This window comes from Platalea leucorodia (assembly GCF_965183815.1).
Source record: "Platalea leucorodia genome assembly, chromosome: 3".
Classification (NCBI taxonomy): domain Eukaryota; kingdom Metazoa; phylum Chordata; class Aves; order Pelecaniformes; family Threskiornithidae; genus Platalea; species Platalea leucorodia.
The window spans coordinates 78,636,321-78,780,499 of record NC_138825.1 but is presented as its reverse complement, the minus strand read 5'-3'; the positions used below and the strand labels follow the sequence as shown (position 1 = coordinate 78,780,499).

Sequence of the window (144,179 nt, the reverse complement as noted above, 5' to 3'; positions counted from 1 at the left end):
ATATTGCGACTTCTGTCTACACATGGAAATTAGCAGGAGGGGAGGCTTTACCGGGAACTTTGAAGGGAAGGAAAGAACAATTATCTTTAGTCTGTCAAGTGGGGACATGGGCCTGTTGCACAAAGAAAGTTACGTTCTCGGCGTGAGCTTCCTTTCTGTCACTCGCGAGCTTGCTCCGGCGCCTGAGGCACGTACGTCCCGACCCCGATGTTTAACCTTGTGACAGTAGGAGCCGTTCCTCCAGCTGAAGTGGCCCCGGTTTCTCTATTACTTTTCCAGCAGCTCCAGCACTTCTCCTTCCTCTTTTCCTCCCCCCACCTCCCGGATTTTTTTTCTTTAAGAGAGAAAAGTGTCAATTTGAACTTCCTGCTCGACAGACCCCACTGAGAAACTGATATGGGCCTGATAAGGTGCTATTTATTTATTTTTTCTGCTGTGAGGCTTCACAAGTCCAGCTTCCCCACCTCCCTTGCCCAGCTTTCAATACTTCCCCGTCTCGATAGTTCCCGATGCTGATAGCGTCACCGGGAATGTTTGCTCTGAGGCGCTGGCGTGGCGACAGGCAGCTGATAAGAGGATGTAGATAATATTATCCACGGTGCCATTGTGGAGCTTCTTGAACCCAGTAGGTCGTCTATGTTATACCCAAAAAGCTGGGTGGACGTTTAGAAAGTGAGTTACCCGTCCATGAGTACAGACAAATGACAAAAGGAAGTAGATGGTTTTTTAATGCCAGACAACGCAATGCACTATTAATTTATTTTTGAAACAGCTCTGCATTAAACTTTAACATCGAGAGAAGTAATTGGGAAGCTGCCTGCTGTACAACACGCCCTGTGTCATATCATAAATATTTTAATTGAACATAACTGTGTTCAATTGCATTTCATTGCAACTTGAAAATACACAGACTGCCCACATATCCCAAACTAAATTTGCTTGCTACTAATCTAATGCCATGTGAAAAAGGATGCTACTGTAAAAGTGGGTTGCTGTGAGTAGGGGCATGCTTTGAAAACAGCTGTTTTCTTGGATACATTTAATAAATGGCTGTTTCATTGCCTTATAGGGTAATGTTGCCAAATGGTAGATTCCATCAGAGTAGTGAACAGTGAAGCAAAGAATCCACGTTGAGAGTGGCGTGGTCATTGCCCGTTCCAGTCTTCCTCACTGGGTTCGGCTGGTCCTCCAAAAATCAGAAATAACTGTTTCTCACCCCAGTTAGCGAAGTAAGAACACTCAGTCACAAAAGCAGAAATTTTGCTAAAGGGCTGTGATACTTTTGAGTCACGTACCTATCGGCGTTGACTGGTACCTTCTGATGGAAAACCTTGCGCATAAGTAACCACGAATATGAAACCTTCTTGAAGGTTTTCCCCTATAAGAAAATATCTTAAAAGTCATCATTTCAAGATTATATAACTATTAACTTTGGGAGATTACATAAAAGCAGACTCCTTTTTCTACTGAAGACCTCTTTCAGTGTACCGTTTATATTCTATTACGTCCAGATAACAAGGTAGAGTCTTTGAATAAACAGTGTATGCGCTGAACTGAGCCGAATGGATGCTAGCTTCTGTTTCCTTCTAACTGTATATTTCTTTTGCCCCCCCCCGCTTTTTTTAAAGTACATTTCAACTTAAGCTGGAGCCAACCAGTCTTGCTTTCTTTTGCTTTGCTTCAGCATTTTTTTTATAAAGTACAGCTGGAAGCAGAGGAGTTTTGCATAGACTGAATGCCACAGAAATCTGCAGTAAATAGTCTGCTTTGTTGTAGATGTTCCTAAGCAGTATATTTAATGAGTAATGATCTGTTTACTGATGGAGAATACCTTCTCTTTGAAGAAGGCTTTCATCCTAGCCAGCCATGGGTTTTTTGGTACTGTAAGTAATTGAACTGACTGGTGAAGTGACTGCTGCGGTTTGGCAAAAGCCGATTTGTCATGCCTTGTTATTTTACTGAGGAACATTTCTGGGAGCTTGCGTTCTGCAAAGTCCTTCTGTTAAACCTGTATTGTGAACAAATGCTTATTACTGCATTTATTAGAAACACTGCTTAAATAGACATTCAGTAGCGAAGCTAGTCAAATTTAAGGGGAAAGAAAGGTGAAATCAGTTTGCGAAGTGGAGACGAGCACTCTGCAAATGAATCATCATCCAGATCTGTATGTACTGGCTGGTTTCCCTTAAATTAACAATGCTTTTTATTAACACTTAATACCAGCAGGCATTTCTTCACACAGAAATTATTTTTTTGGCGAGTTAAATGATTGCTTATCTCCGAGAATGGCCCTTCCTTCCCACTAAACTTGTAGGAATTAGATGGTGTTTTGAAAAGAGATAATGACGGTGGCATATCTAAATAATCATTACCTTGTCTTTGTGTTTCAGCACAAACCCACGTTAATCCAAAGCAGCACAGTGCTGATAAAGATGAGCTCTATCAGAAAAGCATCCCAAAGAAGGAGCACAGTGTGAAAGAAATCCTGAAAATGGAATCCAGTCCTCCAAAAGGAAAAGACTTGTTCCAGACCAACATTTCACCAGTTACTCCAGAAAAAGACTTGGATGATTTGCGCAAGAACTATAGCCCGGAGAGGTGTTTCTTCCCTCGAGTTGTCTACCCGATCCGACCTCACATTCCAGAAGACTATCTGAAAGCTTCCTTAGCGTACGGGATGGACAGACCCAGCTACATTACTCACTCGCCTATCCAGACGTCCACTACGCCGAGTCCTTCCGGGAGGAGCAGCCCAGACCAAAGTTTAAAAAGTTCAAGCCCTCACAGCAGTCCAGGGGTCACGGTTTCGCCTCTGGCACCTACTTCCCAAGAGCACAGAGAGCCGTACTCTTACTTGAACGGATCGTATGGCTCAGAAGGATTGGGGTCTTATCCTGGATACGCACCCCCTGGCCACCTCCCACCTGCCTTCCTACCGTCCTATAACCCCCACTACCCCAAATTCCTGTTACCTCCATTCAATATGAGCTGTAATAACCTGAGCGCTTTGAACAATATCAATGGCATCAACAATTTCAATCTCTTCCCGAGGATGTATCCTCTTTATGGCAACCTGCTCAGCGGAGGTGGCCTTTCCCACCACATGTTGAACCCCACCACGCTCCCCAGTTCATTGCCCAGCGAAGGAGGCCGCCGATTGCTGCAGCCCGATCATCCGAGAGACTTCCTCATACCAGCACCTAACAGTGCCTTCTCTATCACGGGCGCTGCTGCCAGCATGAAGGACAAGCCGTGCAGCCCCACCAGCGGGTCACCCACAGCTGGTACAGCAGCCAGTTCAGAACACATAATGCAACCTAAACCTACCTCAGTGGTGTTGGCTGCCACCGGCGGCGAAGAAGCCATGAATCTCATTAAAAGTAAGAGGAATGTGACCGGTTACAAAACCCTCCCGTACCCACTGAAGAAGCAGAATGGGAAGATCAAGTACGAATGCAACGTTTGCTCCAAGACCTTTGGCCAGCTCTCCAATCTGAAGGTAGGCAGTGGAGAATAAGACAGGAGCCTTCTTGGAAGGCTCTGGTTTCTCCCTATAGGTTATCTAGGAAAAGCAGGGACAGGCCTCCCTTGCTTGTTAGGCTGTTCATCAGTCTGGGCTTAATATGGCACCCCCCAGCAAGAAAGCATGGTTGTGAAGAGAGTGTTTTAATACTGACACCACCTAATTAACTAGATAACATTGTATTTTGGCAAGGGGAGTCTTCCGCTAACTTTAGGAAACATCTGAAAGTACTTTTGTTACAGTACTGGAAACTGCAAATTGTTAATTGCTTTGTTTCTCCCTAGGTGCACCTCCGAGTACACAGCGGAGAGAGACCATTTAAATGCCAGACTTGCAATAAAGGCTTCACGCAGCTGGCTCACCTCCAGAAGCACTATCTGGTACACACGGGAGAGAAACCCCACGAGTGTCAGGTATGTAATACGCCACAGTCTTCCCGTGGAGGCCGAAGGGGACGGCAGGGCCCCTGCACGCCCCGTCCGGTGCGCGGGGAGGGCTGTGCGACAGACCCGTGGCTGCTCAGGGCTGGAGTCCGTACCACAGCTGTGTCCAGCCCTGGTGCAGCAGCGTCTGTGAGACAGCAGGGTTGCCTTTAGTCTGCTAGAGCAACATCTGTCCGCTACAGTTTTGCCATCGGCCATACTCAAAATGCTCTTCAGCAATATTTAAATCAAAAAGGTGGGGATTTTTTTCCCCTCGTGAGAAAGTGTGAAGATGTAAAAAGCTGCTGCTTCACCCTGCCGTCTCCTCCTGGGTGTCTGTGATTTAGACCATAAAATCCCCTCCCACTCATTCACTGTCTCTCTGCCACCCCCCACATTAGGTTTGTCACAAGCGGTTCAGCAGCACCAGCAATCTCAAAACCCACCTGCGACTCCACTCTGGAGAGAAGCCTTACCAGTGCAAGCTCTGCCCGGCCAAATTCACCCAGTTTGTGCACCTGAAGCTGCACAAGCGTCTCCACACCCGGGAACGTCCCCATAAATGCATCCACTGCCACAAGAGCTACATTCACCTCTGCAGCCTCCAGGTCCACCTGAAGGGCAACTGCCCCGTCGCCCCTGCCTCCGGCCTCTCCGTGGAGGACCTGAACCGAATCAACGAGGAGATCGAGAAGTTCGACATCAGTGACAATGCCGACAAGTTGGAAGAAGTGGAGGACAATATCGACTTAACATCGATCGTGGAGAAGGATATACTGACCATGCTCAGGAGGGAAATGGAAGGAGCTAACCTGAAAGTATCTCTACAGAGGAACCTGGGAAACGGACTTATCTCCTCAGGATGCAACCTTTACGAGTCGTCAGATATGTCAATTATGAAGTTGCCTCACGGTCACCCACTACCTCTGTTACCTGTAAAGGTCAAGCAAGAAACAGTTGAACCAATGGACCCTTAAGACTTTTTGGCAAAGTGATTTTTTTTTTTATTTATGACTTGGCAAGTCAGGGTGCCTGTAGCAGTTGCTTGTACATAGTTTCAATGCTGCAAAGCAATCTTGGCTTACAGTAGTTTCCCTACGCTCTCCAGCTGAAAGAAGGAACTCCAAAGTTACTGTTTTCTCAGGGCATAAAAAGAGGCAAAGGACTGTGCGTTGCCTCGCCAGTTACTAAAAGACAATCATCTATCCATAATTATTTTTTCAATGATAGTACTTCATAATTTATTATGCAATTAATCATTCTAAAAGCAATAATTAGGAAAATGTTTACAATGACTGGAAAATTCATTGTAATTTTTACTTTAAATGTTTTTATTTTTTGTTTTATTCTTTGTAGATATTTTTTTTTCTGCACATCTGTTTTAAGAACCTAAGATTGGGGTTTCAGTAAATGTGTTCTATGTACCGATGTCTTTCAAACAAATGTGGTTTTTCATATTGCCAGAGCTGGACATTTGACATCCACAACCTTAGATCCGTTGGTTTGAAAAAAAATGCTGTGTTCTTTTATGTGCAAATTACCCCACTGGGAATTGAAAAGGAAAAAAAAAAAAAAAAACAAACCAACCCAGAGTAGCAGCAAGCAGGGAAGAAACCGCTACCCCTGCCTCTCTGAGGGCAGGGGAGAGATTCTTCTACCTGCCGCTCTGCCGGGAACAGATGCCACGGACATTACCGCAGGTTTTTAGAAAACAGCTGTAGCCCCACACACTGTCATGTAACTTTACAGCCAAAGGAATGCATCAGCTTAAAGTGGCTCTTCCAACATAAAACCTCGCTTACATTCTTTGGTTTCCGAAAGCAGTTTAAAAGCAAACACACAAATATTCTTAATATTCTGCCTAAAAGGAGGTTTGGGGCAGACTTCTTTCTTCTCCTTTTTTTTTTTTTTTTTTTTTTGGCCAGAGCCTTCCAGGGATAAAAAAAAAAAAAGATGGTCAGATTCCCTGAGAAAGAAGGGGTTCGGTTCTACTTGTATTTTCCTCTCCCACTTTGCCTGGGTAGAAGTGGGGAACAAAGTCCTTTCCTGGCACATACATTTTTTTCCCTCCTTCCTGTACGACTCAGATTTTTCTCAGTATTTGTGTTTGTACATTTTGTGGTTAATTTAATTAAAGAAGAAAAGGGCATTGCAAAGTTGTTGAACAACAATTACCTCAGTGCTTGTGTCCAGTGGTGCAGACAATGCTGTTTTATCTAAATGCTTTGCTACTTTAGAGAAGAAACCAAAATGTGCACAGGGAAAGATAGAATGCACGTCCTTTTATCTTTTTGTTTTGCTAAGCCCAAAGATGATACGGTGATGTTTGAGGTGTAGCAAAGAATACATGTATATTTATAGATATATTTATACCACTATACTATATATGTATATGTATATATATTTATACCACTTAAGTTGTGAGCCAAACCATGTAATAAAACCTATTTTTCATCTAAGTGTGAAAATCAAATGTTATCCAGTTTTGCATACTACCAGTGACCTCAAAACCAGAAGGGTTGTGCTAAGGCATTTATGGCTTGCAAGTACGCCTGCACAGCTGGCCGGGGGACGCCCGACCTTGCCAACGCCTCGCGTGAAGAACGTCACCCGCACGCGGCGTCTCGGCGAAGTCGGTGGGAACGACCCTGTCTGCAGGACGGGGGTCCCCGGTCCCCGGCTCTCCTGGCAGCGCGTACTGGGGGGAAGGAGGCGGGCGGTCAGCGAACGAGCGGCCAGGAAAATGTAACTGAAAGAACTTGAAAAGAAGCCGGACGCGGCCCGTGCGCGGGGTGCGCACAGAACGCGGCGAAGGGCAGGATGGAGGTTAGGTGGGACGAGCCCCTCGTCTCGTTGTACCCGGCCGTTAACGAGTTGCACGGTCAACTCGCAGAAATCGAAGTAGCGTTATTACACACCTCCCCTCCACGTTCATCTTTCTGTCTGGTTAGTTTCTTACAAATTTGAAAACGGCCCACTTCAGCAATCCAGGATTCGGTGAGCTTTTTTACAGCGAACTTCATTTTAATGCCTTCTGTTAAAAAACAAACCCTCCGGAAACACAAGTCTCTCCACACAGCTTTTGAAGGACTACAGTTCATTACATTTCCACTCCTGCAAATTGTGAGGCTGACATCTTTTAAATGTAGCAGTAGTTCATAAATATAGTACGTACTTGTAGGATAAACCAAAGTATCACTACTCTGTCACTGGACACACACTTTTCCTATTACTCGCCTGTAGTGCTTTCTTGTATTTGATACAAATTTTATGAGAATTTATATGCATCAGCTTTAAGAATTGTTACTTCTCTTTACTGTTTCTCCCTTCCCTTAGAAGTTTTACATGTGAATGTAGCAACAATCAATCAACAGTGTTTTGGGATTTTTTTTTTTTTTTTGTCTCTTTTAAGAAAGACTCTGACCAAAGTTAACAGGCTTTTTACTTTGCTAGAACAACAAACTATCATATGTTTACGTATTGGTTTACATCATTATTTATGTGCAAATTGTCAAATGTAAATTAAATATAAGTGTTCATTGCTTTACCGATGCTTCCCTTGTCTTCAATCTCTGCGCTGCCTGCTGCCCAGCCGCGTCGCGGGGCGCCTTCCCTCCCGCCCGCAAACGGGCGCTGCGCCCAGGGCGATGATGGCTCCGACGAGGCCGCCTTCTGCCTTCGCGGGCTCTCGTTTTTCCGTGATTGAACGTTGCAAACAGCAATGCCAGAGCCGGATCCCCTGGTTTTGTTAATTTTCCGCTCTCTTCAGTTTTAGCCAATACCTTTAAAAAAAAAAAAAAAAAAGAAAAAGGGTATTTTTTTTTTAAAAAAACCAACACTTTTCAGTGTTTCACTGGAAATACTTGAATGCTATCTGCCTCGCAGATATGTGACCAGGGTTCTCATTTACATTTTTCCAAATGATTGTCATTTCTGGCCTGAAACCCTAACCACTGGGACCACAATGACACACTCAAAATGTCAGCGTGAGACCACTTAGTCCTGTATCAGCGTGGTGGGAACTGCATTCAAAACAAATGTGGATCTGTTTTCACTGCTCGCAAACGAGAGGCGAATGCGAACTAAATCCAGGAGAAGGTCAAGTGTCCGGTCCCCCCCCACCGCCCCAGCCGAAAAGTAACAGCAGGCCAGGATGCCCCAGAAAAGCTAATTCAACATTTGCTACTTCCATCATTGACCGTGAGATCTAAACCAGAAAGGCCATGTGCTGCCCTGCCCTACCTGAACGTTAAGGAAATAATGTTCCTGCTCATATTGAGACACTCAGCGCCGTATGATGTTTTAAAAGTATTTCACTGTCCTCTTAAAAAATTCATTTAAACATCTGTCTCAAGAATTTGAAATACTGCCAACACCGAACTGTGGAGTTAAGAAAACCAGAGCACTGTTGTCATAAACGTGCCAAATGCAGCATGTTATATTCCTATATTCAACAGAGCTATTGCTGTAATAATTTAAAAAAAAAAAAAAGTAGGATAACCGTTACCGCCATAAATCATACTTCATTACTTGGCAAAGCATTACATTGCGCTGGAGAGTTATGTCCTGGGGACACTTGTAAGCTTTAGAAGATGTTTAATAAAACACATTACATAAAAAGACAATGCACGTTATAGATCACAGCCTCGCGAGGCCGAGCCCGGCAGCTGCTGCGTTGGTTTCTGGCAGCCCCCAAAGCCGGCTGGAAGCCGCCGAAGGCGCGTCTTGCAACCAGAAATACAGCGGGCTTCAGCCATGGCAACACCACCACCAGCAGGCCGGCTAACCGCACCAGCCTTGGCGAGCGGCGGGGGGAAAGCCCGTCCTCTTGGGTGCTGCTGGAAGGCTGCGAGCCCGCGCGTCCCCAGCGAAGAGCCATGGGTGGGCTGGATGCCCGCCTCGCCGCCATCGGCACGAAAATTTTGGGGGGAACGGACCGTGACGTGGCCAGGAAGGTGATCTGCGCTCTCCTCCCACGACTTTGCCAGCTGAGCCGCTCTGCCACGGGACGGGGCAAATTACAGCTGAGAGGGACTCAAACACGGCTTTAAGGAGGATCCTGCCCTTCTGGCTGGTTTCTAACGCCCCGTGTCTCAGCTGGGTGCGGGGGAGACACCGCTAATTCCCAGCGCAGGCAATTATGACCTTGAGGTCAAAAACGAAAAAACTGACTCACCGAGGGGGTATGAGCCCTTCGGGTTCAAATCAGCAGCTGCCGGTGCATGGCGGTGTCCCAACACGTGCCGGGAGTGCGCTCCATGCGGGACGGGGCCCAAAAACTTCGCTGTCATTCAGAGGCATTACGTTAGCGCCAGGGAAATAGTTGTGGCTGTAATTAAAGGCAGCCAGGAAACACTTGGCTAATTACTGCGTGAGCCGGGGCTGAGTGGATGCGGTGCGGCTGAGGAATGTGCTCGTCACGGGGCAGGTATCTGAAAAACACAAGCTGTCATGGTGGCCTAAGAAAAACTCACCGACGGCATCAAGGCAGCCGCCCTGGCACCGAGATGGCGGTCTCCCTCCTCAGCGCGGGGTCGGGGTAGGCTGGCAGGGAAAAGGCAGCTGCCTGGGCTGGGATGTGATGTGGGGAGCACAGATGGAAATTTTGGTGACTTCAGCACGAACCAGTCCTGCCTGAACAGCGGGAAAACATGACTCTTTGTCAAAGACACGACACTTCCCAAAAACGCAGTTTAATTTTTCATCAGGTGCTGAAAAAGGGCCATCCCGCAACCAGCAGCACCTGGAAGGGCTGGCAAATAGCGCATTTGCACACCCATCGAGGCCACACTTGCACCAACTGCAGGCAATGGCTGAAGGCTCAAGAGCGTCCAACACGCTGCAGGACTCCGCTTTCCCTCATTTTTTGAGAGGCTCGGGACAACGATGGAAGGGGAAGGGGAGGGGAACTGCTAATTCTCACCGAGCCCCTGCTCCTTTGGTGCCTACTTTGGATGCGAAGTTCTATTCTTGAACCGTAGTAGAGGGATCAGAGGTCGATTGCTTAGAGCTGCGTGCAAGCAGACATCGCCTCTGCTCATCTTCTGCTTCAAAGCCGAGCGTCCTTACCTCCGCCATGGCAGCTTGCAGCTTGGCACAAGTCCAGCACAGGGAAAACAAGGTGATGCTTTCTACCTCCAGGCAGCACGGGCTCAGCTGGCTTGGGCCGTTCAGCTCTGCAAACTTCAGCTTGCACAAGCTCACCCAGCAAAGTCACCTGAAACATAGCCAGGGCTCTTGAAGCGTTGTCTCTCATCCCGTGCCGATGTTGCCCTGCCACTCGCTATGAAATTCTCCCCGGCACCCTCTCCTAGGGCAGGGCGACACAGCCCCGCGCGCCAGCCACAGCCCAGCGCCCGAACGCCTGTCTCCTGGCACTTCAGAGGCACCCGCCAGCCATCCCATCTGGCCACAAACTGCTTTCTGGAGCTGGGGCTTAAACAGACTGGCTGCCACGGGAGGGAAACCAGGGCCCCGAGCAGAAGCCCAGCAGCGGGGCGAGGAGCTGCGGTCACTGGGTGGGTGGCACGCACCCCGGGGAGGAGACCCTCCCCGGCAGGGACCCCCGCAGCTGGCAGGGAGGAAACGCCAGCACAGGGCACGCGGGAACGTCTGCTCCTTTTTGATGCCAGGGCTTGGGGCAGAAACCTGTGCCCAGAGCATGGGGATGGGTGGCACAGAGCTCTCCCTGCCCCGCGAGCTGGTGGCCAGGCACTTTGGTGGCACACAGGCGCAGTGGCCCTTCCCTCCTCCTCCTCCTCCGCGGCTGCGTGCAGGGAGATGGTTGGGATGCCAGACCACTTAGGTAGGTGTGACCAAATAGCCCTATTGAAGGGAGCCAAACCAGTATGACTTCCTTATTGTGCAATGATTAATAAAGGCCTTCAGCTCTTTTTTTCCATTAATTGTGAATAGGCAAGACCTTGATCATTTCCTTATCCAAGGACCAAGTGAGATTCCTTACAGCATTCCTGCCCCAAAGTGGCTGCACTGCACTGGCAAGAGCAGCGATTCCTGCGCTATTGAAACCACGCGCAGCAAAATCAAAGGCTGAAGACCTCTTTCCCGCTTCGCCCGTGCTGAGGACTCAGCCGTCACAACGTGATACCAGGCTTAAGGTTAAGGACACCCCAACATTCCTGCCCTTATCAGGATTTACACGGTAAATCCTAACTTAAATGAGCAAAGCAGGGAGTAGCTTTTGGGCAGGAAGAGGAGTGTGGCAGGCAGCAGTCTGTACGGGATTTCTTGGATATATTTATATATTTATTTATATATACTTCTTGTCTTGGTTCCCAGCTTCCCTACAGCTTTCCTATGGCAAAACTTTATGCATGAGGACTGACCCTCTGCAAACTGCAGGCAACTTTTGCTTTCCCCCGCCCTTAGTCTACCTTGTGTATTCATATGGCCGCCTTTTTTTTTTTCAAGATGGGTCCCGTGCATCTTTACAGACAAGATCTGCTCTTCTTGTCAGCCTCAAAGCCCTGTGCAGAAATTCTTTAGTAAGCAAGCGGGAAAGGTTTGGTTTCTTCTGGCCGCGCTGGGGCCGTGTCCCCAGGCGGGGACCCAGTTAACCAGGCTGGGTGGCGTCCCCGAGAGGTCTCACTTTACTCGCAACTAATCATGAAAAAAACAAAAGTTAAAAATGTTGTAGAAACTGCAACCAGGTGCGAAAGGGAGCAAGGATACATGAAAAGTGAAAATTTGCCTTTTTAATAAGCCGTTACAAGTTAGTTGGGTGTTTAGGAGGGAACACGCGCTGGTGCTTGTAGTCATTCAGAGAAGATTTTGTGTGTGTGTGTTTTTAATGAGACCAGAGGGTGCAGAACGGGGCTCCGTTCCTAACCTATATTGCAGCAATTTGTGCATGTCTGTAGCTGTGGGTGTTATGTGCTTTCTACTCTGAGTGGTAAGTTTCAGTTTGATTCTGCTCTCGAGAGCTGTGGGGACAGTTTGCACTCGCCTTATCAACGCAGAATCCAAATAGCTTCATGGTGCGCCCGGCCCCCTGACACTGCAAACTGAGAAAATAAACTTTAAGCACAGAAAAGCAAGCGAGGCGAAGATCAGAGGGCTTTTTCTCACCAGAGCATCCCAATCTGCCAAAACCCTCACGCCCCAATCAGCGGGGCAATAAGCCGCCTCGAGAGCCGCAGCCTCGGCACCGCCCTGACAGGCCCTGGCCGGGACCCCGGGGAGCAGAGCTGGGACCCCAGGGTTGGGGCTCTTTTCCTACATCCCCACTGCCCTAAAACACTGTACCACCTCCTCCGGCCCCTTGCACCGATGCCCCAGTACTGGGGGCCCGGCCTGGCCGCTGCAAACTGGGCAGCTGCAGGAGGCGCTTGCCCGTCCCCATTCCTCCCTGGGCTGGCCCTGAGCAAGCCCGGCTTCGAGCCACCAACCAAAATTGTGCCCATGATTAGAGACAGCAGCAAGTGAAGGGAAGGGCAAGGCAGGTACTTCCATGGCCCTTGGGAAGCTGCTCTAGTTTGGCTCCAAGGATTTGTGGTCTCAACAGTAATCCCTGTGCTCAGCCATGCAGCTGATTTCCAAATGAGCAATGCTATCTTTATATTTGTTTGCTAAAAATGCCCGTCTTTTAGACTACACGCCAATGTCCATGCTGCCCATCCCACTGTCCCCAGATGGGCTGTGATGAGCGGTCCCCCACATCCTCCATCCCTGCATCTCTTGCCTGGGGGTCCTGTGTGGCCACCATGGCAGCAGCCCCAGTGGTCCATGGCCCTCGAGAAAAGCCTGTTCCCTGCAGAGAGGGACCCCACTGCAGCCTCAGCAGTTGCTGGCAAAATCTGCAGAAAGTTGTCCCCCTGAATCTGGAGCTATTCGGGAGGAGTTCAGCGCGGTTCCCCTGGGACGCCCGGGTTCCTCTTGCCCTCCTTGGGTGCCACGCACTGCAATGCACTGGGAGCCTTGTTCGTAAAATACCTGAGTATGTCCCAAATGAAGTTATATGACCTACATAGCAGCTAAGAGTGGTGCGCAAATTTCCTCCCTCCCTCGGATCCGCTTGAGGTTTTTAATCATCACCCCCCCAGATACAACATTCAGGAATGACAGTGGCGTTTGCTGCACAGTCACTTGTCTCGCTTGAGCTCAAAAAGGAGCCCAGGAGACGAGGTGGAGCAGTGGCTGCGGGTACAGCTCCCTCTGCCCTGCCACCCACGAGCAGCCCAGGCTCCTCCAGGGCAGGGGCAATGTGGCACAGGCCCTTCTATTGTCTAGGGGGGGATTATCATTCTTATTCTGCTAGCGAGCACCTGACAGAGAGGCAGGCCGAAGAGCTGAAGGTACAGACCATACTGAAGGCACCGCACTCTCTGGTTTCCTTCAAAATCTCAGCTATGCGTCCAAATTAAGGAGGCCAGAAAACAGGGGTCCTCCCTGACATTCTCCTGAAGCAGCACACACCCCTGCAAATCACTCTAAGAGCCTTGTTGGACATGAACATCCTAAATCTCCATCCTTTGCCGCTGGCCTCCTGCCCACTGACTCCCTGTGCGCCCACGAGCTGCAAGGGAACACCTTGTGAGTCTGACTCCAAACATACATTCAGGGATGGACCCAGCCACAGAGTTCAGCTACAGGTTCTCCCTTCCCCCAGATTTGGGGTATTTAAGCCCAGGAATGCCTGTTGATGCCATTCCTAATGCATTTCTTTTTTTTTTAATTAATTCTCAATGCAATTGTTTAGAAATCTAAACACCGAGGCAGTGATGTGCATCTACGCAGGGGAATGTATCCAAGTTTAAGCTTATCTTAACAATGAAGATTTAAAGGGACTTGTTTTTTATCTAGAAATTTCAGTATTTCAAGGCCAGAGCTAAGTTTTGCAGCAAGGACAGGGACCCAGGAGCCAAGATTGCTGGGTTCTGGTTTTGGTACCTTCGCTAACTGGTAGCGAGGTCTGGAACAAGTCAGTTGACCTTCCCATGCAACGCCCGACTCATTTGTAGAATAGGTACAAGACTTGTGCAAGTTGTGGTGTAAAAGACTAATATTTGTACCTTGTTTTGAGATCCTCCGATATGTAAGAGCATGCATTTTTGTTGTTTGTAGAGAGAACAGGTTGCTTACAGTACTATCTGCAATATCGTAATATTTAGAAGTCCTCACTTACAGGCTATGGTTACCCTGAACACAACAAAAACTCTCTCTGCCCCAAGGAGCTTACAAACGAAGCACTATTAAAAACCCAAAAAACCACAGTGGCTAGGCGCAGAGCTTAAATTTCCATTTTCTCTCAGCATTTTCCCACGAGGGGATTGCATGTGAGAGCACACAACAGAGAGTCAGATCACGCCCGGTTCGGTTGCGCTGGCATGCCATTTGGCAATACAAGAATGACATAAATTAAAGTGAAACCTCTTCACCTCACCCTAAGTGAAAATGTGAAGAGCGAGGGGGGAGAGGAGGAAGGGGGGATATTGATCCGTATCTACTCAACAGTCAGACCAGTGGTGTGACGGCAATAAAAGACATGCCTTTGCTTTTTCAGTAACTAATAATCTATAGAGAACCATTTCCTCTTCTGCTGTTAAGATAACACATTCGCCACCTCAGCTGCATGCAAATAATTCGTGCCTCTGCTTAACTAATTTACCTCTCCGGTGCAGACAGAAGGGCAGAAACCTCCCACCACCGTCGACCAACATGCAACCCTGAAAAAGGAGCCAGCTCACCCAGAACTTTCTGAAATGTTTAAATTGTTAGAGGACGACTGCGGGAGAGAGAGATGGCTTCGTGAGATTAAATGGGTTATTTTTGCCAGTCTTCGGCCCTGCCTCTGACCCACATGTGGGTTGCAGGCTGGAACTGACATTATCCAAAGAAAAACATTTGATATCTCTGCACATAGACCACAGCTGGTCAACAACTCATCCCAGATTTAAACACAATATATTATCTCTCATCTGTTGCCAGAAATATTACACGCTATTAAAAGCCCGGGCCCCCAGAGGTGTGCTGAAACCAAGTGGGCCTTCACTTCACATCGCTTGGAAACAAACGGGTATTGGGTCGGACACGTGTCCGTATCTGATGGAAACCTCGTTCTAATCAAAGCGCTGATGCTACTTTCACTCGCTTGCATACGCACACCTCTCTCCCTGCATTAATGCTACATAAGCAAGGTTGCAATTTCAAGCACCAAAAAGTTCTGAAATGCCAGAATTAATTAAGCTTGTCCACGCATAAGCTTTGGGAACAGCCTCCGCTGCTGGTTTTGGATGATGCGCTGGTTTTCCCACAGGATTTCTACCTCACTCAGTGTATAAGATGCTTGTCCTGCATGGGATGGGGCAGGTTGCTCCCCATCTCCTCCCATCTCCATCGCTAGCCATGTGGCTCTGGTCCTTATGCTCCCACCCCACTCTCCAGCCGGGACCAGTTGCTCCTTGGTGCTTTCGGTGGGCCCATCGGGAAGTCAGCTGAAGGCTTCACCTGTGTCCCTCAACATCCACGTGGGAGAGGAAGGTGATATCCCTATGCACGATAGAAAAAGAAACAAAATACAGGAGCTGCAAGTCAAATATTCTCTTCGGGTGCCCAGACTTTCCAGGGCAGTTTATCCCAACCAAAGTGTTATTTGACTGTAGCGTAGCTGATCCTAACTTCAGGAGTCACTGGGAATCCTCAACGCCTTCAAACTGAGCACCTAAAACCAGAGAGTACTATACTTCACAGCCTGTGAAAATTCAGGTTAAGTGACTTGCTCTGTGCTACGCACGGCTCCTCAGGTAACGGCCAGCGAAGAACGCGTTTCTCTCGGGCAGCACCCAGCTCCCTGGCAGAGACGGCCCCTCCATCTACCCCACCCCTTTCAACAGAGACCACCACCAAGGTGCGGGGTTTACAGATCAGGGCCTCCTTTCGTTCCCAATGCCAAAGGCTGTGGGGAAAGGTAACAGTAAGTTAAAAGTATCCTGTAAAGACCACATCGTTACGCACATCCATAGGGGCCTGACTCAGCCTTAATTCTGGCTTTTCTCAACCTTCGAGTGCCCGAGCTCGCCGCCTCAGTGCTGTTCTCACAGGCTGCCTGGGCAAGCTCCCGGGTTTCGGAAAGCACAAGCACTGGAGAGATTTGTCCCACTCCGTGGCTGGCCTGGGGTACGTCAGTACAACGCAGCAGGGTTGGCGTTTTCCATGAATCAAGCCACCAGCTCTGCTGGCCGTGGCACTGCTGCCAGGAGCAGCCTGCCACCCGTTACGTAGAGTAGCACGGGCGGGTGGTGAGCGCCCACGCTCTTTCTTTCCGTCCCTGTTACCTTTCTCATCCTCCCCTTCCCTGCAACCAGCCCCGTCCTCTTGCCTTCTCGGTGAGCGTCCCTGGGGCTCCTGGCTCCCTGCTGGTGCTGCCAGCCCTGCCAGCATGCCAGCCATGGAGGAAGGTGGCCACCGGCTTCTTCAGTCTCCCCAGAGGGAGACTTCTGGTGAAGGGAAGCAGTGAAACGCAGCCTTTTCTTTGGAAAACCCAGTGCCTCCTAAGCAAGGGGACCCATGCCACTAAGGGCAAAGGTGAGATGAAACACTAAGAGAAGAAAAAAAAAAAGGAAGAACATCTTTTCACAGTCAGTAGATGCAAAGTGAAACTATTTTGATAGATTCAGCTCTCCCACGTTGAAAGGCCCAGGGTTTCTCATCTCTGACTTTACTCTGAGGCATGAAATTTCACCGATGACTTGACAAACTATAACATCCACAATGCTTTGTGGTCCTCAGAAGCCTGCTGCCACCCTGCCAAAGCTCACCTTCAGCGTTTTGCTGGGTTTACCCAGCAAATTACTCCCTTTTTTAGGATTTTCCTTATTTTGATGCATTGTACTTTGCTAATACTTCTCCCTGGAGCTGAAAACCCAGGAGTGTGGAGCTGGTGCTCTTGTTAGCACACTGACATCTCCATGGCTGGATACAGGCTGCCAGGAAAGAAAATAACAGGGCCCACACTAGCAAAGTATCCCCTTTACTGGCAAGCGATAACCACCAGCTTTCCCATGGATGCTGAGAAAATTGCTAAGCTGCTAATGTAAGCAAGAGCCATTTGCCTTCAGCCTCCTCACAGGGACTCACGTAGCTCAGCAGAGGGCAGATCCAGCTTGGCAGCCTGATTTTGGCCAGTCTTCATCTACAACTCACGTAGTGGACATTTAAATTAAGATTGTTTTATGCAGAAGCATTTTAAATGCAGAGAACTCTGTTTAAGCCTGAGCTTATGAACACTCAGCCATGTGCTTGGCTTACCAAAGTTAGCTCAAAGGGATAATAATTCTGTATACTGCCTTTGAAAAGATGCAGTGGTTTTCCTCTCTTCTGTTTTAGTAAAAGAATGATCTAGCCACAGAGATGAAGAAAATGGTATATGTTTCAGCCTGGACCGAGCATCTTTCAAGAGCAAATGGTCCATCTCAACGAAGCTGCAGAGGGGTTCAAAGGAGTGGATGACACTCAGTAGCTTGTATCATACAAGGAAACAACCAAGGATTAAAAATCTATTATTTTGGGATTACTGTATGAATTTTCCTCCCAGCATTATGAAAGGTTGCTGTTTCCTTGTCAACAGATCATCTTCTACAATGTTGTCTAAATACGAGGTACCTCATCTACTCACTGTCACCATTGTCGCACCCTCTGAATCAGGGATGATAAGAAGATAGGTCAAAAAAAGAGGTAGCAGGTGATTGTACCACCTGTGAAATACTGTACGCCTAATATATTGTTTGCTAGAGTCGATGCTCAGGTACTTAAGGTATGTTTCCTGCTTACTTCTCATCCTCCCTCAAGACAATTTCTTCTTTATCGTTTCTATATCATCTTGGTCAGTTTTGGCATTGACATGTAGGAGCACGTATACGCTCTGCCCTGCTTCAGGGATAACTAACATACCTCTCTAGACTGATTTTAAAAAGCCTTTTTTTTTTTTTCCTTGTTTGGGGAAGAACAAAACCAAAAGACAAGTTCAATGCTTTGGAGACCTTTTGTCCTGGTACACACAGGAATTAAATTGTGTTAGTCTCCTCCCCCTGCTCTAAAGACAGATGTGGCATTAATAATGCAGAGCACATCTCTCTTCAAGCTCTCTTGCAGCTTTTAAAACATAGAGAGCAAATAGCAAACTTACCTTTCATCTCCTTTTGAAACTTAAGTTAGGCCTTATTGGTAACAAGTGAAATTAAACTGGTTGTTGCTGTTTAACTTCTCTGTGCTATTTCCTCACATGAATTAGTCATGATCAACTCTACTTGGCAGTTGTCCTTACAAAAAACAGAACAGAGAGAAGGGTTAAGCACTCCCATACAGCTTACCCAATAAATTTGTCATACCCCTTATATAGAGTTGTCCCTCCAGTTCTGCCTGTTCCCTAACATATCTGGCAGTTTGAACAATGTTGGCAATATTTGAGCAATTAGGCATTCCAAGTGGAAAGGTTAATATACCTTACCCTCAAACGCAGGGTGTGTTTTGTCTTGTGCCTTCAACCATCCTTGATGAGCATTGATTGCACAACAACCGCAAAGGAGGAAGGTCTTCTTTCAATTTCAGTATGGCCTAGATTGTTTTGGTTTAGCAGAAGGGCAGTAGCCCAATGGCGAGGATGGGACAAATGCACCTTGACTTGAGTGCTCTTCAGGCAGATCACTAAGAAGGAACTTCATTGCTGTTACCACTTTTGATTGTCAAAGCCTGTGGTCATGCTGGCACTGGTGCAAAACCAGGCAAAAGATAACCCATAAAAGAAACCCCTCCGATGGATCTTGGAGTAGGACTGGTCAAGGAGATGTGAGATTTGTGGTTTATTTCCCCCTCTTTTGGTTGAGCAGCACTGGGATCTCATCTTCTTTTTTGGCCAGTTCTCGGAGGCATCGCTTTGTTTGTGGTCCAAGTCCGTTGGGAAGCTCTTGGTAGGAGCAGGCAGGGCTGGAGAAGTCCCTCAGCCACATGCTAGGTGGGACCTGTAAGACCGCAGTCCACCAGGACAGGGATAAAACCACCTCCCAGGTCAACCAGCCCAGGAGATGACATCCTCAGCCCAAACAATCGCTGAGGTTGGAGAGCAGGCACGCGTTGAAACTACAGCCCCGCAGAGGAGCGCCCCAGGTTGCCAGGAGGCCACCAGCTGCCAGACCGGCTGCCGCAGCCCTCCTCCGCCAGCAGCGGGGCACACCCAGCGGCAGCCTGCCCACCCTGCCCGGCAGGGATGCTTGGCTGCATAGTCAGGACCTGGCTTAAGCCAGAAAAAAACAAATCTAAGCAGTAGAGAAAGAAGTTTTGCAGGTCACAGCCACCACTGGTGCTGCCCATCCACCCTGAGCCTTCACGGGAGGTCCAGAGTACTGGTGGACAAAGGAGGTCAGGTCCGAGATGCCCGGCTGCCCCCTCCCGTGAGACCTGAATGGGTCTGAACAACCCAACCTGTGCTTGGGTGCTCCTGCAAGGCCCCACACACCTCACCAGGGTCTCTCATGCGGCAGCCCCGTACTGGTAAAAACTGCTGAGAACTGGGCGCTCGGCCTCTCCACTTGTGGCTGGTGGTATTTTCCTGGCTGGGGTGATGTTGATGTTTGTAATGAAGCTTTGGCAGAGACAGAGAGACATGTTGTAACCATTAGCAGACTTCGCATTTAGAATTTATCTCAGAAAAGGACAAAGGATAAACTCAGCTCGATGGGGTTTTTGTGCAAGTTCAGGTCTACACTTTCCATTATAATACCAGTCCTGGTCTTCACCATTGTCTTCCTCTGACCCAGAAAAACTTGATCGTGAAAATAATGTTAGTTAGAAAATAATGGAACTGATAAGTCATTGCAGGCACATGTGTGTCTCATTATACATCAGTTCGGTTTCACTATATATTTTACACTATGTAACATAAATTTCACTATGCGCCACAAGTATTTCAATATGTGATAGTCAGAAAGTGGCAGTTTACACTAAAAGTTTCAGTATGTGGTAGGATATTTCAAATACTATAAATTCTCCTTTTAAATGAAATGCATTGTGTAGATTAGTAAGAAATCCAGTTCTTTTAGTTTACCCTATGTGGTTTTCTTTCAGAACAGTATTTAGTACTGTGCCGTTCAATTGCCATGTTTATTTTTATCATACGTATTAATGGATGATTAAGTGAAAATTCATTAAACATACACCACACAGGACTCAGGCAACCCAAGTTCCATTTCTTAGACCTTTTCTCTCAACTCGACTTACACCATATTAACAAGCACACTATATTTACGAAGACTATATTAATGAACAAAATAAGCTTCCTGTGTGGGGCTTGTTATCGGCCTGTTTTTTTTTTTAAATGAATTCTCTTTGAGCAAGTAAAATTTGAGGGACCTGAAATCCCCTGTAAGGGTGAATTGTTAAAGCAACGAGCAGGTATATCAAGGGTCTGCACTGAATTGCCATTTATTGCAGATGATCGCTCTTTCAGTCGCAACCAGCAGCAGCGGAATCTGCACTGCCAGCACTGTGCTGCTCATCATGGCTTTGAATCTGTTGATCAGTTCACCATACGACTATCGTGTTAATCAGGCCTTTTGCTAGCAAACCCCGTCCCAGTTGCTGAAAAGGGGTATTCACCATGATACCACTACACCAAAAAGCTCTGACATATATTAGAGTTACCAGGTCATCATATTTTCCACACATGACGTCCTTCAGTGCCAGAGGGTACAGATTACCTTTGAAAGATACTTGCCATGAACCAAGAGCAGATCAAAAACAATCACGTGGCTTAATAAAGCCAAGGCACATCTGCAGCAAGGACCATCTCCTGCAACCTCGGTCAAAGCTATACTAATGCTTCCAGAGTGATGTAGCAAAGCAATTTCCCCACATCCAGTACTTACCATCAGAAATGCAGAAAGAAGAAAAAACATTAGGCTAAATTTTGGTTATGAGGTCTCCCTCATTCTTGTCTCCTCTAAACCCAAGCTACAGCAAGAAGAGCTCCATGCAAAGTTCTATTTATTTTATTCAAAAAACAGCCTCAGCAGAGAGCACGGGGCAATGCTGAACTCCAGCCCAAGAGAGAAACATCAGCCAGTTACTTCTGCTCTGGCTCCTGCCCCTCAAGATATAATCACACAGATAATTTTCTATGGATAATTTCAAAATGCCAATGATCTGTACTGAAGTTCAGTGTTTAGAAGAACTGGAGGCTTCATCTACCCCGTCTCACACTAGGAAGACAACGGTGACCCTGCACTGGCATGACTCTGGGCAAGCCACTTACAGAGTTACAAAGGCCCTGGATTAATTAGAAACTGGGTCTTTTAACGTAACTCCTTGCCCCATCGCCGGCCTAGCAGACCTCATTGGCTCCCTGCCAAATAGTTCAAGCACCTATTAACCAAGGAAAAGGTAAAGAGCTTGGGTTGTAACGTGCTGGATTTCAGCCCAGTGGTTTCAAATCTCCTAACCCACAAGAGCAGCTTATCTCTGTTTGGAGGTCAAAGACCTCAGCAAAGCCCTGTTAACAGGTGCACGCTGGCACAACCTCAAAGGTTTGGCTCTTCAGATTACAGTGATTCCTTGGTTCCTTACAAGTGGGGCAAAAAGGGCCACCGAAGCGGCCAGTGACACACTCGGGGCTGGCCTGAGTCTGCTTATGATAATTTATTTGGCAAAACGTGTCATCATGAGTGCTTCCTTAGCTCACAGGAGCCAGAACCGAATGCAAGTATACAGCTTGGCTACCCTACTCTTCCAAAACTTAAAACCAAGACCCACAGTACTCAGTGTCTGTAGTCTCTACCTACCATAAGAAACAAATTCTGCCCCAGACACACCACAGAGCAAAGCTCATCAGCTGCGTCAGATGTTTCCCAGTGACTGGGCTGAAGGAAACGGGAATGTTTGTCTCAGACATGAGGCATGGGGACAGTCCAGAGAGCGGCGATGACTGCTTTCGTCCCAGATGGGGGCTGGGTGCAATGGGAGCTGCCTTCCCATGCCCAGCCTGAAACCTTGAACCGTGAGTCTCCCCACGTGCCTCCTCCAAGGCAGCTTGAGAGCAGCCCTGCTCTCTGCCAGAGTGTTCCTGCATTAGACCAGACAAAACATGGGCTCATCTCTCCTTTCAATAGGATATTCGGGATGAAATAAAGGTAATGTTTTTAAACACAAGTCTGCTTTCCAGCATGACCAAGCCTGAGCTGTTCCTGTTCCTGTTTAAGAATAGAAGAGACAACAGTGCAAACTTTCCCATATTCACTTACTCCCATGTTAGATCTGGGCTGAGATATGTACAAAGCAATGTATTTATGCCCTAGATTCCACTGCTGATACTGCCAACAAAAGCTAAATTACAATGATTTTCCTGTAGTCAGGTTGCTAGTCCAACAAGTTTTGGAAGGAGGGAAATATATTACACACATCCTCCAAGTCCCCTCCTAAGCACTGTCAGGCTATAATTTTAGCTTACTCTTATTACTGATCATGTATAATTGATGTTGAGCCATCCTTTAGCCATCATGAAAGTTACATTATCTAAGTTGTTGCATCACTTTCACTAACTCATCTTGTCCAAAGTTTTTAGTATTTCTTGACTGAAAAGGCAGAACAGCAACAAAAGTTCATAAAATATATACCAACTCATTTATCAAATCCAAACCTTTTCATTTGACCCAATTAAGTTTCACTTGTAGGCTAAACCACATGATTTCAGGAAAAGAAATTGCAGCGTAGCTTGCAGTGTTTGCTGTTGTGATTTCAGAAGCAGTTGGCATCAGCTTGAAGAGTGCAGTTTCGTGTGTACTAATAACATTTAACAAAGGACTTTTCCATCTTTGCTGACTGAAGAAGTAGGACCATTCGTAGTGTATAATTAAGCTGTTGAGTTTCCGTTGTTTTGAATGTGACCTACCTTTTTTCCTCTTTACTCAGCTATGGCTGAAGCTAATATCTGTTCATCAAAATCCTTCTGTTTTGAATCAACGTGTCTCCATCTATGCAAATCTGAGAGGGGAAATGTTCACAACGCAGTTCATATTCCTGATAGCTGAAACATTCCCGTGGAACATCTCTGCCACATTCACGTTTTACGGCCATTTCTCTGAAGTCAACTTCTACAAGTTTTCACACAGAAAATTCTCATCAGCCTCATTTCCTCCAGCTTTAGCAGCAAAACATTATCATCAGCTCGCAATAGGCAAGAACCTTGCAAAGTGGCACCTTAAAGAAAAAAACTTGATAAAAAGGCTGTCTTGGCACGGCGTGAAGATTTTCCACATCAGCAGCTTCCTGCATTCTTTTCCGTTGATTTCCTTCAAATCAGCCTTTCTTTCTTTTTAAAAAAAGAACAAGCGTTGGTGCTTCTTTTAGCTCTGATACATAACAACTGAAGATTTCAACAAAACGTTGCGGCAAATAGTATTCTGCTGATCTTACGGAAGGAAAAAGACCAGTTAGACCCAACTTTCTCATTCATTCATTGCTGCAAGTCCCTGCGTCTAATGGATGTTCTCTTCAGGGCAGGGGGAGCAGTTTTGCTTCGCTGGTAAGATTGCTTGAGAGTTTTGATGGGAAAAAGGCCTTTTCTTGATGTTCGTACTGTGGCTTTTATGCTGCGAGACATAAAACGACTGTGAAATTCAGCATTTGTTGAACTCTGCCTGTGTGGACAGGGAGGCATTTCCCTGTTCTGGAACTGGAGTTTGCAATATTGTTTACAAGGACAGCAAAACCCCCAGTTTTCATTTACAAAATGCTCCGCAAATACAGATGAAAGCCACAAAGGAGACTCAGCGGTCACTTTTGTATCTTAAGCAAGATGGCCAAATGAAAATAAACAGCTTGTTGATTTAAAGGAGTGCTGTGAGAACTCCTGCACAACACATTTTACCTTCTGGATAACTGCAGAAAATGAACAAATTGCTTGTTTAATGCTGGATTTCTATACCTAGATATCTGCTGGTTCCCATTTCCCGTAAGCACAGGATAATACTGAGGATAACATAAATTTCACACTACCATAATAACAGAAAACAGCAGTCAAAAAGAGGGCAGCACAGAAAGGTGTACTGTAATCAGCAGCTGTCTTCTGAGGTTGGCATATCTAGCCATTTCCTCATGTTTTATTTCTTAATTTTTAAATTTTAACATCCCATTATTTTCACAGAGCTGGCAGATCCAAAGATTCGGAGAAGAACAGACCAAATCCAAATAACTTCTTACACGCAGAAGCATCAGAGAATGCTGCAATCCCAGAACGTGTTTAGGAAACTCAACAGCTGGGGAAAGTTTCTGCTATGTGGGGGTTGTGCCTGGGATTAGGCACTGAGGCACAGCCTTTGGAAAGGACATTGCTCAACAGGTACAAACCAACGCTGGCGTAAAGGAACCTCGCTGGTCTGGACAAACCCTGAATCATCACAGCTCATGCAAAAACCAAGCATTAAAAGTAAGAGCACTCTGAATTAATTCTCAACAAGTGCCATCACAGATCAGATTCACACCTTCCCTGGAAGCTGACATTTGGAATTTACATTTATCCCTCCACTGATTCTGTGGAAATAATGAAAAACACCAAAATGAAACTCAGGAATCAACCCAGGTCCTCTTTGCACGCCAACGAGGCATATCCTAAACCCTGGGTGGTGGGAGAGGGAAGCAGTGCTGTCTTTTCCTTGTTCAGATAGCAATACCCCAAAGCATACTGAAAGCAATTATTTCCATCTGCCACACACAACCGAGAAACCTGAAAATTGTTCTGCTAGTAGAAATCTAATACACCCGTGAGTAACCAGAAGCAAGCTACTGCTTTCTTTTGTGAGTGGTCACAATGTTCTGGAGGTGCCGCAAGTGCAGTTCACTGTTCTGCTAGGCCTGGTAGGGTGGATGTTTAGTACTGGTCTCCAGACTGAGTAGTGTATCAAGCAGCAGGTGGAAGAGAACAGAACATCATAAAACGCTGACCCACTGCAGAAATTACTCTTTCCTTTCGGTCTGCATTGAAAAGACTAGTCAATTTTTCCCCTTCTTTTGAGGAAAAGCTGGTAATGACCCTATTAACTACTTGCAGAAAGACAACTGCTTTGAGATTATCAAGTTCTTTGTGCAAACAGCCACCGTTTCTAATGAAAAGTAATTTCAGGATAAATGTGTCGGACTTCAGCAGGTACAAACACCAATTTAAGTAGTGCAGTTGCCATAGTTCAGCCCATAGAATGCCCAGATATTTAGCTGGTCACTGATATTGAGATTATTGACCACTATCAATGAGAGCGGAGATGTCACTCCATCAATGCACCAGCACCGCCCCTCATTCCTATACATCTGACTTTTAAGCTGCTGCATCCACACGTCTGCACCATTCACCCCACTTTCCAACAGGAGCACAGCGCTGGGTGGGGAGGAGAAGGGAAAGGCAAACTAGCTGTCAGCATCATTTCTGTAGCCATTTAAGCCCTGCCTATTTGTTAAAACAAGGACCAGTCCATTCTCTTCACGCAAAACGCTCCAGGAAAAGCAAAGCATTATTGTCTGAAGGCACAACTTAACCTTTGAACAGCCTGCCAGTTTTCTTCTTAACCATGAATATAGGACTATATAGACCCATCTCTGTCTTCCATAGCTTGGTGAATAGCTATGAATGTTGTATCTTGATCAAAAGGACAAGGACAGCTAAGCAGATTCCCAATCATTATAAACTATTGAGAAGTAAGCACGCTAAAAAGGGAAAGAGACGACCTTTCTTCAAATGACATGGATGAAGTCTGGTACCTGGCTCTCTATGCCCAGGCATAGACTCTGGACGCACCCAAATTGTCAGTCACCCAAGCTGCACGGTGTGACCAGCCAGTCCTCGGCAGTTAAGACTCAGTCCCACGTACAGAAGACGAGCTCAGATTGAGGTACCTGGCAAAGAGGGAGTTGCTGGTTTAGCAGGACTAGGAAAATTTAACTAAAAGATGAGATCACACGCTTTCTTTTTAAGAGAAGAGTCTCAGTAGCAAATGCATAAAGCAAAGCTCTCATGTTTGCTAGAAAAGAGATTTTAACTGATGAAAAAAATCTGCAGTTACTAAACTTGTCACAGTATTCCCCATGAATTTCTCAATAACTGAGAAGTGGACTGGTTAGAAGCAGACAGGCTAGGCAGCCACTCTCCCATTGTTACAATAATTGGGATGTCTCAAGATTCTCAATTAAGATAACAAACTAACTCTTGTGGTCTGATCTTGTTGAAATATTTTGGATATTCTCTGTGTCTGACAGTCCAAGGAATTCTATTATTTTGTTTGACAAAAGAGGCAAAACCAGTAGATCTGCATGATGAATCCCCACATAATGATCCTCTGAGTCAGGTCAAAGAGAAGCTCTGTCTCAGACTGCAGTATTCATCCCCCCCTTCTTATTTATTGGGAGCTGCATTTGCCAGACACAATATTTTCCAGCAGGGAAAGTAAGATCCAGAATCTAAAATACTAGGAATGCTGCCTCCCCCTAACCATACGTACTAACCTCAGCCTTATCAAAGCAGTCAAGAAAATCTGAGGGTGCTGCATTGCATTGGTTCAAATTAAACAAGCCAAGCAAAAGATTTTTAAAATTTTATTTATGAGATGTGAAAAAGTTGCCTTCTACTCTCCAAACCATAGTGCTAAATACCAAAGACACTGTGAAAGGGGCGCCTCTATTATTCAAGAAATATTTGTGTGCTTTTGGTAGATTAATTGCATTTAACATTTTGGTTAAACACACAAACAAGCACAGCTTTTTGTTGTTGCTTCAAATGAAGCCAGAAAGAGAACAAAAGGCATTCAACTGAACCAATTTAGGTTTATAAACATATTAATTTTAAGAGCGCTATGAGTACACTTAAAATGAATTTAAAGCAGTCAACCTTTGCAGTACGATGCCCAGTTTTACTGTATCCAAATAATCCATAAATCCAGATGCAAGTTGTCACAGACACGTCTTTGGAGAGCTTGCGAAGTTAAAAGTCAATGTTTCCTATTAATTAATAATTGTTTTCAGCTGTTTTGGCAAGTGATTAAAACAAAGTGTCTGCCTTTAATGTTACAATATAAAAGTTTTTCTTCTTTAGAGGCCTAAGCGCCAAGCGGGAATTACCTCATTTGCAGGAAGGTGTCATATGTGATTGCCTGGAACATGTGTAAGCAAATAAGATGAACAGATATTTTACCTGCCGGTGCAATGATTTCCATACTGCGTCCATTAAAATCACCCACCGAGCAGTTTCAGAGGAACAGCAGCTGAGATAGATAATTAAAACAATACTTCTCATGTTAATGGAGTACCAGGCTATGAAAGAGTCATCCCATAAAGAAACCGTACGGGCTGTGCATCATTTACCAAACTGTGCCATCTTGTGAATTCAGTAACACACGCCCTTCAAACTTTGCACTGCAAAGCATGATAGCACCTGTCCCTTCTGAGCTCCAAACCATCACCAAGATATTACTGACAGGCTCGCTCGACATATCAGCGGATGGTTCAACGCAACCACAGTTCTGACCAGCACCTGCTCCACAGCAGGATTAAACCTGGCTTTGAGAAGGACCTTCTGCCATAAGTAGCCTTCTAAACATCGTCCTTTATTTCCAAACTTCTACCAATTCATTCCCCCAGTAAAACTGAAATAACAGTTCTCCTGGCAGCCAAATTTCCACATCCCTGCAGAGGAAGGGCAGCAGATTTCACAGCACAAGCTGAGAAACTCTGCTTGCAAAGTGGAAGGTACTAACATTAACATAAGCAGCAGTAAGATCCCTCGTTATCTTCCCTGTCTGAACACCAGACAACTCACTGAGAAACCTTGCTCTTCTGCTGCATCGAGAAGCTTGTGAAGTGATAAAAAGTGCAGGATTTGAGCTCCTCTCTTTCTAGTACATCATGGGACTTGCTGCTAGCTCCTCCGAGCTCTTGGCTTCTGCCTCTAGTTTTAAAAACTTTTAAGATGTTCTTCATTTGTTGAGGTAGGATTTTTTTTTTAGACTAAACAGCACGCTTTATCTCTGCAAGGCAATGAATCCAGGTAAAGCTGCAGACTGTGCTGAGCAAGGAACAACACGGCTCTGCTCGGGGAGTGTATTAGTGACAGAGTTCAGAAAAAACAGGCTCAGGTTTAGGTCAGCCCTCATTATGGGGAAGGGGATTTTTCCACCGGTACAACACCCTTACAACACGATCCGAATGGCAGAGGGGTACTTCAGCGCTTGAGGCAAACAGTGACCCACCAAAACATTCAGCAGAAAGACAGGACAAACAGGAGGATTCTCCTGTTCCTGTGATCCTATTTGCCATTGCAAAATAAACTCAAATAATTCTCAAGAAATTTCCAGCCACACCATTCCCATTTAATCGCGTCTCATTGCACAGTGAAATTAAATAAAAATCCCGGCCACTGATTTGCTTCAAATAATTAGCACCAATGCTAGTCAACGAAATGATCCCTGTCCTAAGGTTACTTCAAATCCCTGAAAACTCTGTTTGATATAAATAACAACATCACTCGGAACAAATCCTGCAGGTAAAGATCAACACTCAGATTCATTACTATTGGGTCAAGATGCATGTGCAGTTACAGCGCATCTGGCAAATCTACAGTAATTATTCATCCTCACCTTCTCCCTCCCCAGCCAATGCCAGCGAAAGCACCCTGCTGCTCTCAGAGACACAAGCAACCTGTTTACCCCGGGACAACAGGAGGTAAAAGTTCCCTATCTCGAGGCAGCTCTGAAAAGCTCACGCCCTTGTTTATTATGTGGCAACGGCGGCAGATGCCCATAGGTTAAGATGTTAAGGATCTTCTCCTTTACTGATGGTATCCGCATCCATTTCAGCGTAGCGCCTCACAACCCATTAGGATCAAAGCAGAACACCTAAATATGTTACAGTTCATTTCAAGCATATATTATATTCAAGATGAAGAATGCGGTTTTATCCCATCCAGACAATACCTTGCAGCAAAGATCTGCTTGCTGATCCTGCACATTCGATGCCTTTGATTATTTCAGCATCTTCTAATGATGAAGAATAAACTGCCTTTAAAAAATAAACACTTTTTTTCTTGAACTCTCAAGCCTCCTGATACCATCAAATGGTGTTTCGGAATATGAGCCGCATGTGGTTTTGAAGCACTGTTAATTGCCTGCAGTGACACAAGCAAGAATTGACTTGGGTGGGGGCAGGGGGAGGGGAGTTGTGCAACAGGCCTCTTCCATACGCCATCACACGAGCTCGATTAGGTTTGCTTTTTGAAAGTATTCAGAAAGCTGATTACACAGAGACAGCAAAATGAGCGCGAATGAAAGTAGGCATCAGCCTTTGTTCAAAGCATGCAACAAAACCAGGAAGGGCTGCCTTATGGAAAATTGTGGCATCAGGTTTGGGGAAGGAGGGAGGGAAGAGTGCAAGCAGGTAGGCTTCAGAGAACTGAAATATTTTTCCCTGTGCCGCCAAAAGACACTGAGGCCAACATGACTTACAGAGGCCAGAGAGGATACAACTCCTGCTGCACCTCTCCGAGGAAGCCAATTGCACCAGAACCCTTGAATGCATTCAAGTTTCAGTAAGAGAGAAAATAAAGACCAAATAGTTGCTCTTATTGGCATATTAATTAAAACCACACAATATATTTCAAGGAAATTGTAAGCTGACCCTTCAGGATTGTGCCCTCTTACCATTGAAATAATTGCATGCACAACCAGAAGTAGGACATCACTAATTTCACTAAAAACTGACATTGTGATTTCTTAGTGAAGGACATTCGAGCAATAAATTAAGCTGATTTTTTTTTATTGCCATTACGGCTATTGTTCCAGTGATTTCCTCAACAGCTGTCAAGTATAAATTTATATACAATAAAACAAAACTGGACGGTTTCCGTAAGGGAGCAGATCCCCCAAACTGGCAGAGAAACTGCCTGGGTGATTCAGCAAAAACAGGCCTCAGCAGAAAGGTGGAAGTCCTTGTGTGTCTTCCCATCGAAGGTGTCAAGATGTAAAGGGCAGAAACGCTAATGACTAAAACCGACGTGTCCTCTTTCTACTGTCTATACAGCCTGTTTATGAATATTGACATATTTTTCTACAACTAAGCCCAATATAATGGAATCTTATTCTGACTGGAAAATGAAACAGAAAAGGCTTGCAACCAAAACTGGGTTTGGTATTTATTACGCATGTTGAAAATGTATTCTGCTGTTCTGTATGAAACATTCATAACAGTATAAAGCAAAACTTCCCTGAAACAGTAATTTTCATGACACAAAGGTCCTCCAGAGACTCCACCATCCATTCCCTGAATAAAAAAGAAATGCCGATGATTCGGTTTTCCACAACACAACGTATTAAAACAGTAACAAGAAGTGCCTGTGCAAACCGCGTCTCCATTTTATGCAGGACCTCCCCATTCCTCGCAGCTGGACGAGGCCCAGGTCTAGGATCTGCTGCAGAGGAAGCAGCTCTGAAAGAATTTTGGTAAATAAAGGCCTTCTTAAGCAATGTGCTGAAACGACAAAGTGAAATACACCCTCTCACGCGTACCGCTCGCTCTGAGAAGGCGGCTATGGCAGACGGTGACACCAGAGGTGCCAGACATTTCGCTTGACAGGTGAAAGCCGGCGCACCACCGTGTTTGTGGAAGGGATGGAAAGGAAAGCGCGCAGTGGGAGCTGTAAATGATGAGTGAACGAGAAACCCGGGTGAGGTCAAGAATCCAGCTCTGTCATTTCACTCCCCACGAAGTATTTTTCTCTCGAGCCCCACCTTCACTGTTTTTAAATTCTTCTCGTTTCCCTCTCCCCTCCTCCGCACACCTTTCTCTCACTGTTTTCCTACAGGGCTACCCAGTTTGTGGTAACAGCCGGCACGAACGAACTCACGCCTCAGATGTGGAAGGAGAAGCTGCGCGAGAAGGGTCACGGAGTGCTCCAGAGATCGGGGTTTTAGTCACGCTCGCTGCACAGCTGCTGATAGCAAGCCTGCAAGGGAGAGACGGGCGCTTGAGAGCGAGGGGCAGGTTCAACCTGGTCCCTAGTCGGCTGCTGAGCTAAGTCAAGGATTAGCTTAAAAAAAGAGAAGCTGCAAATGAGAGTTTGCGAGTGAGGGACAGAACTTGTCTGATAAAGTCGTCGCAGTGGAAAGGGTGAACAAGCCGCACGACTTCCTGGGCCATGCCGGCACTTCAGAGCGCGAGGGCCACTCCCACGGCCTGGTCTCTCTGCCTCCCACCTGCCTGGTGCAGACTTGGATAAACGTTAAAATGAAGGAACACCAGCTTATTTCACTAATGTTGAACTGTGGGGAGAAAAAAAAAAAAAAATCCAGTGAGGGCATGTGTACATATGACTGATGGAAATCAAACCTCTGAAGTGCAGATTATTTTAATTATAGCTTAGAAGAGCGCGTAAGGTGCAAGTTTCAGCCAGAGAGCTTCCATTCTGATCTTTAGTTCTGGAGCAAGGAAAATGCTTGTGAGTGCCTCTGCCTAGCTGAAAGAACTACAACTCGCCTCTTTTATGGCAGCTGGGACACTACTAACCCTAAGCAACAAAATCTCAATATACACAAGGAAAAATTATATACCTGTCTGTATGAAGTAGGACATCATCAGCTTTCACGTGCGCACCCTTTCTGCATGCCTTTCAACGAAAACAGGTGAAGCTTTTGCCAGTGTTTACATAATTAATTACAAAGCGAACAAAAATGCACTGTTTCTCTCCTAGAATTACCTCCTGTATATGATTAAGGACAACTAAAAGGGGCAGACGGGGTGGAGGGAGAGGTTTAGTGAACAACGCTATTGATCCCCACCCACCACCCCCCGCCTGGTTTTCTTTGAAGGAGGACCTAACTTCTAGTAGCTTTTAAGACGTGCATGCAAACTTGCAAAACGCATTTGACAAAGTCGAGCAAGCGATCCTCCAAATTCTGGCAGATGCAAACTATTATCACGTAACAGCTTTACCCTTTCCGCGGTACAGTACTCCCGATTACCATGAACGCTAAGATGAAAATATAATGCGTATTAGTAACTAGATCACACATTTGTTCCCACAACATATTCATTTTATTGTATCTGTTGACCTATATTGGTGAAATGATGCAAGGATTAAGGCTTTAAACATTTTCAGTGGAAAGTGTTATTTTAACATCTGACGCATTTTGGCAGTTTCAAGTGCAGTAAAGTCAAGCTCCTCCAACCCTAACGTGGAGTTTGACTGCCTCTATTTCTAGCCTGGGTGGTTTTAATCTATGTAAATACTATTAAAACCATGTGGAAAACCATACCTTTAAACTTCATATAATTGCTAGTTATTTCATACATATAAAAACCTGAACTACACAAAACTCCTCTTCATGTACCTGTTTGCATAGCTGTATTTGAAAGAAGTTTTGTATTCTTTTGTGTTCTTTAATCTATTGTTTAGAGAAACTGGTGTTTCATTTCACAGATAAAAGAACTTAATTACTTGAATCGTGGAGACATGAAAGGCAAGGGAAGGAAAGAAAACATCTCTCTCATTTTAAACTGTTCTTCCACAAGCTAATTTGATAGCATAACTTGAAAGTACAGCAATCTGAAATCTACTTCTGAGCATTTGAAACTTCACATCTTTTTACCTCTCTCTCAAGAGATATTACTCAGGTTTAGTGTGACATTTTGAAATGTCACCATCCCTGTCTCAAAACCAGAGGTTTTAACACAGAATAGACACCTACCCGCTTTAATTCAGAAATCCATTCTATATGTGATGTGATATTCTAAGAACCTCTGTGCACATCCTTTCTCATCTTAAGGAAAGAAAAGAAAAAAATCACTTCAGGAATCTCTTTCCTGTCTAAATAAACCGGGACTGCTGAAATCAATGGCTAAAGTCACTTTCCAGAAGCCTTATTCTGATACAGCCACAACTTTCGAATAAAAAATATTTTGGGGGGGAATATTTTCCCCTGAAATACACTTTTGCCATGTCAAGAAAATAACATTATTTTTTTAGTAAAGACAGAGTAATTTTGTTTTTGCTGGAAGGCTGAAGTCGGAAAAAGTGGTAGTACTTGCCAGAGATCCACGCAAACTTCACATTTCATCCATTTGCAGCACCAGGACAACGGCACTCACAGGAGACCTCACGATCCCTAATGCTGTTCTCTTTCTGGCATAAACTGATAATAATCAATATTAATACTAGACATAGAAGTATGTAATCAGTTTTAACACTTACATATGGTAGCATATGAATAAATACATTCTGTAAGCTACTGCTAAATTTGCAAGCAAACGAACATCTAGGTTCTTTGGCGAGTTTAAGATCATTACATGTAAAAATATTCAATTTGGAAAGTACCTACGAAAGGGATTAATCTATTCTTTTCTTGTCCAGCCCCTCGATTCGGTAAATTATCACTGGCAAGCTGTGACGTTTGCTTAAAACATTCTCTAAAGTGAAGACTCATGTTTTAGCCCTAGAAGTCTTCTAAGAGTGTGCCAATACACTTGTACAGCCAGATGCAGATTTTCCCAAATATTGAAACTGAAAATAACACCAGCTATCCTCAGTGCCATAAACATGGGAGTTGTCACTCAGACATCATTCACCATATAAGGAAATTAAAAAAAAAGGGCATAATTATTATGCAGGATATAAATAATACTGGAAGTGATGATCAAGAGCCTTCATCAGCTCACCGGTATCTGGCTGTCAGAGCAAAACACACAGGAACACAGAAGTGAAAGGACTTTCCCAGTCACTGAGTCCAATGACTGCTATCACAGGCAACCAGCTCCCATCTTTTCAGAACTTAACCTTCACATGGGCTTGCTCCACAGATCCCAAAACTCTTAGTGAAAAAATAACTCGGTTTGAAGTAGCGCCTTTCCATACATTTATTAATGGCTAATTCATACTGCGTGTTCCTGTGCCTGATCTGTCCATAAGATTTAACATTTCTTCACATTCCTGCAAGATCTCCCAATCACACCGGTACATATTCCCCGCAGTACTTACATTTCTGCCACTAAGGCAGCACAGTCCCTATACCAGCCCAAATCTCTCCTTTCCGCACAGGGGTAGTCAGAACCCGCCCCGCAATATTCCATGGGAGAACCACTGCCCCTGCAGGCAAACAATTCCCACCTCTTTTCTGAATTTTCTGTACCTAATGGGAACTGAGGATTACAGGTGCTTTAGCAGCGTAACACATCATTGTATGAGCTCTACTCATTTCCCAGCAGAAATCCTTCTCCTTAGTCTCTACGCCTACTTTGCATATTCAGTACAACATCTTTTCCCATTCTCCATTTTTCAGGGTTACGAGGCCTTCAGATGTCACATTCACATTCTTCCCAGTAGTGGCAATATCATCTGGCTTTTTACAAGTACAAATTTATTTTCTTTAGTGTGCTCCTTTTTTTTTTCCCCCCAAAGAATCAATGGAAATTAATTTAAAGCTAAAATAACCAATGTCTAGCTCTTAATGAAAAGGCATCGCCTTGTGTGCTGACTGACAGTAGGCTGAGTGACAGCCAGTGGTATCAAAAAAATAATTGGAAAATTCACTCTTTGTTCACTGAACACTCAAAAATGGAGGCAGCCATTGCCAAACAACATGAAATACAGCAAAGACAGCAACAAGCTCTGTGTTTTGCTCTTTTTTAAACTATAAACTTAAACTTAACTTGCTCTCCAGATACACTTAAATTCTAAATGCAGAGGAGTGTGTGTGCATCTATTTGGCACTTTTCCTTAGCACTGAAATTAACTTAGTGAGCACTATGTTAGATTCTGACCAATTTAGACCAAATCTGGTTTTTCCAGAAGTTACAGCATTTCAAAGTGAAGAAAGGTATTTAATTAAGCCACAATGCACCTTCTGTTGCTATTGTTATTCACACACTAAGTAAAAGAAACTACAAAAATGTGATTTAAATCAGGTAAAGCAAAGACGCCACTTCATTTTTGTGATGATGTGCTTTTGTTTAGATACATCACCCAAACAGCTCTTTAAGAAGCTCCTACTTATTAAGTATTAATTAAATGTTTTTGTCACTCCATGACAAAGATCCTTATTTAGCTGGAAATAAAGACAGACTCAAACTTTGTTTTATTTTTTAATAAAGTTTAAATAGTCAAAATAAGAGGAAAGAGTATGTTTTAAAGCCAAGCTATTTCTTTGTTCCTGCTAGGCCTTAAAAGTTGGATTTACCAGCAAATACGTGGCATGAGAAGAGAGCTGTATACTTAAAATGCTGGTGTAGAATATATTAAAATAGCCAGTGACTTACTCCAGCCTACCTTAAAACAAAGGAAACACAATCTTTACAGTTCTTTAAATGTACTGCTTCTTATCCTGATTAATGGAAAAATTATCCCTACAAAAGACTTATTTTGTAGAGTCTTCATATTTAAAAAAAAAAAAAAAAACTTTGCTTTATCCATTGGCAAGACTTTGAAATTCTCCAGAATATTTAGATGTGTCTGCCTAAGAAAGTTTATAAATGCCAATCCAACACTGTAACAAAAATTCCAAATGGCACTAGAAATCAGAATAACTCAACCAAATCATCCCTCTATAAGAATATTACATTTCCATTCTGCATAAACACAGATCAGCATGGTTTGTTTTGTTTTAAGAATTCTTCATGACCCACAGAATACAGCATAGGTTTATTTCACTATTACCTTTTTCCTTCCATTTCCTTAATGCTATTTCCTCATTTACATTTAAAACACCACCTAATTTGTCTACTGCCTTTTTTCTGCCCTTAGGGCTTTTTTTAGCCTCAATTCTATCCTCACCCAAAGAGATCCTTCCCCTCTTACTTCTTAAAGAGGTTTTTGTTTGTTTGATTGATTTTCATCTTCTTCTTTCTCAGATACAGGTAAGTATCCTACCATAAAGGGAGCAGGGAAACAAAGCAGAATGGGAACAGCACTGGGAGTTACCAGGAGATTTGCAAGCCAAGACTTTGAGTAGGAACTTCAACAGCTACTATTTTTAGAAGAAGAATGTCATGCTTTCTTTATATTTGATAATATTTGACATATTTGATAATATGTCTACTATAAACATAGTCTTGTGCCACAAACAGCCACAAACTCCAGACAAAACGATATAGCACACAGTTCGATGAATTCAGCGTAACACAAAAAAATGGTAGAGTCCTAGTAGCAGCCGCAATGGTAACAAACATTTAGAAGCCAAAGCAATCCAATAACCTACAAATACATCTGCTAAACTAAGGAAAAATCTGTGCAATGAGATTAGAAGCTTCCAAATTTCATACTGATTGCTCAGGGACAACAGTAGAAAACTAAACTCAGATGTAAGGAAGTATTAGCTTGGAAAAGTCTCAGCTGTCCAAAATTCAAAATTGTTAAAAAGCAATACATCTGTTCATCATTCTACGATTTAACTGTTTTCTAGTCTATGGGAATAAACAGCAGGATACAATCGTTTGCAACATCCGTTTACTTTTTTTTTTTAAAACTTTTTAAACTAAATTAAGAAAATATTCTTACAGAAAAAAAAATTAGATGAGCACAAAGAAATGCCATGACAAATCCTGAGACAAATTATCCTACATCATTGCTAGTCTATGAAAACTGGTTTGAATAATAAACATACTGGAGTATTCAGTGACAGCATACAAATCAAAAATATTTGTAAATTATTAAGTTGTGCATGTTTTCAAATGACAAAACATGCTCACGGGTTTACTTTAAAATCTCTCACTGCTTGTTATCAAAGTTAAAAGATCATTTGCATACCAATACACATACTGTAAACATGAACTTCTCATTAAGGAAAGATGGGTTTACAGTAATTTGATCTTTTACAAAAAGCTATTGGTAACTGAATCTCTCAGTGTCTAACTTTCTAGAAAATTAAACCAATGTTTCCACTCTCAAAGTTGAAACACTACCGCTTTAGGAAACAGCCCTGTTTATTTGTTAATCAGAAATACAATCAAGTGGCATATTTCCATTTGCTCTTTGGCTGACAGTTTCAGCTTCATTATATTTTACAAGAAAACAGCAGACTTGCAGAGGTCCTGTAAATTCTTTCATATCGCAACTGATTTAATTACAGCAGTGAAGAAAAGCAGCGGTGATGCAAAATAAGATCAGCCCAATTGCCCTTATCTGATGATAGGATCTCTCTTCCTGTTTGGCTTGCAGCAGTGAGGACTTCTTGTTTTGTTTCGGGTTTTTTTTTTTTGTTTTTGTTTTTTTTTTTTTTTTTTTCCTCCTGGTCAGGCTGCCTCTGTCAAGATTGACAGAAGCAAGAAGTTGACATGCCCTTATAATTCCAGCTTGAGAATGATCCTCATACCAATATAGCTGAGTTTCAATCAGTAGGTCGGGGAATGATACTAATGTGGAGAAAATTATCTGGATAGCTCATATGTTCGCTTAGCCACTGTATGGGTGTTTCCAGCATTGGCTCAATTCCATGAATCATCACTTGAGTCTTCTGCTCTCCATCTAATTCAAAGAAAAAGAGAAACCACTAGTATACCATTCAAAGTTCACAGAAAGATTAAACATTTACTTATACTTAATTTACGGTAGATTTAATTGGTGTTACAGAGTTTAACATTTAACAGAACGAAAAGCAGGAAATATTGGTATGGAGAAAGCTGAGATTTCTATCATCTAAAACAGAAACTTTGAGTTAAAATTAATTCCAAGAAAAAACTGGGTTAAAATGAAACTTAATGAAAGTGTCACTCTTCTTTATTAGTTGCAAGGTTTTTTTTCCTACAGCGATCACAGCTTGGTGTCAACACAGTTAAGGCATATCCATCTTGCCCAGCTATAAGCCATACGAATTTTACACAGATCATGCTTAAGAGGTTGAGCTTCCTAAAACATACTCATAAAGTTGTGTTCTTCATACTGTGATTTCCTGAAAGAGCTGGACTACATATAATATGTCACACATATAATACATGTAATATTCCTGAAGTAATTTTGTTTTGCTAAGAATAATTTACTTAAGTCTCTAACAATATTTCCGAGTTCCTCAGAAGGCTGAGTTGGCACCAGCTTTTTCTCACTCAGATTCATCTCTTGGAAAAGCAAAGTTAGCAAATCATTCCCAGTATGACAAGAGTATTTTCTAAGAATATTTCAATTCTTTTTATTTATACTTGTCCCGGAGGATGCAAGTACTTTGATCCTTTGATTCAAATGATGGGAACCAGCTAAAGCAACTGACATAACTGTCATGAAATGAACTAAAAAAAACCCAAAAAATGAAAATTTATTTCAGAGCCTTGAGATGAGAAGAGCATCTGAAATATGCTCCAAATAATGGTTAGGAGGAAAAAAAAAGTAGGCAGTGACCTTATACTGTTTTTATACCATACTCTGGCATTCTCACACGGACCTACCACAGTGAAATCCACATTCAGTGCTCAAAAATATCACTGCCTTCTCTAATTGGCATTTTATCCCCCCCCTCAACTGTCTATATTACAGAACAAACCACTGTGCTGCCCAAGAGCTGCATGGAAGAGAGCAGAATCTAGAAGTGAAGGTACCATTACTGGCTCTTTCATTCAGCTGCCCCAGTTGTAGTGTAATTTCTATTTATAACATAGATAAAATCTTATTTGTTTGATAACCAAAATGATTTGACAGATGCCTGAAGACATTTGTATTATAACCAGGTATCTATGCCAGCATAGGCTAAATTAGACTAGGAAGAATCATCCTTGAATATGCTGTTGACGTTATGCGAGTAATAATTCTTCCTGCAGAGCAGACAATTACGTTTGCCTAAAATAAAGCGTTATACATTAGTTACATGTTACCTACATATGGTATCATATTCTGTACAAATTCTTGATTAAATATGTAAAGCTTGGTTCTCTAAATGGCATAGTATATACATTATCACACTAAAGCATAAACAATTGCTGGTTTCTGGTTTTATTGCAGACAGTTCAGAAGAATTCAGCATGTCATTTAAAAATAAACTTCTGGTATTTCCAACCAAAGCAGGTATTTATTGGGCTGAAACGTTACCAGTCAGATTGTCAAGACTATAAACTCCAAAAGAAAAGATCTCAGAAACCAAGTTTTTACTCTGAGAAATTTGGGAACATCTAAATATTTTTAATATTAATAACTCCCAATTATATGTATTTAACAGTTTCAAATTAAAATCTATCTACTGTATTCCATAAATTGGCCACAAAGTTGGTGACATCTATTTATATTTCATAATTTAATTTTCAGAAACAACTGATATGCACACACAGACAGATGGCAGAATGCTGTCTCGGCATTAGTACTGTGCTAGCCACCTATACACAGCTGACTCTTCTTAGCAAAAACTTGCACAAAAATAGATTAAAAGCTTTAGAACCTCAGTATCATTTCTTGTCATTGGAGGAAAGGCTTATAAATGATAAACACTTTCTTTGGCTCTTCTTTTACTGTGTGACAGAACATTTTTGGATGTGTGTGCATGTGCGTACTGACTTGATGCCTCTTGCTTAAAAATGAAATGCAGTTAATCTGGGCGTCCCCATTCCCTGCTCCCAACCCAACTTTGTGCCTTTCTCACACAAATCTTTTATTCTGCTCCTCAGGAAACTGAGAAAGTCTCAGAGGTCAATGAAGAATTTACAGTTTAATTAAAGTCTAAATCTCTGCATTAGCATTGTTTGTGCATTAGTATTATCTCTGACAAAGCATCACTTCTCTTTAATTCCTTTTCCCCTTGAGGCTTGACTAAAGAGATCTTATCTACCAATTCTGTATTTACTGTAGCCTTCTTTCACAAAATCCATTGTTTTTACTGTAGCATTCTTCCCTCCTTTTGTTACTAGGGACCATGAACTCTCACTTAAGTCCCATTTACCCAAACTTTCCTCAACTTTCATGTTTTCAATAACTTCCCCATTTTGAATCACATACAGAGTCTCTCTCCTATAAATGGCTCCTCCTCTTTATGTAGCAAAAAGTTGTCAACAGCAAATACGCTAAAAAAATTATTGGAAAATATTCTTGTTTTCTCAACAGCTGTCTAATTCATATTGACCATTACCACTGTGATCTGGGTTCTGGATGATTTGCTAGCTATCATGAAAGCTTCATCCACCTGGTTTATAATAGATTTATATAATATAATATGTAAGATTTAATATATTTAACATATAATATATCTATATATATTTACAATATAAGATTAATATAATATAATATAATATTTTTCCTTCTATTACTGTTCATATGTTAGGAGTTGTAGCTTATTTTGTATGCGTCTTGACACACCAAGTGCTGGCCTCTTCTTCCCCACCCCATATTCTATGAAAACAAAAAGTCTTTTTAGACTGATGAAAAGCCTCTATAAAAGCGTACAAGTTACTAAACACAACATATATTTAAATGAGTGGTGTAAGATTTAAATGACTTAATTACAAAGATTAATGTCATTCTATGTCATTGGACCAGGCCTATAAAAATTAGGGCAAATAACTCTGTTCATCTGTACTGCACGGGGTCCAGGCCTGATAATATCATTACTCTCAATACCCATTTTACAATATTCAGTAACATAGTAAAAAAACCCCAGGATTTCCACAAACCCAAGAAGTTCAAATTTTCCAGTCACCTCGCCGACTTTTTTTTTTTTCCTTTTATAATCATGATAGAACTGAGTTACATGTTAGCTATCATATAACCTAAAGATGGTTTCTTTTACTTTGTTGCAAATTAATCTCAGGAAGAAGATGAAGTAGAAATACCAGAAAAAGAAAAGCATAGCAATACATGTTTTGTAGGAAGTTTTTATAATGTGTGTACATAGTAACTACTTAAAATCAGAGTATTTCTATATTACTGAAGTGATGCACATGTAAGAAATACTGTTTTGGCATTTACAAAAAAAAGCCTCAAAACCAATTAAGTCATGTACTGTCAGAGTGGTTGTCCCAGGATTAAATGATTTTTCTTTGCTTTCCTTGTGGAAATCCACGAATACAGAAGGCACTATAGCCCCTGAAAGTCACTAGTGGCAAGTGATAAGCACAGATTATAAAGCTTTTTGGTAAAACTTAAAAATATTCCATCTCCAGAAGGCAGATAACAATGCATACATGTTGTGTACTAAGACATTTTTGAGACATTTCAGATCACTTAATTTAGACAATAACTAAAAGGCTGCAACACTGAAAGTAGGTACCTGACCCAGGCTAATAAATCATACCGTGTACAGTCAGAGGAGTTTTCCAACTCTGTACAGAAAATGGAGAGAAACAGGCAGCTCTGAAGTGAAGGGTTTAAGAAGAGGTCTGCTTCTCTATCATCTACAAGGTGCCTCAGTGTTCCTGATCAGGAAACCACTGTGATCCAGCCAAAGAAAGTCTTGGCAAAGGACTCTTTTGCAGATAGGCATCTGCTGGAAGGAAGCAAGAGAGAGTGTGGCTTTTGCATCTCAACAGAGTCCTTGAAGCAGTGGCTCGAAGCCCTCCTCAACCTGAGGCAGCTTGAGTCCACTCTCCCTTCTTTAAGGAGAATGCCCGAACTACTACAATATTTGCTGTTGCTAATCCCAAGCTTCCCCTAAAAACCCTCAATGTTCAAGAATCAGTGAGATACAGAGAAAGAAAGAAGAAGAGAAAATCTGTAGTCTTCACAGAAGGTAGGAAGATGTGCAATGTCATGGTACCACATGGTAAGTTCTTCTGTTTCCTTTAGCTATCTAAGTTATTGCCTGCAAAGTAAACCACTCAATATTAGGAAACAAAATAATTTAATTAGCTTATTCAGCATCAATTCAGATTGTTACACATACCCCTGATGCAACCTAAATACATTTTCCTACTGAATTACCTTTTTATTTAGAAAGGAAGAACTGAAGATGGAGGGAAAAGATTTTTTTTTTTTTTTTGAGATAGATTCAAGTGCCTAAGAGCAGAATAGTGCAAAGGGCACTACTTCTGGCAAAGGTACATATTTCAGCCACTTTCCACTCAGATTAGCAGCACAATGCTCACCAATGTTGCAGCTACATACTCCCTTTCACCTACACAAGATCAGCTTCTCTAGCCAGGCTGCATCTGTGATGCACCACTTAAAATTCTTTAGTGGGATGAAATACCTCCCTTCTGATTCGTGGCCTCTAGCAATCACTTGTCAGGGCAATTTAGCTGTCTTAAATTCTTTCACTGATAGACAATACAAGATATTCAGGATTTTGGAAAAACGTCCCTGGAGTACTTAAATTAGAATCCTCCCTATGCAAGTCCTCTGCATAGCAAGTCCCAGAACCTGCCTGTAGTCATCAAAATGGACAACTCAGAAACCACGGTTTCTTACTCGGAGCAGCACCACTTACAAAATTGGCTTTAAAACCCTAAAAAGAGAAACAGAACCCAGTCCCCCAAACTAGGAGCAAACAATGCACTTCTTCCACGATACAAGGCCACAGGACTATATTGGACAAGGATACAAAAAAGTGTAAGGAGTAAATATAACCAAGGAAGGTGTAATGCAGTAGCAGCATTAAGAATAATGTAACAGAATTAGTTTCCCGCTTTTTCAGCTGTGCAGTGGGCCATAAAGATTTGCTTGCTTATCTTAAGAATACATCATATGTTCTGGATACTAAAGGTAGTCCTGACAATAGGTTATACCACACTGTAGGAAAACTCATCTTGGGTCAGCATTACAAGCAGCAGAGTTCTCCTTTTGTGGCTGTGGTGCAGCTGCTCCGTTCCACATCTGCTGCTCCTCAGATTACCAGGCAGAACAGGCCTTTAGGTGCACGTACCCTGAAGCAGCCAGAGCACTCCTTGACAGCGTGCGCTCAGCAGCTGGTGCCTCAGACATCTCTGAATCTGACGACACACACCAACAACCTCACCAGGAAGATTTTAATCTACCTCTTTAGGATCTCTAGGAAATTACTGAAAGCTGTGTATCTGTAAGCAATGTGCTTCACGTGTAGATGCAACCACCGAGTTCGTTACTGACAGATATTGCTGACTCAATTTTTAAAGCCCAAAGCCAAAGCTGGGTGGGGTTAAGTCCCTGGCAAGCAAAGGAGAAAATTTCCTTTTTGAAAGCTAGACTTCTGGTCTAGCACAGAGGATCGCATATGAAACTAAGCGCAATTATTTACAAAAGACTATGCTATATTAGCAAGCAAATTCAAAGACTGTGTTCTAACCTGTAACCACAGGTGGTAAGAAAGAACTAGACAGTGGTTGAAATTATCCTTCCCCTCTCTAGGCACCTCAGGTTACATATTCTAGGACATACAGAGAAGAGAGAGCCCCAGACTAGCCTCATAGTCTAACGAAGAAGTACTCCAGTGACTTCTGCACCAGTTTTAGAATATAAATAAACAAGCACTTGATGAACATACTTCCCTTTTTGCACTTTTAAGTAGGTAACATCTCTAAAAACCCCAAACCTCAATATTGTGAGTAATGGTTCAATTTGATATAGGGATCTTTCAACTGCTAGCGCTGAAACGGATGAATAGCATCTAGCTCTTCAACAGCAACCTGTCCAAAACTGAAAACAGCTCCAATATCTGATATTAAAATTGACAATGACTGGATACCTTTTACAACAAAACAAGCTTCACAAGTATTTTCATTGTGTGTGCTACAAAAATCACGTGTGCTCATAAAACGTCCATAAACTTCAAAAAAAATTAAGCTAAGGGGTATTTATGATCATTTTCACATCACTTTTGTAATACTTAGTTTAGCCAGATACCATATCTTTTTAAATTCATGGCAAAATATTTCTTTCCTAAGTGAGCAAGCTTAGCTACAGAATGAATTCAACCCATCTATAAATCAAATATTCACGCTTTACTTTTCTTAAATACCTTCTTTAAAAGAAAAACATTAGAAGTTAAAATATATTATTTCAGGCTTTTCCATTCATAAACTCAAATCTAACTGGAGCATTTCTGCGATCAGTTTCTGGCATGTGTATGTGTAATAGTGACCAAAGTACAGAAATATGGAGAGATGTTCAGATTCCACAGTAATGATGACCTCAATATAAAGGTCTCAAATAGAAAAATAAACTTGTATTTTAAATAAATCTTACCTACTCAGCTGAGTACTAACAGGTGCTCAATACCTACACAATTTTATGGGAAGTGCATACAAAAAAAGTTGAGCTTGGTCAAATCTCTTGGCCAAATGATCATTTGCTCTTTGAATGAACTCAGCACAAGTACTTCAGACAGTGAACACAAGTTCGCTTTACTGATGCAAAATATTTTATAATTAAGAAATGATAGCTTCAAGGGCTAAGATTAATAACATTCCATTGAGCAGGGTTTTTTTTTTTTAGTTAAATTTTTTTAAATAGGAATAAAATCTTAGTATGATTTTTCAGAAGCTTCACACTAGCCTGTTTCAGCCATCATATCCAAGGCTTTCCTTACTTTTCTGTGAATTCCACCCTCTTGCAAAAAGGACCTTGCTCATCACAACAGTAGGCTCCACTGGTAGAAGTGACTCATTTTCCATAGCAATCTTAACATACTTTTTGCCTCACTTTAATTGCATATAAACTACCAAAATCCTTATTCCCTTCCTCTCCCCTAATTTGGAACAATTATCAGTTTAAACAGAAACACAGATGATATATTGGATCACAGTCTGTAAGATAGGCTGTTCAGTATCCTCTGACCAAGAGCAAGAACACACAAAAAAGCCTGCAAAGCTGACTCTAAAATAGCCTAGCCACAACAAAAGGTTCCTCTGACCTCAAAAATTTAGAGGCTGATGTACGATACAAACGCACAGGACTGACTTTTCCTTCCTGCCTACATATCCCGCCAGCCCTGGGGAAAGCCACTGATGCTGATTTCAGGTGAAGAACTCGCACACAGAAATACATAGTCAATGCATCATTCAGAACAACTCTTTTTCCTCAAAATGATTCTGTATCTGGAATAAACATTGTTCCAAACACAAGATGAGGTTTGGAGAAAAAGAACTTCAGCTCCTGGATATAATCCAACTGCCCGATATGAATATAAGCAAACAGTCAGGTAGATCTGGTTAACTAGCAGCAACAAGAGAATATCTCTCATTTTAACCACTGGTAGTAACATGAGTTCAATTGCTCAAAGTGAAAGTCACAGTTTTCCTAAGTATATGTTCTCAGCTCTGGATATTCTTGATAGCTACACAGATATCCCCCAGATATAACTTTTAACTATGTCAAGTTCCTGGCCTCAAAGACAACTAATGGTAAATAAAATCCACAACTTCGTATTTTGTTTAAAAATCTCTTTTAAAAGGAATGTTCATTTTTAATATGTTCACTGAACAACTCCTTACAGATAACAGAACAAGAGTGCTCAACCTATCTTTTCTAACTCATTATTTTGATTTTTTAAATTCTTCTCCAAAATAAACAGTTCAAAACATCAGTCTCTCTCCATCCTGGAGTGTTTTGTCATTCATATTAAGTGTCTCAATTTCATCCTGATAGCACCTTGATGTCATCTTACCAGAGCCCCTCAAAAGAACTACTGCTTCTTAGTCCAAAATGCTATGATAGAACTAGACCTATATCAACCTCAGTGAACTCTGTTCTTGCAGAGTACTCGACTACAAAAGCCTAACTCCAGGCAAGATATCTCAAGTATTCCTCCATTGCAACACTGTCATGAAGTCCATATTCACTGATTTAGCTTTAATTACGGCTGTATTTCTCTACATGGTTTTGACACAGGCCAGTTGGCTGATCTCTACGTGATCTTCTCATGGCATAAACATCTCCTACTTGAGTTTAGACATTTGTGACTTAAAGGAGAGGAAAAAAGTTTCTTTGTCACAGTTCTTAGCATGATTAGATTCCCTGGATTATATTCCAGCACAATCCTAGTTTTCTCTACCCCCAAAATTAAAGTAGATGAATATGCAACATTATAATCTACATTAAGTATTATTAAATACTGAGATCAAATCAAATACTTGGCATCACCCCTATTAATCATTTTCTTCTCCATGCAGTTTTTCCTCTCTCGTTATTTCCTGTCATCTTCTATCTCAAGTCTATCCTCAGGTTAGATAGCCACGTTTCTGAAACATAACAAAAAATGTGGATTAAACTAATCACCACAAGCAAAAATTTATTACACTTTGGAGTGGCTTATGAGAACTTGGGTTATGCTTCTAATCTCATAGCAGCCAGAAAGTATGCAAACAAACTAGAAAACCTTTTTTCTATTCCACTGAAAAAGTTTTTAGAGAAAGTGAATCTGGCCCCAAACACCAGTAAGTCCAGGTTGCCTGAGCAGACTATTTTTAACAATTCTCCATGCAGCCCCAAACCGTTAACACTGACAGTAATACCATCTAAGACAACAAAGGGGATTTTTTCTTCTGTAAAAGAGTTCATGCAGCTCAATGGAAAAGCAGATAGAGGATGGAAATGAAAGCTTCACTTAATTAAACTTTGTTGTTTTGTGTTTTTTTTTTTTTTTATTATTTATTTTTATTCTTGTATATTTAATAGAAGCTTTTTAATGGGGTTGTTGCAATAGGTCCCAAACTAATTTATGACAGAACCCTAAAATACTTTTCTTAAACATCTAACGTTTTGGTAGTTAAAAGGTTTTAGAAGACCTTACAATGACTGAGCCTGAGGTGCTTCCCATCAAACATGCATAAAAAAAAAAAAAAAAAGAATTTTTTCGGGGGGGGGGGGGGGGGGGGGGGGGGGGGGGGAGAAAGAGAAAGAAATTTTATAAGATTAAACTCCCAGGACATATTCTTATACCCCTTCTTCCTTAGCCCTAAACCAGCAATAAACCTGCGCTACTTTATCAAAGACTGGAGTTATCAATTGAAGCTTATAAAACAATTTTCTGCAGTACATTTAAGTTTGGCGATGCTCATGTGAACAAAGCGGCAGAGCTCAATGCAAACCATGCTGCTGTTCCATGTAACAAGCAAGCACACAATACATTTATATATACAAGGAACAGGCAAAGGTGTGCACTTGAACGCATGACAAATTGAGTCCAACTCATCCACGATACGCTTTCCATTGTTGAGGGAGAGCTAAATCACTTTTAGGAGTTGTGTAGCTTTTTTAAACAGCAGGCATCTTGACTTAGATTAAGTTAACCCTTTCATGCACCATGCCCTTAAGTAGATTTGAGGTTTCCCTTCCCTCTAAACTGTGGACAACTGACCTTCAGAAATTAAGGCGCTCTCTGTATACAGCTAGGGAGCTAAATGTGATCAATATGGTTCTTGAAAAAAATGAAACATTTGATAAAGATTTTTCTCTATAAAGATTGGTATAAAGCAAATGAATTTGCTGTAAAAGACTTCTTGTGGCTAATAGTTTGTGAGAACTTTTATAATGTCATTGTTTTCAAAATACTGTTATGCCAAACAATTAAATAGCAAATTCTCTATACAATTATATTATATATTCCCTATGCACATGCACATTCATACACTTTTAAAGGTTTTTAATGGCATTCTTGAACTTTCAACCTCTACTTTACTTCATTTTCAAGTTACTATAATTCACATCATGCCTGCAAATATTCTTCGATTCTAATGGCCGTCCATCTTTTATAATGAACTTTTCAGCTAATCAAACGATGAACTATTCCTAGCAAGGCAAAGCAAAGAAAGATTACTGTTGCTGAAAAATCATTGTCAATACAGAAAAGACCAGCATGTTTACTTGTTTTCATCAAGCCATAATACTAATTGTTAGTTTATCTGCCCAGTTTAATAAATCAAATTCAAAAGTGGACATTCGGACATAATTACAGTTTAAAAACATTTGCCTGAAAAGTGATAAGCGATATATACAGATTAAAGGGTTATGGCTGCTATTTCGTGTTTTGCACCTTCCCCCATTTAACTCGAGAAAAATAAACTGGTTTTGCCTTTTTTTAAATGCTACTTCCAGCAATATTATTACAATACTTAACAAAGTAAACAACTTCACAAGCGAACTATACATGAAAATGGAGATGAGCTACTCAATTAACCCCAAAGTACGGACAGTTTTGGTCCACGTCTGACAAATTCTTCAACCTCTGCTAAGTTGATCAGTAAAAACTCGGCTAATTGAATCCATCGATGTGAAAAACCACAGGCTCAAGTCTGTACTGCATACATCAAGCTGAAGGATTTCTGCTTCAGCCATGGCGGTAATAGTCAGTGGGGTCAGGTCAAAGAGGGTTAAAGTGAGTCAGGATATAGCCAAAGGAATACATCAAACACTGATTTTAAAAGGGCAATTAATCTTAGACAGAAATGCTTCCTGGGGAATGAGATCTCAATCTTAAGAGCACACTACATGATGTAGCAGTAAAAATGTACATATACAAGCTTAGAGAGCTTTCATCCTGTGATCACAAACAGAAGGGGAGTGCTGTTTATCAGAGAAATACAAACCCTTGCTAAAATACTTACATTAGCTTCTTCCGGGCCCTTACTCGTTGAAAAATAAATTCTTTAATGAGCAGGCAATAGAGTTTGCACACATGAAATATATTTTTCTGTACACACACTGTAAGTTCTTTTGAACAGCTAGGGGGTTAAAGTATTTGCAGATCTCTACCACAGTAAAATTAAATAATTTAGTCTTGAAAAACTCAGGAAAGAGTGGATAAAGGAGTAATGGAATACCTGGAGGGCTCTCTATACTGAACAGTAACTTTAAAAAAAAAAAAAAAAAAAACAAAACAACCGCACACCCCAAAACAGCTACCATGTTCAGAGTTAAGATTGGAAGAGAATTTTCATCAAAAATTCATTTTATTTTTTCCATTCCAAAATATCAAGAGAGTTAGCTTCAAAGCTGATAGATTATCATATAATTTTTATTTTTAAGGAGAGTTTGAATAGTAACGTATTTTTTTTATTTTAGAGTTCAGAAAGTATTTTTTCCACTTTACAGCAGAAAAGTAGATCCATAAAACTTAGAACACATACATACAGCATTTGCAAACAGAATTTGCTAAGTTAGTATCATTAATCAGTTAGCAATGTTACTAGGAATCATTAGCTGTGTGGACAAACACTGCAGGTACATAGCTCTGAAATGAGTTACAGCTAATTCTGCTGCAGTAGTTTGCAATTTTAAAGAAAGCTGGCTTTGCAACCACCCTTCCATCTGAGGATACTGATCCCCAACATCAGAAGTGGCAGAATGGCATTTATTTGTGTATCTGGTCCATACATCTGGCTTCTTTGCTTAAACTGCCAGTGAGTAACAGTTTGCATTAAGATACTGGACTTAGTGAAGTTTCCCAAAGTGTAGACACGTGCTGCATTTTGCCATTGTAAGTGTGGTGGTGATACCATCAGGAAAAAGGGCAAGGAGCACAAGAGGCATTCAAATCTTCAGGGACTACAGCATCTCTGTGCACATGCCAAGCCACTGCATGAGACTTCGGCTTTAACACAAGGAAAAGTTTTACCTCTGTTTTCTTACAAATATTCTCCAAATTGCTACAGGTGCCAAATAAGACAGAAAGTACAATTTATCCACTGAATGTGAAGTTATCAAAATCTCTGATTAAAATGAGGTATTCAAGAAGGGGACAACTACTATTAACAAGTGCTGCTGAATCCTTAGAGAAGAGAGTAGGACACAGTAAACAGCATTTATTAGTGGATTACTCTGCTTTACATTACTGGTAAGGCTGCTACTTTTCTCCTAATTATTTTTTGTAGGTCCTTTAGTTTTGCAGGTTCTCTTCTTTTTAGCCCTGTAAGATGTTTATCTCCTGGGAAAATCCGGTTATACCTATAGGCATCAAGGCAGAATAGAACAAGACTGCAAGAGAGAAGCAAGGAAGACTAGAATAATTTTACTCAGCCCCCCTCTAAAGATACAGTACATATACCTAATGTAAAGGTATAGATGTAGCTCACAAAATGGACCAGAACCCACTCTCTGGACCTCAGGACAAGTGCCAGAGAACAGCTCATGCCTATTGCTAAATTACCTCCCCCTCCATACTGCTTACTGAGAATAGTCCCCAGACTGTCAATCCATGAACGCTAGCTCAAATTTTCTGGAAGAGTAGTAATTGGCCTAGACCAAAATTATGCCAGAAAACTGCTAATAGTCATACAGCACAAATAACACACGTTCTAGCCCTCTTTTGTTTACTAGTATAAATAAAAACACTGACACCACAATGTCTAAAACTGGTTGTGCACTGCAGTGTCCTGGTTGAGAACTTCACGTTCCCAGTCTTCACAGAGGTTTACTGCCGTCTCCTGGAAGCTTTGGTGGACTTACTAAAGTCTCCAGTTACACTTGCACCAGTTACAGCACTAAAGGCAGCAGTGATTATACAGCATATGAACGTTAACAGGATGATGACCCCTACTGAAAAAAAGAATTTTGGAGCATTCTTACATTTTCTATGAAACTACCCATAAAAAATATCCTGTAAGTCTATATACTTTGCGTACTCCATCTGTTGCTGACATGCTTGTTTATGTGAGCAAGGGTATAGGAAAAACTAGAAGAAAGGTTTGGTTTTGTTTTTTTTCTGTGAAGTTTTTGATGGCTCAGTCATACTGAGTGACGTCTGTGATCTCCTTGGGGTGTGACAGACTGATTTAGATCAGGATTCAAAAAAATCCAATTCTTAACTCTGCTACTGACCTCAGTGTGACCAGGTGCAAGCCACATCACCCCTCTGTGCCTCTAATTTCTCCTTCCTTTTTGTCTCTCTTCACTCATCTTTTGTCTAAGTGATAAATTCTGTGGGAACACACTGCAATGTCCATACAGTGCATAAAGAACCTGAGGTCTCCTCCTAAAACACAAAAAATATTCCTTTTAAAACTGAAAATTCACCACAACCAAAACATTTTGTCAAGATGCTTTGATTCCAGCAGCTTTCCTAGCACTCGTATGCACAGCAGATTACTGACAGAAAACTTGCCCAATTTCTAGTGATTTTCCACAATCTTTTCTTGACTGCCTAGATTTTCAGACCCATAGCATTCCACCAGGGATTTGGGGGTAGGACACTGATGCTCCCAGGAAGTGCAGCTCTATTGTAGCCCATGAAGCAGACTGCTCTAAGGTGAAAAATCCCACTTCTCTTCTGCAGAGAATTTTAGAAGTGCTGACTTGTGATTTCCAAACAGAATAAGCTAAATTTTGAAAAGTTATTTTGCTCTGTGGAAGATTTTACTTTCTCCATTTCATACTACTACTGTTAATAATAGACTTAAAACACTTTGCTGTGCCTGAATAAAGTCACTGGCCTTCTGACAAATTTAAAGAGAATAGTCTAGAGTCTGATACTAATAAAACTTATTGGGTGGCCAAGAGAACAAGTTTAGCTGAAGCTGAACAAATTTCCAAAGGCTTGTCTGAGAAACAGGATTATTTCCCCATTTGCTGTACCTCTTCCTACATTCTGCCCTTTTGAATGTGCATGCATGTGCATGCCTGGAAACCACTTCTAAGTCAAAGAAAAAAGCACATTACTCTTGTGATATTAAGAAAGTTGCTGGATGGAAGAGGAAAGACTAGACTAGAACAGAATATTTCAGTTGGAAGGGACCTACAACGATCATCTAGTCCAACGGCCTGACCAATTCAGGGCTGACCAAAAGTTAAAGCATGTGATTAAGGGCATTGTCCAAATGCCTCTTAAACACTGACAGGCTTGGGGCATCGACCACCTCTCTAGGAAGCCTGTTCCAGTGTTTGACCACCTTCTCGGTGAAGAAATGCTTCCTAATGTCCAGTCTAAACCTCCCCTGGTGCAGCTTTGAACCATTCCCACGCATCCCATCACTGGATACCAGGGAGAAGAGCTCCGCACCTCCCTCTCCACTTCCCCTCCTCAGGAAGCTGTGGAGAGCAATGAGGTCGCCCCTCAGCCTCCTTTTCTCCCAACTGGACAAGCCCTGAGTCCTTAGCCGCTCATCACAGGACATTCCTTCCAGCCCTGTCACCAGTGTTGTTACCCTCCTCTGGACGCATTCGAGTACCTTAACATCCTTCTTCAACTGCGGTGCCCAGAACTGCACACAGTATTCAAGGTGAGGCCACACCAGCGCTGAATACAGCGGGATAATCACCTCTTTTGACCAGCTGGTTATGCTGTGTTTGATGCACCCCAGATGCGGTTTGCCCTCTTGGCTGCCAGGGCTGACTCATCTTGAGCCTGCTGCTGACCAGCACCCCCAGATCCCTTTCTGCAGGGCTGCTCTCCAGCCACTCCTCTCCCAGTTTATACTTGTGCCCGGCATTACTCCATCCTAGGTGCAGAGTCAGGCATTTGGACTTGTTAAATTTCATCCCATTTGCCACTAGAAATGGGGCAGAGGGCTCACAAGCTACCAAACGGATAATCCTTGTATAGTTGACTGAGGTAAAGTTGGAGCAATCCTTAAAAACAAGTTATGCTTGCTGTTTCCTGAGAAATTCTATGCAGAAATATCACAACCAGCCCCAGATCCCCACCATGGTTTTTCTTTTCTTTTGAGAGCAAGCAAGCCAGAATATTCTGCATACACAGAAGCCCTCTCTGCAAAGAGGTTGTTTAGAAATGAAGATGCCTAACAAGAAACCATATAAACAGCACAGCTGCCACACTATTAACTTTCAGATTATTTGCACCTTTCTGTGTAGTCATGACAAATTAATTCTATATTAATTAATTCTGTAGTCATGACTATTAATTTTATAATCTCAAGCCAGCCTCTGGACTTCCACCCCTTTTGATCAAAAAGAACTACTAAATCAAAAGGCATGCAATTTTAACAGAGAAAAAAAAAATATTTCCATTTTAATTTAAAAAAAAAAAAAAGGAACTGGAGCAGGTAGGGGTGTGTGGGTGTTAAAAAAAAATAAAACCAAAAAGTCGGAAGTCAGACAGATGAAAGGCAGATGCAGAAGCATAATCCAAGCAGATGGCCTGGTTAGGAAAAGATAACAGGCACAAATAATGACTCACACCAGAAAGAAGATGTACTTGATGACCTCCTCTAACATGGAGAGCACCACTGAGTCAAGGACACAAGGAGGGTGGAATAGCTTAAGCAGTGGTCTGAAGTTCAGTTCTGAGCTGCAAGATGCTTCTCACAGTAGAGGAGACAGTGGACTAGAATTCATATCACTCGTGAGCTTTTAATCACCTTTTAGTATGCCTGCACACTACAAGACCTCTAACCCTTCACAATACTGTCATACCCACATGGGATGGAAGTGTGGCTAATAAACTGCCTAAAACTGATGAGGGCTAGTTGTATTTCTAAATTTAGGTGGCCTGGAAAAGTATTTCAACACTGTATCTCCACAGCACTGAAAAGCAGGGACCAGCCTGCAAAGAGCACAAGCAGTCAGACTTACTAGCGAGACATGGGGAGCAAAAGCTTCCTAAGTTTGCTCACCACCGGAGCAGCAAGGACCGGGATGGTGCTGTGCTGCTCCTCTCCCTGCTGTGCAGCTCCCACGGTAAACCCCAGGTGCAGGTAATTCTGACCTCAGACAGAGCAAGCCCAGTTATATTTCATGTCAATCCAAAGACATTCACACTGCATACATTTACCTCCTTCTATTGCACTATTTGTCACATGCATCAAAATTAAGAGCCTACACGGCAAATCTAATCTAAATTCAATTTTCTGTTTGACTAATTTACTGGAAGTCAATGCTTAGAAAACGGAGGGAGAACAAACACAATTAATATGTAGTCTCTCATACAACATACATTAAAAAAAGCTGAGAGTTAATTGAAAACAGTCAATCCCTAATTTTACAAAATCATTCAGTACAGCAAGTCTTAAGAGAAAAATCCTGGAAGTCTTTTTGATCCTTGTTTTAGTTCTGAAGGAACTAATGACACTGCTGTAGAAAGAGGTCAGTTCACACAGCTTTTCTGAATGAACAACAATGCTGTGAAAACTGGGATTGATTGATAGCCTACTGTTTGCGTCATTATGTCCAAATGTTTACCATTTGAGTCTTCAAGGAAGCATGAGACAAAAATCAAAACAAGTTTTATGAAGACTTCAACAACACTAGCAAATTAAAATTGTATCCAGAATTGTTTAGACATGATAGCAGTGGAAGAAAACTCCTTCTTTCTGCATCATACAATTTTTATCTTTGCATTATGCACAATGTCTTAAATTTCTGGCATGGAAGAGGAAAGAAGTCTTTCCCTCCCCCAGAACAACTCTGTTTTCTATCATTTTAACCCTTTGCCTCTTCAAAGCATTCTGGCGAACTCAACGCTGTTTCCTCCTGCAGTTGTTGCTCTGTAGCTATGTAAGATCATACTGCATTCATCCCCTTTCCCTACTAAGATGAGTCACCATTTCTAAAGGAACTGTTTACAGTATTAGGACGTTCTTTTACAGGAACCTCATAAATGTCTACTAAACAAATTATTATTTTTTTAATTGCTGTGAATTATTCACATTTTTTTTTTTTTTTTCAAATTTGATAAACTGAAGCTCAGAACGGGTATCAGTACTTCTGGAAACAAAGGCCCCTTAATTGGCAACAGGAACGCCTATCATCAGATGCATAAAACCATGGGGAAATGCAGCATGACCTCCCTAGCGGCAACAGATAGATAACACTTAAGTTTATTTATCTGTCATAAACAAGATTGTTGCTGTAAGCAGGTAGCCTAAGCTACCTAATCTCAGTAAGACAGAGGTTATTAGACAGTAGGGAAAAATAGCCACAGTGCTATCTCCTTCAGGCACAGATAAATAATTTCATTATTCAGCAGTTTTGGGAAGAATACCCGTAAGTAAAGTGTTCTACCATATCAGCTATGTGACCTTATGCTATATTTGCAGGCAACAACATGGTCTTAACATCTTCTCTTCCTTACCTGCATAGAAACTATAACTACGCGGTCTAAAGAGACCACAGGCAATATCAAGCTTCATCTTAGCCTGTTCCTCCGTAATACACTAAATCTTCTCACAAAATAGTAATAACTCTCAAGTTATTTAAAAGACCGTCTAATTTTCTGCAACGGGAACTACTGCTGACAATTCCACTTTACCACACAAGAACTGTCCAATTAAAGGATCAACTTTTGTCTGTGCAAGTGGCATCCACAAGCATAGGAAAAAAGATCAGACAATGAGTTTACAAGCTGTAGCATGAATAATCAGAATAATCTGATTCTAACCCTGGAGTCCTCATGAATGGGTGTTTCATATTAAAGTAAAAAAAGACATCTGTCATGAGCTTACTACATGATGCACAGTCTATGTTAAGTAAAACTAGGACTTTGGACTGTTGGCTGGAAAGGATCTCAGTACAATTTCAGGAGTGTAAAATGGCAAACAAAAAGGGGGGACACTGGACAATTTTATTCTGGACTGCCCTGAGTAACCAGGACATTAGTTGTCTTAGAGGACATCTTGAAAACCAAGAGATCTAAACTGGGAAATGGAAGAATGTTGATAGAGAGACATGGTCCCTAGGTATGTAAATATTTTAGATTTTCCTATCCAATGGTACAAAAAACTGTTGGAAAACTCAAGGAAACTGAAGTAGAAGTATAGATAATGGAACACCACAGGACAAAAGGATTGAAAGCAAGAAGAAAGAACTGAAGCAGAAGTGACAATGACTAACTACTTCCCTGAAGATCTAGATCTATTTCTATTAGGAAATCAGCTAAGGTTTGAAAAACTACAAAAATAGTTATACAAATTATGGTGAGCTTAGTCAAAGAAGTAGACGAGCCAATTTTAAAGGCTGCAAAAGCAGATATTAAAAGAGTAACAAAGGGCAGCAAGAGTTATGTATGACTAGAATAGTAGCATTGAAGGAACACGATGCAGGAAAAAGAAAGCAAATAGCTGTAGAACCATTGACATGAAACAAAATAAGATGGGTCAACATAAGTTGAAAAAAGAACTGAAAAATGAGTGCCACTCTTCCATGATGCTAGGATCAAGATCAGAAATAATTAAACATTGCCCAAAACCTGAAGTGACCAGTGTGCCTCAGTTTTAAGTATGAGCAACTAGGGAGAAACAAACAAAAACAAAACGAAGCACCCCCCCCCCAACAGGATATGATCACAACTGAGAACTAAACAGTTTAATACACTCAAATTGGAGAACTTGCAAAGTTTTACTTTAAAAGATTGAAAACTGAAATGAAATTGCACATCTTCTAGTAAGGATTCCCAATAACTCTAGGAGGTCAGGAATAGTAGTCCATGAATAGCAAGCTAAGTATTATCTATACAGCCACAGAATTCCCAAGTTCTATTTCAATTGTATGCAGCCTTTAGACGAACTTAAGTAAACAACAATTATGAAAATATAATAAATAAAAAAATGTACTAATACACAGCATAGGTTTACCCACAGTAAAATTTCAGACTTGAGGTGTCTTTCATCTATGAGCTACTGTGTAACTGATAAATCACAATTTGTTATTGCCATAACTAAAAAACAAATAACATGCCTTAAAGAGAGATGACAGCAGGCTTCAATACAGAGGAAGTGATTACTAGATTAGCTTGTGTTTGCTGCTAATAAAGGTAGCCATTCTCTTGTTGTTCCAGAGGAACAGGGTATCCTTTACAATCAAGATAATTAATGTAAATTGCTGAAAGTTTTAAGAACTACACTGGCTTCTTAGTGCTTGTTCTAATTTGAAGTACTGCTTTTCTTCACACTTTCTGATCATTACTAGTAATGTATAAATTGCTTGATATGCATTTTGACAAATGGGTTCCAAACTGCTATACCCTCTGTGACAACTCCACTGTGGTGATTAAGGACAAAAAAAGATCAAGCTAACACTCCTTGCAGTCTGAAGAGTTAAAGGATAGAGTCTAAGTAGAAGCCACTCTTTCCTTTGGTCTAACAATGCCCATGACAAAAAGCCTTTAGCTTTTATCCATCAGTTTTCCTTTGATAACAGTTTAAGGAGATGAAACTATTTAGCAGTCCAGAAAGGTGAGCACTGTACAGCATTCATTAAGCAGGATAATACATAATTGAATAAAGGACCTGTTTGAGGAGAGACAGGGAAGTATGGGTTAGAATAATAACTGCTCAAGTTTTTATTTTTTAGAGCACTTCAACAAACAATAAAAGCCTTGAACAAACAGTTTCATAAGCTAATTTAAATAAAATGCAGTATCTAAACAGTTACCCATAGTCTATAGCAGTCCAAAGTAATATTGACACAATATTTTAGAGACCATTTTCGCTATCAGTGTTTTAATGTTACTATTCAACCTGTTCTACTTCTGACAATGTTCTTTACATTGTGTTTTCAACAGTTGGTAATCAATGTATATATTCAATCCACATACATATATAAATACATTTTTTCATTGAAATATTTTTTCTCAGCACAGTTAAAAGAGAGACTTAATTATATCCATGTTTCCTAAAGCAAAGGCATATAGACACCGTGGGTGGTTCTTGAAACCCTTCCCTCCCTCTTCTTGTGGTGGTCCCTAAGTATCTGGCAGCAGGAACAGCTCACATATATGGCTACAAATGCTGAGTCTGAAAATCATATATTCTCTGTGTTCCCACGGCCCAAAGCTCAGTTACGGATGTCACCATAGACAAGCAATCACCACAATTACCATGAAGCTTCCAGTTGAATGAAAAGTCATTGGAAAAAGAGAAAACCATAGATGAAACAGGGAAGAAAAAAAAGTTCAACAGATGGAGAAAAACAGAAAGAGAGAGAAGCTCACATTGATTGTGTTGCACTGACAAAAAGATGGAGCTAATGTCACCAATGCATTAATTCACTAAAGAGGGGGGTTAAAAAACAGTCTTGGAAAAATACCTAAATTACTTTTTGAAAACAAGAGTGAAAAACGTTGAAAACAACTTGCTTCACCAATACCTATTATGTCTGTAAGCATATCTCTGATGAGATACTACTTTTTTTTTTCCTTTGTTCAGAAAAATTAAGTAGATCTAAACTTCGATACACTGACTAAAGTCTGAAAATCCAGATGTGGAAAAGAGTTTGCCATCATTTTCTAATATACCTTTGACAGTGTACTCTATTTTGTTATAACATTATTTTAATGCCTTGACCAGAACAAATATAAATTGTAGATCAAGACAAAACATGTAACTTTACAAGAACAAAAATTAGAAGATACCAAAAAAGGTCCAAAGAGGACAATTTTTAATATCACAAGCTATTTCTCCTTCAGAAACTGTTTCATCAAGGTTTTCCTGTGGAAAGAGACTGTATTATGATCATTTTATAGATCACATACTGAAGTCAAAGAGACATTATGGCAAGAAGTATCCATTTGGCAGCCAGTCACGAGTGGTGTTCCCCAGGGCTCAGTGCTGGGGCCGGTCCTGTTCAATATCTTCATTGGTGATCTGGATGAGGGGATCGAGTGCACCCTCAGTAAGTTTGCAGATGACACCAAGTTGGGTGGAAGTGTCGATCTGCTGGAGGACAGGAAGGCCCTACAGAGGGACCTGGACAGGCTGGATCGATGGGCCGGGGCCAACTGCATGAGGTTCAACAAGGCTCAGTGCCAGGTCCTGCACTTGGGTCACAACAACCCCATGCAACGCTACAGGCTGGGGGAGGAGTGGCTGGAGAGCTGCCTGGTGGAAAAGGACCTGGGGGTGTTGGTTGACAGCCGCCTGAACATGAGCCAGCAGTGTGCTCAGGTGGCCAAGAGGGCCAATGGCACCCTGGCTTGTATGAGGAATAGCGTGGCCAGCAGGACCAGGGAGGTGATAGTGCCCCGGTACTTGGCACTGGTGAGGCCACACCTCAAGTACTGGGTTCAGTTTTGGGCCCCTCACTCCAAGAAGGACATCGAGGTGCTGGAGCGTGTCCAGAGGAGGGCAATGAAGCTGGTGAAGGGTCTACAGCACAAGTCTTATGAGGAGCGGCTGAGGGAGCTGGGGTTGTTTAGCCTGGAGAAGAGGAGGCTGAGGGGAGACCTTATTGCTCTCTACAACTACCTGACAGGAGGTTGTAGCGAGGTGGGGGTCAGTCTCTTCTCCCAGGTAACAAGTGATAGGACAAGAGGAAATGGCCTCAAGCTGCGCCAGGGGAGGTTTAGATTGGATATTAGAAAAAACTTCTTCACCAAAAGGGCGGTCAAGCATTGGAACAGGTTGTCCAGGGAAGTGGTTGAGTCCCCATCCCTGGAGGTATTTAAAAGAAGGGTAGACGTGGTGCTCGAGGACATGGTATAGTGATGGACTTGTCAGTGATAGGTTAACGGTTGGACTCGATGATCTTAAGGGTCTTTTCCAACCTTAACGATTTTATGATTCTATGATTTTTTGGAGGGTGGGAGAGAAGAAGAGTAGTGAGAGGCCTAGAACTTGATTTCAGAGAGTACCTGGTGTTTGCACACTCAAAGCCCCAGAGCTCTTGCTGATTCCAAGTACAAGCAAGCAAGCTGTTCAGCAGAACACTCACATTGATCACTGGATTTTTCTGGTGCTCCTCTCTATAAAATGGGTCGTTTTGTAACACTCAGCTTGCCTAGTATCACATATGAATGAACTCCCTAGGTGAGAAAGAACTGAATTCAATTCCCAAAGGCAGTATTCAGCTGCCTAAATTATAATACTTCCTGAAGTACATTCATTCACCGTCCATCATTTCAACAATCAGGACTGATTTTTCGCTAGACAGCCCTGACACTAAAACATGCCCAGCCTGTGCAGGAAGACAAAAGTCTCACAGAAAATAAAGGGAGATGAGAGGTAGAGAGTGATTATAAGCTGTATAATAATCAGTGTGCATGTGTATGGAAATTAAGATTGTACAGGCAAGTCTACAACTCTGACACCTCCTAAATTTCAAGTATTCAGCTTCAAATGGATACAACTACTTTAGAAGAAAAACAATTATGCATAGTTTCCCAGGTTTCAAAAAAACTTTTGCAAATTAATTTCTCATACACCCAACAAATGAATAGAAACACTCAGCTCAACAATCTCCTCTGCATTTTGAACGGATGGAGCATCCATGGACAGAGGAAGCTTGTTAAACTCTGTGAACCAGCATCAGAGAGAAAATGAGTTGACTGAGTGGGTGTCATGGAGACTTCAGCAGCACAGATCTGCTGAGGTTCTGTAGTCTCAGGAGTCTAGTCCACTGGCTGGAAAAAGGGAGAAGTATGTCCTCGTTATGGCTGCTAACATTTCTATAGGCAAAACTCAGAAGTGCCACTATGCAGTCTGATGAGTTAGCGGGGTTTTTTTAATAGCTCAAAGCTGTATTAGCGCATGAACACTTAATATGGTGCACATTGCATTTGAATAGTGAATGAGATGAGTGGATTAAGCCAAGCAAGAGAACAATCAAAGTTCACTTATTGGCCAAGTTGAATCATCAGTGAGCAGAGAGTATGATGAACTGAAGCAGTCAAGCCTAAACCAGTGCTGCCCTTCACACCTCTGAAGTGCACTGACCTTAGCTGTGCATGTTCCTCAGCAGTAAGAATCACTGCTGTCACGGGCACCCATCTTTTCAGGTCATTTTCCATAAGTCTAATCTTTTCTCTGTCATCCCTCCATTTTGTCCTAGTTCTGCTTCTTCCTGATTTATCTCCTGGGTCTTCTTTTTCTTTCCATGTTGCCATACTTTCTACTTTGTAGTCCCATCTGGGGTGCGGTCTACTTGTACAGCATACCCCAAACAAGTTTTCCCCAGTTCCTTATTTGACTATCCCCAGCTCCACCTGCCCACCTATCCACCTGCATCTTCTCATTCTGCCAGTACAAACTGCCCTTCTTTTCAACGTTTGTTTCAATTCGTTTCTCCAAATGGGTTTCCAGACCATCCAAATCACTTTGCTAGCAGGACTTCCACTCCCAGTCTTTCACAGATTCCTAGCACAATCTCAGCGTATGATCCACATGCAATATGCTTCTTTTTCGCCCTCATCCTTTTATCATCTCCTATCCCACTTACTCTGTCCAGGTGTTCACCGTTATTATGTCAGTTTTTGGCTTTTGCCCCAGTCTCTTTCATCCTGCCACATTGTTTATAGTCGCTCTCCCCATCACATTTAATGACTACCAGATCTGTCATTTTCTTCCAAATTACTTGTTCAGTCAGTCTGCCCCCCCCCCAGCTCTATGTATCAGTCTACCCCCGTATCTCCTCAAGAGTTCACATTATTTTCTGCATTTAGCTGAGACAGCTTTCCTTCTGTTACCTACCAGAAGAGGAGGTGAACACTCAGAATATAAGGAACAATTGAATAATACAACAATACAAAGCTGCATTACAGGAGAAATTCTGCTGAATCCCAGAGAGCTCACGCCCATGTAAGGGATCAAATTTATTAAATTCTAAGTTTGCAAGTTGCTCAGTAGAATCTTAAGGATCAAAACTAGGCCAAATTTAAACAGATTTATACAGGAACAGACAAGTATATTCCAATACAAGGAAACCCTTCTGGCAAATTTCAAATCACTCCTCCTAAGCGTAAGGGTAGTACCTATTTTAGTTTCTTTTCTTCCAAGTAATCACCATTTTTTGCCCCCATTGAGTAAACAGTATAGGGTGGGTTTTTTTTTCCTCAGCCTTCAACAAAAATGAAGCAAGCAATTAGCATAGCACATTTCTATTCTGCTATTAAAGGTTGGTGCATTTGTCGACATCTGAAAAGAAGGCCTACTAATGGGAAGCATCAAGTCACTGGCACTCAGATAAAATTACGTTACATTCACGATTTTAATAAAGGCAGTAACTAGCACATTCCCCGTCTGCAGCTTTAGCAAATCCACATAAAAATTATCATCCATTATATCCTGGAATAACTTTTGCATAAATGCTTTTTGAGTTTCTTTCATTTAATTTGTGCTCTTGACTGCCTTCCAAGTCAAAATGCATCATCCTTCTTACTCTTTTTTTTAAATTCACTTTGTACCTTTTCACTAGTGTCTGTAGGATCCTCACACAAGTACTTAAAGATGGTTAAACTTGCTTGTGCTAACATTCAAGTATCTATTTGTATCTTACTTTATCTTTTGGACAGTTAGTTGAAAGCATTACCTAAAATTAAGCTCTAAAATTTATAGTAGCTTTAGGAAAAACAGACACATGGCTAGCAACATTCCATATTTTTCTTACCTTTTGTTATCTTTGGAAATTGTTTCCATGTGTTAACAAGTATTAAACAGGTGTAAAAAAATACTTTGAGATTTCAGTCGATTTCTAAGATCACCATACTTAAAGAAATCCATGACAACTGCTTGATTTTGAGTTACACAACTTCTGTGTACAACAGCATCTTATAAATTTTTACACTGATTTCAAAATCAGTGCTTTACTGTCAAAAGGTGCTGATACTACACCAGTAAATTCTGTGCCAAGATCTTCTCTAGAATATCAGCCATTTCTCAAAACAAATTGCAATTTATTGATTGAAAAAAAAAATTTACCCATTTACAGGTACTGGTAAGACAACAGCAAAAACAAAATGAAGAACATTTCACATTAAATAATTTTGATCTTAATTTGCAGAGTACATAACCTTTACATTTATGCCACTTAAAAAGTATATTTGAGTTCTAATAGTTGTAACCTTTGAAGCTAAAATAACACCCAGAAATGCTTATTTTTCTGAATATGTGATGATCAACAAATGCTATTGTATGAAATGATATAATGCTACATCAACTAATTGGTATTTGTCACACAGTACTACTCAGTAACCATACATAAACTATTACATACTTAGAACAATCTCTTTCTTTTCTGGTACATTTTTAAAGGTTGGGCAACAGGGGAAAAAAGTATTCTGAAAACATCTTCAATTTCTATCAGTTTTGGAGTTTTACATATGAAAAGTTTACGCAACATAAAGTTCAAGGTAACTTGAAATAAAACTTCCGTTGATGTTGCTTTAAGAATAGTTTTTAAAAATGCAGAAAATAACATGTGAATGTTTTTATTAAGAACAGTGTGATGGCAAAGGAGTAAATTAATTTTAAAAGAAAGCTTCCAGAGATTAATTTTTCAGGTGTGCCTAAGGACTCAATCTTACCCTCTCCAAACACCACAGGTGATGTATAATGGGCACAGTAAAGGACCAGGAAGGAGTGAAATCTGAAACTGTGGTACTGAGACAGAGTCCATCTCCAAAATCTCCATATTAAAAAAAACCCCAAACAATACATCAACAGAAAAAATTATCATATTGGACAAAAGTTATTTCCACAGTACCTTCAGGGGCGATAGCACTAGGACACACATCTTTTAGTAGATCTCCCAAAGTATGCAACTGTCCTCCTGAAGCAATTGGTCGAAATAGCTTCTGTATAAAAGGTCTCTCTGTTGTTGCCTGTTTCAATAACAAAATTAGCAAAACCAACAATTTAAGGACCATGCGAGTACATAGTATTATTATTTGAGACAGGCAGAAGATAGGACAGAACAAGAGGTTGCAGCAGAAGAAACATCTGGCATTTCCACCCCACCCTACCCCCCCCCCCCCGCATTCCATTCATATCACGAAATGCAGGACAGTTTTTGTTTGGTAACAATTGAAAGTAAGTTGATACTCCAGAAAACTGTGAAAATAATTTATAAACAGTGTCATGGATATAAAAGTGTTAAAATATTTTCTTTTTATTTAAAAAAAACAAAAACAAACTTCTGTTACGGGAATAGGATCTGCCTGAACAAAACATGTCAATATATTCTTAATTTAAGTAAAACAAGCAGTGAGCACAAACTTCGGAGCTCGACATATGCCTGTATGTTTTGCCAAGTGAAACCAATACTGTAACAAACATCCAATACTTTCTGTAATTGTCTGTCTTCCTCCTTTTAGAAACACATCAAGCACTTTCAATGGCAAACAAATACCATTATAGCTCAAGCCTGGTGAATTTTTTTTCCAGTAGATTTTAAGTTGAAAAATTCAAACTATTTCAGCCACAAGAAACAGAGCACAATAAAAAAAAAAAAAAAAAGGTGCTTAGCTTTGACACACAACCTAGAGTCTTCTGCCTACTTAAGGAATTAGTCAGATGTAAAGAACATATATGCCCCACTTCTGCTGCAGATACGCACCAGGAATTCAGAATTATTTCAACTATGGGTCCTGTTAGATCTTGCACATCATCCTAATTTCTTTTGGAGACAAAAAAAGCAAATCACAACATAGGCAATAAAACTCCCAATGCTGCAGAAGCAGCAAAGTAGCTTATGTGATCTACAGATGGACTTATTGAAGAATTGTGGTGATGTTAAGGTAATCCCCTTCTTTGAGTATCTGTATAAGCAACCCCAGGGGGAGCAAGCATCTGATATTGAAAGGATAGGAAAAGGTTTTTTCCTGACAACCTGACCTCTCCCCCCAAACTGGGCACCTGAGCCAGAAAACAGAAGTTAAAAACCTCATATTCAATGAACCCAAAAATTTTAATCAAGCTCTAAACTTTTGCTGACAAATTTCTGCTAGCAGCTAACTCCAGAAAGCAGCTGATGTGGCCTGCATTATGGGTGACTGGGTTCCAGTAAACTACACTTTCATCACATACTATCTTAATTGGAAAAAAGCAATACAAGCCACTGCCCCTTCCAAATTTAGTTTCCTACCACTCAGAAAGTGGTTCCTGGTCCTACTACGGTAATTAAAAAACAGAAACAAAGCAACACAACTCAACATCAAGAAGTATATTACCTCCTGGTGGAGGTTTTTGGGGAAAAAAAAAAAACAACAAACAAAACCAAGTATAGTAAAAAATTTGAAAGTTAGAAATTAATTTTGAAAGAAAGTTACGATGTGGTCTCTGTCACCTACCTACATGAAAAGCCACAAGCAGTAGATTAACCATGACAACTCAATTGTCATTCACCTCTGAAACAGCAGGGCAAGGAGTCTTTTCGTAAGAGTGGTACACTACCTCAAAGTAATTCCAGGGCAGTACAGTGCAGAACTGTTGATACACAGCTAATTGTTACTTCTTGCCAACAGTCTCCAAACATGGAAAAATTGTCTTTTTCCAGTTATTCTTATGAAGACTGATCAGAAGAAGCTAACTAGCTGCTCTAGTCAATTCTCTATGTCCTCAGGGTAGCAGAACTTGGACACAAACAGTGCTAATGAAATGTCTGAACATTTGAAAAATGATGGGAGGCACACAGCCAGCAGGATCCACCTCAGAGAGATCCACACTTGAGAAGTGAACTCTGGCACATTACACTGAAGAAGTGTAACTTCAAAACATTAAAAAAAAAAAACAACAACCAAACGACAAAACCCCTAAAAGATTGTTATAGCCAAAACAATTTTCTATTGAGTATGTTTTAAAAAAATAATCAATTATTCACAGAAGTCAAATCACAGCTCCCAAGTGCTTACCATCTGAAGTAGCAGAAGTGGAAATAAACACCAGGAGGAGGATGCAGGCAAAGGTGATTATCATCAATAGACTTTTAAGATAAGAATTTCTCAAGTGCATACTGCAGGTTCTCATCATTTATTAATAAATTACAATCATTTCTTTTCCTAGTCGTCATAATTTAATGCCAAGAGGGAAAAGCCAAAGATGTATTTTCTAAAATCTCCCACATAGTTGCTGACTGCTGCAAAGCAATATCCTCAGCTGCTATCATGAAACATTACAGAAAATGAAATCAATTTTATATTTTAAGTGTTCAGCAATACAGATGTGGTAATGTAAATAAAAATCACTGGTCTCCATCAACGTTAAAATGATAAAAGTAACTGCACATTGTTTATACAAAGATTGTGGTTCGCAAATATAATCCCACAGGCAGAGTATTACCCCAACATGCTTACACTTCTTCCCTCCCATGCGGCTGATGCTTTATGCGTTAAAAGAGTCAAAAGAAAAGTCCCATCCTACAATCTAGAACGTTTATAGGATAACTTTTCAAAGTGTCTTAGTCATATAGCAGCATAAATCACTTCAAAAAAATCTTACCATCACCCCTTTTGAAGTGTGGTAGCTAGTAATATAAGCCCAACTTGCCTATAGCTTTCTGCTCTAGTATTTATTACAACAACACATGAAGGAATAGCCAGCATAAGTAACTGCTTACATCATGTTGCATTTTGTACAATATTTGCTTAATCAATCATGCAAAAAACAGTACTATCTGTAATCTAACCCACAAAGACATCACTGAATAACTGTTAACTGACAATGATTTTAAATAATCTATATCAGGCCTAAAGCACGTGTTTGTACAGTATCCATTGTTTTTTTTTCCTACTAAGATTACCATAGCTTCAATGGAATATAGCACTTCTTAAATTATTTCATTTTACAGTCTAGCCCCAACGTAGCTGTGAGCTGTTCAAAAGATGCTGGATGCACTTGCGGGATACAACAGGTCAATCGGTAACTGCTGATGACAGATCTACAAAGAAAATGCCTTCAAGTCTATAAGCATATTAAGACAATCACCTGGCCCAGAGTTTCCAGTACATTTTACACTGATCATGTCCACAATTTAGTATCAAATCACCACATTTTTACGAAAGCAAATATTCAATTCTAAGTTAACATATTTTCTAGAAAGCTGGACTTATTTATTGCAACGGAAATTTCTCATTCTTCTATACTACTACATAGGAGCACAAATCTTGGGCTTTGCAGAACAAGTGAAGACTTCACTGTTTCTAAAGAAAGTTTAAACAATAACAGTGATAGGAAAGTGACAGTGAAAACAAAGTTATACTACAGTGAGAAAAAATAGATTAAAATTACCTATTCAGGTATACTGGCATTGAGAAGAGTTATAGGTGAGGGAAAGTTTTAAGGGGCCCTTTAAGGCAGCATAAAGCCTCACAGGATCAGAGACAAGCTATATAGTTACATATTGTGCTAGCAATTATAACTCTCTTTCTTCCTCATCATCCTGCCAAAAAAGGAGTAGTCAGCTTGCCTGGTCCTTTTCAGAATCAACAGAACATCAAACACTGTGTGAAATCCACAATTTAATTAGTCAGATATTTTGTACAGGATGCATCTTAAAATGAAAAACATAACTCATGAACTGCTGGGTTTTAATCTGGAAAAATCACAGAGTCACCAGTATTTCCATCTAGAGCAAAGGACTTGGATTTTCTGCCTAAACGCTCTGCTGCTACTCTAACATTATTCAAACAAATAAAGTTACCATACATATTGAACCCACAAAGTAAAAAAAGAATTCCTTACAATTCCCACATGTGCATAAGCTGGCAGCCTAAAACCATAAAACTTGAGACTACCCTACATATTCCATCATGTTTTCAGTAATTTGTCAAGTTTTGTCTGTGCTGTTTTGTAATGAACCACTTTACACTTAAAAAAACTCTCATAATTTAAATTTATCATTTTGTTTGAACTGATTTAAGCTCAACCAAGAAACTTTAAAAGTAATAATAAGAGTTTGCATAATGATATAAGTTATTTTATATGAAAAGGAAAGCACAGGAAAATTTACTACTCCCAGAAAATAAAATTAATTATATATTTTTTATTAAATATTTACTCAAAAGTACATGTTTCGTAGATTTTCTAAGATGTCTTCCGCTTTGTAGAAGTGTTTTCAATTAAAAACTTCAATGCACAATGAAAAAGCAACTGATTGAAAAGACGACAAACTGCTGTAGTCACAGAACCATCACAATACCATGTCTGTCTGAAAGCAAGATACTGCAAAGCCCCATCTGAAATACTGCTCTTTCACTGGTGCTGAAATGCAGTTTTCCTGCTGGTATTTCTGGGTGTGTATCTTTGGCTTCTTTTTGCTTAATATTAGACCAGAATCACAGAGTACTTCATTGTGGAAAAGGCACAAGCAATGTTTCCGTTTTAGGTTTGGTTTTTTTGGTTTTTTGTTGGTTTTTTTTTGTTTTGTTTTGTTTTTTTAAGAAAAAGTTTTTTTAACTTTCATTTAAGAAACTTTTTTTAAGGGGGAAAAAAAAAAAAAAGACTCCACTCACTGGAAACTAGACAGGCAGGTTGTCAGACTGAAAGATTAAACAGAAGTGGCAGCTAAGACTGAAAATCACCAATAAACTCAGGTAAGAAAGGATTTGTGCTAGAATGGGAAAGAGCTATTTCTGGGTGTAGAAGCAGCAAGTTTGAGGACCTAGCCTAAGGTGGCCCTCCTGAACTTTCCCTACTTCTTGTCCCAAGTTTTATGATTTTAATAACGTTATCTACAGTTGCTTCAACTGCTGCATATTTTGATTTTCATTCAGAAACTAGTCACATATTAAGAGGGGTTACTTGGCTCTTAAGCTCATTTCATATATCCTGATACCTGCAGAATAAGGCCAACAGAAACATTTGACTGGCTTCTGGGAAAAAAATCACCAATGAATAAAAAAATACCATATCAGAGAGAGCTTTTACATACGTAAACAGCTAATATTGGATGGCGAAAACAAGCCAGCAAGGCAGTCTATGCAACAAATAGCATCAGTGATGTAGGAGGGAGAAGAATATTTGAATAGCAGGGCAAACATTGCCTATCATAATCTAGACAACAAACAGGTGACTATACAGTAAAGAAATCTAAGAGCAGATTTAGTCCAACTCACGTTCATTATTCTGCATTATTGGGATGCCTGCAGGCTGCATAAGCTGGTGATCACAGCAGATAATAAAATGCTTTATAAGCAAAATTGTGTGTATGTAGCCCTCTAATTCTTCCCCCACCATTCAGTGCTGCTGTTCTAAGCTTCCCATCTCCAATCATGCTCGCTCTTAAACAAAAGCAAAACTAAAAACCAACCATTTGCTTTTGCAATGGCCAGTATAACTCAAAGAGATTAAATCAATTTTATAAGTTAAATTAAATGCTGCAAAATACCTCTGTATAAATTACTGGCCAATATCTATAGCAGTCCTTTTTTGTACTTTCCTGCCTATTTCTTGTTCATACAAGCTATTTAACATTTTCAAATATTAATTTATGTTCCACCTATCAAGACATCTTAAGCTTATGCTAGGACAACAGAAGAGTCTAGTGTGATGCTCCCATCCTAATTAACTCCACAACAGAGTAAAGGTGATCACGTAGCTAAAAATATCAATACTGCTTAACTGATACTTGTAAGTGATTCCTATTTCATCATTCAATTAATAAAAGCATACAAAAAAAGCTAGGCAAGCATGTATGCTCTTTGTGTGTCCAAAGCAGGGCAATGAAGCTGGTGAAGGCTCTAGAGCACAAGACGTCTGAGGAGCAGCTGAGGGAGCTGGGGTTGTTTAGCCTGGAGACGAGGAGGCTGAGGGGAGACCTTATTGCTCTCTACAACTACCTGAAAGGAGGTTGTAGCGAGGTGGGCGTTGGTCTCTTCTCCCTAGTAACAAGCAATAGGATGAGAGGAAACGCCCTCAAGTTGCACCAGGAAAGGTTTAGACTGGATATTAGGACAAACTTCTTCACTGAAAGGGTAGTCAAGCATTGGAAGAGGCTGCCCAGGGAAGTGGTTGAGTCCCCAGCCCTGGAGGTATTTAAAAGACGGGTAGACGTGGTGCTCGAGGACATGGTATAATGATGGACTTGTCAGTGATAGGTTAACGGTTGGACTCGATGATCTTAAGGGTCTTTTCCAACCTGAACGATTCTATGATTCTATGTATTGAAGGAAATACTACACTAGGCACAAACTTGCGATATTAAACTTCAAATTCTCCCTTTCATTTGTAATCTCAAATTAAAAAACACAGGGGACACTGCATTACTTATTAAATGGATTTGTTCTCCTATGGTCCGATCTTATTTTTAACTTGTGTTTTTAATCTTAACCTATTTCGCTATTCACAATCACTGCTATTTCCCAGTATACCTTCCAGTTTATGCTTCTAAATAAATAGGTTCTGAAAGATCTGTGTGTCAGCTGGAGTCTTGGTATTTTACTTCAAAAAATATTTCAAAAAGTTATTATACTCTCACTTCTTCATCGACTATTTTACAAGCAATCACTTCATGCTTCAGCCAGGATAACCCTGAAACAGTATTTTCAAAGTGTGCTAAGAAATAATACACTTATACACTCTAAGGCTAGAGATTCAAGTTACATCATAACTTGAAATCCATTATTTAAATGCCAAAACACAACCTTAAGGTAACTTCATTTTCACTACTGAATTGTAGTATAGTGTACCTATACACAAGCACTACATTCCAGTACATTAGCCACAAACCTACAGATTTTTTAAAAAAATTATGTAAAATAATCCATGTTTGTTACTTAGAAATAAACTTAAATTATGTCCACTTCCCAAAGAATTCAATAATTCATTTCAACACAAATGAAGGAAGCTTTTCTTAACAAGCTGCCATTACTCAAAGAGCAGTTCAAGAAGCAGAAGGAAAAAAACAGATTCCTCTCTGATACAAGACATTTAAAGTAAAAAACTGTTTGATTCTTACATCTTCATTAGATGTTTGGAAAAAAAAAAAAAAGGAAGTGATATGTTTCTTTCCACTTCACATCTTGCATGATAGCAAACAAGACTCAAAAATGGCTACTATGTCAGACAGAACTATAGTACTTATATTTATTATGATCCAGACAATACTTTTTGACTTTGGCTTTTAAAAATCTCAGTGTAAGTAAAAATCTTACACCCCCAAATTCATCTATTAAAGCAACTCAAAGCAAGTTACCTGCTAGAAGCAAAATGCAAGATCAGTTAAATTAAAATTCTGATACTAATGGATCACTAAAACAGAGGGAGACTTCCCATGGATTCCAAAATTATTATCACAAAGATTTCCAAGGAGGAAAATCATTTTAGTCATCATATATCTTTGTTAAATTATACACAGTTTAATATTGTGTTTTATCAAGATGAATGCGATAAAGCCAAACATGAAATAAATGCATTACATTCAGTGTCCTCAGACAATTGGAAATACAGTACAAGAGAGAAAATACAATGTTAATGTATTGACCAGCTAAAGAAAAAATAAAAAAGAAACCTAATGTGAGAATGCCAGTTTAATAAATGCCTCTAAGATATCCCTGGATCACTTTTTCTTATTAGTCCAGTATTTTTTCTGTGCCGCAAGGAACTTTGATCACTGTCCTTAAAATCATTGTATTATTTATCACAGACTTGCTGCAAGCTGTAGTTATAAAATTCAATTTGTAGGTGTTGTGGTAACAACAAAGCTGACTTCTAGAAAAACAGAAATGTAAGTAAATAAGCTGCTCAGAATATTCATATTGTTTTATTAAATCTTAAGAAGTTATCTGAGTTTCTGCGTTAAGAAGTATTAATTACCCCCCTCTGTTTTCTTTTAAGTGATTATTTTACTTCAACATATCAAATTCAATGCTAACAGTCCACAGACTGGGGCGGGGGGGACAGTGGACAGAATTTGTAATTTTGTTATTAAACCATTTTAATTGACTTTTATCTCTGTTCCCTCCAAAGATTCTGTAGGAGCTCTTAAGCTGCCAGCATGCAAGGAGTTTCAAAAAAAGCTGTTCTCTCACTTTTTATGCCCACAGGTTTACAATGACACAATTCCAGTGTGAAAATCAACAGAGACTTTCAGAGAAAGATGGGCTCAAGTATATACCTTTCTTTTTGGCTTAGTTTGTGAGAAGGACGCAAGGTGACTATTTCATAATTGCTCCAACGCCCAAAACTCTGCAACAGTCTCAACTAATGCTTTAAGGGTCTGTTTGCAAATCGCTGCTTTCCGATGACGACAGACACACAAAAGGGAGGAAATTTGAATGCTGATAATATATATTCTATTAGAATACTGAAGCAAGGTATTTCTACAAGCTTGTTCCACTTAACAAAAAAAAGAAATGTAAAACCAGCTTATTTCTACACGAAGCCTAATTTCAGCCGCAGAGCAAGGTTGTCTCTGCCACTCTAGAGCACAGCATTTCATGCTACGTGGAACTTTCCAGTGACATAATGAGAGGTTACCTTCAGGAAACTCGATGCTCAACCAGGATCAAAAATGAAACACACTAAAATACCTCTTTTTATTTTTATCTATTTATTTTTTAAAAAGAACATGGTCCCCTTATTTTAAATAATTTCCTTAGAAGCACTGGTTACACTGTTGCCAGCACATACAATTAATCCTTGCCAGTTTCTTTGCTAGAAGGAATATACCATTGTCTTAGAAAGCATATTAGGCAGCTGGAACTAAAGAAACTCCCTCAACAGTAGACCTCACAAACTGATTACTCAGACTTAACCTTTATTTTTATACCCGAGAGACTCAGCTAAAAATCAGTAACTGCTCTCCTCCATTTTCCTCGGCTAGCCTTCATTTGAAATATTAAAACAGTAGGTTGTAAGAGGCATCCAGACAGCCCCAGTAAAGCAAACTAAATGAAAGTTACAACTCTCTTCCTCTGCATTTTAAGCAATTTCCCTCCCCCAAATCCCATGACGAGCAGCCAGTGACTATATGAAGGACAACTAGCTAAAGTTAAACTCAATAAGAAATACATATACACACTGAAAGAAGCTTCAAAGAACTTGGTCTTCCTCAATCACCTATTAAAAAAAAAAACCTATAAACTTCATCTCCTTTGTAAGGCAGCAAGTCCACCCTTGATTTTCAGCTCAAAAGCTAAAGTACACACATATGCACACACAAAAAGGAAATGATCTCTTGTTTTATCCATTTGAAATCTGTCACCTTTCAAATTTCATCAGTATTTTTTGAGCTTCTATTACAAGAGGCATAGAACATGACAACATGATTTGTCTTTATCCTGTCCTCACTGCTCCTCTCCCCTCCTTCAAATCTTTCAAGCTATAGAGGGCTTCTCCCAGACACCCCATTGCTTTACTGTATACCTTTGATGATTTTTCTATTTCACTTACTCTCCAAGTTGTTCGGACTAGAACAACGTTCCAAGAATATTAAAAGACTATTTCTAGTATTTCTTTAATTAGTCTCTGCCAACTTCATCTAACAGATGCTCTAGATACGATTTTGTGTGCTTTGAATAAGGCTGGCACTGCTTTCGTTAGCATTCAGAATTTTGAATGGCTTACCTGCAACATCACATCACTGTTCCAAGAACAAGGTCTGTCACATTACAAAATAGAACTAATTAGATTTTTTTTATTAAAAGACTTAAGTAATGGTTTTATATGTCCAATATGTAACTAAAAACCGTAAGACCAAAAGAGGGAGTACAAACATGCTCAACACACCTCTCTAGAATTACCAGAAAAATTGACTCACTGACAGGATGTGATGTGGGTTGCAGGACTAGCTGTAAAGTCAACATATATAATAAATCGAATGACTTGTTTTTCCCATAATACATTCTAAATTGCTCTAATAAATTATATATTTTCAGTGGCTGTAAAAATTACAATATATACCTGATTACAATCTATAGAAAAAAATGCATCCTTTTGTTTTTTCTTGAGTTTGTATTAGGATTTCTGCAGTTACATGGCGAGAAGGAAGCTTTGCTTTCCTCATGAAGTTAAAAGTCTTTATGGTGATGAACAGGAAGTTTATACTCCCTAATATTTTTAAGAGGCATACAATAACAACAACAAAAAGATTAAACAAACAGGTTACACTTCATACATTTAATTCACACTAACAGCAGTCACATAAATTAGTAGTGCAGAAGTGTATCAGTAGATTGAAGCATAAGATAATTCTATGAATACCTGTACCTACGCTTTAATATGGTCATGACAAATGTGTATTTGGGTGTATCTTTAACACTTCCTTACCCCTAAGATATGAAATGACATGAAAGGATAAGATAGGAGAATAACATATACTGTTAAAAGAATATTGCATAACACGAAGAACATACAAACTTACTCAATGGATCATTTTTATCCTATAGAAGTATGTATCCAAATTACCTCAAACTGATTTTCTTGTATTTGCATACTTTACATGATCAAGAAAATATAAACTTGCATTCAAAATTATAACCTGCTAACATATCAAGTAGTGAAAATTTTGTTATTCTTGAAAGCACTCTTAACAGTATTACACAAGCTGGAAATCCTTTAGTTTTTGAACATTAATGATCACTGTTTTAAAAACAAGAACAATTATATGATGTGTTCCCTTGGTGGAAGCTTTAATTTGTTATGGTCTGTTATGTGGCAAATGTGATGTCAAGAACTGATGCAAGTAATACTTAATGCCAGAATTAACTAGTATCTTAGTTGAGACTTCAGTCAAATTAAAGCCACAACTAGAATTATAAACACATCTGCAATAAGATTAAAATTTTATGTAGTAGGGCTTATTACAGTTATGTCTAGATAATAATATTGAACAATTTTTGGTCATGAATAGTTAAGTACTATTCTCCTAATCATGCATGGGCAACAATCCATGTCTTCCTTGAAGCCTTTCATTGAACAGAGCACACTGTATGAAGCAACTGCAGCTCTATCCTAACTGCCTACACAATTAATAATTTAGCATTATTACAAACCTACAGAGAAATATGGCAACTATTTCAGTTAATTCTCCCACACATGTCGTTGAAGGCCATTACTTGCTCATCTTTAAAAAGATTAAAGAACCATTTAAAATATCACCCTTTTCCATAGTATTTAAACTGTCAATGTGCTTCCTTACAATCTTTTGGAAAATCTTTATGTAACAACAACAAAATGAGTTATTACAACCATGTGAACCATTTGAAAGTTAGTGTCCTAGCACAATTTTCTACTAAGCTGAAAAAGATATGCCTAGTTAGAACACATCCTTTACCAAATTCAAGTGATTAAAAATTTAATGGGTTGGCTTAATTGTAACACTTCAGAGTAGAAGACATTGCTTCAGTTTCTATAACTGGTTCTAAAGATGCATCATGCTATCCACATTGATTTTGTGTTCATGTCAAACATTCACATCACAATGTGTAAGGGCATAAAGGAGAAAAAAGGCACAAACTTCTCTCAGATCCTTCTAGGAATCCTAGATTTTAGCTTTGTAGCATCAAGTAGAAGCCTGTCACAGAATTCATGAGAACAATGGTTCCTAGCAAACAAACATCTTTTGGGTTTTCCGAATGGCTTTTCAGCATGCTAGCATGTCGATTCTGAATCACAGAATCCCAAAAGGGTTGAGGAAGGGACCTCTGGAGGACATCTGGTCCAAATCCCATGCTCAAGCAGGGCCACCTACAGACAGATACCCATGTCCAAGCAGCTTTTAACTGTCCTCAAGGATGGGGACTCCACAACCTCTCTGGACAACCTGTGCCAGTGCTCAGTGACCCTCACAGTAAAAAAGTATTTCCTGATGTTCAGATGGAGCCTCCTGTGTTTCAGTTTGTGCCCATTGCTTCTGGTCCTGTCACTGGGCACCACTGGAAAGTGCCTGCCTCCTCCTCCTATGTGCTCTCTCTTCAGATATTTATACACATTGATGAGATATCCCTGAGCTTTTTCTTCTCTAGACTGAACAGTCCCAGCTCTCAGCTTTTTTTTCCCGCTCATTAGATGCACCAGTCCCTTAATCATCCTAGGGGCCCTTTGCTGGACTCTCTCCAGTAGCTCCATGTCTCTTCTGTATTAGGGAGACCAGAACTGGACACAGTACTACAGGTATGGCCTTACCAGTGCTGAGTAGAGGGGCAGGATCACCTCTCTCAACCTGCTGGCAACACTCCTTCTAAAGCAGCCCAGGATACCCTTTAGCCTTCCTTGCCATAGGTCCCACTGCTGAACTCCCTGTATTCTTTGAATTCAAAGGTTATCTAGGAGAACCTTCACATTTATGAGTGTAGACACTGAGACCCTTATGAGACGTTCACAGATTGTACTCTTCCATCTGAAGTGGATCTGTCTGTTTTATAAGAAGTTCTTGTTGTAGAACCTCAGTCCCACTGGGTACATGAGTCTACTGTGTCTAAGAGCGGTTGCAGACCTGTTAAATTAAGAATGGCCATGACATAACCACATCCCTTTAAAAGTAAGGTATTTTCATAATGTTGTTTCTGAGAAAGTCTGCAACTGGTTGATAATTTCCATCGCTGTTTGGAAATATGGGTTATTTAATAGTAACTCTTCTCCTCTGAAATGTGTTTCATGTCCACAGAAAAATCTTTCTTCTGCAAGCTGCCAAATCATCTATGGAAGGACTGAGTTTACTCTTTCTTCAGTTCTCAACCAAGAATTTCATATTTCTTCAAGGTTTCTGTGAGAAAATAGTTGGATAGATGATGGGTTGAGAATGTACATCTGTTCTTCAAGGCATGTTAAAGAACACCCTTAAAATGCTCATTATGCTGTAAGTGACTCCAAGCAGTGTTCCTTACAGAGCATGATCACTTGGAGAATGGTCCTAAAGTCCCCTGTTTAATGAAGGCTGAAGCACCACTAAAGCCACATTATTTTGGTTTCCATAACATAACAAAAATTAACAAATGTGTGAAGAATCTCCCTAAGCCTGCAAGATGGCCCCTAATATTGCTAGAGCTGAAGGAGACTCAGCCCTGATCAACACCTGCTTGTATCCTGACCAACTTGGACAAGATTCTTAACTGAATACGTGGTTAAAAAAAGCTGTGTTGAAGTGGCCAGTGCTTTGAGTTTTTTGCCAAACAGATGAAGAACTCTCCTAAAGGACCCTCCCCAGTCAACGTCAAAATACAAAGCCCACAGTACACCAAATACATGCCACAAAGCTTCAGTCTGGGACACATGCAGTTATGGACAAGACTCTGGCAACACAGCGTCTTGAATATTGACCTGGGAAAACCCTAAGTATTTAGGATTGTCCAAAGCACGGTATTGTTCTTACAAGTAAGAAAGAGTACATCTGTAATATATGAAAGCTACCCAGTGTCTGTGCTGCAAGAAAAAGGGAACAAAGGTTTGAAAGGTGGTGATGATCCAGCTGCTTTACAAGAAGGGTCTAAGAAAAACAGACAGAGTTCTGGGCACTGAACTCAAGAGACAGAATGTACAAAAAGAAAAAAAAAAAAAAAATCAAAGTTTTTTAGGACAATCTGGAACAAACATTAGCCAAAGCAAACATCCTGTTACACCTTGTGGGTCATTTTTAGCAAGAGTATATATTGCCAGAAGTTCCGTTACCAGTTCCATACCAAAAATTGTGGAAGTACCACTCACAATCACTTTCATGTCAAAATACCTAACAAGCATGGCTGAACCACATTCTGGCTGTAGCCTAGCCTTTCAAATGATCTGGTAAATTTGCTTGTGCAGGGAAAGTAGCCCTATATTCTCTGAACAACAAATTTGCATTATTTAACCTCAGGTGAATTGTACAGATCCTAGAAGCAGAAGAAAGTCAACACTCAAGAGAGAGTCATAACACAGAACAGACAGCAGGCAATGGTCATCAGGCCAGAAATAACTGAGACTAAACAGCAGAAATAGTTCCAAGAGATCGTTTTGTTGAGCACTAAGAAGACAAAGACATCTACAATATAAGTATGGCCTTGAAGTATTAAGTTTCCTTCCCAGAAAAGGATTTGTATTTGCAATTGATAAAATATCAAGGTATCTGAAGAGTCTGACAAAAAAGATCAATAGTGCTTTTCACAGCTGCAGTGTCTTATGTGCATATACAGACCTAAGCCTCACATAAAAAGTAAGCAATGGAGTACTGACTACCTATGAAGCAAACAACTTTAGAAACAGATTTACATCCACAAAAGCAAACATTACATTATTTGCTTAAGAGCAATGAATAGTACTTTCAATCTACTTAAAAGTATTAAACCCAATAATTCTCTTAGTTTTCTACAATAATGGTAACTAGAAGAAACTCCTATAGTCAAGGATTGCAAAATTTCAGAAATTCATGTTTATTAATTCATAATGTATTCCTAGAGTATGGTGTCATATCCCACTTCCTCATATATTTGTTCCATTCCACGTTTACCTGTGTACAATTCGCTTTCAGTCTTCTGGAAAGTGCAAACAGGAGTCTTGGTACTTTCCAAAAAAACTGAACGCACTCTGTATTTTCTAATCCTCAATTTTGTGCAAAAGTTAACCTGCTTTATTTACCTATTTTACCTAAAAATAAGTAAAGGAAAAATAAGATGGCATACTGATACTGACAAATCAAAACAGGTCCTGCTGTGACTTTCATCTATGCAGAGTTAACTTTTTGCATCATCAGCACAGGCTAGGCTTTGTTTTAGTTCAATTCCTAAGCAATAGGCAGGGCATATGCTGCGCAGCCACAGAAATAACCCTTGAAGACTACATTCTTCATCCCTCTGGAGAAAAAATTCCATATCTGCTTCTCCCCTTTTTTCTGAATGCAGAGAAGTTCACCAACTCGGTTTTTTATTTTGCTATTATGTCAGAGTACGAGAGCCAATCTCAGAGGAATACAGCTCCGGATTGCAAGTTTCAGGTAGCAAAAATCCCTCTTGCTACAAAATAAGAACCTGACCACACAATGAAGTATGTAGTGAAAGTGGCAAATCAGTTTGTGTTGACTAAACCAAGTGAAACAGAGAAGTAAAATGATCAGCTTTAACGATCAAAAGAAAGGCAGCAATATACTAAAGAGCACTGCATTTAAATGACAAGATCTAACACTAACTCTACACAGACCTAATTCAACTGAATTACTGCTTCATTCATTGCCTTCATCCTGGCCTCTCAACATATTCATATTCTTAAGAATTAATACTCAAGATTGACGTGAAAAATGCAATTATTTTTTTTTAATTGCATGCATATATTAACCTCCATAACAAATTTAGGATGATATATAAATATACAAGAGTACTACCTTAATAGAACAATTTAGGGAAATAGAGCCACAAGAATTTAAACCTCATGGTTTAAATTCAGATTTGTAGCACGAACATTTACATAAACTTATTTATATCCAAGTTCATTATCACAAGGCAACTCAGAGAAAAGATGACAAATTAGAGTTTTATACAAAAATAATTTGCTAAAAAAACCCCTACCAATTTGTGATTAGGGAGTGCATAAAACAAGATTAAAGCATTTTCAAATTAAGAATAGACAATTTTTTCTTTTTCCACCAGAAGTGTTCATTATTTCACTGTAACTCAAAATGTATTTTGACTTATCTTTTGCTAACAAATAAAAAAATCTATAGAACTATTTACACAAAGTTAATTGATTAACTACTAAGATGCTACTGTTTTTTGATACACCTAGATTCTAAGATCTAAGATTATCTGATATGATGAAAATACTACCCAGTTTTCCCCAATATGCAGAATCCAGTATATCCCTAAATTGTTTTAAACTAGTTATAATGTAATTCAGAACCAAAACAAACTATTTTTCATACAAGAAAATTACTTTATTCTCTGTATATAAGCTACATGTGCATTCAACTCATAAGGATTACGGTAGCTCCTATTGACAAGCCTGAGCTAGCTTAGAACTATCCAGCTTGGTAACAGTTCAACCACGGCTCAGAGAAGGTACCCAAAGCAAGGTTTTATATCCCCATCTCTCCTGCGCCTCCTTCCCTGAGCACTATGCAACTTTTACAATAGCTTTGAACTAGGCAGATCGACAGTTTTACAGATAACTTTGGCATATTTATGTAAACTTTAGTCACATCTCTGACAACAAATACAGTTTATAATCTCAGAATTTTTCTTTTAAACTCTGATTGACAGCCCCCATGCTGTACTGAGATTCTTAAAGGCACAAGGCTGACCTTGCACATGGGCTCCTTAAGTCTTTTAAGAGAACTGCATGGACATTCCTTAATACAAAACATGTAAAAAAGTCATCTTTAACAGCATTGGTTTGAGCTAGCCCATTTCACTTTGCACTTAGATGAACCAGAAAAGCTCCTGCAATTATGGAACCTCAACTGCGGTGACAGTGACCTTCAACTCAAGGTGACAACTTGTCAAATTGCTATTACTTTCAGTACAGAACTAAGCAATCAAGTTCAGAAGACAAGTACCCATAGCAACTTACGGATCATGCTGCCCATATGCAATACTTGATAGAAGGTTTTGGGTTTGGTGTCCCCCCCCACCCAATAATGAGGCCCCAGGAAAAAATATTTGCCTACCAAAGCTTTCCAACTTTCTCATTCATAGAGCTTTTATTTTGAAATAATTTAAAACCAGTGAAAGTGTGCTAGTGTTTCTTCAGTGCTGAACCATCAGTTATTAGAATAAGTCATTCTGTGTACTCAATGATGAATCGGAGTCCATTTTTTTTTTCAGCACAGAAATTCAGCTGAGCACAGCTCTGTTACACAAATCAACCATCATTTCACATTATTTTCCTATTCGCTCAAACTTCCTCTTTGTAAAAGGAAGTTTTTAAGAAATAAATTTATCTATTTGCAGCAGGTCCTTTATGAAAAGGTCATTTTTAATAAATAAGAAAAAAGTTAAATAAGGTATTACACACAGGTCTAGTCAAGAGCATTTTGCACTAGCCAGCAAGACGCTGAAACTTGCTGTGTTGTGTTGCCCCCTTCAGGTCGACAGCACTTACATTTTCCAGTTCTTTTGCTTGACGAGTCATTGCATTTCAACTTCTTTCATAAAAGTTTTCAGATTTGCAGTTTCAATTAGCAGCTAACTTTACCTCTATCCCACCAGTGCTTGAAGTACTTTTGATCTAAAATCCTACAGAAATAAACTTTACTTTTGGCCTCTATGTCTCCCTAACTTTAACGCTAACCTTGAGGATTATCAAAACATCAGCTAGTGTTTGAAAAAATTACTAAAAAACCAACTTCAGCACTGGTAAACAAGCCTCATGACAACAAGCTTAAAGAGCTCAATTGATTCAGCTTACCAAAGAAAACTGAAGCTGCTGAAATCACTCCATAAGTGAACTTGGAGGTTAGAAAGTCAGATGACTTAAGTGGTGTAAGGCAAAACAGAATCTAGAAACTGGAGCTGAAGTCAGACAAATTCAGCCTTGAAATGCAATGAAGGCTTTTCACCCAAAACAAAAAAAAGACTGTAATAACCTACTAGCATAAAGGGATGGATTCATTATTACTTGAAAACTTTACAGGTGGACCCAGTATCTTCCCAAACAATCTGTTTTGATCAGTTTTTGAGTAGTTCTCATAGCATGAGCCAAATTGTGATGCTGATTTGCGTACTTGTAACGGGTTTTGCAATTGATTATCCGAGCTCTGCCAATTAATGTGGAAATACAAATAAAACAGTCTTCCGTTGCTTGGGAAAGGGCCATGCTTGGGCTTCTCATTCATTTATTAAGCCAAATATTAATAATGTGTTCGAATATTTCATTTCCCCCTCCCACCTTGCTATTTTTAGAGGACAGGTCATGGTAGACATTTACATCTATTTATATATCTCAGTGCTGCCACTTTGACAGAAAGAGCAAACTGTTAGATTTAACCAATGTATTATCAAGTATGGATTATCTCAGTCACATTGTTAAGGCAGATAAACATCATAACAATTTCTGACTGTATGATTTAATCACGACATCTTAAGGGACTTATGACAGGAAAAACCTGTTTAAAGCTAAGGCCTACTATGTAACTAGGCAATAAAATTAATAACCTAACCAAAACCCTTAGAAAATAGAGGCAAAGGAAATGCTCGTTCCAGTACCATGGTATGTCCCAGTACCCAAATAAAGGAACAAACAAACAATCCTAGATCATCACCTTTTAGGCTGGCAAACACACAACAGCCAGCCTGTCTTAAGCCAAGTGCAACTCTAGAAAAGCTCAGAACTTGTCATGAAGAGTTTTAATGCATTTTCTTTCACATGCTTTTGTAATTTTATTCTCAAGAATCAAATGCTATTTACAGCTTGAAATCCCATATAATCATAGGGCAGACTCCAGAGGAAAGGAGGAAGATTGACAGAGAGAGAACAAGCAAGAGCAAGTGGGTGAGCATGACATGGGGAGAGAACAAGATACCGAAACCCAGGGATACGTGCAAACTAAGTGCACAACAACTGAGACTCAGAGTGCTCCCATCTGCAGCGTAAGACAGCAGACAGTAGTTCATCAGGGTAGTCTCTATCAGCACGTAGAAACTCCTCTCCAAGTGCCTGACTAATATGCCCTGTCACAGTGCCTGGAGCCAAAGACTGACGAAAACTTCCTGCCATCTATCAGCCATATAGTTTGTTCAATTAGAAAGTGCAAAACCAGCTGGTCTTATAAACATGGGGGAAAAGTCCTCAAGCCAAACTAGCTCTAGTACTGTACAAGAAAAGTAACACTCTTAAATGCATAAGATACTCAAAACATTACTATTGTTTTCTCTCTTGCTATTGAAGAGCAAGTGAAAAAAGCACTCTACTCAACAGTACTGTCAGACAAAAAGGCAAAAACGTTTTCGTGCAACTGTCAACTGAAGTCACAGTAGCTTATACCTCTGAAGTGATGAAGTGGGGCTTTTTTTTTTTTTGGTTGTGTGTAAGTAAAAGTGTCACAAAAATATAATCACTATTATTAAACTGTCTCTGGTAGAAAAAGTTTCCACCTATGTCAAAGGTTCATCTGGTGCAAGTTCCATATGACCCAGTTCAGACTATGACAGCTGGTAATAAAATCTCCAAGATCTCTTAGCTAACTTTTAAAATTGCAAAGGAGTGGATACTTAGCGATACTCAGTCTTTTTCTTCATCTTCTACAGTAGATGCTAGGATTCTGGTCCAATCTTAGCTGCTACACTTAAAAAAAGAGGTGCTGGACAAGGACTTTTAAAATTACCTGTGGTTAGTTTAGTTCTGACTTACCCAAGTAAGACGTTCGTATTTTTGCCATCTCTTTCTCCCCCACACACCATCAGATTTGGATACCACATGAGGTATGATTCATATTATTCTTTAGAAATGTATTTTAATAGACAAGCTTTACAATTGAAAAGAGCCTTTGAGTTTTGAAAATATCAGGCCTTCAATGAAAAGCATGTCAGATCACTTTATTGCATGCATTTTTTCCACAGCAACTTTTCCCAGTCACATTTAATCGTTGCTAAGACTGATTTTTCTTAGTTGATATCCTAATCTAGTACATTTCTTTGAAGGAAAACAAATTCATCCACCTCATACTGCCAAAACACAATCTAGGCAGTTCCCTTCACAGAATTTCCTTCTAATAACTTTGGGAATGGAAGGTATGGAGACTAAGAGGAGGAACTCTCCCCACTGAAGGCAATGCCTAGTAATTCCCTGCCATCCACCTGTGTATCCTTAAGTATCTGCAGAAACACTGTGAAAACCCAGGCTAAACTGGCTTTCAGGTATTTATGTAGGGATATGCAAGCAACCGATTAGAATGCAAAGCTGACTTCTACCAGCACTAATGAAAATTAAATGCAATTGGGATGGGGGTTAAATACATCTTAAGAACACTTTCAAATCAGTTACTTCAGCATATGCATGTCTGTCATTACGTGCTGTAAAATTATGTTAAAACTACAAGAATTAACTCCTTGCTTGGAATCAAATTATAATCTCACCCTTCCTAACACTTTCTGAAAATTCCTTTAAATACATAGACTTTTATGATGAGCAGTAATCAGTACACAAACCAACAAACCAAATAAAGCTAGAAACACCTGCACCCACTTTTTTTAAAAAGAGGAACATTACTGAAAATATTTAGAAATATTAAGAGCAGCATTACTGAAAATAATATACACCAACCTTCTCAAAGGCTGTCTCAGCATCATCTTTATTTGTGTTTGGTCCTCTATTCTTAGTTAGATATTTGGGGTTTAAACTACCACAAGTAAGGCTTTCCAATTGAAAAGATAATGAGAATCAAGATAAGTACTACTGCCTAAAGGGATAGGTATTACTGAATTAGACCTTTTTTTTTAAAAATGCTTTACTAGCATGAAATAATGTGGTATCATAGAAAATTTCCCTCATGGTTTAAAGGTCTGTACCTTATTCAGACAGCAAAACCTCCATTTCGCAAACCCATTTACGTGATTTCTATGAAAAGACTTAAAAAAAAAAAAAAAAAAAACACACACAACCTATCGGAGAACAAACAACTTAGTTAGCAACCAAACAAAAAGCTGTGAGTGAACTACTTTTCTTGATACATATTTTTTGATACCTACACAAACCTTGCCATCTGCTATGATCTCTGACAAAATAACTGACTTCCGTTCTCAATCTAAGGTTTCACTATTACGGTAAGCGTCTTATATCTAATATTAAAAGTTACTTCAGTCCTATTGCAAGATCATATAGGTTTGTACAGTCATTAAAACCTGTTATAAAGTAGTATCAGACTATTCAGTACTATGAATAAAGGACTTTTTTGATAGTTACAGGTGCAAAACTTAAATGTAAACAGATGAAAATGTTTCAAAGACAAAACATAGCAGAACTATTTCATTTACTGAGGGGCTACACGAATTCTGTATAAGCAAGAGCTTACACAGAATTAAGCCATACTTAATTCCAAACTTCATTGTGACCCTAATGCTATAAAAAAACCTAAGGGGACATAGAAAAATTGTAAGGATTCCAAGGAATATGTCTCCAAATAAACTCCTGAGAAAAATGGAACACCAGTGTATTAACACAGAAAAAGTATTTAAAGCTAGTTTTGGATTGTAAAGCATACAATTGGAGGACAAAGGTAAGAACTAGATGCAAGATCTAGGCCGCTACTTGCACCTTATAATGCCAACAAGAAAAGATGCTTACACAGTGTTTGAGGGAAGTGTTGCTCCTGAAATACTTGACTTAGACCTTTCAGAGGGCATTTTGCATCCAAAGCAGTCTTCATAGTTAGCAGTTATTTTTAATGACAGAATTAGCTTTTTAAAAAAAAACAAACAAACAAACAAAAAAAACCCCAAAACCAAACCCAAACATAATCTATACCAGCACATTCTCAAGTACCTCACTTACAACATAATAAACGGTAATTACCTATTAGAATAAATACAGTCTATTTTGTCTTTGCTAATTCATACAACTCAAGGGTCCAGCAAAGATGAGCATACACAGTTTTACCATAATGTTAGAAAAGGGAACATCTAATTCTGAAAACAGATTATGATATATATGACACCTCAGTGGAAGAGTTTGGTAAAAGTGGTTTTATTCCATTGTCTCCTACCTGGTAAATTCTAAACGGGATGTATCGAAATCCACTATCTTCTGGAGGATACTCCATGAGTTTTCGATTTATTGCCCAAAACTGCTCAAATTTATCTGTGAAGGTAAAATTAGATTTTGTTAATATTAATAACATATATTCTTTTTCAGCTAAAAGAGGTAAATGAGACACAAATGGAACAACATGCAAGCTTTTCTTCCAGAAGTTTGACCTGTATGAATTTATTTTCCCCACATTTCTCTTCCCTATTTAGCCTGAAGCCAAAGGTAAGTCATCTGCATTCTCCTATGAAAACAGTGAAAGCAACTTGAATTCATATCGTATGAATATCGTAATCATATCATAATTCACTGTTAGGGAAATATTGAGCCACAGATTATGGATTTCATTACCTCAATTTGCAGTGCCTGTTTCTCCACTCCCTGCTGCTACTGGTCCACACTGTCTCACAGTTTGTTAAAAATACCTAATTGTTCTTAACTATAGATGAACAATAGGTATAAAGTATAGAGAAACTAAAGTTGTAGAAAAACTTCTTGAGGGCTTTACATTTGGATACGTAAATCTTAAAATAATCTGCAACAATGTATGATATAATCAGAAAATATATTGCCAGTTTCATGACACAACCTGAAAATAAGAGTTTATGTTTGAAACATTTTTGTTGTTAATATCCAAGTAACTATGTTTAGTAAAGTAGCCCAAGGCAGCACACCACCCTGTTCAGACATTACAAGAACTGTACAGTTTAATGCGCTTAAAATGTATCAAGGACAGCATAGGTCTAGAGCAGTAAAGGCTTTTACACATGCAAATCAATTATTCAAATCAAGCAAACAACCAATACCAAAAGTGACAGAAAGGAACATGAAGAGCTACGATGAATAAAGCTCCTGCTGGCCTTACTGGAGACAGCAGCTTTAGACGGGGAAGAGCAAGGGATAAATTTCTTTACAGGCCCTAACTCTCCAAGACACCAAACACAGCAGACGTTTCTTCAGAAGGAAGACACAGTCTCCAATTTTCCCTCCTCGGCACACCGTTCGGCCGAGTCTCAAGACGCCTGGCGGTATAACCGTTACAGAATTCAGCCCCCCTGCAGCAAGGTAAAATTCAGAAACCTATTTGTGGAACAAAGGTTCTTCCCACTTCCAAAAATGCTGGTAACAGTCAAAGCAATTGCAGAAAATGAAGAGAGTTTGGGATTTGCTTCACTCCAGCGTACAGCACAGATGCCTGTCAGTGCACTAAAAGACATAGTTAATACATATCACAGGGTTTACAACACACTGCTTTTCCTGACTCAATGTAACGCAAGGCAGGAATTTCCAAGAAACCGTAAACAAACTCCTGCCAGGTATTCTGTAGGAGCATTTCCTGATACTTATCTCAGAAAGTGCTTCCACACCCTTTTTGCCTGATTAGCAGCAAATGCCGCTTGAGGAGCACTGGCCTGAGCTGCAGTCAGCACCGCCATGCAGGCACCTGCCTGAGATGGGGAGCTGCCTAGACGCAGGGTGCTAGCCGCCCCAGCAGGGTGCTAGCCCCCACAGCTCACCGGCTAGGAAGCTCAGCAGGTGGCAGTGACGACCCTGGAGCTGACTGTACCCAAGCAAGCCTGCATTTGGGAGCCCCAGCCTACAGAGTCAGAGGTTTACTCTTACAACGCCCGACACAAAGAACAACTGCATCCTCCTCACAAACTCTGCCCGTGGGAAGGCGAGGATTTACTATACTTCCCTCATTCTTGGAGACAGTGCTGAGAACAGCTTACAGCTTTCACTACAGATTGTGTGGACAAACATCCTACAGTAGGCATTAATCGATTTATACTTCCAATTACCACTTCTGACTATAAACTCAGTTGATTAAACTATTACTTATGGTGGTACACAAAACAAGCAAGACCTATTTAAGCTAGTGAGCTTCAGCAGACTCTTAAATAAGGAATCGACATATTTGGAGACATCCTACCTGAACAAAACTAAAACAAACATTACTTTCATTTACTTGTTAAACACTCATATTACAGTAACTAGGGAAGTTGGGTAAACAGCTTACTGTCTTCAAAACTCAAGAGAGATGAGCAACACATCTTACAGATCAGAAGAACAAGAAATTCTGAACAAGTAACAGACTTACGGTAGGAGCTTAAGTATATTGTCCCTTGTGGCATATATGGCAAACAAGTGAATCTTTGAAGGGCAAAAAAAAGTTAAACAGTGGTAATGTACAGTTAACTCACTTCTGTTCTTCATTCCAGCTTCCTCACCTCCCATAAATGATGCCAGTAATCTTATTTAAGGCAGGTAAATTTACAAATTTATACATCTCAGATTATTCTCTGAACACTCAGACAATGCTCAAGACAGTCTATTGTTTTATCAAGATTTTTAAATTGCTAATGGTTTCTGTAGTTTCTAAATATAACAGCAATAAATCTGCAACAGTTGAATTACGAACCTGTTGGATTTTGTAATCAAGTATGTTCTGTCAATCCACCTGATATCCCAGGGAATGAAAAACTTTCTAGTAAATTAGCTAGACATAATGGAGTCAGATATCTTAAGACCCGTCCAATGTGTGTACAGCACTATCTGAAGACATCAAAGCTAGTTCATCCTCATAATCTTACAATGCTGTCCTCCAAACATCTTTCCCTGAATACAATATTTTTACTACAGGAAAACGAGTTGAGTGTAAGAAAATGAACAGAAATTTTTAAAGCAAGCAGCAGGAAAAGGCTATCTAGTTTGCATACTGATAAACATGACCTGGCAAGAGCTTTTATTAGCATCAGGAGCATTGGCTGAGTGCCAGAATCCTAAAGCTCCAAAATACAATATCCAAAAATAACTGCTTTCACAGAATCCTTAAGACTCAAAGTTTCAAACAAACAAAAACCCCAACACCCCCCCAACACCCCCCACCCCCAATCCCCTTGAAAATATAAGCGAAAGAATTAATCATTCTCCCATTTTTGTGTGTCGGTACCTCCTATTTATGCGAAATGGACTTAAGGAAGCTATTAATGCTATGAGGAGCTATAAGAACTAACTAGTGCTTTGGCTAGACACGACTTACAGACAGAAGGTGCTGGCCGGAAGTTTGACAATCAAAACAGAACTGAGCTTTCATCAAGCCAGTAAACAAGGAAGAGTTCTCTACCTATCAGCAAAAGCACTTTACACACTCATCTCCCTCCCTCGTGAAAACCTTATGCAGTCTACATGATACCTAAACTCCCGTAACAGTCAAATCTGGTTACTTTTGTTTTCCACAATCCATCTGTTTTTAAGAAAGTGCTTGACCAATGTGTTAAAGAGTTTCTGTATTAGCAAAAAACAGTACTTGCAAAAGTCAGATGTTCATATCTGAACAACAATATTTAAATTAACGACAATAAGATTCGAACAGAAGTGAGATTAGTGACAGTATAAAAGTTTCAGATGACTCTACTAATCATATTTCTTAAACAACAGAGGATGGTTGCTATATAACTTTGCCTAAAGTGAAATATAAAAACTTTTCTCCCCGTATTTTATGTCAAAGACCAGAAAGTTAATAACCAAATAATGGAGGAGAGATGCAGTTGAAAAAAAAAAAAAATCTATCTGCTAAGTCACTTATATTTATAAATATCCATTTATTAGAAATGTAGTCACTGCATGCCCAAACACCAGACAGACATTATTAGCCTTGAGTACTACAAAGATGCACAGAATCTAAAGACAGCCTTGAAAATACATATTTACACATATAGAAATAGTAGGAGTTGGAAAAATTACAAGGACTTAGTGTCATGCATAACGATAATCTCAGTACAAAAATTAAGCAACAAATAGCATAACAATAATCTCAGTACAAAAATCTAAGCAACAAATTAAACCTCAACCATAAATTAACAAATAGAGCATGCCACATTATGCATTTAATGTTCAGGAATCTATCCCTGAAGCTGTTCATGCTTTTAAAGCGTCCTTTAACACAGTTTAAAAAAAGACTGTTACAGGGAAACACTTGGAGAATGTAATTTCCTCCATTAAGCAAGACTGGAGATCCTTTAGCAATCATTGAAATTAATCCAAGTTTATAACTGTTACATTAAAAAGTTGTTAGTAACTCCAGTCATAGCTTGTTGTTAATAGACAGTAACTGCTGCACCTTTTAATATTACGCAGTTTTAACTAAGGATTAGTCCAAGCTGAAATTTTCAAGGCTGGGCCTCTTTCTCAGGTTGAGACCTGGGGGCAATGTTCTTCAGACAACCAGAAAAATTAGTTTCATTCATGCTAGCATCTTACAGTCATTCTCTGAAACTCAAGTGCTGTCACGCTTCAAACAACTTGAAATTTCACATGGGTCTTGATGTTAGATGCATCTCTTCCACCCACCTGACTCTATGAAAATGGTAACCAGGATGGATCAGAGGGTAAAGTGCACTGCTCGAGTGCTTGCAATCAACATATGCATTTCAATGCAGCATAGCTTTAAATCAGCATACACAAAGAATATGGCCAATTATCACAGAATGAGAAATTATATCTACAGGTAACTTGCAGTAAGACACAGTGGTCACAGCATATGGCCAGTTAAAATGGAGTTCCCACTGTAGAGCAGTGGGCAAAAGAACTAAAAAGATCCACCTTTAAACTTATCAACAGAAATATCTTAACAATAAGGAAATACTTTGTTTCTGTATTTGACACTGATGCAACTGCTATCAGAGTACTGACTCCAGAACTTAATGTATTTCAAGAAGACTGTGGAGAGGGTTTAAAAAACAAAGAATGAATCCAAAACCAAGGTAAAGATTCTTTAAATTCAAAAAGGAAATGGCAATTCATGGCTTTTATCTTCCAATATCTTTTTAGAAAGTCAAAAAAAGTGAACAGACAAGCGTAGCCCTCAGGGTAGGCACAATTTATTGTCTGGACTATTCATGGTTTCTTCTTAAAGCCATCTCGTTGTATAAATTTTTAAAAAAATGTTCAGAACTGAATTGTATCCCTATCTCTACGGAAGCAATATCAATTTGCAGCTTGCATAAAACTTTGTCCAATCCTTGAGTTTAAAAAACACAAAACTTTTGTCTATTCTCAGTGGTTCACCACTGTCTAATAACCATCTGAACCATAGAAATGACGCACAGCTAGAAGTACTTGGGCAGAACCAACCACAGCATTAATTAAGAGACCAATGACTCTCCAACTGATGTATCAGAACCATGTAAAAACTTCAGATTGGAAGCGCCTTTGGAGGGCAAGCTTTGGAATAACAGCTCCTGTCCCAAAAAAGAGCTGTCTACACAAAACTAAATGAATTTGCTCAAGGCCTTGCCCAGTCAAGTTTTGACCACCTCCATGGGTTTCCACTCAACCACTTTCACTCCCCTTGCCCTAATATCCCATCAGACCTCCTCTTGCCACATCTTGTAACCATTTTCTTTTGTAATTGCCCAACTCCACTGCCAATGGAGGCATCTCTGAGAGGAGTCTGACTCCATCTGCTCTACAAGCCTTCCTTTTAGGCAGTGGAAAGCAGCTATGAGATCCCTCTTCAGCCTCCTTGTCTTCAGGCTAAACAAGGCAGTTCCCCCACTCTCTACTAATACAGCATATGCTCCAGCCCCTAATCATCTTAGCAGCACTCTGCTGGACTCTCTTCTGTTTGCCCACATTTCTTTTGTCCTGGGGTCCCAAAGAGGACACGGCATTCCCAGCGCAGCTTTACAAGTGCTGAGCCAAGGGGAAGAATTACTCACCATCTGGCTATATTCTGGGGGGCACAAGGGCTACAGCAGCTCCCTGGTTAATCTTCATTTCTGCAACACCACATGACAGACTTTTCATTCAGCTTGTTGTTCACCATTACCCACTTCCACAAAGCTGCTTCCCAGTCAGTCCCTAGCCTGCCCCGATGTATTGGGTTTTTCCTCTCCCTGGTGCAGGACTTCGCACTTGTGTCTGTGAGCTCCAGGAGGCTCCTGCTTGCCCACTGCTCCACCTCATCACGGTCCCTCTGAACGGCAGATCTGCCCTCCAGTCTATCAACCGCTCCCACCAACTTTTTCTTTTAGTCATAAACAAACTCACTAAGGGTTTAATCTGCACATACATATAATCAAATAAACTGTACTGTACAGAGAGCTACAGCTGCAAGTCAATGATACAAAGGGTGTTTTCTTAACATTAAAGCAAATATATTTTCTACTGACTCGTGCTCTAACAAGCATTGCGTTTGACTGCTACAGCCAGAAAGGAGTCTTCTCAAAATTTACTATCAGTTCTACTTCCACATTGTTTCCAAGACGACAGACTCTACATGAATACATAGTTCTGCTGACTGGTGAGCCATTTTAACCAGTCTTATAAAAAGCTAAATTTTGTGAAGTATACCTCAAGCATGAAGCAGCTGTGTTCATGAAAGATAAATATTTTGAACACTTCAAAACTAACTGTACCATGTTATTCAGAAACAGTATTTACAGCTGGTTACTCTCATTTCTCAGTTATTTAAAGACCTACCTCTAAATGACTTTAGGCCACCTAAACTCATTGTTCTTATTCTTGTACAATAAAACCACAGATAATGATGATTATCAAAGACTTCAGGAAGACTCTGGTACATATTTGACTCTCGTTGACTACTACAGTTCAGTGCCAGTCTTTTTGAGAACAGTTTGAAATACTGGTATGGCATCATTAAAATGTAAGATTTTTTTTCTTTTCTATTTTACACATTGCCACCACCCACAGTTAAAATATTCTTGCTGTTAAACGCTTAGGTTACTTGGGTATTTTGACAGATCATGGTATATAATACAAATCCACAACTGAAGAGGGCACGCAAATTTACTATTTTTTTCAGACTATCTTCAGGCACAAGTAACTATCGGGTATGGAGAGACAGGACCTTAGAACTGTTTTGACTTAATATAAGTGACAGAAGCTAGCTACAGAAATATGTGGAAATATTCTTCACATCACAGATAGCAAAATAACAACGTTCAATATGAATGCATATATCTGAAGTAGTCATAATTTTGCCTTGTGATTACACAACAGCCATTACCTGAAATATCTCCACCTCATGATGTGCCTGTTAATCTTACACACCCTCCAAATTCGCATTCAGCTGGCATGTTACTATATAATACCACAGGAAAGCAGCAAAGATTGTAAAATTTGACAGTAAAAAAACAAACAGGCTTTACTTGGACTGCCCATGCTAAATAAGACACAGAATCACTGCAAAAGTGAACATCACACTAACTAGCTCAAGTACTAATAATAGTCAAGTACAGTGGTATGGGCCTCAAGGTTGGCTACCTAGGTCTGTCACTCCCTTTTTAGTACTTTTATCGTGTAAATTAACTAAATCAATTCAACTCTGCTTGCCTATATGCACTGTAACAAATTTCCAACAGCAGTGTTTACAACCACAGAAAAATTTGGAGGAACTTCCTTACCTGTAGTTAGCTGTAAATTCGAGTTTAAAAAAATATTAATTCATAAGCCACACTATAAATTGAGCTACAGATGCAACCCAAGAAAAAAAGGGGGGATCCCTCCCCTAATACTGTACAGTTAGGTTTCAGATCAGTGTATTTAACACATTTACTTTTATGCTGTAACTTATCCATTAGTTTTTATAGCAAAGTAGTGTTCTGAAGATAAAGAAATAAAAGCATATTGCTGAAGTTTTGCAGGTTAACCGGACATTTTGAAAACTGTATGACAAAGCAGCATTTCACTCTTCAGATTATCTATCAGGTCTAAAAAGGCTTTTCCCCCGTTTTCTTTTAATATACACAAGGAAGCCATATCTTACAAACATTCTTTTCACTTATTAAACGTACTCACGAAACCGAAGTTTCACTTTAAGTACACTGTTTCCTTAAACACCACCTCCCTTCATTTCTAGGTCATCAATTTATCTGGAAAAGGTGGGGGGGGGGGGGAGATCATCAAGACAGACTACTTTCTTTTATTCAAATATGAAAATGCATACATCCTACCAAATTTAAGCTTTATATGTTGCCTAAAAGCAGGTGATCTCAGTAGGTATTGTCACTTAAGGTAAAAAGAAAGCTCTGATGACTATTAAACAAAAACGTGTAATCCATTTTTGAAACACCTAACCCACAGGTTGTGTAGGAATAGAGCAGCAGGGATTGTTACAGACTTCCCTGAGTAAGCCAAAGGGAAAAGGACTCCTGATAGTTTTACCATCCTCCAGTTCTCTGCTCCAAGTCTAGATAGTCTGGAAATTTTAATACCTTCTTTACCTCTGATTATGCTCTGTTTATACACATGAAAATAGAGCAGCATATCTGTGTAACTCTCTAACCTACTTTGCTTTCCCTGTACTACGCTTTTTCTAAGATATAGCTTTTCTTAAAAGTTAAACAACCTTTATATTAATGCATCTGTCAAATTCAGTCTTTTACTAGCAGAAAGTAACTTAGAAGCATTTCAAATTGCAAAGCAAAAAACCCTGAACAACTAAAGTTAATATTAAAAATTAAGTCCATTTTTTAGAGATAGTTTACTTTGAAATTGTTAGACCTTACACATCTTTCAGGAAATGACATATTTTGAGGGGGAGGGGAGGAAGGAAAGCAGAAGGCAGTAAAAATTAAAGGTTCTGCATCACTTACACCTAGGTAAAATACATTTAGAGAAATACAGTCAAAGATTCTCTCAGTCTGAATCCAAGTCTACCAAATATCTGAAAAAACTACAGAAGACAGGAGCAGTGAAGGTAGAGAACCAGCTTGTTTGTGATTTGGGTTGAAGATGAAAGGCACACCTGCTTCAGTAGGAAGTCTGGAAGGTAGTTATATTTCTGAAGAAATGGTAACGGTCCAGGAGGAAGAGTCTGAACGAGGACAAAACACAATCCCTTGAAACTGCAACAGGTATATAAATTCAAACTCTCCAATATATATTAATATATGACATGGTTGGCAGATCACCTGTGCCAAAGATGCAGAGACCTGCAAGCTTGCTCCCTCAGAGTTTAACAGTTTTCATTAGACACAGGGACATCTAACACAAGATGGTGAAAACACTAGAAAGCAACTCTATCTCTTTCTACCTGTCTCTAGACAACCTCCTCTCATGGTGGAGACTTCAGTATAAAGAAGCATTGTGAGTGCTGGGGTACCTTTTGCTTTCGTCCCTTTTCTGCCTTCGTGCAGTTCATGCCCACCTTTGAGACCCATCGATTCCCACTGGCCTCACCAACCCAGCAGCTCCGCCTGCCCCGTTGTTGAGAGCAGAGGAGAGAAGGCCAAGGGGGGGAATTCAGGCTGCCATCAGTTCCCCACCTTTCCGCAGCGACAAAGGGCAGCTATGCAAGTAGGCACTAGGCCAGCACAGAGGAGTAAGAAGGCAAAAGCCAGTTTCGGGGGGGATGACAGTTTAGAATCATGATACTGCACCCATACGGGTGGAGCATTAGTTTAGTCATTTGTGCAAAAAGGGTAATAAGTCAGTAAACACTGCACAACAAGCACTAAAGTCTAGGTCACAATCCATTACCAGAAGAAAACCGACAACCAATCAAACCCAAAATAAAAACCACCACCACAAAAAAAAAAAAAAACACCAAAAAAAAACACCCAACCCTGGGAAGGCCTGCTCTGATGTATCTGATTCATTCTGCAGGTCCAGCCTGCCTGAACCTAGCCCCAGCTCAGCCCCAAACCAGCACCGGGCTGATTTTGTGCAGTGCTATTTGAATCTGTCTATACCACATCCCCTGGGTTCCATAATATCAGCAACCCCAATGTTTGGTGTATGCCATGCTTATCTTAACTCCAGAATAAGCAGGTATTGATACTAATTATAAGAAAACTTGATGCATTTCCAGAAATTTTTAACCACCAGCCCAGGAAGGTAATGACGACTTTTTTTTTTTTTTTTAAATCCTATTTTAACCAATACAGCCATTTTCAAAGCTCAAAAGAATTGTTTAGTCTTTCTTCATAGTTAACCAATCTCTACAAATAGAACATGGCAAGAACATTTTGGTAGCAATACAAAGAAGAGGAAAAAAAGATGGCTTTGTGATTTAAAAGCTAATGGCTTGTTCATTCATTCCCCTGTTAAATTCCTGAAGATTTTCTAAGCACATATTGCCTAATTCAAGTTTCAAATAACCAGTTGAGATGAGACATTTGTTAGCTACCAAAGCATGCTCATCATCTCAGACTGAGGTAAAGAACAGCACTGCTCCCACCAGTGCTCTACAAAGAGGAGAAACATGCATATCAAACCTGAGAGGGCCATGTGTACACAGCACAAAAGAGATGCTGATAATGTATGACACTTTGGTTTTGGCAGTTCAAACATTTCTAAAAACAGGAATGTGATAACGCAGAAGAAAAAAAAACACGACTTCTGCCCCTCAAAAACCCAGGACTGGTTTAGATATGATTTAGAAAGAAATGCAAGAAAACACAGGCCTGATTCTGTCAGTAAGACAAGAAAGATCACATGCATTAAAAGATAAAACACTGCATATTCTGAATGTTTGCAGGATTTTTCTCCTTTAATAAGAACACTTCAATATGGCCACTTAACTTTTGGTAAGCCTTACAGTATGAATAAGCATTACATTCTTTTTCCATAATATTTTCAGTAAAATGACAACTTCATTATATTTTATAATATAAAATAAGCCTCAAAAATGGCCATGAGTTTTTACTGTTTATTTCCGCCACTTATGTACCAGAAATACCAAGTGTAGTCTTCACCGGTTATAAAGGATGCCTGTGAAAATTTCAGGGTATGGTTGCTTATGTCTTTCCACAACTGATGAAAAGCAGCTGTGTTGAATCTAAAACCCCTCCTTTATCAGAACCATTATATACTCAAGTTATAGATATTAATTCTTTGAACCATGCAAAAAATATAGGTCTCCCCCTAAAAACAGTTGAGATTTCATTTGATCCCAGGTCATCACTAGGCCCACAGAGTCTTAATGTTTCAAAGCTGAAAGCCTTTATTTTTCCACACAAAAGGCAAGAAGAAAAAAACCACCCACTTGAAAATCCTCTTTATCCATGATAAAAATGGCCATAACACCATTAAAGCAAGAACAGTAGTAACATTTTCCATCAATTCTGACCAAAGAATTTTAACAATTCTTACGAAGGAACAGAGGTCAGTATAGCTATTTAGCCTGCCTTTATTGCTTCCCTACCACAGTCAGGCACCCACGACGCTGGTCAAAATTAGGGCAACACAGATGAACCCATCCCAAAGAAGTGTTCTAGCTAAGAAATATCAGGTTTATAGACAAAAATTGGCTAACTGAAGTCTGAAGAAGAAGCAAAACCACAGCACAAGTAATAGACAGAAAACTATGTTTACGTTCCTGATTTGGTAGCACATTAACACAAAACCAGAAATGGTGGGAGGAGGGATGTAAAGGTTGCTATGAATACCTACCAGCTGTTACCAGCACAAGATTTTGCCACAAATTCACTATTACAGCTCTTCCCCTAAAACTGAAAAGTTTCTCAGGCTACTTGTTCCAGTACTTCCTTCTTAGCAGAAGCTTTTATACCAAATTACACTTGTAATCGGTAGTTACATTTCTCCAAACAAGCAAAATTGGATTTTGTTTTCCCCAAAATGTAAGTTTAATACATATCCTGTAAGTATTGCCATCACTTGTTAAACAAATAATGCTTCCTGTATTTAAGAACTTAAAAAAATTGTTTGAAGTTTCACAGAAAAAAAGAGACTGCAGATGTATCATTACTTACAAGGCAGTTATCACAAATGCTACTTTCTTTTCTTTTTTGTGGTCATTCATTCTGTTTCGCAAAGGTTTAAAATTATTACATCTCAAACGAAAGCCTATAAAAACATACTGAAAGATACAATATGCTTAAAAAGAGTTTTCTTGGTTTCACAAGCTTTTCTTGTTTCTCTTTTATGAAGAGCTAAGAAATTAAAATTAGCATTTGAAAGTATTCAAAAGATTGTTTAAACTTCTCATTTAGGTGTCAGATTCCACAGGTGCGATTTCTCATTAAGTACAGTGAAACCTTCTTGAAATCAACCTTGCTAGGCAACCTCTGTTCTTAATATTATAAAGCAAAACAGTAAAATTCTGGTTTCCCTACAACTGAAGATACTCTTAAACAAATAATCAACTAAAAGATAGAGCCTAAGATGAGCGCGGAAAGAACACACTGCGTATCTGTTCTCTTATCTTACATATTGAGGGTATCAAGGTTCTGTAACTTCTGGTTAAAAAAAGAACCTTAACTCATACCATTTCATTGTGTAGTCAACTCTTCTGCCATTATTATAACTCATTATATTAATCTTATAACTCATGTTAGAGGTCTTTTAGTTTTAATTTTAAAAAGCATTAATAAAAAGAGCACATAAAGTGTACTGCTGGGAACGCTTGAGCACCAGGACTAAGAGACAGGATTTCTTTTTGCAATAAAGCTAATAATTCTTGAAAGAGAAAACAAAGTTATGCTGGCACAGCATTTTGCTTCTCAAACTAAACTGCTTGCAAGACAAATACTATTACAGCAGAATACATTTTTCACAAAATTATTAAAATCGCAGTTTAAATTGACTTGTAACAACGTAAGCTTTAGGGAAACATCTGTTTTTATACCAACTCTGGCTTCCAGTGGACCAGAACTCTTTATTTACTGCTAATTCACAAAAGTGAATATATTATCAGTCAGTTTGCTGGATAATATCTATACAAAACAGAATCTCTCAAGAAGTACTTTGAATTAAACCAGATAAAGTGCAATTTCTTACCTGATAAATTTTGCAGGTATGGACTGCATCCCTCAAGATCTTACCACTCAAATGGCAAATTAAGATAATACCTGAATTTCTAACTCTCCCCCAACTAAATAAAAAACAGAAACCAGAGTTTCTAATAAGCATTCAACCTTCAAAAATTATTACAGGAATACCTTTAATTTGAAAGGTAGTACACTAAACAATAAAAAAATTAGAGAACCCACACGCTCATTACATATACACATCAAACCCAAACTAATTTGGAACCTCACTGTCTAAGCAAACACATGCCTCAGGTCTACTTGCATTCAAAGCTTCTCCTATTTCATTTAATTTTCCTTATAAACATATGGGAAGATGTTAATTCTAAGTGTTTAGTATTTTGTATCTCAACATAGAATAAACATCTTCAAGCTTACAGCTTCCGTAAAATAAATTTACCAGTAATAATACAACGACAGCTTCAGAAAATGAGGAAAATGCATTGAAAGCGGTGTTACCACCCATTCCAGATAGCAGTTTCTGAAATACTTAGAAAGCTTTTCAACTTACAGGCCTCTAAGAACCATAAGAAAGAGAAGACACCAAAACCAAAATAAGTTACATTTTGCACTGCAATATAGATTCATGCCATCTGTGCAAAGTAAGGACACTGATTATTTTAGAACATCCTGTTTTGAATTATTTTAATGACTTTTTCAAGTTAATACTTCTCTATAAAGAAATCTTTGTGAAAGCCATGTGTATTGGGTCTGTGTGACAAGGTTTTAGTAGTGGCGGGGCGGGGGGGCTACAGGGGTGGCTTCTGTGAGAAGATGCCAGAAGCATCCCGTGTCCAACAGAGCTGATGTACCAACTGCAAACACAGGCAACTGCAGCTGGAGAGAGGAATGAGAATATGGGAGAGGAACAACTCTGCAGACACCAAGGTCAGTGAGGAAGGAGGGGGAGGAGGTCCTCCAGGCACCGGAGCAGAGATTCCCCTGCAGCCCCTGGTGAAGACCATGGTGAGGCAGGCTGTCCCCCTGCAGCCCATGGACGTCCATGGGGGAGCAGATCTCCACCTGCAGCCCATGGAAGACCCCACGCTGCAGCAGGTGGATGTGCCCAAAGGAGGCTGTGACCCTGTGGGAAGCCCATGCTGGAGCAGGCTCCTGGCAGGACCTGTGGACCCGTGGAGAGAGGAGCCCACGCTGGAGCAGGTTTCCTGGCAGGACTTGTGACCCCACAGAGGACCCACGCTGGAGCAGTCTGTTCCTGAAGGACTGCACCCTGTGGAAGGGACGCACTCTGGAGCAGTTCGTGAAGAACTGCAGCCTGTGGGAAGGACTCGCATTGGAGAAGTTCATGGAGGACTGTTCCCGTGGGAGGGACCCCACGCTGGAGCAGGGGAAGAGTGTGAGGAGCCCTTCTCCTGAGGAGGAAGGAGTGACAAAAACGTGAGATGAACTGACCGCAACCCCCATTCCCCGTCCCCCTGAGCCACTGGGAGGGAGAAGGTAGAGAAATCAGGAGTACAGTTAAGCCCGGGAAGAAGGGAGGGGTTGGGGGAAGGTGTTTTAAGATTCAGATTTCATTTTCTCATTACCTTACTCTGGTTTGATTGGTAATAAACTAAACTAAATTTCCCCAAGTTAGGTCTGTTTTGTTGCCCGTGACGGCAGTTGCTGAGTGATCTCCCTGTCCTTATCTTGACCCATGAGCCTTTCGCTGTATTTTCTCTCCCCTGTCCAGGGGGATAGATAGAGCAGCTTTGGTGGGCACGTGGCATCCAGCCAGGGTCAACCCACCACACCATAGTAATATCAGCAATACAAAAATTAAATTTGGCAGAGGGAAAAGAAAAATTATTAATCTACTGGGCAACTTTTTTTAAAGTTTACCTGTATTGTTTATCAGTGACAATCCTTAAGCATAAACTAGAGGAGACAACCTTTTTTACTTTACAGTCCAAGATAGTTAATACTGAACAACACTTACCCCCCTCAGGTGTCTCCCAAATAAAGACCATCAGTTGCACAAAAGTACACTAGACAATGTTTACCTATTTACTTTGTTTTGTTGTAGTTTTGGTTTGTTAAAACAGAGTCATGACCCAATTGAGTTCCGTGAATAACTCAAGCCACATTTACATTATCACATAAATGGTGACTTTTAAAAAAAAAGATAGATCTTTTCTGTGACATGAGACTAAAATTCTGCAGAAAAATGACATTTTATATCCTGTACCATGACTAAAATTTGAAGAAATTATTTATTAGCTTGCTAGACCTAAATATAATTAATACTTGATGCATTGTATTTACCATTCTGTAATCCCATCCACAGTTGCTTATGATCCTTTTTTTGCATCTCATTGATGACTTGACTTTTGTGCTTTAAAGCATCTGCTTCTTTTATACAAGCCATAAAATGAGCTTCAATCACATCCTTAGAATTGCAGTGTAGAAGATCCTTTTCTGGAAAATTCTACAAAGAGGAAAGATAGATCAAGAGAAATAAATGCATCACACACCTTAGAAGATGAAGTATAAATTATAATTTTAATCAGGTTTGTATTTATACAAAAGAAGCACACTGGAGTCTTCTACTTATGGAAGAAGGTAACAACCATTCTCTCACTCTGCTAACAAGAAAGGTTTTACAGTGAAAAACATTTCAGGAAAAATAAGAGTCGAGCAATTTTCTGTAAAACCAGAAGTTACTCTAAATCACCCAACCTCAACTTGATAAATACATTTAAATACATCAGTGGATGTATTTAGGCCCTTGCATCCAAAATTCAGGAAAGTAAGAGTTTTAACATGTTTTCAAGCAGATGTTCAATTCTCTGGCAACAAACAGGAGAAAAGGGGGAGAAGTAAGTGACAAGCACCCAACTCCTATTGACCCTCAACAGCAGTTCCGCAACCATTTCTATGCAGGCCTTTGAAAAATGTTTCCTCCGAGTATCATCATCCACATATATGAACTACAGCATATATGCCACTTACAAACATTTTTTTCTTAGAGATACTGGAAATCCTTGTCAGCTCCAACTTTACCTAATACATGTGCCTATTGCTAGCACGTGTGACTCGATTTCATACCCCTTTTATTTGGTTAGAGTTGGCGCACTGCATTCAGCATTGCAGATGCACAGTTACCACTCCTTAGGTAACTTTTATCCCCTCAGTAAATGACAACTACCTTTACTAATTCATTTATGAAGGAATTACGCTAGTAAATCTCACCCAGGTACAAAAAGGATTTCTTTGGAAATTAACTAATCAGAAGTTCAGCATTGTATAGGTATACAGTTAAAGAGTTGTTCTTCCTCTAATTTTTCTTTTATCAACACTTGGTATCACTTGCGATTTTACAATAATACAAGTATTCAGTATCACAAATGCATTATCTTTAGTTTCCAAAGGTTTAAAAACCCAGCATGTTTTATCCTCTCCTTATTCATCTTCTTTTCACAGCTGCTTATGACCATGCTTAACAGTGCAAACCCCCAGAGCCAAACCAGAGTGGCATCATTAGTACGCCCCTTCATAACAAGGGCTTGCCACATATTTTTATACTTTAATTCTCATCCGTTATTCCACAAGAGGACCCTTCCTCTTAACCTATTACAAACTGGCTATTTAAAAAAAGCTTTTGTGAGGGACTGTCAAAACCATTTTGGAAATAAAAGTACATACAATGGGATATTTTTCAAAGGCTTTTACAACATAGCTAACATGTCACAGTAGGAACAATATAGTGCTGGAAAAACCCATACCTTCCCTCCTCCACATAAAACCAGGAAAAATAGTGAAGACTGCTTCAAACTACAGGAACTCAAAATATCCAAGAACCACTAACAGTTGGCAATATGAAAGGGAGCTGGGGATTGCCTTACCTGAAGGAAATTCTGAGGACAAGAATGGTAGTTCCCTCCTCATTAGGATACTGAAAAGAGTTGGAAATTAAATAATGGAATTTCATATCATGATTTCTCCTTATGACAGTGAACCCAGACTCTGGAAACTGTGGATCAAAAGGATGAATATCTTCCAACACCAGAAGTATAAAGGGAAGAGAAGACTGCTAATATCTTTTCCACCAAAGAATACACGGTTTGGTATCGAACTTACAAAGGGAGTGCTATTGTTACTTAGGACTGATGTCTGTAGAGCTGACTAGAAATCTAAGGACAGACATAAAGCTTGTTTCTCACATGAGGATGGCCAATTATAAAGACGTTAAAGAACACTGAACAGAAAGGAAAGTTCTCCTTCTAGGGCAGACCTCGCTCCCTTTCTTCCCCACTCCCCCACAAAGCTGAGTGTCTCAGCATAATTGGGCCCAAGATGAATGGAACACATTACAGGGATTGTTGCTTGCCAGCTGACATCTGTACAGGCCTGTAAAATACTTTTAGAAGTTTAACTTACTTGCTCAAGTAAAAAAAGTAAAGTCTGGTAACCAATCCAGAAGAAAAGAACAGTCAGAAATAGCATACTTCAAGATCAAAAACGTTCTTTACGTGCAAGAATTCAAAGTGAGACACTGGCATCCCTCAAAAAAAGATGAAGCAGTGGAATGTACCTAGTGTCAAGGAACACAGGAACCTAGAAACTAACTTTCACAGTTAAAAGCTGAAGTTTAGAAAAACAATAGTTTTGTTATAACAGTTTTGCTGCACATATGTTGAAATATACTGAACTGTAGGGGGTTTTTTTTTGGACATTCCTGTCTTTCTACAGGTAGGCATCTCCCTGCTGACTTTCTTCCCAAGAATTTCAAATTACAGGGAATGTCACTCCCTGGGGATGTGTTCCAGACAACACACACAGTGTGGTCTGCAGAATAGCAAGGTGATATTTAAAATTGGTCAAAGCTAGCTAAGCTAGTGGAAAGAATCTAGACACAGTAGTACAAAGGTGTGGCATGATTCATTTTCCCAGCTTCTAAGGGATAACACTGTGGAAGACTGGAAAACACTTCTACAGTCTCAGTGCTGTCAACTCTTTTCTTTAGAAGAAAAATACTGACCCATTTCTATGCAGTACTGTGAGTAGAAGCTGAAAAACCTAAACATGAAAGCAGTAACAAACAACACTGCTGCATCTATGAGAGGCATATGAAACAGTTTCACCTACATGAGACTACCAACAGAAAACATGGCATCCCCATGGATTTATAAACTAGGGCACAAAATAATAAGTTTTATACTTAAATATAGAACATGTATGCTTGCTTGTTTTTTTTTTTTTTGTTTTAACTCTACTTGTCATCTTTCTACTTGAGGAAATAGTGATCAAATGTAAATAACTTTATTCAGTTCCCTGAAGAAAGAGACAATTGTAAACAAGCTTGTAGCCACCCCTGGCTACACAACTATGAGATTTGCAGGAAGTTTTAACAGATCCCATAAGCAGCTTTAATTCAAGTACTCTTATTGGTGATGTCTTACTCCCTCCATGTTCTGTATCTTTGAAGGAAAGTTATTAAGAGTTGACTCTGATTGTCTTAGAAAGCTCCAGTAGTACTGGTTTTGTTTCACATACCAGTAGACACGTGCAGCATAAACTTGGTCATAAAGAAGTAGGTATCATCTGTACAGACAGGAGCACCTAATGACCTCTCACATAAAACCTCCAAAAACATCGCAGGTAATTTCAACAGTCTGGTTTCATAACTGCATTCCACCCATATTTATCTATTAGTTCTAGTTCACAAAACATCTGTTTATACTGTGACAGTGTAGTTGCATTAGGCCACGTTTGCAGAAAATTACACCAATAATATGGCACTAAAAATCATAGGAACATATCCAGTGACAGGGGGAGCATCCATGTATTTGTGTTTAGTTACCACCAGCAGTCTTTTTTGAAAAAAAGATTAATTTTAAAACCCCCTCACTTATATTTCTGGCTTCCACAATGTCGCCTAGCAGTTCCACAATTTATCCACATGCCACATGGAAAAGTACTTCCTTTTCACTCCACCTGACCCGATTTTGAGCTAAGAAAACCAAGATGACAGCGGTTGTTATACAAAAACAGATGCAGCCTCTCCTCCTCTACATCAGGTCATGGGTGGTGAGGCAGGCACCAGCAGGTAAGGGCTTCGGCGGAGGGAGAACCTCAGCCTTTCCCCTGCTCCCGTTTCCAGAGCAGTTCACACCTCCCATCTACTGCCCCAAATCCGGAGAGTTGGTTACCAGGCTGAGATCACGAATAGTGCTAAGCGTGCCACAGAGTAGCATGAGATGAGCTTAACAGGGAGGGACAGAGTTTCCCTCCTCCCCGGAAAGCCACACCTGGGTAACAAAGGCACCTTCCCAGACTACGGCTTCTCATGATTCTCAGACCTTAGTACTCTGTTCAAGCTCGTCCTTCTACGACTATTTAAGGCAAGTGTTTTTCAACTTTACTAGAGATATAAATGCATGTTATTTTATTGCATGCCAGAAGTACACATGACTAAACTGCTTATTCAATGAAAACAGTGTGTTTATTATTTGGTCTGTATACCTAACAGGACGACAATTACAAGTATCTGTCAACTTTCAAACTTCTGCTGAACAGAAATAAACTTTTTTAAACAAAGAAAACTGATGGGGGGCGGGAAGTTAAGAAACTCTCTTTACAGATGTTCGAGATATCTGTTGTTGACTGCATGCTTTGGTAAAAGAAAGGAGAAAGCCATGACAAGAAAAGTTAAACCTCAGAAAAATCTAATACTGTTCAATTAAGCCAAATAAAAATTACGGCTCTTTGAAGAATAACTGCACACAAATGAAAAGAATAATCCAGGCAGGAATCCCACACCTAAATTATTTAGCTGTAAGAAACTGTAACACATGAAAATGTCTTCAACATTTTGACATACTTTGATATATTTCAGTTATGTTTTGACTTTAAGGATTAAGAGGAATTTATTTAAATAAACTTTCAGATTACATCGAAAACAGGAAGAGAGATTAAGCAGGTGCTTAATCCAAGGTGTTATATTTTTAAAAACTAAATTACATCAGCTTTTAAAATAATACTGCCTTAGCAGTAAATTATTTCTGCTGATTTTTAATGTACACCTTTGAGACAAACTTAAGTTAGCTGATTTTTTGGCAAGCACCAACATAAGAACACTGTGGTGCTGCAACTTATTTCTCAAGAGGGCTCTACTTTGGGATGGCAACATCCACACGCTGCCACTGCTAATCTTTCAGAGCTCTCAGAACACGTAGCAATTAAATCATGATCTATGAAACTAGATGCCCTAGAGTTTCTTCAAAACTCTGGAAGTTTCTTCATCCCAGCTCTCTCTGACATGTATCAGACAGGAGTGTAGCAATTACAATGGTTTCAAAAAACATCCCCAACTTCACATTCATTCAGTCAGTCATTTCAGAAGTTTCAACATGTAGCAATACATATCATAAGAATGTATGATTTCAGCGCACACTTCCAAAAAGAATCAGACTACTCCTTTTAGCAAGACCTTTTCTAAAACACCCTCAAGAGAAGAATTGTTTGAATGAAAACGTTCAACACGACTGCTTCCCAGTATGCTTTTCATTTCATCTCAAATCTCACACACTAAAGTCAAGCTTATTAAGCTAGTGTTTTCCTTTGGATCAGTTTTCCTATTGCATTGTTTCTTTTATAATGGAGAAATTAAAGTTTCAAAGTTAAATACCATGATTTCTAGTTGTGATTTTGACTTCAAAACATACCTGGGATTATCACCTCAATGCATTTCAGAGCATGAAAGAATCCTGCACCAAAGCTAACCCTGTGCAAGTACTCTTCTGAGCAAAGATCAGTAGTGCTATGAAGTCATACCTAATGGTTTTACAATGTGTAATCAAAATAATGTCTCTCCTGTGACTAAGCCATCACAAGACCAAACTCATTTCACTCAGTTCTCTAAAGGGGACCCACATGATGTACAACAGCATTCCTTGGCTTCAAGGATTTCTACAGTATCTTATATCCATGCTCATGTGTCTAAAAGGATAAGCACTTCTCAATCTTCCCAATCTTCAGTCAACTCAAGCTGACTGAATTAAAAACATTATAGGAAAAGTTCTTCCCTTATATCCACTCAATTGCACTGACATAGTCTCATAACCTACCTTGAAAAACAATTTTGGATTTTCAGATTATAATAGAATCATTTACAAAGGAAAGTCATTTGAAAGCACATACAATCTCATGGAAAACAGCTGTAGACTTACAGGAAACTTTAGATGATTCCTGAAGAAGATTCTACCATTCACTTACTGATAAAATAATTATGAAACCTTTTCCTAGCTTCCAAATTTCACGTAATCCCACGCTCACTTGTTCTTAACTGAAGGTGTATTTCATTTTTACCTTGAAATGCACTGTGATGCTCCAAGGAAGGGCTGTATTTGATGCATGGAGATCAAATAGCAAACCAATTGGGTAATGCCTAAAAATGAAGAAACATTAAATGAACGTAAAAGCTGTGCATTTAAATTCTACATATAACAGTTAACAAACCTATATTTACATTTAAAAAATTAGCTGTTTGACTCCGACAATTAACATTCATTATTGCTTATTCAGAAAAGTTATACAGGCAGGTATAAATGACTGACAGTTTCTGGCAGAATCAAGTCTGGAACTTACATGTTCAGTATCTAAATCAGTGGTCTCCAGGCTGTGCCCACAAAACACTGCTAGCTTTGCAACAGCGTAAGTGGCCTACAGCTGCTCTGTGGAATCCTTCACAACAGTATTTTTAGTTAAAAAGCTTGATAATGGTAGGAATAACTAGTCTGACTGAAAAGTATACATGCTTTCAGATATTTAAACACCATGGGTTTATACCACATTGACCCTTAGCACCTCTTCCCTCTCCCACTTGCCTCATGTCATTGTGGAGAATAAGTAGTAAAGTGAAAAAATGACATATCTGTAAAAGGGCTGAAAGAGGATAGATCAAGATGAACTCTATAGCTTTACTACCAAATTAAGAAGAATGGAAGGGGAGGAAAAAAAAAAAAGATTAATTGGAGTTTTGTATTTCAGTGGTATTCTGGGTTAAAGGAGTTACACAAAGAAGCTGCTTCCTCCAAATATTCACTTCTGTCTTATAGCTTTGTCTGCTTTAAATCCATTACAAGATACAGCCTCCAACGATATAAGGAATATATATCACATACACAAAACTTCCACAGGTACTCTAAAAAAGTCTTTCTGCAATTTTCCCACAAGCAGACACTGGCAAGATTTTTGATAATTTTTTTTTTTTTTTTTTTTTTTTTGCATTCAGCATGCCAAGCTCCATTCTCTTGTCTTTCAAAAACCTTAACTAAAAGAGCCTGACTAGCTTTTCATCCTACAAAGCAATAAACACACACTTAACTAAACTCAGTAGCTTCACTGAATTAAATGGGACTGATCACAGGACACAGAGCCAAGCACGTACATAAGTTTTGAAAGTCCAGAGAGCAATAACTGAGAGCATTGCTCTAAAAGCATCTGTGCCAAGCCAATTTCCTGACCTACTAAACTCTCACACAACAGTGCTTTAGCACCCTCTACGGGTGAGCTAACCCCAAAGCTAAGACAATGTCACCACAACAGCAAAAATAAAAACCAAAACAATACAATTCTTGAACTTACCTATCGCATTTGTAACAACTTAAAAGAAAGAATAGGGGGAAATATCAAGAAAGTACCTAGAACTGTGTTTTCCTGACAAAGGGGACAAAGAATATAGACAATGCATATCCAGATTTATCCTGATTCACTGCTAATGCTCAAGTCTTTACCACTAAGACTTCTTACTACTAACTGCCAGTTAAGTCTTGAGTAGTTCAACAGGGATGCAGGAAGAGTTCCATGAAAGAGTGGGTTTCCAAATGAGCTAAGTAACAAAAATTAGATTTCCTTTGATAATTAGATGAACACAATGACTTTCAGTTACTTTCAATTTATACAACAAAATAAATAGCCAAAAAAAAAAAAAAAAAGCACCAGTCCTTGGCCTACCTCTATATTTTCTACCCAGTTTAGATTGCAAAATGAAGTTCATGTACTCAAGCTTTCTTCAGTAAAATCCTCGTGCTTTGCGCAGCTGATAGATGGCTTTTATTTTGAAAGAGGTCAGCCCTAAATTCATTTTGTTCCATATCAGAACACGAGATTAATAAAGACAGTGAGAGAAATCATTTTCTATTCAGAAGCACAGTCTTCCCTTAAGAGTAAAGTTCACAACAGGTGTGAAGCAATCCTGAGATACAAGGCATGTCCTGCTTCAAATTCCAAGTTCTCACACACTAGCATTTAATCTGAAGCCAACAGAAGCCTTAAGTAATGCCTGTACGTAATGCTGTGTTTCACTTATTTTTGAGATATAGTTACAAGCATTTTTTAAGAGTCTGGAAACAATAGCACCCTTATATTTCCTTCATAATAAAACCTGGTTTCTTAACCAGTATTCCCTCATTAAAGATCTTGCTTCCAGTGTTACTGCTGCAGCACTCTTTCTGAACTTCTATCTGAAAAATAGGCATTGCAATTGAAGAACTACACAAATGCTCTCTAGAGCCTACAGTAACCAGGAGAATGAAAAAAAAAAAAATTCAAAACCCCAAGAAAACCTTTAAAGATTTGCCCCCCACCCCCCCCCCCAAAAAAAAAAAAAAAAAAAAAAGAAAAGAGAAAACAAACAGAACAACAGCTAAGGGAAATGTCCAGCCCAGAAAGGTATCATTTTGAAAAAATATTATTGGATTGTTGAAATCAAACTGGTCTTAACTAGAGTGGGAGCCAAGGACAGGCAGACTGTGCAAAACTTTCTCAAATGAAATAATGGGAAAATATCAAAGGGAAAATGTTTAAGAGACCACAAATCTTGTTTTACAAGTTGCTAGAATAATGATTGGTTCTGGAAAGTCTTCAATCTATAGAAGTGTAACAGCACCTTGACTTCCAGCCATTGTCAATTTATTACTACTTTTATTATTATACAGAAGGTGGTTTCAGAGTCCAAGAGAAGTCCTGGAAAACACCACATTAAGTACTTAAAATTCTTTTGAAAGTGACAGATGGACAGTAAGGAAAATCTATTACTACTTTTCTAACAATTTCTTTCTGAACCCAGAACAGAAAGTGACAGCATGAGTTGGTAGGTTGTTTTCAGAACAAAACAATTCACTGTGTTAATTCAGTAAGACATGTCACATGAACTGATAAATCCAGGACAAAAAAATCCTATGCGCCAGAACTGTCTGGGATACTAAATGTATCAAGTGGCCAAAATCTGGTGTTTAGGTATTTCTATGAACAAATGTCTCACTGAGGAAAATTTTAGCTGCATCGGAAAATAGTTTCACCTTTTCCTTTAGTATTTGGTAAGAAATAACTTTTTCTTAGATCTTTTAACCAAACAGTAGCATTTTCAAACAATATGTCAGCTATGCCTGATCAAATAGTGCTTTGATCTTTTGGCTTCCACTGATTCTGGATTAGGAAGGCTCAAGCATCCATCCAGTTGGTACTAGAGAGACACCTATGCAAATACCAGGGCTAGAGCACAATCCACAGAAAAGGGACAGAAACTCTGCTGAAGGCTATGTGCAAGTGCTCAAATAGGATGGTAACAAGCTATAGGGGGTGTTGTCCCCTAGCATCTGCTGAAGAAACCACCCCTGGCTCATCAGAGGCCTTCACTCAGGCAGAGCTCCTGAGAGAGGGTGCAGCTCTCCAGGTCTCAAGCTGCCAGGAGAGCTTGGGACCTCTCCTGAGGGCTGGGGCAAGCAGAGGAAATATCCTTGCCTAGAGGAGGTGTGTGGTAGTGGAGGAGCTATGTCACCAAGTTAAGGAGCTGCAGGAGGTCAGTGGGCTGCACAGCATCAGGGAAGACAGAAAGAGTGATGGCATCTTCACTGAGACCTTGCAGAGATGAGAGCCTGAACTCCCAGCTGCACAGAAAGAGGGTCTGCAGTCACTGGAGTGGTGAATGGAGACTTGCAAGATGGGGAAGACCAGAGTCTTGCGACCTCTGGCAAGAGAAGGCAGGCTCCTTTTCCACCTGCAGTCAGTGCCTCAATGGCAGAGAAGGGGCTGGAAGTTCTGAGGAAGCATCAGAGCAGCCTGAACAGCACAACCACACCAAGAGGAAGCAATCAGAGGTAGGAGACTCCCTCCTACAGGGGACAGAGCCCTCCCCCGTCTGCCAATCTCACTTGCTACCTGCCGAGGTTTGCTGCTTGTTAAGAAGTTGCAGACTGGCAAGGGTTCTCCTGTGCTTGGATTATTAGCCCTTGCTGTTCAACCATGCTGTTCACATGGGCACAAATCGTAAGTGCTGCAAGGGAACCCTTGAGAGTATCAAGAGTGACTATACAGCTCCAGGGGTAAGGTGGCATCTCCACAATTTCACCATTGAAAGAGAAAGGCTCAGAGAGGCATGAATGCTGGTCAATAACTGCAGGTTGTGCAGCTGGTATGACAAGGATTTGGCTTTTACAGCCACAGGACACTCTTTGGGGATGAAAGACTGCTAGGGAGAGATAGAATTCACTTAAGTGCGGCAAAAGTATCTTTGCCTTCAGGTTGGCCAGCCTGGTGAGGAGAGCTTTAGACCATAACAACAGGAGTGTGAATAGCAACCCACAGACAAGTAGAAATTAATGGACATGGGTGGAAAGCAAGTGGTGAAAGGTGACGGCTACAAGGGAGATCTCAAAATGATAAAAGAGGGTAGAAGATAGTCTACCACAAGTGTATGTATGTAAATGCACACAGCTTGGGAAACAAGCAGGAGAAGCTAGAGCTCTGCGTGCAGTGACATAACCGTGACAGTGTCGGGCTACCTGAGACATGGTGAGCCAGCTTGCACAACTGGAATGCTGTTGTGGATAGATGGACGCAAGCTGCTCAGGAAAGACAGGCAGGGCAGATGAGGGAAGAGGGCTGTCTGTGAGGGAGCAGCTTAGATGTATGAAACTTAATGGGACAGACAACAGGTTGGTTGAGATCTTGTGGTTCAAGATCAGAGGAGAGACTAGTAAGGGCAACATCATGGTGAGTTTGTTACAGATCATGCAATCCAGGCAAGGAAGTAGATAAAGTCTTCTTTAAACAACTCAAGAAGTTTCTGCATCACAGACCGTGGTCCTTGTTAATCTCTGACATCTGCTGGAAAAGCAGCACGGTGGGACACAAGTAGCCAACATCTCTTGATACAGGCATTGGATGGACAGAGCTGACCTGCAGCTGAATCTGTTGCTTACTAACAAGACAAAACAGTTCTGGGTATGATAATCAGTGGCAGCTTTGGCTGCAGTGACCATGAAATGGCAAAGTTCAAGATCCTGGAGAGACTGATAAAGGAGAGCAAGCAGAATACAGACCTTTGACTTCACTCACCACTTCCTCCTTGGGCCCCTGCACAGTTCAGGCTCGGCCACCTCAGATCCATCATTGGACAGAGCTTTCAGTCCCTCACCTGCAGCCAGAGCACTGAACCTATCCTGTAGTTACAGAAATGCAGCTGGAGAAGGAGCCTTCCTCCTGCTGCCAGAAGTCACAAGCTTCCAGCCCTTCCATATTTTAGGAGACTATATTCCAACCCAATATTCACAGACTCTGCCTGCATCTCCTTCAATGTAGTTGTAGGTTTAGGCTCCTGCAGCTGCAGGGTCTCTGAGAAGATTTGATCTATTTCCTTTTGTAGTCTCTGATGTTGCACGGTCTGATGACCTCTTCCTGCAGCTCCTTAACTTGGTGACACAGACCATCCCCCAGCACACACCTCCTGCAAGCAAGGAGACCATCTTCCCCTGCCCCAATAACCTCAGTGGGAGGCCCCAGGCCCCTGTAACTCCAGACCTGGAGAGCTTCATCCTCCTTCAGGAGCCTGGCCTGAGTGCTGCAGACCATAAAGTTGACACCATGTTTCAGGCTTCCTCCAAAATCTCACCGGAAAACAGAAGAGCTGCAGCTGACAAGAGATACTACATCCCAACCAGGTATGAAACCGCACAGACTGTAAGCAATATGACCTCCCAGTGCAAAGCAAATAATTTGAATAAGCAATATTATTAGCAAGTTTTATTCTGTTCTGAATGCAGAAGTTATACTTAAAAAGATTAGGCATTAAAGCTCACTATTCTTCCTCTACAAACTACTAGTTCAATCTAATTCTCAGTTCTGGTATTTGAGTCTTCCTTCCCTGCAACAAGCTTCAGCTATTTAGGGGATTACAATTCTCCTAAAATAATGGTTTGCAGATAGCATTTTCCTTAGAAAAGCAATTCCACTGAAATCAGTGGAGCTGTTCCTGGCAGAATATACTTAGATTTTCTGAAAGATCAGAGCCTTAATTAGCAGATCATAATTACACTATTCATCTTCATTTCAATGTTCAACAGCTTTATTAACTCTTCACTTAATTTTAGAATTATAATTTATATTTGTACTCTATACCTATATTTTATATATATTTTTTTTTAATTCTAGTTTAAACATCACAGTATTTGAAAGCTTACAGAAAATAGAGATCTATTTTTCGTTGAAGTAAAAAGCCTCTCTTTCCTTTATTTTTACAACTTCAGTGAAAACCTTATAAAGTTTCCTCCCATTATCTACCTAACATTATGAACACACTGGGACAAACTTGGTACCTTGCTGTTTATTTAGATGGTATCCATGACTCAAGGTCACTATGACACACCAAGAAACCAATTATTGTTAAATTCCAGATAATTTAAATAGATGTCTGAAGCTGATTTTGCCAGCCCGTTTTGGAAAAGTGAAAAAAGCTAGGGTTTATGCTTTTCTATTTACATATTTTCAAGGTTTACACTAGGTTGGTCTCAAAGAAACAAAAGACTATAGAAGACATCTACTGCATCACCAAGTCTAAAGGGACTCCATGATGTGATGCTTGCTAATGACAAGACAATCCAGGTTCAAGAAGCTAAAACAGTCACTGGCAGTTTTCTTCCCTATTATGATACAGGAAATAAAGAGAGGTATAAAATCTCTTCAGCATTCAAAATACTAAATACTTTCTGGAGAGCTGATGGTATCTATACGGAGCTAGCAAACATTGCAGCTCTCAAAATGTTTTCTTTAAATCTCTTTATGGCAGAAATAGAAAGAAACAAAATCTGATCAACAGTATTTATGAAAACTAAGTAAATGAAACAATGCCAGTCTGATTCCCCAACCTCTCAGAAAAAAAAAAGCAGATACTTTTAATAGACCATAGGACAGAACAAAAATAGAATCAACAGCAATTAGTTCAATAAAGTCAAACTAATTGAATTCAACAAGAGCCTGTGCATCAGTATTAGATTCTCTGTCTTACAGTGCAAGCACATATCACGCCAGTGAAAAGTGAAGGTTACGCACATTTTGTTATCTTTAAGCATATATCCTGTCTGCATCCAGAAACAGTACTTCCTATCTGTGTTATTAGACATCTTTTAAGAAGGTAGAATAACCTAAAGAAAGATTTGTGGCGATTCTACTGCAAGAAACAGTAAAGCCAAAACCACAGGCATTTCATATTACAGTAACAACTAGAACAAAAACAATAGGTGCAGCACAACCTTTGCCTTACACATATAGCAAGTACAAGCAGAATAATAAAAAATATGTTCAACATTAAACCTTCTTCTGTTTTTCCCAAACAACATGCTTTTCTTACCCTCCTCCTCTTTTACAATCTTTGAAACCCAATGGAGTGATTAGTTTAGGAAAAGTACTGACACTGTGCTGAACTTGATAACTCTCTACATGATAAATTGAGTAAAGATACAAAAAGTTAAATAAACTCACCATTTCAGTGGTGTACCTTCATATTCAAACCATATTTCACTAACTTCCTCTTGTCTCATAACTTTCTGAAAGTGTTTCTTTACTTTGTCTGTTACCAGTGTCAAGTAGCTTATCCTTGGCAAAAGTAACTGAAAGAAAAAAATTAAAGAAGCTTTAAGTATACATAAAATTTACTAAATTAATAAATCTGTAACAAGTATGCAAATTCATAACCAAAATTTAGTCAGCATTTTATTTTTCCCCCTCCTTAAGGTAAGACTTCTTTTAGACAGTTTACTTATTAATGGTCAATGAAAGGCTACAAGATTATGTACTCAGAAGATGCAGAATAGCAGTATCCAATACACCAACGTAAAAGAAAAAGTAAAAAAATAAGTTTTGATTCTTTCAATGTGGTGGGAGGGAGAAAAGTGGAATTTAATTTCTGGAATTTAATTTTCTGTATTTAAGCAGGCCAAAGAACAAAGTTTTTAACTGTTTTCATATGAACAGATAGGAACATGTTCTACCTTCTTATTGAATATAATGAGCAACTGTGTATCAGCGATTATTTCAAAACGGAAATTCCTACAAAATATAAAAAAAGAGAATGAAAACTAGCTGCTTAAGGGTTTGGTTTCCAAGTGCATTTTGTATTTCCAATAGCTGGCAATTTCCATTTTCTTTGCACTGGGTTTGCCAATTCAACATGCTAATCAAGGCTACTATGATTCTTCCACTATTTAACCTTTACCCAGCTACTAAAATCAGAAAGAAAACTGAGTATTTTGTCAGTTGAAACAAGACACCTTCTTACAGCTTTCTGGTATACTATCTTTTTTTTCTCAAGTGTAATGTTATGCACTATCCAAAACAGAATGCTGTGTTATTTTTATTTGCAATCCCCTCCTCCTTTTTTTTTTTTTTTTTTTTTTAAAGTCTCATGCCTAGTAAGAGTGGTTAAGCAGACTGCATCGGTGTACTGACTGATGACTGTATAGCACATTTACTTAAGATGAATCAGTCCATAAACTTTAATGAACAATGCCTTTTAGTATGCCGATGAGAAAAGATTAACCTCTCTGTAAAATAACAGTTAGCTTTGGAGCAGACATTTTAAATGAATCATATTCATCCTGTAAAGTTATTTTCATTTCCTAATTATTAATTAAATAGATGGGTCTAAGGAATAAATAGAAATAAATTACATTTTGCATATTTAGCGAAAGAGAAACATTTGTTTTCTAGTGTTCCTCATAACCAGTGTTGTTTCTTAAAACATTTTCTTTATAGTATATGGATAATGCTAGGCCTTAAGTGAATGTCTATGGTACAGACATCCCAAACCACGTAAGGATATATTTCGACTCACAGAAAACTAGATCTCTGCTGCAACATTCTTCCAGAATCTCTCCAACAATTAGACTACACTTTGATACACAAATTAGATAACATTTTGGCCATGGCACTAGAATTTATTTATAAATATCAGATTCACAAAGAAGAAGTATGGAGAGTAAATCAAGAGTAAGTTCTTATGAAAGAGAATAGATTTGTCTTTTAGATAATGCTGTATTAGGTTACTAATCTGCATACATCTATGAAACAACTAAATTTTAGGATTATATAAAACTACAAAAGATCAAGACTCACCACTATCACAGTCATCAAGTCAGTTAACACTTGATCTTTTATGTACCATATGGTTTTCTTTTTCTATCTGTTGCTTGTATTACCATCATCATATTGTTTCTACCTTCTTTCATAAGAGTCTCATTCAGCAAGGTAACTAAACACAGTCTTCAGTTTTAAAAGGCGAACAATCTCAATAAATTCAATGAAGTCATGTACACACTCAAGTGAGAATTGTTTTGTACCTCAATGACTTGAATGACAACATAATCTTATCCTTTATTAGCCTAATTCCACATATTTACACTGATTGTTCTTGAGACAATATAGTCTAGGCTATTCCAATCAAACCCAAATATTTTTTGTAATAATTCCATATTATTTCTGTGTGATATTTACAGTTAAATGAATGCTGGTATATTCTGATAGGAGACCCATTTGGACTGATACAAAAGCCAATTTTCAGCACGCTGCACATGGCACAGCCACGCAGAAATTGATAAATATACTAAAGCATTATTGATTGCAACAGTGTTTGACATAACCCTTTAAACTGCACAACTAACTTCCTCTGTAAAATGTTTTACTTCAGTTTGTAGTGTGGAAGAACAATGCAGTTTCTATTTCAACACAATTAGAGATCACAGACAATAATCAAACAGCATTTAACTGAATTTAACAGAATGTGGCCAGCACTCCCAGTGGGCCTCTTTGGAGTACAAAGCCTAATGGTTCATCAGGGTAACAGGGACTGCCTATTTTTCAGAGATGCTTAGCATTTGCAGCACCTACTGAACTCTTTTTGGTCTTCCCACCTCTTCTACCTTGCTACAGTCTTCCCCTTCCTGGGAGACACGAAAGAATCCAAGTCTCTCTCTCTTTTCTAGGTTTAATTATCCTAGAGATTTACAAGTATACTAAATCTGTTAAGTGAGACCTTTAAAAGCATAGTTTAAAGACATTTTCATTTTGTTACCCCTTTTAATATCCCTTGTCCACCAGTGGTCTATCTAGTGGTTGACACAAAACATTTTCACTCCAAAAATCCTGTAATTTTTAAATGTGATTACTGAGTATTTCCAGAGGAAAGGTGCTAAAAAATATTTAGAAAAAAAACCTTAATGTATTTAACGATATGTTGGGCTTTAGTCAATCTCTCTGACAGCAGAATCGCATCAATTGTTTTATAGAGGCCTCTATATGAAAACCAGAGTTCTGCACAGCAGTTCACCTTCTAGACTAGTAGACACTCACAAGCTTCTCCAACATTCTAGCCATGTGGCAAGAAGCCTTCCTTTTAGGCAAAGCCATGTTCACCAGAATGACACCTCTCCCACACTTTTGCTACTGACTCCTAAACCAGTCTGTGCAGGCCAATGAGGCTATGTCCTTCCAGCCTTTGGTTACCCTACAGCAATACTTCTAGTTGCTGGGAATGAATGGCCGTGATTCAGTGATAAGAGTAATTCTTGGTTTAGGGCTGTAATACCTAATTAAGAAAAAAACACCACATGATCATATGACAAGACATACTAATCCAAGTTAAACTCATTCCACTAGGTCAAATTTGCTCACTTGCCTTTTTTTTTTTTTTTGACAAATAACCTTCTATCAGCAGACTTTGTGCTAAAGGTTAGAACAATGCTATGAAAATCAAACACATCCAACAATGCAAGTAATATAACAACTGCAACCTGAATGTAGGACTGTTAAATCACTACATAATATGCTAAAAGGCAAAATGCCCATCATAAATGAAATGACACACAGTACTGCATGGGCAAATACGCAGACAAGGTAGTATCAAATTTTTTAATGAACAGACTGAGTGCATATTTAGCACAGATTCAATAGTTATCAATTTAAATAGTGTATGAGAGAAAATAACTAATAGGAAAGTATATGATATAACACATAAGGAATGAAACAGAAGAGGATCCCAGTTTTGATTCGAGTTGTCTGGCAACTGACTCTGCCATGCTGCCCACTGATCAATGGCAGACGAGTATAATACTTGCCACTCACTATGCTGCCTAACAAAGAAACCTGACTGAAAAACCTCACTTTCAGTTGAGCTTTGTGGCTCGGAAGTAGCCACATCTGTCTTGTCTCCTAGAAAGGACAGACTTGTAAGAAGATCCAAGAGAAATCTAAAGCAGTCAGTGGGTGAATTGCTTTTAAGTGTCACGACTAAGTAAGGATTCCTGAAATGTAAAGTGAGGCTGGGTGCCTTTCCCTCCAGCAACCAGTTGTGTAAATTTTCTGCCACTCGGTATAAAAACAAAAAGCTGGCATAAACTCCCTCAAAGTAGTCAGAGTACATGGTATAAAGCCAAGTAGATGTTCATGACCTGTTGGGATCAGACTGGCCAGTTCAGCAGTAGTGAAGACAAGATAAACAAATCGCTCAGTACTAACAATCAAAAAAAATACCATTTGGGAATATGAAAAAAACCTAAAATTCATATTCACATCTGAATTCTTAAGTCAATGGCCATACCCAACGTAATTATTTCTAGATCTTGATTAAAAGCGAGACACAACAATCATCAACTGCTTTTGATACAATTTCTAGCCCTAACTTTGAAAGAAATGGTGAAAAACTTGCAGACAATTCATATATGCTCAGCTTAAACCAAAATAGCTACACAAAACTGATGGGGGGGAGCGGGGCAAACAAATAAGATTAGGAGTTCTGCTTATTAAATTAAGAAAACAAAAGTAAATCTCCAAATACATTACCAGGCAGAATAAATCCTAGTAGGCTAGAACATGCCATCCCCAAAATCATACAAACAGCAACACCTTCCTTTTGCATATTGTGTATTGCTACAGTATTTAATCACAAAAACCAGGAATGCTTTCTGTAGAGGTCAAACGAAACGCAAGGAACTCCTAGTGCCTAAGTAAATGCTCACAATATATCTCCGCATAAAGAGAGTAACTCTCCAGCTATCTCCACAGGTTTTGTTGCAGACCAACACATATTTTACATGCAAAACAGATTATAAAACAGAAAATTCTGGATTTAACAAGAACTGGACTGGTCTGATCACCAATGCATCCAGCATGAAGAAACAAAGCATCCTAACATGCAATGGCTTCACATTGCTCACTATTATAGACATCTTAATAAAACAACCCTTTTGACACTGAGGAAGCTTAAAAGAGTGGCCCAGTAAAAGCTAGTCCCTTGGGCAGAATATCATTCCAAGATTGCCTTCTGCTGTAATTTTGTTCTTTACACCTGACAAATCTCAGCCAACGAGTATTCTGCTTCCTGTACACATTTTATTTCTAACTGTTGTTTGCACCAAGAAACAGATGGTACACCATTTTAAAGTAAAAATCGTAACAATTTTAGGACTAGGGGAAAAAAAAACAGATAGCTCAGCAAGAAAGGTAGTTCAACCTAGCTGTTCCTAATTATGCTTCCACTCCAAACACAAGCATCTGTAGGAAACACTCCAAAGAAACTGACATATCTGCTTCCAGTGTAACTCTGCTGAAACCTACCTGGCTTGACTACAGCAAGAAATAGGACAGTGTTTTACCTGAGCTGCTTAGTCTTGATGTCACTACTCTTTCCAAAAGATAGACAAGCTCATTTTAAATTAGCTCTGCTAGCCCCATGCAGTGCCATAATGTGATACACGTATGCATCGCTCCTGTGCGGTGCTAATACATCTAACAGACAGGGGTCTCCTGCTGCACCACTCACAACAAACTGAAATCCATCACACAGATTCTGGGTTGTTTTTCTAACCCTCCAGGTCTGTGTCTTCCTCCATCTTCATAAACAAGTTCCTCAGAGCAGAAGCTTCCCCCCCGCCCCTTAGCATAGCGATGCCGGTATTTCCTTCCCATTTACAGAAGGCAGTTTGGAATACAGAGGTTGTATCTATATTAACAAGTACAGAGGTGTGATATGAGGAGACGTGTAAAGCTGAACAGCTGGTGTCAAGGGCTGGGAATGTTCACTTTTTTTACTCCAATTTCACAGGTTTTGATGGGTTTACTTCAACTTAGCTCCAGTTTGATCCTATACACTAAATGCCCATTAGCAGTTGAAGCACATCATCTGCTTCAGCTTCATGTGAAAATGATTCAGCTTGTGGGTTATGAGAGTGCTGTGTGATGCAAACCTGGGCACAGTAAGTGGAAAGGACGAAGACTTCCTTCAAAAATGCACTCCAGATCTGAACAAAAACATTAACGTAGATGCACTCTGAAACCATGAGAACTAAACCATGATTTAAAACCTTGATTGCTATTCTACCTTTTACTGTTATAAATCCTTAGTCCCTTCAAGAAGCAAAGCTATATTATCAGCTCCAACATGACCTGAAAAAGGAAGAAGCTAAAATTTTAGAACTCTGATCTGTGAATAACCACATTTTGCAGAAATAGGTAATTAAGCCTTGAGAATTTCTGTGCACGCTTTAAGCAGAGTAAATAAAAGAAACTCTGCCAGCTTAAAACCATCTCCTTGGCTTACAAAGTTGGCCACACCATGAAGATAACATGGCTTCAGGGTTTCCATGCTGATGTTAAACAGATCAAGACTGCATGTCTCTATACTTAAGACTCATATCTTTCATGTAACACTTATACAACATATACATGTATATTTTAAATCATATTTATATATAAAAGCATACAGAATTTAAAGTCTGAGACTTCTAGATAGCCCAAATGCATCTGGCAATAGGTCAACCACATGAAGTAAAAGTGCTTCTGTTTTACCAGTGGTGAAACTAAAGCATAGAAAGATAAGCACTATCATCGCTGAACGAAAAGCATTAATGCTTTATTAGGTTTCAAAAACCCATTGAACACACATGTAAATCAGCAACTGATGACACAAAGATGCTATTAAACACAGAGGAAAAAATATTTCTATCCAGTAGTATTTTCTAAAAGATTCTAAAGGATTTCAGAATCACGTAAAAACGCATAGTACAAGATTTTCCTCCCACATACTTGCTACATTTCAAATTTTTCACTGAATCAGCTAACATTCTCTATCAATCAAATGTCTACTAGGTGCTGAAAGGATGAAAACTGCTGAGCACAGTATAAATAAATACCACATGATTATAGAAGGCCTTCCAGCTAACAACTCAAATAAATCCATCTCGCCCTCGTTTTTATCATCAGCTAGCAATCCAGTTCAGGCACTGTACTGTTAAGACATTATAGCTGCTTTTCCGACATCTGAGCTAGATCTCTCATGGCTGCTAGCATTTAAAGAAAATGAGCAGAAAACATCCATGAGCAGAAATACTGGAGCCAGCGTTCATTATGAGTTTGTGTTACACAGGTGACTGATCTTAATGTTTAAGATTGCACAAACCTCTGACTGCAGTTATTTCTGTAGCAAGGTAACATACAAGATCTCTCCCTTCTTCTGGTCATTATCCAAGAACATACAAACTCACCATGAGTACACATAAAGCCTCCTCCTTTTAGCTAATTACTTGTTAACTTTTTCTTAATTTTGTTAAGACCTTAATTATCGGTGATAAGTTTATCTCACTGGTGAAACAAGCCCAAAGTTTTGAACCTGCTGTGAAGAGGCGCATCACGCAGAGTGGTCATACAATTTACTTTCAGAACATACCAGAAATAAGAAGAAAAAAGCTGGGTTTTTTTTCACAACATGTAGTAGCACACATGATGAGAATGAAGGAAATAAACATAATTGTGGCATTGGACTATTGTGACTACCTTCATTATACTCACATAGTACGGTTCAGCTTCCCTTTCAGTTATCTCATCCTGATAGAGAGTGAAACAGGTTGGTATTCGTCCAAACCACACATCTCGAAGTACATCTTTGTCATCTGTCATTCTCCCAACGGACAGTGAAGCACATGTAGATCAGTTTGTCTCCTCAGCTAGAACTGTAACCCCGTTCCCCCCAAAAGAAACAAGTCAGCACGACTGCAAGTAAAATACGTCTTGTTAGATGTTCTCCCACAAGGACGCTCCTGCAAGCACGATCAACGCTGTCACTGAGACACTAAATGCCATCACTTTTGTATAAAGTAATGGGATGAGTTAGGGCCTCCGAGTTAACACTTTCCCAACTACGAACACACGGTGGATGACGAGTAAACGAGCATTTTCTAAGCCTGCATCACGCCCCAACCATAGAGCCAAAGGGACCTTTCCCATTACCGCCTTGCGGTCATCCCGCAGCTCCCACGCCCCGCCGAGGCCCCGGCTTTACCGCGGGCCAGCAGCCCCGGGCCCACGGGCAGCCAGCACAGCCGGTGCCCACAGCCGCGCAGGGACGACGAAGCGAGCAGGTCGCTCGGGGCGGCGGGGGGACAGCGAGGCCCTGGGACGGGCCCCAGCATCTCCCACCGCCGCGCTGAGACCCGGGGGCGCCCCGCCAGCACGTTCGGTGCGGCGGCCGCCCTCGGCGCCCGCCGCAGCGGCCCGGCCCGGCCCGGCGGAGCCCCCCTCCCTCCCAGGAGGCCGCCCGAGGTGAATCAGCACGGGGCCGGACCGAGGAGCGCTACGACGGCGGCCCCCGGCGTGCTCTCCCCAACCGACGGCAAGGCCGGGGGGCGGGCCGCGGCGGCCCCGCCCCAGCCCCAGCCCGCCGGGGAGCGAGCAGCGGCCCCCGGGAGGAGGGCCCGCCCCGGGCCCCCCGCCGAGGGTGTCGGGAGCGGGGACGGCCGTTACCTCAGTCGCGACCCGCGCCAGCGGCGCGCCAGGCAGGAACTGAACCGCGGCCCCGCCCCCGCCTCGGCCCCGCCCCCGCCCCGCCCCCAGGCGCACGCGCTGTCCGCCGCGCGGCTTCCGCCCGGTTCCCGGTGGGCAAGGTCCGGCGCCGGAAGCCGGAAGCGGGGCGGAGGGGGGCGGGGGAGGGCGGCCGGCGGGAGGGGCGGGGCGGGTCTCGGGGCGGGAAGGAGGCGGAGGCGGGGCCTGAGGGCCCGGCCCGGCCCCGCGGCGGCCGCGGGCAGCGCCGTGGCGGTGGGAAGGAGTCGGTCCCGCAGCCGCCCCCCGCTGCGAGGAGGCAGGGCCGGAGGCGGGGGGTGGCTGGGCTGCAGCTGTGGCCGGGCCTGGGCCCGGGCCCGCTCCTGGGGCGTGGGCGGGGTCGCTGAGGCGATAGGCCGCGCTTCTGCCGGCGCGCAGGAGCCGGTGAGGCTTAACGCTGAACGTCCCCGGTGCTGACGGGCTCAAATGCTCTTCTGAGGGTTTGAGCGCCGTCGGACCGCCTGAGCTCTCTGTCCTCTCTCACCCGATTGTTCTCTTTTCCTGTTCTTTATGTAGCCGAGTTTAGACGCCGTGATGTTACACCACGATCCCAGGAGGGTGAGGAGGACGTGCTGCCGCCAGGCACATCTCTTGCACACCAAAGCATCGATTCCGGGGCAGTTTTTATCGGCCCCATGGGTGCCAGCACGCAGTGAATCCCGTCTCTGCATTTTAAAGAACATCTCCTGCAATTGTGCCACTCTGCAAATCCCCATCTCGATGTCCTGCCGCCGTAGGAGTGAACAGCAAGGACAGCACTTCTCGGGTGGGAGGGAGCATCGTAATTCCAAGGAAGATCTGTACCACAGCTTCCTTGCGAGTATGTGTCGCCCACCAGCAGTTGTCAAAGCTGGGTTCTTCCGTGGCAAGACGTACAACTGTAGCAAATGTATTACAACTGGTATTTTGGCAGTTAACATTTGAAAGAAAATTGTTTTTACCTGATGCGGGTGGCACACACTGCAATTTCAGTAGTGCTATGTTCTTGCTACGCTGGCTTGTGGCCACCAGATGTCATGCAGTGGCCACTGCTGCTGAAGGTGTCGTAAGGAATTCAAGAACTAACTACAGTTATTACCGACTTTTTGTGGGTTTTACCCAAAGACAGGCTTTTTAATGAATTTGTATGTTGCTGATTCAACCGTATGGTTTGGGGAGTTTTAGTATTTTTTCAGTCATCTGAAAGATTACAGAAGTCTGAAGAGCTTGTTTTATTTTTTCCAGTTTAAATAAGCTTGTCACGATCACCTCTTTTTGGTAAAACATAATATTGTGAACACGACCCCTATTATAAATTATTAGAAAAAAACCAACTTTTTTGTTAATGCTCTATAAGCAAGAAGTTTAGCTGTGGCACTTCTGTGATTTGGGATGTACACAGTGAAAGTTTCCCTCTTTGCTCTCTGAGGGTTTTTGTGACACATTAATTTAAAAAAAAACAGGTAAACTGGTGTAAACCTGGAGTAATCTTCATATTTGGTATGGTCCACCCCAAAGCATAGGGAAAGACAGCACATAGCACATGCTATACTGCAAAGGCTTTAGACTCTCAAGTGACCAGTTCCCTTACGCTCCTAAATATAGGTAACTTACAGTTGCTTTGGGTGCACGTATTGTGCAGCACCTCTAAAGGGCATGCTAAGGCTGAGATGATGGAAGGGGAGGGGTTCCTCCAGAAGTATTCCCTGTGCATTCACAACAGTTTAACTAGTGGATGGTGTGGAAATGACTGTCTTGCAGACCTGGAATGGCAGAAGCTTCTGAATGCAGAAGGATGCTTCCATGAAGACCTGCGCAGAACTGATCCCACAATTACAAAGGCATCCAACCCACAAGCACTGGTCATTGCTACAGGCTTCTCTATGGACTTCTGCAAGGAACCCCCTTAATGCTGTTACAGGTCCCTTGAAACCGGTCTGATGAGGATGCATTGACTTGTGGAGCTGCTGTGAGGTGCCAGCACCACTGAAAAAAAAAAAAAAAAAAAAAATAGTAGCTTGTCCTGGTTACAAGATTTGCAGACTTTCAGAAAGCTTTGCACATACGGATTTCCCTACAGGAAATCAAGGAAAAATACATGTTTATTCTTTACCCTTTCCACCTAAGAGCTCCTCAGAGTTCTTCTATAGGAAAGGGTTGTTTCGGTAGTGCTGACGGGTTTGACTGATCATTGTAGCAGCATCACTAAAGATAATGCAAACTTGTATTGAAAAGAAAAAGGCCCAGAAACATCCACTGGCACAACTGCTCCCACTCGTTTTTTTCTCATGAGCAGGAAGAAGCCTGACAGCACTGCTGTTAGCAATAATACTGATAGTGTATATACACTGAGGATGTGACCCATTCTTGACGCTGCCTGTGCTTACCTCCTGAGGTCTTACTTAACCTCTACTGCTACAGCTCTTAAAGGACACCATCGGCCAGCTAGACAGCGTAATCATCATTCTGTTGATTACCAATGACAGCTACCAAACAGATTAAGCATTTACTTCTGCGTTATTCTCTCATGTATAGTATAAGGAACATAGGCACCTGACACAGGCATATGGATTCCACTCCTTAGGCTGAAAATTGAACACCATCGAGTGTCCAAGTCTTTTGCTGGATCTAGATACAAGATGCTAAGCAGAGAATAAAACACAGTAAGTTATAAAGTGAGATAACTTGCTATTTAGAGTATCTTCCTATTTAAACATCTCAGCAAACTGCTGATGTAGTTACCAGATACAGATGCAGCAAGATACGTTGTAAAATCTGTGTGAGATTATAAAGACAATAGTTTTATAGGCAAGTGAGGCTCTGCTACTGAGGTGATCTTGGTTGTAGGTAAATACATGAGCTATAATGTAACTACTGAACAAATGAAGTAAACCTGAGGCGAATGCTAACTTTGCTATTAGTATGACTATAAATAATGAATCTGAATCCAAACACTAAAAATAATTGGTAGGATGGAATGTCAAAACAGATAAAATAAAAAAGGAATTACCTCCTCTGGCATATTGTTTTCCACATTGTTATCTAATGCTTCAAGTTACATCATCACTCGGCAGAATGGACCAGTCTAAATTGGAAGGGGAAGAGCTCAGCAAACATATTTCCAATTCCAGAGATCCTCCAGCAGTATTCCCCCATTTTAAACATCATCATCAGACAACACACAATGAGTCATTGCCTAATGGCACCCGAATGAAAACACCTGTTAGTGAGTACATGTGGAATGTGAAGATGCTTGTAAAGAACAAGATTATAATTAAGGATGAATTAATTCCAACAGAAATAAGAGAAATGGAACAGATGGTTTACATATTTGTGGGCAGTTATGCTTTTGTGTAATGGTAGCGAAGATTTGTAAACAGAATCACTGTATAATTTAGGTTGGAAGGGACCTTTGGAGTCCTTCCCTGACCTCTAGGCCAACACCCCTTCTCAAAGCAGGAGTAGCTACAAAGTTAAATCATGTTGGCGAAGGCAAATAAAGCCAACATTTGGTTGCTGAAAGGTTACCTGAAATAGTAAAATGTGAAATAGTATTTCCCTGTACATTTTGCTATAACCGGGATAACTGATATTCATTGCTTTGATCACAAAGAACAAATTTAATGCTGCTTTCATAGAACTGGTATTTTATGGCACCTACATATATGCAAAGAAAGGATCGTTCATATGTATAACAAAGAACCCTGGCAGGTGGACAAAAAATTCCTTTTATTCAGGCCTGGCTCCTCTTTGTGTAAAATCCTGACTCCATTAAATCAGTGGGAAAACACACAAAGATCTGTGAAACTTAACTTACTCCAGTGTTGTTTTATTAGGAACTGATCAGCAATCACTATTGATGTTTTCCCTTCATTTCCCTAACAGTTTTCAACAGAAAGCAAAACATATTTTGTTTTAATTTCTTAGCTATTGTCTTTTGAGTATGTAAACAAAAACAGATTGTGAGAATCATTAATGTACACCTTTTAACATACAGCAGTGAGTAAGAGTCAAATGAACCTCATAATGCTGCTATTTATATCTAGCTTAGTTCATTGTTGCCTACTCCCAGTGAAGAATTAATTTGATTAACTACATGAGAAGCTGATTCATTCATCTGAGGCATGTCTGGAAATATTACAAGATAGAAGTACCACGCCTGATGGCACTTACTGTTTTCCGGATACAATTTTAACGTATATGTTTGTGGAAGCAAAAAATCACTCTTACCTGGATTTACTTCTCCTTTCATGCTCTCTTCACCTACTAATATTTGCCCTCTATAACAGGTGAATAGGTTTGCAAATATTCTAGACTGTTTTTAAACTCTTTCTTGTCTAAATAACTGAAGTGTGCTGACAGCTGTCCTGGATTTCCTTCACAGTAGTTAACTCTGTTTTACTTTGCTGATTTCCTATTTTAATTCTAACTTAAAATTCCTAAGTCTTATTTCAGACTATCAAAATAATCTTTTATTACTAAAACAAGTGACTGGACATTAGGAACTCCTAGTTCTAACTCTGCTGCTTATTATTTACCTTGAACAAAATTTCTTGTGTTTGCTACTTTGTTGTAGCCCCATTAAGACATCTTGGCCTTCGTCAGGAGGGAGGGAAATACCGTTTTTAAACATTTCACAATAGGTATGTATGGAGATTTCTTATGAACATAAATCAGATCATAAGCTTTCTTTTTTAATATATTAGTGCCAACAGCCATTTGTTCACTTAGCTAGATTTTCAGCCCTCTGCATGTTAACTAAGTAACACTTATTCTGTCAAGTATTGTCACTTATCAAAGAGGAGTGCCTGGTATTCAAAAGGCAGTAGGATGATGATTCCTGATGATTCCCATTTTTTCTGTTGGGAACACTGAAAGAAATGTTAATGGCTTTGTCAGTACTATCTTGGTATGTGACAGAATTGGCTCCATCTATGTTTGGTACATAAACTGAGCCATTTATGACCGAGGATCACCACCAACTTAGTGCTGAATCATAACATGGCCAGAAACTAAAACAAAAATATGAGAATAATAGAGTAATCCTGTGCTCTTTGGCTATTGGAACAGCCTTTAGGTTGTTGCTTTTAGGCAAGAAGACGTTTCACCCTTAATTTGAACGGAAACCTCCTGTTAATGCTGTTGGGATGTCAGCTTCTGAGACAAGGACAGTCCAGTCCTCCGTACAAGAAGACACTGAGCACCCGTGTGTCACCCAGTACTCAGGAACTCCCAGAACTGAAAATAGCATTAACTGCTGTTTATCGACAAGTAATCTCTTATACCTCGGTAAGAAGACTTCTTGACGTGCAGCTTTATATTAAAATCCTTTCAATAAGGATTTAATTCCTTTTCTGTGTTACATTGCATAATTTCAAGCATCTGAGTTAGACACAGTCATCCACAGACACTCGTTACAACCTAGTCTGGTGCCTGACTTATGAAACCTGACATACTATTGCAATGAAGTATCAAATATCATCGGGGTTCATGGATAACGCAGTGCTCAGTGTGGCCTAGGTGCAGCAGGCCAGATTACTTGCCCATACAAGTCACCATGGCTTCAGAAAAGTGATTTTCTATTCTCAGAAAACCTGTGTGTCTATTACATCTGGCCTAGACCACGGTTTCTTTCTTAGCTTTCTGAAAGGAAATACTTCTGATTTGTAATAAAACACAGGATTTCTCTATTCCAGACAAAATTGGTTTTGTGGTATGATTGGATGATCTTCAGCAGTTTTACCCAGGGAAAGAATTTTTCTCACTGATTCCAAATTCACTTTGATCATTTTGTAGTAATAAAGTCTTGATAACTCCAGTTCTGAAGCTCTGATTGATATATCTTTGTTTCTCCATTAATGAAGTGTGTTAAGGAGGTTTAAATTTACAAAGACTTTTTAGTGAATTTGAAATCAATATTGGATGTGAGTTCTTCTGGTTTCTATCTTTGTTGTACTTGTACAACATTTGTTATATGACCTAGTTGTTAAATCATCCTGATTTCTCAGGAAAAAAGTAAGCATGTGATGCATATAAAATAGGAGGATGGATGTTAGTGTTGATGGGGAAAAAAGTAAAAATCATAGAATCATAGAATCATAGAACCGTTTAGGTTGGAAAAGGCCTTTAAGATCATTGAGTCCAACCATAAATGGAGCACTACCAAGTCCACCAATAAACCATGTCCCTAATCCTAAAGTCTATCTGATTCCCTAAGCAGTATAATTACCAGTGGCCTCACCAGTGCTGAGTATGGGGGAAACAATCACTTCCCTTGAATTACTGGCCACACTGTGTCTCAGGTAGCCCAGTATATGCTTGGCCTTCACTGCGGCACGGGAGTTTGCATTTACCTCTGTTGAACTCCATGATTTTTCCACTGGCTCATGCCTCTCGTTTGCTGGGATCCCTGTGAATGGCAGCTCAGCCCTCCAGCGTATCACACCCACCCACCCACCTCAGTTTGTATCATCCAAAAACCCAACAAGTGTGTGTTCCAGCTCATTGTCCAGGTCAATGATAAAAATGTTAAATGGCACTGGCCCTAGTATTGACATGGAGGAACGCCACTAGTAACCAGCTTCCAGTTAGACCTTTGTAGTGTTTGACCCTGGCTGGACGCCAGGTGCCCACCAAAGTCACTCTATCACTCCCCTCCTCAGCTGGACAGGGGAGAGAAAATATAGTGAAAGGCTTGTGGGTCGAGATAAGGACAGGGAGATCACTCAGCAACTGCCGTCACGGGCAAAACAGACTCGACTTGGGGAAAATTAATTTAATTTATTGCCAATCAAAATCAGAGTAGGATAATGAGAAATAAAAACTAAATCTTAAAACACCTTCCCCCCACCCCTCCCTTCTTCCCGGGCTTAACTTCACTCCCAATTTTTCTACCTTCTCCCTCCCAGTGGCTCAGGGGGACGGGGAATGGGAGTTGCGGTCAGTTCATCTCACGTTTTTGTCACTCCTTCCTCCTCAGGAGAAGGGCTCTTCACACTCTTCCCCTGCTCCAGCGTGGGGTCTCTCCCATGGCAGACAGTCCTCCATGAACTTCTCCAATGCGAGTCCTTCCCACAGGCTGCAGTTCTTCACGAACTGCTCCAGAGTGCGTCCCTTCCACAGGGTGCAGTCCTTCAGGAACAGACTGCTCCAGCGTGGGTCCTCTGTGGGGTCACAAGTCCTGCCAGGAAACCTGCTCCAGCGTGGGCTCCTCTCTCCACGGGTCCACAGGTCCTGCCAGGAGCCTGCTCCAGCATGGGCTTCCCACAGGGTCACAGCCTCCTTTGGGCACATCCACCTGCTGCAGCGTGGGGTCCTCCATGGGCTGCAGGTGGAGATCTGCTCCCCCATGGATGTCCATGGGCTGCAGGGGGACAGCCTGCCTCACCATGGTCTTCACCAGGGGCTGCAGGGGAATCTCTGCTCCAGTGCCTGGAGCACCTCCTCCCCCTCCTTCCTCACTGACCTTGGTGTCTGCAGAGTTGTTCCTCTCACATGTTCTCACTCCTCTCTTCTGACTGCTGCTAGTGTTGTGCAGGGTTTTTTTTCCCTTCTTTAATATGTTATCCCAGAGGCGCTACCACTGTCACTGATGGGTTCGGCCTTGGCCAGCGGTGAGTCCATCTTGGAGCCGGCTGGCATTGGCTCCATTGGACATAGGGGAAGCTTCTAGCAGCTTCTCACAGAAGCCACCCCTGTAGCCCCATTGCTACCAAAACCTTGCCACGCAAACCCAGTACAACCTTGAACCATTAACCACTACTCCCTGAGCCCAGCAGTCCAGCCAGTTTTTCACCCACCTTGCAGTCTACTCATCCAGTCCACATCTCCTCAGTTTAGCTACCCGTATACTATGAAAGACTGTGTTGAAAATCTTGCTTCAGATAAGCTACATCTGTGACTCTCCTTTCATCCACACAGCCAGCCGTTTCATCATAGAAGGCAATCAGGTTGGTCAAGGATGATTTAACCTTGATAAATCTCTGCTGGCTGATTCCAGTCATCCTTTTGTCCTTCAGGCGCCTGAAACGGAGAGGACCTGTTCATTAATTTTCCCAGGAGCTGACCAGGTTGTAGGTCTTCCTGCTTGGCTTTTTAAAATATTGATGTAACATTTGCCTTTTACCAGCAACTGGGGAGCTACCCCAGTTGCCACAGCCTTTCAAAGATGATAAAGAGGAGCCTCACAAAGACATCATCCATCTCAACTTCTGTGGATGCATCTCATCTGGTCCCATGTCCAGAATTACTTAAATTCTCCCTAACTTGATCCTCCCGTACAGTGGGTAGTACTTCATTCCCCCTCAGTTTGCTACTAGGCACAGAGACCTGGCCTTGCCAGTAAAAAACAAGGCAAAGAAGGCATTAAGTACTTCAGCCTTTTCTACGTAGTTTGTCACTAGGTCTCTTCTAGCTTGCCTGCACTATTTAGCAGTGAGCTTACGTTTTCCTTCACCTTTCTTTCAAGGCTGCTTACCTGTAGAAGCCCTTCTTGTTGCCCTCTACATTCCTTGGTGGTTTCAACCCCAGCCGCGTGTGGCTTTCCTAATTCGACTCTTCCATGCCTGGGTGATGTTGCCAGATTTCCTGGTAACCTGTCCCTGCTTCCACTTTCTGCATACTTCATTTCTGTGTCTGAGCTCTCTTAGAAATTCCCTCTTCAGCCAGCCTGTGCAATCATGATGGGCCATTCTTCTGCTTCAAGGAGATTTTATTTGAAGATTAGCTCTAATGGGATCTTTTTCTTTCTTGGCTCCCCAGGGATTTCTGCCTACCCATTCCCTGACCAAGCTGAAGTCCACTCTCCTGAAGTCCAGGTCGTTACTCTGCTACATACCTTCCTCACTTCCCTTAGCATCTTAAGTTCAACCTGTTTCTCCACTTCTTTTTGGGCTTTGATCTCTATACTCTGATGAAAAGGCTTTCTCAATAGATTAGCAAGACTGTTGGGAAAGACGCTCTTGCCCCTCTTTCTCATGCTGCTGCCATCACTTCCCACCAGTCCTTGCTCCCAAAAGACAATCCATGGGCACAGAAGCCAAAGGACCTGCCTGTGACACAAGCCACACTGGCTTTGATCTGCAAGATACATCCTCTCCTACTGAGCCCATTTCCTTGACTGGTAGGATCAAAAAGGAACACCACCTTGGCCCCTTTTACCACAGCTTAGAGCACAGCAGTCACCTTTGATCTGCTCAAGGTCTCTTTTGGCAGCAACACTTGTGGCCAGATGGGTAAGCAGAGATGATAGACAGTAATAGTGCAAAGAAAGTAGTAGATAGTAATAGTCCAAAGACCCCACCAATCCTTCCGTGGTGTCCCACATTGGGACCCAGGACAAGCAATCAGCTTCCCAACAGCAGGTCTGACCTGCAAGTGGGTGCTCGGCCCCCTAGAGAAGGGAGTCTCAGCCACTCTTACCCATTACTTTATCCTTATGGTGCTGGTTCCAGCCAGTTTGGGATTTTCATTGGATACCCCTGGAACTCCCTACGAACTTCTCTAATTTTAGCTATCCCCCAAAACTTTCTATCCCACATAAATTTTACTGTCTTGCTACATATCATAGCTCATCAATAAATATTTTAAATAAGAACAATCTTATTAGAGATGTTTAAGGAAGTCCATTGTTTGTTTCATCTCATATTGATTATTCTTACTCTTGCTGTTGGTCTATGACAGCTCTTTTTTCTCTCAACCTGTAAGTATATAGATTCCTTGATAACCTATTGGGAAGGGCATCGTTATAAAGACTGAATACATGCCAGCTTACTCATTCTTCTTCATCTACTTTTTTGTAGACCAGCTAGTAGATAACTCCCTAATTATTGTTTATTGATGGTAGAAATTCACTGACCTGCATTCTCATAGTCACTCTCTCTGCTCATTTTAAATATTACATCCTTATTCTCTGTGATCACAACTGATTATCATGGGAAAAGCAAATGCTGACGAACAGCTCTGCCACTTCATGCTTCTACTCCCTGGGACTCCCGATGATAACTGGTTTGCTTCATCAGGCCGTTTCAACACCTCCTCTTTCAGATAACTTTTCATGAGACAGTGCAAGGTTTAGATTCATCTGAGAAGTGGACAGAGCTGATGGCTGCACAGAGCGGTGCTGGCTGATGGATTTCGCAGGGTCTTCAGGCAGACAAAAGGGCTTTGTAATATAGAGGAGACAGGAGGAAGAAGCAACTGGTAAACATAACTATGAACAGACAGTTTCAGTTTCCTAGTAATACTCCTGTATTATCTGCAGATATGTAGGAACAGTTATGCTTTTAATTACGTCTGGTCAGCTTAATATTTAATTGCAGATTCTTTAGCACCTAGCTGGGTTACAGAAGACTGGATAGCTCTTGGATTTGTCACAGGACACTCATATCCCATAGCAATTTATTCAGCTGTGCTTACGCTTCAGTCTTTAGCATTTCGGGTTTAGAAATGTAAATTGCTGAAGATAGAGACCTGCGTTCCTGCATGCTCGTACATTTCCCAGCTCATCTGTTAGTCAGTATAAATAATAATAAAGAACCGACAATTATGTATTTAATTTCCAGGGCTATTGATTGAGTAATATGCTTGGAATCTCTATAAAATAATTAATTTTAAATTTTGTAGTAGTTTCTGCCTTCCTTCTTAAAAACTAAAAGAGAAGGATCCTACCCTAACTTAAGCCATGCTGGCTGATAGATTTCTATGAGAATATGATGAAAATACAATAGAATGGCATTGCTGATTTAGTCAAACTTAAATTAAAAATTATCCTCTAAGGTGACAGGTTTCCAAATTAATTTCAACCTAGAGAGTAATTAAAATCTAGATCAGGATGCAAAATAAGAACACGAGATATAGCTTAGTTTTTGGGCAGCCATAAAAGTGTAGCAGTACTATGTACACTAACCAGTGGAAAACCGGAAAGCAAGAGAAACAAAGCCATAAAATGTTAGCCTGGAAATATACACATTTCAGCAAAGCTATACCTATTCAGGAAAACATAAGCACATCTTGATATTAAGTAGTAAATTAAAAATTCCCCAGGGCTCAGTATTGGCGCCGGTTTTCTTTAATATCTTTATTGATGATCTGGATGAGGGGATCAAGTGCACCCTCAGTAAGTTTGCGGACAACACCAAGTTGGGTGGAAGTGTCGATCTGCTGGAGGACAGGAAGGCTCTACAGAGGGACCTGGACAGGCTGGATTGATGGGCCGGGGCCAACTGCATGAGGTTCAACAAGGCTCGGTGCTGGGTCCTGCACTTGGGTCACAACAACCCCATGCAACGCTACAGGCTGGGGGAGGAGTGGCTGGGGAGCTGCCTGGCGGAAAAGGACCTGGGGGTGTTGGTTGACAGCCGCCTGAACATGAGCCAGCAGTGTGCTCAGGTGGCCAAGAGGGCCAATGGCATCCTGGCTTGTATCAGGAATAGTGTGGCCAGCAGGACCAGGGAGGTGATAGTGCCCCTGTGCTTGGCACTGGTGAGGCCGCACCTCGAGTACTGGGTTCAGTTTTGGGCCCCTCACTCCAAGAAGGACATCGAGGTGCTGGAGCGTGTCCAGAGGAGGGCAACGAAGTTGGTGAAGGGTCTGGAGCACAAGTCTTATGAGGAGCGGCTGAGGGAGCTGGGGTTGTTTAGCCTGGAGAAGAGGAGGCTGAGGGGAGACCTTATTGCTCTCTACAACTACCTGAAAGGAGGTTGTAGCAAGGTGGGGGTCGGTCTCTTCTCTCAAGTAACAAGTGATAGGACGAGAGGAAATGGGCTCAAGTTGTGCCAGGAGAGGTTTAGATTAGATATCAGGAAAAATTTCTTCACGGAGAGAGTGGTTAGGCATAGGAACAGACTGCCCAGGGAAGTGGTGCAATCACGGTCCCTGGAAGCTTTCAAAAAACATGTGGATGTGGTGCTTAGGGACATGGTTTAGAGGTGGACCTGGCAGTTAGGTTAACGGTGGGACTTGATCTCAGAGGTCTTTTCCAACCTTAATGATTCCATGATTCTATGAATTTGCCAGTATTATATTCCTAATGCCTCATTATTATGTTAATTTTGGTATTTTTTAATTGAATTGATTTATGGGCTTATTAGTATACCTTTAAATTGTGATTACAGGAGACCAGAGTGCTAGAATTAACATGCTTTTCTTTTTTTTTTTAAATCAAACTCCAGAGGAACCTGGAGCCCCCGATGCACAGAGCAGCACAATGCTTCCAATCAATGGCATCCTGCCCTTGTGAAAAGCAGCATCTCCCATCTCCCACTCAGTTTCTATCAGTCTACAGAACCACCAAGATGGGAAAGAAAATTTGCCACAATGTGGAATGTTCTTTCCTCTGAGTAGCATCCACAGCACTTGTTTCAGTCTAGTTACAGAGTCTGTTTTCTCATAGCTATTTTGTCTTCCCCCTGTTACAGTTTCAGGAAGGAAAAAACTACTTATTGAAAAACCTCAGATGCCAAACAACTGCCGTAGTGAACCAATGTTGACATTAAGGGCACTGGTATGAAAAACATAGCATGCATATAGTGTTTTACAGATTTTAGTGTTCAGCTTGAGACCAGGCACAGAATCTTTATGTAAACTCTATGCAAACTGACAAGTCCAAAGATTGAAAGCTTTGAAGAAACTATGAGATGAAAAATGTACAGAGGAAACATGTTTTACAGGGGGGCAGAAGAACACAATGCTTGAATACTCGGAGCAAGACTGAAGTAGGTTGTGGGTGTTGTCTTGGCTTTGTACTGACACTGCACTTCAATGAAAGGTAATTATCATTAAGAGAAAAGTAACATCAGATTGTCATTGACAGAATGAGAGAAGTACTTAGCAGGTAACAGAGAAGGAAACCCCCGAAAGAAATGTTTTCAATGGGACAGTTTTGGGTTTTTTTTCTGTGAACTGATTGGAGAAGGAATGAAAACTATGACCACAGTTGTATTAGCAAGAAAAAAAGCGATGTCCTTCACTGGGAACTCCTGAACGTTTCATAACTGAAATCTGTTTGGCTATCTGCCTGGACTCATGGGCTGCACCTAGTTGGCATTAAAATGAAACAGAGCACTCTCACTGTTAGCATCCTGATGGGAGTATTACGTGGAGGTAGTAACTAATGCAGTAGTTCACTTCTACATTAAAAAAAAATTAGGATGGCTGTGGATAGCACTGTAAAACTCCATGTTATAGTTAAAGATCACGTGCTACACCTTGGCCACGTTGTGGGATGCTTTTAATGGGTAAGCACTGAAGTTTTACAACCCCATGAACTACATACATGACTTATTTTGTTTCCTTCCCTTGAGCTGTAGGATTCTAATGCAAAAGCCTCTTTAAAGGCCCAAAGATGGGTTGCAGGACTCTGAGTAGCTGACAGGAGGTGTGTGGGTAGAAGGGGGGGGTCTGTATGACACCTTCCATCTGTATGAATATATATGTGACTCAAAGGCTCAGATAAATTGTTTGCATTTTACAGCAAAAATAAGAAACCATGCTAATATCGAATTGAATAATTGAATAGGGTATTTTGCCATTATAAATTCTATAAACTCCTATCTTCTGTAGACTACTCAGTTTAAGGAATAAAAATCTTACTTAGAGTATCAATGGGTTTGGCAAAACTATCCGTGAAGAACTGGATTACAAATTCAGCCAAAGCTATCAGAAGAATGAAGGTGAAATCTTGACCCTGACAAGGGTCACAGGCGTTTTTGACTTGATCTGATCAATAACTAGCACCTAAGAGATGGGCATTGCATGCTTTCAACAGAGTTACCAGCTCACAGGTGGAGCTAAATGCCAAAGATCCCAAATTGGACCATGATGGGAACAAGACATCTCAAAATGAGGCCAAAAGCATCCAACACACAAAGCTAAAGTACTGCCTGAGCTAATCACGCAGTGTGGACAAGTAAGAAGAAATTCAGAGCATGAGGTTATGTAAATTCATCCCCCCCTCCAAAATGTCCCTCAGAGCCTAAGGTGCCTCCATCTACTTCAGCTCCAGCGCCTGCCTGCTCACCTGTGTGTCTCCCCAGGCAATCCAGCCATGCGGCCGCCAGACAGACCAGGGTAAGTCATGGCAACTGGCATGCCAATAACGTTGACTAAGTGAAGATTGCCTTCTGAGCCTGACTGATGTTTTGCCCCACCTACCAGGTACGTAAGGCAATCCCACAAATTCTTCTTGGCTTCCAAATTTACTTCTTGGTTGAAGCTGAAATTCCTGGCTCTTGCTTCCAGATTCCTCAGTCCTAGTCTCATTCAATTTCTGCTTGCCATTTTTCCAAAGTCCTTCCCTGTGAAATGGACTTGCTGACATTTATGGGGTTTGCCCTGCTCTTTGTTTTAAGGGACTCTTGGCTTCTCTGGCTTCCTACCCATTGCTGTGGCTGCAATTCTGGCTGGGATGTTCCTGAGCTAATTTAGTTCCTAGCCTTGGCTTTCCCTGGTCATATTTAGTTGCGTTTTCCATTTTTGATTCCAGGCTGTCTTTAACCGGCAGGAATGATCACCCACATCCCACCACATCTGATGATAATTTACTGAGGACACGTATTTATGCCTTTTTTTTCAAGGCATGGAGTGGGACTCGATCCTTTGCTTTGCAGGTGTAGTCAGGGAACCTCTAGTCTTGTTGGGCCAGAAAGAAAACATTAGCGGTGATATGACTGTGAGGTGGAATGTCCTCTTGTAGGCAGGACATTCCTGAATTAAGGCTACCATTTCCATCACTATTTCTCCATCGCACCTTGAACTCTTGGAAAAAAATGGAAGCCAGTACAGCATTTTGTACAGAGCCTGCTATTACTATGTGTGTTGAACAAGACCCAAATATGCCAACCACAGGGAGTCCCAGCAGAGATTTAGGCCAAGTAATACCTAGTTTTTAGCTCCTTGACAGACTTAGGCAAGAAGCAGGCACCCAACATTCAGCCCTGTGAAGACGGAGGCAGTTCTGGGCATGTGGAGAGGTGAATCCCTAAGTACCTCGGGCACTTTCAGGACAAACAGGGAGGCACCCCTGGAATTTAGGTGCCTGTAGCGTTAGGTGTCAAATGAATGTGGGATTTCAGGACCATAGTTTGGATCTTACGTGTTTTGGGGGGGGCACAGGCAGGATTTGGCCCCTGTGTACTTTATTGCTCTTTTATCACCAGCTCCAAAGTGTGGGAATCCAAACCACTCTTCATGTATTCTGACAGTGAATTACCTGAATCTCAAATGTTCGCTTGCATGTACTGTTTCTGGAGGAAATTTCAAACCTCTATTGTATTGGAAAAGAAGATAAAATATGAGGTGACAAAGTTGATGATAGTCTGCTCCTATTTTTCTGTAATTTGCTCATGGGCTTTAGACTGTTTTTTCACATATATTGTGCCATATATTGGAACAGTTTTATATTAGAACAGTGTTTCTGTTTTGAAACAATAAAAAGGGAGGATCAATGATTTGAATAAATAGTGTTATCTCAACCTCTGTGTTATTTAGTTTCTGTAACAGCTTCACAGATTTTGAGTCTATATTTGTCTGATTCTCATTGTAATTCCAAAATTAGCATGTTTCTCGTTTTTTTTTGTAAATCTCACACACAGTGTGCAGTCAAACTAGGTGGATATTGAACATGATAAAGCCTAATCTAGATACCGAATCATCCTCTTTTTCACCATGTTGGAATGAAACCAAACAGGAGAAGGATAATTTGTTGCATAATATCTTTCTATGATACGAATTACTATGAACTGTTGCAAAACTGTGTTGGTTCAGATAAAAGCTAGACTGACTTGTTCTGTTGGATGTGTGAGGACTGCTGACATAAACATGACCATCATTTAAAGTTTACTAAATGCCTGGCTAACTCTAATGAATTTCTATCTTAACTAATGGTCTTAAAAATGCCCTTCCTGAAAGAGGAGGTCCAAATCTTCTAAATAAGCCCAAGAACCCGTACTGCTACGAGTACTGAGCCTCCACAAATCTGTTTGGATCAAGACCACGTGTTGTTCTGATACAGCCGTATTTAACACCCAGACTTTAATTCTGGCCAAAGTTTGAACAAGTGTTATCAACCAAATCCCCTTCACCTGCTTTTGCGTATCCAGATATTGTAGTATATGTTAGCACTGAAGCACAAATGCTGGATACCTCAAAGCTGATGTTGCATGCTTATTTCTTACATGTGTCACTCCGGAGACACACTTAACTCCGCACGTTTTCTAGGTACTCTATGATGCTAATGCTGATCCAGACCCTGCCTAGATAATCTAAAAGGATTTGAAAAGATGCGCACACCTTGCACTTCTCCTTTTCTCTGTTCTGTGATTTAAACTGTATGTTTTCAGACCACACATGTCTTTTTTTTGGTGTGGAATGCAGTAGCACAGGTCTGCTGAACAGGCCCTTGGCCGTCTGGCCTGCCAAGAACTGCAGGTACCTAGTGGGTACAGTGGCAGAGAGAGGAGACACCGGGACTGCAGCGGCCCAGACTCCTTTCTCCCCAGTGCTGTTTAGCTGAAGTGGCTCACCAACACCAATTTATTCACCTTTGCTCTGGCACAACAGAATCCTGATGATAACTGAGACCTAAATGGAAATGTAGTACTTAGTAATATATTTACATGGCTTCTTCAATGGGGAATGTCATAAAAGGCCATGGTTATGCCAGTTGTGGATCTCTAGTCAAGGAAATAGAAAGGAATAATTTTAGGCTAAATTAAGAGAAGAGGTGTAGCTATTTGGATCTTTACAGTGTATAGCCAGTGTCCAAAAATCCTATCCAGATATAGGAAACAGGACCGCCTGCTTTGTTCCAAGCCATCTATCGAGGACAGCATGCTACCTGTCATCAGGTCTCCTGGCTCTGTCCTTGCAGATACTTGAAACCCAGCTGGACATGGTCCTGAGCAACCTGCTCTTGCTGACCCTGCTTGAGCAGGAGGGCTGCACTACACAACTTTCAAAGGTCCCTTCCCACCTCAAGTATTCTGTGATTCTGTGATTTCCATCCTTATAGAAATTGCTTTACTGAACCTGACGTTTTTTCTTGATCTTATGCATTTTCTGAGGGTACAACCGTCTACCTTTCTAGTTCTGCCCAATTTTGTCATGACACATATTTGATTTGGGGAAAAATCACTTTCTTGGTAGGTTAATCTGTTTAGTTAATCACTAGCCAAGTAAATTGCACACCGCTCAGGCGAATAACTGAGTTTGTCCCGCAAACAGGTATACATATTACTTAAGGGAAAACAGTAGTATAGGTAAGGATGAGCTGCTCAGCCAAACCCTTTCCGTATTGTTTTCCCCTGCCTTGCTCACATCCTTGTCCTCCTGCCATAAAAACCCCAGCATTAATTTATGTCCATCTCAATTTATGTAGTGTTTGTCAATTATCTGCTGATTATGGCCATTTGATAACAGTGAATTTAAAAGTTTTCCAGCATGCAGACTTCCAACATTTTTATTATCTCGTGTTAGCATTTTTAGCAGACAATTACAACCTCCTTGTCCCATCAGTAGCAAGCAAAATCAGAACAAATAAAACACCCTAAAAGCTCCTTACGCCAGACAAACGCGCGCTGGTTAGTTACGATTCAGGACAGGCGGTATCCTGCAGCGCAGAGCAGCAAGTCTCCTGAGGAAAGCTGGAGAAGACCTCGGGGTTATTTAAGAGAGGATTCCTAAAAGCACCGAGGGACACATGGGACCACCACGTCCTGGCAGGGGCTGTCACGATACGACCTGCCACGATCCTCCCCGTTGCAAGCCGGCAGCGGTGCATGCCCCTGCCGGGCCCTTCCCGCGGGAACGGCTCTGCCTCCCCACGAAATCACTTGCTCGGCCCTTCCCGGAGGAATAACGAACCGGCAGGACGGCTAGAGCCAATTTATTCCCGAGGAGAGGGATAAGCAGCCAATTAATTAATGTCGCGGGCACCGGGACGAAAAGCAGCGCTGCAGGGTTTAGGGTGCGCTGGCCCCCGAGGAACCCCCTCGCCTCCCCGGGAGGGCCGGGGGGGACGCGGGGCCCCCGGCGCTGCCCCTGGGCGGTGCGGGAGGGCGCGGAGCCTTTCCCCGCCACTTGCACAAGTGTCCGGGGCGCGGGGCGCACCTGAGGGTTGGCAGCAAACAACAACAAGATAATGGCCCCTAATGCGCACCCTGGGCACGGATCACAGGCGGGCCGCTCCCTTCCTGTGCGACCGGCGGGGAGCCTGCCGCGCCGCGGCTCCCTCGGCGGGGAGGGACCGACGCGGCCGGCGGTGGGCAGGGAGGGCGGGCGGGAATCGCCTTATTAAACGCATACACCGAGGCGGGCGGCTGCCACCGCCGCCCCGTCCATGCCCGCGGAGAGCCCGACAGCGCCGGGAGCGCCGCGCCGGGAGCAGCCCCCGCCGGCCGCGCCGCGCTCCCCCCGCTGCCGCTCCTGCCCCGGCTGCCGGCGGGAGGCCACCGCCGCCGCCCCCAGCCCCGCCGCCCGCCCCGGCGGCGCGGAGCCCGGCATGGCGCGGCGCGGCCGCTTCCAGCGCCTCTTCGGCCGCAGCGAGTCGGAGGACTCGGAGCCCGAGGGGGCGGCCGCCCCCCCCCGCCGCCGCCCCTCCGCCGCCGCCGCCGCGCCCAAGCGTCGCCCCGCGTTCCCCCACTGGCGCCCGAAGAGGAAGGAGCAGCACCCCCGGGGCACCCCGCCGCCCGCCTCGCCCCTCGGCTCCCCGGCCCCGCGGTAAGCGCGACCCCGCGGGCGGCGGCGGCGGGCGGGAGAGCGGGCGGCGGGGAGGGGGCCGGTGGGCGCCGCGGCGCCCGGGGCCGGCGGGCAGCGCAGGGCTGTAGGCCGGGGTTTTTTTCCCTGCCGAGGAGGGAAGCGGGTGTCCCGCCGCCGCCTTGGCGCCCGGCGTTTGCCTCAGCCTTCTGGCAGAGCGGCGCCGGAGCGGTGCTGACAAACAGCAGCGCCCGTGTGGGGATAAGTAACAGTCGCCCTGTGCCCGGAGCCGAGGGAGGCCGCCTGCCCCAGCCGGCCTCCCGAAGCGCGGCGGGCGTGCGGGAAGAGCGATGGCTCTTCTGTAGCAGCGGGCTTGCTCTGTGCTCGCTTTTCCTGGACGTGGTGAAGGAGGGAGAGGAGGGAGAAGGGCTTGACACGGCTTTTCTACAGCGCGCCCCATAGCTGTTGCTCCCCGGTGTGGTTCCAAGTGTCCCGTGAGTAATGACCATCTAACGCAGGCTGGCTTATAAGTCCTTGAGGACACAGGCACTCCCCGGGGGCTGTTGACAGGCTGTGGCCGCAGCATGGGGAAGCTCGGTCAGACCGTGGGGTTGCCGAGCAGTAGAGCCTTTCGACGTGAAGGTAATTCACAGCAGGGTATGGGGAACTTGGGGCTACGTCAGGAATCGGTTTGGGTAAGACTGCTCAGATTTGAACAGCAAGACCCGGGCAATGAGAAGATGTCAGTGCTACCTGGATTTTAAAAAAAAAAAAACAACACAGTTGTAAGTTATTGGTCTCTCAGGTGTTTGGTTCAGACTGAGAAATCTGTAAGTTACAGAAGAGGTGGTTCTGTGTGTGTTTATATATATATATATATATATATATATAAAAGTTGTTCAGAAAATGCTAATACTTGCCTAAAACCGGACATCATGTAGATGTGCAGACTTGACTAACTATAGTCTAATGATGCGTGCATTTGGTATTGAAATCTGTTAGTGAAAACTTTAAATGCCAACATCCTTCAAAAAAGAAAAAAAAGTGAGCTTATGTTTACACATGTGTAGGAAAAATAAAGAAGTCTGCTTTTCAGAAGTTTTGAACCGGGAAATGATGTATTTCACAGCGCTGTTGAGCGGCCAAGCTCAGGGTGATGCTGCAGGTGACCTCAGCCGGGAGCAGACCCTCTTCTGCCTTCCAAAAGCCAGATGGGACAGGAGGGAATCATAGTGTAGCTCAGGTTGGAAGGGAGCCCCAAGCATGGTCGGCTCTGAGTTCAGACCCAGGTTGCTCAGGACTGTGTCCAGTTGAGTTTTGAAATCTTCCAAGAATTGAGAGTGCACAACTTCTGTGGGCAAACTGCGTCACTGCTACGTGTGAGAAAGTTTCTCCTGGTATGAGGTCGGAACATCTTTTCTTTCAATTTATGGCCTCTTCTGCTCCTGCCATGCACCACTGAAGAACCTCTTGGCTCTTCTTGGTGACCCTCACATGCATATTGGCAGGCAGATGCTGGGTCGTCTCCGAGGTCACCTCTTCCCCGGGCTGAACCAGCCTTGCTCCCCCAGCCTCTCCTCTCAGGGCAAGTGCTCCAGCCCCTGAGCATCTTGGGGCCCTATGCTCAACTCACCCCAGTTTATCAACATCTATTTTGCGTTGGGGGGGCCCAACACTGAACAGAGTATCTAGATGTGGCCAAATGAATGGCAAGAAAAGGGGGCCAAGTCTTTAATCTAGGTGTGGGTTCCTTTTTCTTCCAGATACCTTGCTAGGTCTACACTGCCAAACCAAAGCAGAAATGCTGTATGGGATTTTGGGGTTCAGTTCTTAGGCCTGAAAAAACTGGAGGATGTTTTTGCTGCATAAATTTGTTATCAAGTTCTGTGCCTAAAGTACAAGTGAAGTCTAATAATTGCAGGGCTTCTGAAAGGATAGGGTTGTAATTCCTGTTACAAAATACTGTTTTTTTGCTTTTTGGTCAGGGAACGAATCCTTCTACTATTGATAACAGGTTGGGCTTGTGCTTCAGCACATGGAAATACACGTGTGTGTCACCATCATTAATTGCAGTTGTTCATCTTCAGAGAGCACAAACCTCTCTTGTTTCTGTAGCTTTCTACTGCCCTCGTTTTTAAAAAAATGGAATAAACAAAGACTTTAATACACAGCCAAAAACACTCAATACATTTTTTTAATATGTTGACGTTTATGGTAGCATTTTTCAAAATACATTGTTTGACGTGTTTTTAACATGAATGGTAGGCTGTAATGCAGGCTTGCAAGAATGCTGTATAGGCCAAATAAAAGTATACTTTTAACAGTGATGATTTTGAAAATTTGAGATGCTTAATAAATGCCCATGGCTTTTGCTATGAGAGAGACACGGTTTGGTACATAACTAGCATGACAGCTGGCAGTTTGAAGACAACTATTCTCATGATACTCCAGTTTAAAAATTATCTGATGAGCTGTTTTGCTGTTCTTATGTTATTTTTTCAGGTAGCCAGTACTTTTTCTTGCTGTTAGTTACTTATCTTGAAGAGCAGTAGCCAATCTGGCATAAAAAAATCTTACCTCCAAAACCAAACTAGCAGCCCAACTCCTTTAGACTTGAGGCTACAAGTGTGCATTCTCCTGCCTTGATGAAGTTCGTGTTGTACTGCCTCTGTTCGTGGGTGTCTGGGGTTAAATCAGGGAAGCCAGATGAACTCTCTTTTTCCAGCAAAAGCTTGTAGAGTCTCTTTCCCAGAGATAATAGCTACAAATTGGAGCCTCTACACAGAAGAAGGTGCAGTGAAAGAGAAGAATAAAAAAGAATGACAGTTGTCACCGTGCCATAGAAAACTGCACCATATGAAGAAATCAATTTTTACTTGATCCCTTGGAAGTCATGTCCCTACGAAGTTGTCATGTCTTGGGCATTGAATGATCTCCACCCAAGGGCAACTGTAAAAATGAAGATGATGACTTGGATTTGAACTTTGAAGCAGGAAGTTGACTGCAGGAGGACAAAGAAAATTGTATATCTTCGGGGTGTGATTGTTTAGCAGTCTTTCTCACAATGTGCTCTGCTCTTTGAATCTGCAGCTTTTGGCATTTGGTGGTCAAGACCAGACAAGTTACTTCGGTCCAGCTATGAGTTGGCTAACACATGAACGACAGTAGCTAGATTCTTGCCCAAAATGTGTCAATGTAATCACCACGGAAAAAGAGGACATTTTTGCTCCTTATTACTTCCTCAGTTTCAAGAAGCACTGATAATTTGGTGTTGGCCTTGGTATTGAGCATGCTAGGACTGCTACCGTCAGCAACACCTCTTGTTTTTACTACTTTCCTCTCCCCCGATTAAATTAACTCAGCTCGTCTTCATCGACATACTAAATACGTGAAGGCAAAGAAACCTATGTGACTGTTATGCTACAATGATTTGGCAGGGAAACAAAAATGAATTAGGGTTCGGTAATAGCATAAAAATAAGCAAAGGGAAACAGCATTAGGCTACGTCCAAGGAAAGTTACACTGTGGAATAATTATACCTTACCTGGGAGA

The 144,179-nt window shown here is 40.9% G+C and overlaps 2 protein-coding genes across 5 annotated transcripts in view; one reads left to right on the top strand and one right to left on the bottom strand.

Moving 5' to 3' along the window:
• PRDM1 (PR/SET domain 1) overlaps window positions 1-4,922 on the top strand; it is a gene marked incomplete at both ends in the record, with an annotated part of 20,813 nt that extends 15,891 nt beyond the window's left edge. Inside the window, 3 exons of the mRNA XM_082305444.1 lie at window positions 2,391-3,499; window positions 3,808-3,936; window positions 4,347-4,922. Coding sequence (XP_082161570.1) covers window positions 2,391-3,499; window positions 3,808-3,936; window positions 4,347-4,922 — 1,814 coding nt within the window. The remainder of the gene's footprint in view (window positions 1-2,390; window positions 3,500-3,807; window positions 3,937-4,346) is intronic.
• A 30,120-nt stretch (window positions 4,923-35,042) lies between these two features.
• ATG5 (autophagy related 5) lies at window positions 35,043-121,950 on the bottom strand. 4 transcript variants are annotated; one of them, XM_082307285.1, is made up of 8 exons: window positions 121,884-121,950; window positions 120,933-121,093; window positions 113,577-113,704; window positions 106,128-106,206; window positions 100,083-100,245; window positions 84,980-85,074; window positions 63,149-63,266; window positions 35,043-37,432 (listed from the first exon to the last, which is right to left on the bottom strand). In XM_082307285.1, exons 2-8 carry the CDS (start codon window positions 121,038-121,040, stop codon window positions 37,296-37,298), a joined length of 828 nt encoding a protein of 275 aa, XP_082163411.1. In that variant the 5' UTR covers window positions 121,041-121,093; window positions 121,884-121,950; the 3' UTR covers window positions 35,043-37,295. The 4 variants fall into 4 exon arrangements, with proteins under 4 accessions (XP_082163411.1, XP_082163408.1, XP_082163410.1 ...); XM_082307282.1 differs by lacking the exons at window positions 35,043-37,432; window positions 63,149-63,266; window positions 84,980-85,074 and adding an exon at window positions 97,910-99,190; XM_082307284.1 differs by lacking the exons at window positions 35,043-37,432; window positions 63,149-63,266; window positions 84,980-85,074; window positions 121,884-121,950 and adding exons at window positions 97,910-99,190; window positions 121,705-121,759.
• Window positions 121,951-144,179: the final 22,229 nt, after the last annotated feature.

Bases quoted from the DNA above. Each gene is read 5' to 3' on its own strand.
- ATG5 (XM_082307282.1), bottom strand. From the start codon at position 121,040: ATGACAGATGACAAAGATGTACTTCGAGATGTGTGGTTTGGACGAATA. The intron at 100,246-106,127 runs GTAAAAATGAAA...TCCTCTTTGTAG, and splicing joins GCATCACAGTGCATTTCAAG to AATTTTCCAGAAAAGGATCT. The intron at 99,191-100,082 runs GTAAATACAATG...CTTCCTCCTCAG, and splicing joins GTGGATGGGATTACAGAATG to GAGAAGGGCTCCTCACACTC.